Genomic DNA, 144,179 nt, shown 5'->3' with positions numbered 1-144,179 from the left:
AAACTGCATTAAAAGCTTTTTAAAAAATATTTTAAGTTGCTTAAAGTTATTTGCATTTTCTTTATGGTGAAATATGAAAGAAAAAAATTGCACATATCGTTATAATATGTTTGAATATGGGTCATTACAATGATATGATAGCCATAGGAAATTTTTAAGGCATGTTTTAAGGTTAACATTTTTTGCTAAAAAGGAAATCCTCCCAAGTAAATATCATGATCGATATGTTAATTCAAAATAAAAGTAATTTTTCTTTGGAACCTCTACAAAGTGTGAATTGTGTGGAATTGAATATTCATAGGCAATCCTCATTGCATTTCCTTACCGGGAAGTTCCCCTTCGCCCCCTATAATTTAATCTTGCCCATTTTTCAATGTTAGCATTGCCAAGTTAGTCGTAATGTTTGCCTAAGTAATGAGTTTGTTCTAACTCTTATTAGTATGGACCCATGTTCCCAAAAAGCTAGGTTTTAACTTTTTATTTTTAGGCCAGAGTCTCTACAATATAAATTTATATTATCGATTGCATAAAAAAATCATTAAAAAAATCATTGTTTCGCAGTTCTCAATGCATTGTTCAGGCTGAAATCCATCATCCCATTTTGCTTTAATAACGTCACTTTGGAAAAACTGTCAATCAATATTTTCCGACAAGTTTTTAGTTAATTGATTTCTATGTTCTAAAAATAGTAGAAATCTTTTTCTTTTACACGTAGTTTTATCACAAGGTAAAAACTGTTGTGTGAACAGTATATGAATATACTACAATGCATGTACAATATTTTAAAGCATATAGTAACTAAAGATCAAAATGTTCTCAACCTGCAGAAAACTGCACATTGTTCGCTTTTATTGCAACATCATTAACCCTTTTAACGTCGATAACGTCATCTTGCCATACAGTGACGTCAACGTTAAGTAACGCTTTGGCATTGAAAGGGTTAACACAAGGTTTATATCATGAATCCGTGATTTTTCAGTACATATCATAACATATTTTAAATTAAAAAATGACAATTACAAACCGTCAACCATCTCAAAAATCCATAAAACGAAATAAATTCAAAGCAGAGCAACACAAACCTCCAAAAAGATAGAGGTAGGATCATGTTCCTAGGAGGAGTAAGAATCCTTTGCTGACCGGTCACACCCGCTTTTTGTCGTAATTGGAAAAAAACCGATAAAGTTTGAACTTTTTTTTAATTGTAAACAAAGGTTAAATATTAAAAACATTAAGGTCTTCCGTTTATAGTTTTCGTACAGTTTCTTATTATCATTAAGGTCTTCCGTTTCCAACGGAAGACCTTATTGTTTTAGTACTGTTTCTTATTATTATTTTTTTCCACAAATTTTGTGCACGGGATTTCTCAGAAACTATTCTGCCGATTTTGATCATTTTTTCACAGATGATTGCCAGAGGTCATAATTTTAGCCATTTCTTTAAATTTTGAAATCGTCACTTCCAGTACCGAGTTACGGCGGATTTTATATTTTTTACGACCTATTTTGTGCAGAGCTGATCTCAGAAACTATTAGAGATATGAATGCGAAATTTTCTGGATAGGTAGTCTATAGTTTGAAGTTGTGCCCTATTGTATTGTTTTACGCCAGTGGCGCCATTTCTTTGAGCTCGCCTAGGCACGAAAATTAGGTACGAATTTTCATTCAAAATTGTCATACGTTTTGATCTGTTTCTTTTTATCAGTTGATATTTTGTTAAATAATATATAACAAAAGTGGTAGAAATTCAAAAGTTCTTTTCAATAAAATCAAGAAAAGGGGCTGGCCCCTTTAATTGGGGTCCAACAGGCTCGTAAAGTCTATCACGAATAACTTGAAAACGATTAATATTTTGTTATGCATTAAAGAATCACAGTTGTTAAGCGCTACATTATCGGTTTAAAAAAGTCATCGTCAGGCCAATGGTTGGCGTAATTAGGGATTTTTATTCATTATCTTAAAATTTGGAGGGGTGTTAATTTTGAAATTGTATCGATATTTCGTGGTATCATTTAAAATTAAAAAAATCGGACGGAAGACCTACTCGTTACTCGTAACAAGGTCGTATCTAGTTATCATTTTTTTACACAAATTTTGTGCACGCGATTTTTCGGAAAGTATCTAACCGATTTACACCATTTTTTCACAGATGATAGGGGGTGATCTGAATTCATTCCGTTTTTTATATTTTTGCCGTCGTCACTTCCGGTACCGATTTATTGCTGATTTTGTCACTTTTTCGACCCATTTTGTGCACGCTTCATCTCGTAAACTATCAGAGATATGAATATGAAATTTTAAGGATTGGTAAACCATAGTCTGAAGTTGTGCCTATTGTTTTTGTTTTACGCCATTGGCGCCGTTCTAAAGAGCTCACTATGTTTCGAAAGTTGGGTACGAATTTTGTTCCCATTCTTTGTACACACGATTTCTCAGAGATGGCTCGTTAGATTTTCTTAAAATTCTTAGGAGTGATTGAAAAAAAATATATCTGGAGTATCCATTTTTCATTTTTTTCAAAGTTCATTTCCGGTCGTCCGTTTCCTGTCCCACGACAAAAAGCTTGTGACATTCAGATCACAAAAATGATAAAGACTTGAGCATTCACACTTTGTAGGATTATAGACCTATAGTTGTAGATGTCTTTCAACTATTTTGTTTTGTCCGTCATAACTTCCGGTCGTCACCGGAAGCACTTCAAAAATTATTTTTTCTTTTGCATTAAATTTGTTTCATATGAAATTGAAATGTAAGTAATAATCCTTACATATGTGATGTATCCGATGTTAAATGAAAACAAAAATTCGACTTCCGTTGAGATATCTCAAAATCTCAGAAAGCGTTTTTTAGATAAATGTTTTACCCACGAAATCTCAGAAAGTCAAGTGATCAATACACCAAACATATAGATAATAGACATTCGGTAGAAAATGCGTTAAATCGTTTTCAGTTTGTCAACCGTCACTTCCGGTACTCACCGGAAGGGTTCAAGCAAATCAAGCTATTTGAAAGTTTCAATGTTTTCCTTTGACAATTTAGTAAAATTGAAAAACAATAAAGTACAAGTGTCAAATGTTCATGAAATACTAACTTTTTATTTTCACTGAGCATTTCTGTTTGTCCGTTTCCTGTCAAGAGACAAAAAAACAATGACTCCACGAGATCTCAAAAACGATGATGTCTTAAACAACCAAATTTTGTGAGATGATAGCCCTAAGTATGTATCCGATTTTACATTATTTTGTTTGAATTGTCGTCACTTCCGGTCGTCACCGGAAGCCCTTTAAAATATTATTTTCCTTATTTTTTTTTACATGGAATAAATACCGGTATATCATTTCACGATCTTATATATGTTAAATAAGCAAACATATTCTACTTCCGGTGAGTTATATCAAATGTCTGAGGTACCTATCGTTTTTACAAATTTGATACCTACGAGATTTTAGACACTGTAAGTGATTGAGATACGAACTTTTATGAATGATAGACAATTGATTGAAGATGTGTTTTACGGAATTTTTTTTTGTTAACCGTCACTTCCGGTACTCACGAGAAGAGTTCATACAATTCTTGTTTTAACGAGTTGAACTGATTGTCTTTGGTGGTTCATCTAGGACGATAAACAGTGATGTACACTAGGCAAATGTATAAAAAAAAGTTTTTATTTTCATTAATCACTTTCGTTCGTCCGTTTCCGGTCTTGAGACAAAAAACCTAGTTTCAACAGGATCTCGGATTTGGCAGGGAGTATCGATATTACATCGTATCGTATAAAACAAAATCGGACGGAAGACCTACTCGTTACTAGTAACGAGATCTAGTTTTATGATATATTCACTCTTTCACTTCTCACATACTAACATTTTCATCCCATATTATAATATAAAACAGAGTAAGGTAGTTGCTTGTGATTGTTATGCCTAAGCAGTAAAACTTTAATCCATGGAAAAAAACAAACAAACCAAAGAAAAAAACCCAAAAAATAAACAAAAAAACATAAGAATCATTAAATTGAGGTTTTATTGTACACATGTTAGTTCTAAACAACCAGATGATTAATAAAATCATTCCAATGAGACCATGCTTTTTCAAATTCATCAATTTCTGATTTCTGAATTTAGATATACTTTTCAGTCTTGTATCTTTGAATAAAATAGTGTAAAAGCCCTAAAATATTTGGCGTCTTATTTTGTTTTAACAATAAAAATATATATTGCTTTGTATATAGGACTACAAAGTTTTGGATTCTGTTCTCCCAATCAAGGGGATAAACACAAAATAATACATTACAGACATCAAAACTAACATTTGTGTTGCATTTCTCATATATAAGTGTACTAAGTGCATTCCATATAGGATGGATTTTCTTACAAGTTGCAAAAACATGTTTTATAGTATCAGGCATATCATTAAAAAAAGTACAGCAGTCAGAGGTAGTAATTCTGATATTCTTAGGATAATATTTAACAGGAAAAATTCTATGGAGAATTCTATATTGTAACCAATGAATAGTTGAACCGTTGGTAGTTCTAAAACAGATTTTAAACACATCCTGTACACAGAGATCATTTGGCAAAATATCACATAGCTCAGCATTCCATTTATTGATAGCTGTAGGTACACAATTATTTGAGGTTAAACATATGTATATATGCTTTGTTACTTTTTCTTTAAAAAAAAATAGACTCATAATGAAACGGCATAAATGTAGTGCATTCTTGGTATATAATGAGCTTTTAATCTTTTTCTTAGTATAGCATAGCAAGAATTAAAAAAACATCTCGCCAAAAAATATTGTTTCTTTGAACAACCATGCATTATAGAAAATCATCACCAAAATCAGTAAGTTTTTTTGCAAAGTCATTACCATTTATTGATTAAAAAAAGTTCATCCATGGTTTGTAGCCTTGAGTTAATTTCTTAATCCATGAACATTTAAGAGATGCCATGAAGTTAGAAATGGTAACCATTTTTCAACCACCCTTTAGGTAATCGAGAGTAACAATTTCTCTCTTAACTCGACCATAGAACTTACGAAAAGATGACTTCAAACGAGACTGTTGATAGTCCTGTTTTATCAACTTGTTTGTCAGTTGCTTGCCTCGCCTTAGAAACTGTTCATACGACACAGAATAAATCTCTTCCATTCAGTCAACTGAATGATAACTGAATGATTTGGAAAGGTGACTGAATGGCACATATATGCCATTCAGTCACATTTCAGTTACCCTTCAGTCACCTTTCAATTCACTGAACGGCAGAGATTCATCCTTTGCGAAGAGCATGCCCTTGCGTATCGAAATAACTAAGAGACAAAAACACCATATGCAGGTGATGAAGGTATATTGCTACTAAAGTAAGGAAGTTGACTATAGAAAAAATTGAAGTCATCGCGTTTATCATAAAGTTTTGTTGTTAAGTTACCATCAATGTCCATTTCCAGTAAAATATCCAAATATGATGACGCAGACTCTGTGGTATCTTTTATTTCAAGTTCACTGGAATATATTGAGTCGACGTAAAAATGGAAATAAGAAATGTTAATTGATAATACGTCGTCGATGTTGAGTTGAAGGCCACAGCAAGTGATTTAATTTTTTCACGTACAAGTTTTTTAATAAATTCTGCTTCATTAGAATATAAAATGCTATTCGGAACTATTAATGATGCCGTCACTCGGGTAGGGTTTTTTAAAAAAAAGTATTACAAGTTTACTTTAATGTTTGCAAACAATGACTTACAAACAGAATATATTATTCTATTATTTATAAACACAAAGAATAAGTCCAATGCTCAATTAACTTTTATTTATAGCGCTTTCGCCCTACCGGGCTCTTCAGTAGATATAAATAAAGTAAACAAGGACATTATGATCTTAATTTCGTGACGTTAGGTAGGCAACGTAATACAAACAAAGTGTTAAAGACGTTATTTTGACGACAAAACATAGTGACGTCAAAACATTATACAGTGCATAAAAAGAGTCAACAAAATTTTAATGGTAAAGTCCAGTGTCTGTTGTACATAATTATATACATGTATGTATAGTTGAAGAGATAAAAATACATAATATGAAGAATTTAACTTTGGTTTAAACAGTTTAACAAAATGATTTTCTTTAGCTTTACGCAATTTTTCATTGTTTTCTTTCACTTTATAAAAAGGAAAATATAGAACATTCCCTTTCCACATATATTGAAATGGCCACTGCATGGTGTGTTCCTCACAGATGGGTCTCTAATCTGCTGCTTGTGGACGCGCACTCTATGTGCGAATTTTGGTTCCAGTTTGTCCTTTATACAATGGTGTGTTCATCACAGATGGGTCTCTAATCTGCTGCTTGTGGACGCGCACTCTATATGCGAATTTTGGTTCCAGTTTGTCCTATATACAATGTAGTTGTCACCACAAGTAGGGCACGTCATGCAGTAAATCAGGTTCTTGGATTTGCAATTCATTGTTGAATTAACGTTAAAATGCATACCGTTCTTGAACATTATAGATGAGCCAAAAAGGACATGTCCCGCATCGTGGGTCCTAGCATTTAGATACAGTTGGTTTTACAGGGTTTGAAGTGAATTTGGCTTTGTTAAGAATGCTCTTCAGATTTGGAGGTTGACGTCTGCTGTGAAGTATATTATTAGGCTGGAACAGTTCTTGTAAGCTTTCATTGTTTTCGATTGTTGTAGAATAGGGATTTAAACATGTTGTGATTTATCCGGTTGTGGGTGGGAACAAAACAAAATTTTGTGTTGTTGCTTTCCTCAAGTTGTTTAATTGATTTAAGTTCTGCAATTGGTGTTTCGCCTTCCGTATTGCTGATTTGATGAGATGTGGTAGGATATTTTTGTCTAGTAAGAAATATTTGAAGTTTAGACAGTCTTGTTTTTCTCCGTTCCTCACCTACAACAATGGTACAGATTCGCCGGGCCATATTAAAAGGAATGTTTCGTTTTGTATTAAAAGGATGACATGAATCAAACATCAAATATTGGTGAGAGTCTGTCTTCTTGTAGAAAAGATCTGTAGTAATTTTCATTCCCTCATTTATCACTAAAATGCCTAAAAATGATAATTCTTTTTCAATGATTTCTATTGTAAATTGTAGACTGTCAAGTAGAAAATTTAGAATTTTGTGGAAATTTTGTAAGTCTTCCATTGAATTTGTCCAAAAAATGAAAGAATCGTCTACGTAACGTTTCCAGTTGTTTTTTATGTATATGGCACATTTTTCTCCAAAAATGTTTTGCACTCTGAAGTTAGTTTTTTTTCTTCATTGGACTTATTCTTTGTGTTTATTCATCCCCGGTACCAAGAAACTCCGAGTTTAATGACCGTCGATAGTATGATCAATTGAAAAAATTATTTTTATGAAAACAATGCTGAATATTAATATCAAGTGAATGTGTTCACAAAGATATTATTTTTCTACATTGGAATCAAGTCGATCTTTGAAGCTGCCGTATCATGGTATCACGTGACAGTTAAATAAAGATAACTTTTTTACCTTTACAAAAAATCAAAAAGTGTAACACTACCCCGAAGTTCATTTTTATGTATTGCACAATGATTTGATCGGCAATTAGTTCATGTTTATTAGTGTTGCTGCTAGAATCCTATCGTTAAGCACATAAGAACATGTCTGCGAGAAAACCATGCAAATATGAAAAAAAAGCTGTGACAGCAAGTCTCAAGAATGAACAGAATTTTATCATAGATTTAAGGGATACCTATCTGGTGTTTTTTTGCACTGGATGTTTTTATTTACAGTAACGGCCAGTATTGCATTCTGGTTAATTAGCGTCTAAAATCCAGAAAAGTTAAGAGAAAAATTGTCAAATTCAGAAATTAATTATTAAATGTATAAACAATGTTTGAAAAAAAATAAGACTATATTCTTAAAGAGAAAGTTCAAACCTTTAATCGTTGCATATTTTTTTCATATTTCTATTTACACCATGAAGTCCCAAGGGTGTAAATGTTGGCAGGATGCCAAGAAATAATAATTATACATTTTTGTCAATTTTTCGAAAAGAACTTCTCAGAAATTGGCGCATTATTTTTTTTGAATTTTGAGTTAATAAAAAACTGTCTGATGTATTGATACAATATATAAAATCCATCTTTGGACTCTCAGGGGCTAAAAAGTAATAAATTAACAAACACATTTAATTTCAAATAAAATAAAAATTCGTTGGTTTTTAAAATTTTATTTTACAAGCGATTTTAATCCACTGAAGTCAATACTTGTAATAAAATATGTAAAAAAAACCCTTATTTTGCTTTTAATTAAAAAAAATTAGTTGTTATCATTGTTTTTCAAAGAATTCTTATTCGTTACATTTGCATTTCTTTACTACTGTTAGAATTGTCTCCCCTGTTGCGATCTTCTGTAAAGAAGGTAAACTACGCAGAATGTTAACAAAGCTATACAAGTTCAAGTTCAAGCAAAGTATTGAGAAATGCCGTTAGTGTGTTAACATATATCATAATATTGAATGATTTAAATTGCACAAAAATTGCCCCATCTTGTTATTGTTATTCACTATATCACATATTGAAGTTTGATGGAGACTTGTATCTAGTATATAAACTGCTATTTTCTGTTCCGAAATATTTAAGCAGCACATTTTTTTCATCAAAATATACAAACCTGTGATAGAAGTGCAATTAAAATAGATGAAGGCGAAGTTTTCCACGGTAATCTCATTCACATATCATCATATTTTACTCGAAAAAATCCACAAAAACCAGCACTGATTTCTTACAAAGATTTATTTTATAATTGGGTATGTTGAAATTGTATAGAATGATATATCTTTAAAATGACAGATGCGCAGCACAGTTAAGGCTGTCAATAAACTCCGTTCAGACAAAAGTACGGGAAATGTGCATTATGACATCACAGTATATTACAAACCTCGAAAGTACTTATTAATCTATTTATTAGTAAAAATAACTTATACTTATCTTTTAATTAAAAACAACAAATGCTATTACTTACAATTTTGATGTCCGTTATATCGTACACACTGAAAAATAAGCGAGATGTCGTTCTCGCTGTACTACAAAATATGACGTCATATGCTTCAAAATGACGCATCAAGTTAAATCATTGAAGGCTATCGTGCAGTTTTATAGCGAAGAAAAATAAATGTCATACATTAACGGAAAAGTATAAATGAATATTTTGTTTTAAATTATGATTAGTAGAATGCTACTTATATAGTCTTATTTTCATTTTGTTAAAAGTATGCATCGTATAAAGAAGCCACCTCGGTTTTGTATAAAATATCGTATATCTAAAATCTGAGTACCTAAATAAATCACTTAATTGCAAGGGCATACACTTACCTGATCCCGACAAACTTTTAAAAGTGAATTTGAAATATGCTATGTATCTTAAAAACTTCTACGATCCTTGTAAAATCTTACAAATTAATTATTTTTTAATGAAATTAACCCTGTGACCTTCAAAATTATTCAACATATGCATTATAAATTACGGTTTCTACTAACAAATATTCTTATCTTAAAAAGTTCGCACCGTTTTTCAGAATCTACGATATAACATCAAGTTATTTCATAATTCAGTTGTGAATTTTGACATGATTATGCCCTTGCAATATTGAATTTTTTAAATGACCTCAAAACCACAAATACATCTGCTTGTACCATGCGACTGCCATATCACGTGACCACTATGAACATAAAATATTGTACTGTTATATATATATTTTAGAAATATATTGCATTTGAGTGACTGTTATTGATTTTAAAAAGGACATGCCAGTTTAACTAAAGTATACGTGTTTTCATCACAAAAATTTGCCCATATTTTTATTGACCGCCTTAACTGTACTGCGTGTCCTACGGACCCGGTTTGACCTGAGCGTAGCCTGGTCATGGTAAGATTATTCTTTCTATGTTGAAATCATTCGGAATTCACTAGAAATGCCTTGTTCAATTTGTCATCGTTATCATCGGAGTCTGTTGCAATAGACATCACATTTTTGTACGTGTATATTTCATTGGCCATCTATAAACCACCCTGCAGATGTTAAGGTTAGACTCCTATAAGCATTAATTTTGACTGTTTGAATTTCTTGTGATTCGTATTTAAATTCTAAAATCATAATTAAGTCACTTTTATCAAATATAACTATAACTGTACGCAGTATCATTGCAAGTTTTGATCCGCCAGATGGAAGAGTTTATAATGTCAGCTATAGTTCTTTTCTTCGATTCTTCTTTTTACATATTTTTTATAAATCAGACTTTTCTCTAAGTTATAATATTCATGAAATCTTGAAATGACGGGGAGGGGCCAGGATTTTTTAGTTCTTGAGAATGTAAGTACAAATGAAATAAATAAAGAACCCTCCTCCCTCTCTGTTAGCAGTTTATCTCCTCTTGGAAAAAATTAAAGTTTGTACCTTTTCTTAAAATTAAAATATAGTTGTAAAGGAAAAAAGGAAGTGTTAGGTTATCCTTTCCCACAGGGATCTCAACCAGCGAAAACCGCATATAAATATAAACATAAACTATGAAAAAAGGTTATCCCAAATATTAATAAAGACATCATAACTTTTTTTTGTCAGATTGTTATTTGGGATGTTATTTAATTATAACTCATCATAAGAAGACCTGGTCTCAGAGTCAAAATTTTTACACTCTCTTATTGTCTTGTGATTAAAAAAATTGAAAAAAAATGAAATGCTAATAAAATGTTACAAATTTTAAGCGTAATTTATAATGTATTATATTTTTGTTAACAATTTTTCCAGCTTGCATGATATTGGGTCCCTCCACCCCTCAAACAATAGTACAAGTTCAATCCTTTATACTGTCGGACAAAAATAATTACCAAATCTACCTCATTCTATGATCATTTTAATGTGATGGACATTCATTGGCAATGGGTTCCACCCACTTCCTCATTTTAAAAAATCGTCTGTTAAATTCAACAAATTATGTTTCATCATTTTTTTTCCATGGAGGTGATCTTTTTGGGTTTTTTTTGTTTTGGGTTGTTTTTGTTTTTGTTTTTTTTTGGGGGGGGAGGGGGAATTGGGCTTTGAAATTTGGTCCTAAGATGGGGGTATGTAAGCTTGCTTACCTTTTTCATTCATTGATAGTAAGATATATAAGATTTTTAAAAAATAGTTAAGTCCACTTCAGCTTACATGTATATTCAAATTCCCATTTTCCCATGATTTCTCGTGTTTTAATGGCATTGGTTTAAAAAAACCTGAAATTTGACAATGTAAAGCTAACGCTAAACTACAGATTCTGGAGAGTTTTAAAAGTTGAAAAATGTCCAACTTTTAGACAATATATTTACAATATTATTGAGATTCTTAAGACAGATTTTTTATATATTGTAAAGATAAATGTCCTTTTATAACAAGAAAAAGATTTAGTGAATTTAAAGTGCCACTTTCTGACGTTTAAGCGTGTAAAAAATGTATATTTTTACAATTTTACAAAAAGTTGGAAACTGCCAGATTCGTGACCTATCTGCACTTAACAGGAAGAATATTTGGGAATTCTCACAAAATGATTTACACAAGTGTATCTTGTTAGTGTTAACTCTGTTCAATTTACATTGAAACTAAACTCAGAATTCTTAACAGTATTTGGTGAATTATGCAAAATTTTCTGCTTAAAAGGGTCAAAATGCTATTTTTAGTAACAGTGCTGCAGAACCAAGTTTTGACTGACCACATCTGAGAACCGTCCTCCCACCACCTTCTGCATTGTTTTCTCGTAGACATGCTCATAAAAAAAAATATTGTCATTATTTATCGGAAACCCTCTCAACTTCTTCAATTTTATTGAAAATACTACATATATTTCATGTACAGCAACAAAGCGCAGGATTCTAGCAGCATTTTTTTTTATTTTAGGTTATGTGCGTTTGATATTTGCCTAGCTCAACTTTCATTATATTTGGGGTAGTGTTACACTTTTGTCTTTTTTGTACACATTTGCAGAGGAAAGGCCGGTCAAATCATATAAATGTCTATCTGCTTACCTAAAAACACTCGCTAATAGCAAGCGAGCGCTACCGGCAAGGCGTGTGTGAATAGAAAATTCGGACTAGTTGCACATTCATTCAACCCTTTTTTTTGGCGTCAGTAAATCGGACCAGTAATGCATTGTTTTAATCGTCCCAGTAGTTCCCTGTAATCATGGCAATTTTTATCACTTCACACTCCCACGAGAACCATCAAGACAATAAAAACAATAACGATGTCTGCGATATACAGTCAATGTTAGCTCTAAAGTTCACCTCAGTACACTCAATCAAAAATAATCGAGTGACGTCATAAAGGTTTACACATTGATCCGATAGATTTTTTCGGCGTCAGTAAATTTTGACCCACAATTCATAGTACCAATGGTTTCCAATTTCATGTACTCGCGAGAATCAAAGTAAAACTTTTGAGAAGCATATAAGATGTGTAATTTTTAGAACATCATGCTTTTTAAGTAAATAAAACAGTATACATCGCGTACTTTTATTTCTCAGGGGAGTTTGAAAGAGTCAGACGACACTTAGCCAACGTGAACTTTGACGACACAATAAGGGGAAATTCCTCTAACTGAAGTTATTGTAAATCTGCTGAAAATCCTCTCAAAATCTTGCAAAGCTAAAGAATGAGGACATTTCTACGGGTATAGGAAACAGTTGTAACTTGCACTCATTTGGATGAATGCTAACATATATTTTATTCACTATAATTAAGGTAACGTTAATTTCCAGGACCGTACACGTAGCATTGTTTTTCAAAGGGGGATGGGTTGGTGGATGGCAGCCTCATCCAAAAAATCTTTACAAGCAAAAGAAAAAAAAAGGATAATTCTCAAAATCATGAAAATTCTAATCCTTCAACGTAAATTAAAAAAAAATTAAAACTTATTTTATTTTTAAAAGTGGATGATTAGTCGAATTTCCATGTGTAAATTGAAAAAAAAATTATTTTTTTAACCGGGGGGGGGGGGGGGGGGGGGGCTCTATGATAAGTCAATTTTTGTAAGTTTAAGAAAAATGTCTACTGCAAAAAAGGGGATGAACTGACGTACGTTACAATCACTTTAAAAGAGGAGATAGAGTGCAATGAACATTTATATTAAAGGGGCATGGACACGATTTTGGTAAAAAAAAATCTTTTCGATTTTAATGTTTTCAATGCTTTAGTGAGACATTTTTTTATAGGCAACCAAAACTTGAGAGTCATTTGTTGAGTTATAAGTGAGTTACAGAGCTTACAATTCTTCGCTATGTAAACAAAGTGTTTGTTTACATTTTTAATGTTGAAGTGAAAATTCCAGATTTAGACCTCAAATAAATTGTTAATCGTTAGGAACTGTTCATTTATGCTTAAAATGAATATGAAGATTGACAAATCAAAAGATTTTTTGCTGGTATATTGAACCTATGTAAACAAAAACAGGGCACGAGCCTTGTTTACATGACGAAGAATTGTGAGCCCTGTATCTTGCTTAAAACTCATTGACTGGCACCCAAATTTCATTTGATCATTAGAAATGCATTCTTAAAGCGTTGTAAATTACGGCGGCGTACAAGGGCCAGGTGAAAAAATAAATAATTCTTATTTGTTCGGACGAATAAGTTATTTGTTCGGACGAATTACGATTTGTTCAGACGAATTAAGATTTGTTCGGACGAATAAATTATTTGTCCGGACGAATTAAGATTTGTTTCAGACGAATAAGTTATTTGTTCAGACGAATTAAGATTTGTTCGGACAAATTAGGATTTGTTTGGACGAATTAGGATTTGTTCAGATGAATTACTTATTTGTTCGGACGAATAAGTTATTTTTTCGGACGAATTAAGATTTGTTCGGACCAATTAGGATTTGTTTGGACAAATTAGGATTTGTTTGGATGAATAAGTTATTTGTCCGGACGAATAAGTTATTTGTTCCGAAGAATAAGTTATTAGTTCGGACGAATTAGGATTTGTTTGGACGAATTAGCTATTTGTTTGGACGAATTAGGAATTGTTCGGACGAATTAGCTATTTGTTCGGGCAAAGTAGGATTTGTTCTGACGAATAAGTTTTTTGTTCGGACGAATAAGTTATTTGTTCGGACGAATTACGTATTTGATTGCACGAATAAGTTATTTGTTCGGACGAATTAGCTTCTTGTTCGGACAAATTAGGATTTGTTCGGACGAATAAATTATTTGTCCGGACGAATTAGGATTTGTTCGGACGAATTAAGATTTGTTCGGCAAAAAAGTTATTTGTTCGGACCAATTAGGATTTGTTCGGACCAATTAGGATTTGTTTGGACGAATAAGGATTTGTTCAGATGAATAAGTTATTTGTTCGGACGAATTAAGATTTGTTCGGACCAATTAGGATTTGTTTGGACAAATTAGGATTTGTTTGGATGAATAAGTTATTTGTTCGGACGAATAAGTTATTTGTTCGGACGAATAAGGATTTGTTCTGAAGATCAAGTTATTGGTTCGGACGAATAAGGATTTGTTTGGACGAATTAGCTTTGTTCGGATGAATTGGCTATTTGTTCGGACGAATTAGGAATTGTTCGGACGAATTAGCTATTTGTTCGGGCAAAGTAGGATTTGTTCGGACGAATAAGTTTTTTGTTCGGACGAATAAGTTATTTGTTCGGACTAATTAGGATTTGTTCGGACGAATTACGTATTTGTTCGGACGAATACGTTATTTGTTTGGACGAATTAGCTAATTGTTCGGACGAATTAGGATTTGTTCGGACGAATAAATTATTTTTCCGGACGAATTAGGATTTGTTCAGATGAATAAGTTATTTGTTCGGACGAATAAGTTATTTGTTCGGACCAATTAGGATTTGTTAGGACAAATTAGGATTTGTTCAGATGAATAAGTTATTTGATCGGACGAATAAGTTATTCGTTCTGACGAATTAAGATTTGTTCGGACCAATTAGGATTTGTTTGGACGAATTAGGATTTGTTTGGATGAATAAGTTATTTGTTCGGACGAAAAAGTTATAAGTTCGGACAATTTACGTATTTGTTTGCACGAATAAGTTAATTGTTCGGACAAATGAAGATTTGTTCGGACGAATAAGTTATTTGTTCCGACGAATAAGTTATTGGTTCGGACGAATTAGGATTTGTTTGGACGAATAAGCTTTGTTCGGACGAATTAGCTATCTGTTCGGGCAAAGTAGGATTTGTTCGGACGCATAAGTTTTTTGTTCGGACGAATAAGTTATTTGTTCGGACGAATTCGGATCTGTTCGGACGAATAACGTATTTGTTTGTACAAATTAGGATTTGTTCGGACGAATTAGCTATTTGTTCGGACGAATAAGTTATAAGTTTATATGAGGAGTAATTTAGACTATCTGCTCTGGTAATGATGTAGATGTAGAATTCCACCAAGCATATCAGTTAACTTTGATTGTATACATGTATATGTATAAAGTTAAGGCGAAAGATAATTTCGAATGTCCAGTGTCCCAAGTAAACAGGAGAATGACTACATTTTCAATACAAACATCGACAATCGAAATCCACCAGCGGAATCATATAATTTTGACTATTGGAAACATTTCTTCTGGCATTGCGCGAAAAAAAAAACCTATAGTTACCAAAGAAAAAAACCTGCGCTGCCTACAGTTGGCATACATCTATACGCGGATCTAGAGCCGGGGTGGTCGGTGGGCCTTGGACCCCCACCCCGCAAACAAAATTATCTCTCATTGTTTACAATGCATTCTGATGATTTTTCTCCCGACATTGATCTTCTCTATTAAACATGCCTGTGACGTCATCAATGATAATTATACGTAATACAGAGAAATTTAAGATACATGTATATTCAGTTACAAGAGACTCTAGTGACATTTTATGCCTGTAATTTTTATGATTTAAATCAGAGGTAAAGTTAGAATTGACATTTTTCTGTTTTAAATATGACATCATGCTGCTTATTGTGACGTCATATCATCAGAAGAATTTTTACTCAATCGATCGCTGAGAGTTGCCTTATCATACCCGCGCACGGCGAGTGTGACCGGTCAGCAGAGGATGCTTACTCCTCCTATAGGCACATGATCTTTTTGGACGTCCGTGTTGCTCTGCTTTGAATTTGTATTTCGTTTTAAGGAGTTTTTAGATGGTTGACGGTTTGTTATTGTCAAATTTTCATATATATATATATATATATATATATATATATATATATATATATATATATATATATATATATATATATATATATATATATATATATATATATATATATTGTACACTTTCTATGGGAAAAATCAGAAAATTGTGCTTTTGAATGTTTTGGATGGGTTTTTCTTACGTGGTTTCCCTTCCATTTCCTTTCCAATCTTCTAATCTCAAAATAGTGCAAACATGACAAGGGTTTTGAAGGCTAGTACAATCCATTTACTTCCTTAATAGGTCACATTACGGAGCAATGATAGCTTCACTGATGGAAAACAATCTGTCTGATCATGCATCACGTCAACCTGGTTTGCGCATGAATGTATAGAATTCAGTTATTTTTTGGGGCACTTTTGAAAGTATATCAAACTGGTAATATTTTAAGGATGTAATTTACTAAGGGTTTGGGCTGTCAAATTAATATTGTTATAAAGTTCAATATCATGAGTAAAATTTGTTCTAAATAAGGAATTACATGTATCATAGACATAACAATTGATACTTTGACTAGATTGTGGAATTAGGTTCAAACAAAAATGAACTTATAGCAGAACTGAGGAAATTCAGGCTTAATCTTATTACAGATTTTGTTTTCTGCTAAATCATTTTTGGCAGTGATATGATATTCTAAGTTAAAATTAAATTTGTTGGAAAATATACATTTGAATATTTTTTGTTGGTTTATCTCAGTTATTGATTAAGATATATATAGCATTTTGATGTTATATTCACTGTGCTAGGAAATTAGATATAGAACAATGGGTACCAACGCTATCAAACAATTAAATGTCCATGTTTTAAAGTAATGTCATAATAAGTAAACCCGCTTCCTGGCGAAATGCTGAAGCTCGTGATCAGGTCACTACAAATATCGAATACTCTCTGGTGAAAACTCTGAAAGTCGTTTTCGTCGATCACAAATTAAAAACACCATAAAAGAAAAGAATTCGAGTAAGGAAAGTATTGCTAAGTAGCATCTTTAAAATATTCAAAACGAAAGATAGTTATATTTCAAAACGATATTAATTGCATTAAAGCAAAGAACATCGAGTCTGTTTTCAGTATATTTTATAATAATATAGAAATAAAATAGAAAAATAATCATTATATTCTGTAATATATTTAGACGACCACTGAATAAATAAATATGATGGATAAGAAAGAAATTTTAGATCCCCAAAGTTTTAGCGAAAAAGTCGAAATTTAGTTCGAATATTGTCAACAATATAAATAGACATGGAAAATTTTGAAAAGATAACATAGCAAAATTTGTTATTTTTTACTTTTGGTGGGATATTGAAAATGAAGTTATCAATTGCTAAACCATCTATTCCCTTTGATTAAAGCTCAATAATAAGGTCAAGACAATACATGCCCTCCAGAGGAGACCGTCGCTTTATCTGTATATGTACACTTTGTGGACTAGCAAATAAACTATCAACTGACCAATTAGCTGAATTATGAATATGGTATGTAGTATTGATATTTATTCTATTAGATATAATACTTACACAGTCGATGATAACGAATCCATCTCTATTTTCCATCAAAACAATTGCTTCCTTATATCTAATATTAATAACTGTTCCAGGATCGACGACATACTTATTAACAACTCTTGTTAACAGACAAGAAGTGATCCAAATATAGGCGCGAAAGTCTAACCAATTGTAACAGTTCAGCACTAATAGTATTCATAATGAAGAATTGAGAGAAAATGTCCTCACACTGTATTAATGCAATAAACGTATTACGCAAAATAATTATTTTGATTTGATCAAAATGGACTTCACCCGGAAAAAAGGAAACCTGGAGGACCAAAGGGCACACGGAGGAGGACAATAGAAATAGAGACGAAGTAAGCAGGATATGACAGGAATAACATCACCAGAACTGCAAATGAAACTGATATAGATAACTTTTTATCGCCTAATGTGCAGAAATGCATTAAAAGGGTTAAGTAAGAAAGTCAACAAGCTTGATCTGAGCGGTTATATCAATCAAAAATATTGATTTGTTGATTTTCACCTTCATTGCAAATCAAGTAAAATATAAACTAAACTTTCAAACTGTAATTTAGGTCACTTTTTTTTACAAGCTATGAGTCTGCCAATACGTACATAATTATCAATTTTGTTATGTAATATTTTTTCCTTTTCGCCATTTAAACAGTAAAATACATCAACATATACAAGCAATCCAAAAAGTTTCTGTAACCTATATAGGTGTCCAATTTTAAAAATTAATGGGTAGGAAAGCAGTCCATTTGTGAAAACAATTGACGGAGACTGATACCACTGTTATCTTATGAAGTATCTACAAGTAAGTTTGAAACGAAAAATCAAAAAAAGAAATAGATTTAAAGTTGAACACATTGAAAATAACCCATCAACTTCATACAGTAGAGAAACATTAAATGCTACTTAATAATCCAATATGATATTTATCTACTCCTCTTTTCAGAATCACAAATCAAAATTTATCTACTTTAAATAAATTATGAACTTGTAACCACAAATTACATCAGATATGACCAGAAGGTAGTTTGAGACAAAAATTTTTGCACTGTTTGAAACTAATATTGTTCATTTATCTAAAATTTAATTTTTTATCATCCAGACTATATTCTTCCTTAAACAAGTTCATAAAATTAAACCTTGACCTCCTCTAAATCCAATAGGAAATTTTTGCGCCTGACAAAGAATTCTTTGTCTAGGTTGGCTCAATCAGCTTATCAAAAGATTCTGTTATTTATATTATAGTTTGGCATAGGGTTCCTATCCTCCATTTTTAGATATAATTTGGAACTTAGTGTCAGTAAATGCAGTACTTCATTTGCAATCTTGAAATTTGTTTACTAAGAAATGATTTTTCTAATAGATAATGAGATGTTCATGTTTTGTAGAAGAGTGAATGAATATAACACTTTTTACAGCTCAGTTTTTTATCCCTCTTACATTAAACTGAAACTGTCCATTTGATTTTGTGATCAATTCAACATTTAAATTCGTACAAATTTGTGTTCGGCGAATATTAATAAAGCTATTACAGTTTTTCTTTTACTTTTTTTTACCGAACAAAATTATCTACGCACATATGCGTACATTTTTAACATAAGCAAACTTTACCTAACATTACCAAAAGATTATTTACCTGGAGAATAGGCATAAAGTTCCGGCCAATCAGTTATTGAATCCAATCTTGTATATTCAGAAAGGCATTTACCAAGAGTCTGTTACGCTAACAAGTACACCGAGGGAGGTACAAAGCCCGTGATAAATAAAAAGAGCATGAATGAAGTTCATAAATACTTAGGAAATCCATTTGAATAAGATATCACATATTAAATATATCTAAAAATCCTAAGTATTATTTTTTGTCTATTTAGTAGTTGTAAACATAAATATGGTTATTATATTTCAAAAAGCATAAAAAAAAATTATTTTGTTTTAAAAATCACATACACCGACACACACATAATTTTTTTATTTTTAATTATATCATTGTATTTGTTTGTATTTGATTTATATGTATAATATATATTACATTTGTAATTCATGTAAATATTTAAACAATATGAAAGAAAATCTATTAATTTGTTCTAAAATAATATGCATACATGTATATAAAGGTGTTTGAGCGTATTACCAGGCTAGTGATTAAAACAGATTTTCCCGTACAACCTCTTTGCAGACTTAAGTCATTAAAAACAATTCTCTAAAAAGTTTATCTTGTAGTGCCAACAAGAATGGGGGATTTACTTTAAACATAGACATCGTGTCTCAGTTTTTACTGACTTGTTATATTAATAATTGTTAACGAAAGAAATAAACTCGAAGTCATGAATATGAAAAATAAACCTTCCGCTTTAAATAACATTTTATCGAAAAAGTATATCAACAGGTATAGATGGATTACAGGTAATATTTACCACACAATATTTAAATGTATGTTCATATTGTAGATGGATTTTTGTAAGAAAAACGCTTAGAGATCTCTATTGCTTTTTCTAACCGAAGGAGTTATCCAAATTTAATTAATTTTTATAAAAATTTCCTTGTATTTCACAAAAATCACTTAAATTAAGTTTAGCTAAGTGTTTAATAATTAGTTAGAGTTATTATCAATGTGATCAATCATCATAAGGAGAGCTTAACATTATAATTATGTACGTATAAAAAGCTGTGATAAGGGCATTATTTACAAACCGGTTTTCCTAGGAATACTTCCTGAAAATATATCTAGTTCAATGACTTTTTTTAAACCCTTAAAGATATATATTGTTTTAGTGCAATTAAAAACGATTAGGGATTGTTTTGTCTTCCTTAAAAAACTTCTATGACGTCACCCATTGTATTTTGTCAACGTTTATTTTCACTATTCAATCAACAGTGGTTGGATATATGAATATCCAACTGATGGGCAGTTGGATATTTTTGATATCCAACCGCCCGTCAGTTGGATATTCAAATATCCAACAGTGCATAAAACAAATAAAAATGACAAAATGTTAAAACATGTATTTCCAACATAAATCCAAATTTATAGAACCTTGTCATCCCTAAATGTATATCCGATAAGCCACAAATGAAATTTCAGCAGATATATCTCCTTTTCTTAATTTTGATAGATTTGGGATCACATATAAATCACTTCCATAAACACTTTAAGACTTCCTCTTTTAACCTTGAACCATATCACTCCTTTTCCTTAGTTTTAAGAATATAGGGAATATTGTCGCACTTTGACTTCATAAGACTCGTATAAACATTTTTACAAATCATCGTCTGTTAATTTTCGTCAAATTTCTTATTTGTCCTTTCTCCTTGCAAGTCTAACCTCTAAATCTATTTACATTGAATGTACTTTGCGTTAAAAAAAATTATCATCTACATTTAAGTCTGCTAAGTACAGCGGAATGGTTTACTATAACATGCCCAGCTGTTCACTCGTCCATGGGTGTGTTTGGATAGGCTATTGTGTATGGTACTATTAGAGTCTCAAATGAGCTTGATGCTTTTGTATTACAGCACAGTTGGATATATGAATGAGTCAATGCTTCTTGGAGGTTCAATGGGGGAATTTTTTTAAGTAAGATAAATAACTCGATAGTGATGAATAGTTTAGAGAAAACACCCCCTCCTTGGGCCTTCGGCCCTCGGAGGGAATGTTTTCTCTAAACTATTCAACACTATCTCGTTACTTATCCATTACATAAATCACAGTAAAAATAATACCGTTTATATTCGTCCGACTAATTATTGTTGTGCTCTCCTCTAAAAATGAAATCAATGATATTTCAGAGCTGTGGTGTTGTAATACTTGTTGAATTGAAATTGTTGTTGAAATAATGTAAATATATATATAAGATATGTCTTTGGTCTCTCAATCAAATTGTAATGATAATCGGGAAATGGGAATTTGTATATAAGCTGTAGTGAAATACAAGTAGTTTGACAAATTTTTGTTATATATATTTTCTTATATATCCAAACATCAAAGAAAGAAAAGATTAGCAAGGTAACATACCACAAGCTCCCTTGTTACTTGACTGTGCTTTACTGCAATTGTAATTTAATGTCTAATGCCATTTTATTGTGTTATATAGGATGTAATGAGCTTTAACGAATTTTAAGGAAAAAATAACGTTCATCAAGCGAACGTGTAATCCTGATTTAAATTAAGAGTTGTAACTGATTGTATCAAAATACCTCAATATTGAATTCAATATTTTTGAAATCTTCTTAGTTAAATTTGGCTGGTATCATTGGGTAACTTGAAAGATGGCATTTTTTTAAAAATAATTTTTAATTGAAGCAAAGACTAGTGAAGTAAAAACTTGTAAGTAGTACAACAGCTGTTCTTTCAATGTTAAAAATCATTTGTGATACAGACAGTCTAGTTGAAACTAATTCCCCCAATTTCTGGTGAAAAAGCTATTCATTGGAACAAAATTTTCTGCAGTGTTCGAGCTCGGAACCTGTGGGTAAGAAGATCAAAATTACCCCTATGAATATTTTAAAACCTAAAAATATTTAGATCAAAATTTTTGCTTGCCAAGGGTTTTCGCTCCCTTTAAGAACGACGAACCAAATTCATATTTATAGTAGTTATTTTAATGAAATTTTATATAAGTTAGTGATACAAAAGAATTACTAAAATCTATCAAAAATAATATAAAAATCAAATAAGATTTTTAGTATGGACCATATCATTAACTGTTTGTGTTACTTATCGATTTTTTTTTCTCAAGTCGATACTCAGCTTCTCGTCTGAGTATTGACCTTAAAGGATCTATTGCGAATAATAAAAAGAATTAACCTATAAGAAAGATGGATTTCCCCCAAAAAAATCACTGTCAAAAATCAAAGATTTTTGTTATTTTCTATGAAATATAATTCTAAAGTGTTCGAATTTGCATTTTGAATTGTTCATATTGCTCTTGCAATTCTATTAATTATCTTCAAAGTTTGGGTCGAATTTTGCAAAAAACCGACAAAAATTTTGGAAACTGATTTCTATCATAGTGCTCTATATTTGCATCAAAAAGTATAAATATTGGATAGCGCAGTAGGTTAAACGGCTGGCTTCGTCACATATGTTGTTTTTGTTCCCTAGTTCGATTTCATCTGTAAGTATACTTTATCTTTTTTTACGTAACCTTGTAGAACAGATTTAGCTGTAAATACTGAAAGTAGTTTAGTTAAACGTACGGTGAATGACCCTCACGTAGAACCACTCAATATCTACATCTATCGCTCTTCCCGTTTTTCCTTTGAAAAATCTAAGGCGACGTGCATCATTTGCCATCAAGCGTCTAAAGGTTTGTGTGTTATTCCACGTTCAGCACGTGCAGACGTTTTGATACAGCAGGGTGACCTTGTTTCAGATGGGGTTAAGTGAATTTCTCATTTGAAAGATAATCTCTTGCGAGCGTTGCTTGAAGTTGAAACGTCTAAACTCAGAAAAGTCTCCAATAAAAATTAACCAAACTAAAACACAGTGAAAAGAATATTGCAAGGTTTCTCTAAGAAACTTGATTTTAAAAAGACAATGGTATTTATAATCTAATGGGTCTTTCGTATTATCAGGTTGAAGATATGGTTATTCGTCATGTTCTTTACTAAATAAGATATAAGGAAAATAAATATCCCATATTAACGCCATTATGGACACTGCATATGTAAGAATTTGATCATCGTTTTTATGATCCTACACGGGAATAACGTAAAATACCAAATTCCTTATCGTTCAAAGGATGTTTCGTTCATGTATTAATAAGATAGAAAATTGATGCATAAAACGACCTGTGAAATCGCGTCACGCGAGACTTTCAGTAGTTGCATAAATGTACCTGGTTGTTACTAAACGCATATAAAGTACATGTATTATATTATAGATTTTAAACTGAAAATAAAATTTAAATATAATTAAGTAAAAAAAGAGCGTCTATAACTACTCGGACATCAACTTTGAAGTCTTTACGTCTGGGAACTCCTTGCTGGTTTTTAAATGCAGAAGTCAAGCTGGATGTTTGGGATATTAATGGCGTTTATATGGAAATTTTAAAGAATGATTTCTATTGAAATTTCCTGATCAGATTCCGAATACGTCATCTATATACAGAGTGTCCAAGAATATTTGATACCATTTGAAATGTATGTACATAATTAATGCTTGGCCAAAACTTCTAAACTGTGACTCAGATAAAAAGTAAAATAATTAAAAAATTTTCTAAGTTCAGAAGAGAAATGTGCCTCTCATTGAGTTATGATCTCACAAAATTTTATCATATTTCTTTGGTTGAATTGAATCTTTTTCAATAAAAATCGGACAAGAGGCCAGGTATTTTCCGTTTTGAAACTGTATTTTTAAACACAGACTCTAGATATACTTGTATGAATCATCGAATAAGAATACCTTTTGAAAAAACAACTCAACAAGCAACAGCTTCTTTAATAGGTAGAAGTTTACTCATCCAATTGACGTTGTCGTTTTGACGAACTCTCTTTTTTGTCGTGTTTTTAAAAACAATGCTCAATCTGTCAAAAAACTTATGAATTTTAGTGAAATTCGTTGAGCTAAAATTTACATCTTATACATCTTTTCGTTCTATGGTCAATACAACGACCTTGTCAGCAAATTCAATCTTCCACTGGGTCGCATGCTGACTGATGTTTTTCAAACAATTTGTTAGACCATTATTAATCACCTAATTGTCTATGGACATTTCCAGTTTTTCTCGATTACGACAAAGAGCACACGGCGGGTGTGACCAGTCAGCAGAGGATGCTGACTCCTCCTAGGCACCTGATCCTATCTTCAATGTAATGGAAGTCCGTGTTAGCTCAATGTTCGTATTTTGACCCTCACAAACAAACCAAATCATCAACGTTTCGTTTTTTCCCTAAAGTGACATTTTCCCGATTTTGACTTTGAACTCGATTATGACATACCCAATTAATATTGTGACAAGGAACAAACGGCGGATGTGACCGGTCAGCAGAGAATGTTCACTCCTCCTAGCCACCTTATCCTACCTCTATCTTTTTATAATTGTCATACAACAATAAACATGTATCAACATGAATTTAGTTTTAAATTCTAGTCAACACTGCAACAGCGAAAAACAAAACTTACGAAAATCAAATACAAGAATATAATGACTTGTGAAGACTTATGAGAGGTATTTTAAAGTACTATTTAACATGGAAAATCGGCAGTGTTTGTTAATGTGAGCATGAAAAATCTTAATTCGTACCTAATATTTGCATTTTTTTTTTACAAAAAATGGAAAGATTTAATGATTTGACCTTCCCAAAGTCATTTGAAATCAAGCCGTAAAAAAGTCTAAACCACGTGTTTATTGTAAAAACGTAAACATGTAGTAAATCACATGTGTTGCTTTTTATTTACTGATTTGACAGTTGTTCGCGGTACGCATCGCTCTGCGCAGTGACAACAATATCCATATAAGGTAGTTTCCCCGACCTGTTGAATTTGTATTTCGTTTATTGAATTTTTGCGATGGTTTACGATTTGTTATTGTCATTCTTTCATTTCCTAAAGTGTAAACTTTACAAACTATTTTGTAAATATTTCATAATAGAGTCTAAGTTTAACAGACTAACGTTTGAAAATGAAACAAATGAGACAATAATATATTTCCGTAGAAAAAGGACAGGCTGATATATCAATTATTTAATCGGGTGACCTAACCGGGTATCATTTCTAACAACACAAGTTGAAAATATTAAACGGCATAAATAGAAAACCGGTAAGTGTTTTGTTTCTTGTTTGAAGGGCTACAATGTTTAATGATAACTTTTGGCGTTAATTTGATTAATTATATTACATTGTAAACTGTAGAAAAGTGATCTCAGTCATTCAGGATTTGAGAAAAATACATTTAAAAGAAATGGTATTTCATCAAAACCTAAGCAGTAATATTTTCTGTTTGTGGTTTTTCTGTTATGGTACTGGCACTGTACCAGTTATCGGCTAAAATTTAACGTTTTCTTTTCGTAATACCTTATTTATTGATACTTTTCGATAAAACTTGACATACTTTAAAAAGTGAATTCCTTTTTTATCAATTAGTTTATATCATTATTTAGAACCCAAAACATCTTTTTGTGCTTTTTAGCGCGCCCCGAATTTCCGAGTTTTTACGATTTACTGTACCAGTTATCGGCTTCGTGATAATAACATATTAAAATCCGTGTTCGTGTCTATTTTATACTCTGCTAAATGTAGTTTGAATTATGCCCCTAGTGGGGTCAGACTAAAGTAGTCGGGGTCATGATACATTATAAACAAAACTCATAAAATTATTCGTTTATTATCAGACGGTAATACACCAAATCGTAGACTATTCAAAGCATAATTATGCAATCAGGCGTTCAATTGCGCTACGAATCTGTTGGAAATTTGTGAATTCTTTTTGTTTATACATGTTAAATGTATTGATTTCAAGCAAACTTACTTTTCTTTATTCGAAAAAGACGACTGAATTAAAAAATCTTGGATTGTTGCGTGCTTTAAACCCGAACTCTCAGTTTAGCCGATAACACGTCTTAGCCGATAACTGGTACAGTACCAGTATATATTCCGGAAAATTAAATAAGATCTTGAGCATTGGATTTAAACAAGTTTTTTTAATAAATCGATACCCGGTTTGAAACCAAAATAAAGCAGCACGACATTCAAAATAAAACCAAGACATCTACCAACAATCTTCTAAAAATCAAGAACTAGGGAAGCATCCTTTGCTTGGTTTGTTTTAACCATTTATATTATCTTTGTTTTTAAAACAGGAGAAGGGTTATTATTCGTTTATTATCTGACGGTAATACACCAAATCGTAGATTATTCAAAGCATAATTATGCAATCAGGCGTTCTATTGCGCTACGAATCTGTCGGAAATTTGTGAATTCCTTTTGTTTATACATGTTAAATGTATTGATTTTATATTTGAAATCAAAGAAGGGATATAATAACGTATCACAAAGAGGTAATATTCTATTTTAAACTTATTACGTCACTTCCCCCACTGCTGAAAGTGCAAAGATGTAAACTCAGCGGTAAACAATGATCGTTTAAGCGCATGTTTAAAACATATTCAAGAAAGTTTTCAAGCAAACTTACTTTTCTTTATTCGAAAAAGACGACTGAATTAAAAAATCTTGGATTGTTGCGTGCTTTAAACCCGAACTCTCAGTTTAGCCGATAACACGTCTTAGCCGATAACTGGTACAGTACCAGTATATATTCCGGAAAATTAAATAAGATCTTGAGCATTGGATTTAAACCAGTTTTTTTTAATAAATCGACACCCGGTTTGAAACCAAAATAAAGCAGCACGACATTCAAAATAAAACCAAGACATCTACCAACAATCTTCTAAAAATCAAGAACTAGGGAAGCATCCTTTGCTTGGTTTGTTTTAACCATTTATATTATCTTTGTTTTTAAAACAGGAGAAGGGTTATGAGGTACATGTATTTGTAAAATGTGTGTAAAATATAGACAAAAATGACTTTATTGTGTGAGATTATTTACTAGCTTTATAGCTTCAAATTCACGTACTTGTTATTAACCTTACAACAAATCACCAGATATACGCTTAAATCTGAACACCGCTCGTAAATAGGCACTGTCACCTAGGTACCTGGTATTTAAACCCTTCCATTTTGTTAAAAACTCGACCGTGACCGACGTGTAGTATTCCTTACGTGTCTGTGGATGTTATGCATTTATGTCTCATTTTATGTGCATATGCTGTTTTTAAATGATGCATCGAACTCTGACTTGAAAAAAAGTTTTCCAAACTCGATAATAATTCAATCACGGCCGATCAGCGGAGTGGCAGGATTTACGTCCACAGAGGTGAGACATCAACAGCAACATTCTTTAAACTGTGAAGAGATTTGCGGCTAATATGGCCTTGTAGGGAAAGCGGCGATGGAAGAGAAATATGGCGGACTGTGCCTATTTATGTGCGGTGATCAGCTTTAATAAACCTATAGTATCTTAAAGGTAATACACCTATAATATTTGAAATGTAACTCGTGGGTTTGTTGATGCCACAAAAGGATTTGAAGTTTAAAGATAACCGTGTTAGCAAAATCATACAGTTTTCATAAAATGTTCTTTAGCAGCATTAATGGAGATTTTTTCTGTGAGGTGATATAGGACACCTCTTTGTTGTGACGCACTTTTTATCAAAATAAACAATTAAATCAAGTATGAATTTATAAATAATTTCTTTCTCAGAATTATCTAACAGCGTAACGCAGTGCATAAAATGGTTCACTACGAAACTGTAGGCCATTAGTTCGAATCCAACTTAGAACTTTAAAATTTTTACCTTTCCAAAAAAAAAATTAAAACATATTTCTTGGTTAAATACTGGAAAATTTGAAAATTCCAAACCGGTGAAAATTTCTTGATTTTAATGTACTTAATCCCCAGTAATATCGACAGATGTCCCATACCACCTTAACGAAATTAAATGCATTTTATACCCATGTTAAAGGGGCATGGTCACGATTTTGGTAAAAAAAAAAAATTTCGATTTTAATATTTACAATGTTTCAGAAAGTCATTTTTAATAGGCACCGAAATTTGAGTGTCATTTGTTTGGTTATAATCGAGTAACAGATCTTGAAATTCTTTGCTATGTAAACAAAGCGTGTATTTACATTTTGAACGTAGAACTAAAATTTTCAGTTCTAAATCTAAATCGAATGTGTTTAACGTTAGGAACTGTTTATCTATGCTTAAGATAAATAAAAAAAATAGACAAATAAGCTAAAAAAAGATTTTTTACTGGTATATTAAACTTATGTAAACAAAAACAGGGCACGAGCCTTGTGAGCATGATAAAGAATTGTGAGCTCTGTATCTTGCTTATAATTCTACGAATGACTCTAAAACTTTATTTGTTCATTAGAAATGTATCTTTAAAGCATTGAAAATAATAAAAACATAAAAATAGAATTTGGCCAAAATCGTGACCGTGCCCCTTTAAAGGGAGAAAAACAAGTAACGTATTAATTTAGTTTATTTTATTAAGTATGAGTGCCGGTTTCTTTAGATGCTTTGATATTTTTTACAAATCTAACATTTCACTTTGTGTTCTCAACTAGTGATCTAAAGATACAAGAAAATGAAAAAATTATTTTTGCTTTAAAAATAAAACGTTTACAAACTTTTTTTCTGTTTTGTGGCAGTTATTTTTGCTTTGATAAGGTTAAATAAAAAGGGAGGAAAATCATATTTCTTCTGCTCAAAACTTTGTTGCTTTTGTGCAATTTATATCATTTTAAATTCATCATATTATCGATATTATTAGAATAGTACATAACAGATAAGCTAAACTTTTGCCCCCGAAAGTAAAATTTTCCGACATTTTGATATTTTGTTATTTGAAATGAAACCTATTAATATTTAAAACAAATTTCAAATCGGACCTGACAATTTTTGACCATATTGTTTCAAACCTACAATTTGAATCTCCTATCAGAAGATGGAAAATGAAAAAGTCATTGTTAAAATCTGCATTGCAAATAAGTTACTTTTTAAAATGTTAGTATTGTTACTTATAATCATTGAAATTAACCCTACCCGGTAACTTATTTGCAACACTAAACGGTCTCAAAAAGGAAATTGTATTGTTTACATTTGAATAAAATTTACAAGCATAGTTATTACGATCACATTATTAAAATATATTTAAAATATGAAAATATGACTATGGGTATTTTAATTTTAAATAAGGTTATTTTAATATTAATAAAAATCATTTAAAAAAGTCATCATATTTGACCTTTGGTGTTTTTATATGACCTGGAAATTTAATGGACGTAAAGTCTAAACATTGCTGATTGTTTGTATTTAAATTTCAGGTCCCTTCCATGATCGGAACACAAATTACACATTTTTTAAAAAAGACTAATATGCACATAAATCAAATAAACATGTAGGTATTAAAATTATCAAGATACGCTGTATCTCAATTTTTTATGCCTTGACTAATATCTGGGTATAATTTATATCATTTTCTTAAGATAATGGATTAAGATTGATTTACACTGTAATATTCAGCAATTTTTGTTTTTGTATATTTTAGAAAATATTTAGAATATTTAATTTTACCGGTATTCTGTACTACCTTAAGTTTTTACATATGAGATGCTACTAAGTCAACACATTTTAATTTTTTGTTCTTTTTCTCTTCTTTTATACATTTACACTGATTATGAAAAAAAATCATTTTAAATTATTTTTATTCAAAATTGATTGTTTTAACATCATTGTTCTCAGTATATCATTGCATAATTAGCATCAGTTTTAAAAAGATAGAAATGGACGCTTTTGTTTAATCATGTATACATTAAATTGTAATTGGTTTTTTTTAACATCTACGTTTTCTTTTTGAACAGTTTGTGATTTTGAGGTCTTAACCCTCTACATCATGGATACCTCACGTACAAAATATAAAGTGCGTCAATGTTCAAGGTGTCCGGGGGACACGGAGTACTCTTGTATATCGTGTCCATGTTCTTTATGTCTCCACTGTAAAGAGATGCATGTAAATGATCTCAAAACTATTGATCATATCGTTGTGATATACAGTGAAAAATCTAACCACCCCTCAACTCAAGAGCTCTGTGTGAGACATCCAGGCAATTTTTATAGAAAGTGTTGTAAATCCTGTGAACTCCCTTACTGTAGCCATTGCACACAACATACTACACATAAACAAACAGATATTTGGACAACATATGAATCGAAACGACATCAAACCAGAAATACATTCCATACCATCAGAAGTGAGACTTTCTATTACTTATCGGTTCTCCTGACAGGAATCAAAGCTGATGTTATAACATGTTGCACAGAATTCTCCCTCTATCAGTCAGAGATTTTAACAAAGGCACATAGACTGATAAATCGCATTGATTTTGCGTTGCGTGGTGTTAGTTACAAGCACAGATGTAAAAAACAGAAAATAGAAATGAACAGACATCTTGCAAGCATACAGAAATATGAATATATATATGAACAGTCATCAATCAGCCCCATACAATTTTTGTTGTTTTTAAAGAAAACTCATATCAACCAGATAAATCTTGCAATCCACACTATTAAGTTCTACATGAATAAGTCGCTCAACCAGAGGAATGTGATCGAGTCACTTAGTGAAGTCCAAATCACAGAGAGAGGAAAACGATGCATAAGAAATGATCGTCTTCTGAAAACGATGAACAGTCCTGACTTACATCAGTCTCTTATAGTAAAAGATCTGCATCGTTGCGTTCATATTACCAATTTAACATCAGACCGGGTGTGGATCAGTCATAAAAACAATCTGGTCTTGACAAACGCAACAGGTGACACACTACATCAACGGAATGATTTATGTATAGGTAATGGAGTTCATACTGGGAACAACGAGTGTGAATTAATTTACATTGATAAGGACTTTAACATTAACAAATTGTCGATCGATATGAAAACACCCGCCAAATTTTTAAAGACGCAAAACTCAACATGGAGACCACAATGTTTGTACTGGTCCTCGTCAAATGGAGATTTACTAGTTGGAATGCATAAAGAGAAACCATTGAAATGCAAAGTATCCCGATACAACAAGATCGGAAAACTGACACAAACCATACAATATGACAATGCAGGACAACCGGACTTGTATAAAAATCCTTACTATATTACTGAGAACAACAATGGAGATGTCGTGGTTTCTGACTTTGAGGTGTATGCGTCTGGTGCTGTGGTGGTTTCAGAGCGTGGAGGAAGTCATCGTTTCTCCTACAGAGGGCATCCATCGGGATCACAACTACGACCTCGTGGAATTTGTACTGACGCGCTGTCACACATTTTGGTATGCGATGTTAGGACCTACACATTGCAGATGATTGACACGGACGGCCAGTTCCTGTGTCATCTGCTAATACGACCATCAGGGATATTTGAGCCATATAGCGTAAGTTACGATACCAACACTCACCGCCTTTGGGTTGGATCATGGAACAAGGTGTTTGTTTATAGACATATTACCCGACAGGATGCTCTGACCGGTAAGTCTGATTTATTATCATCAATAACTAGTTATTATGCGTGCATTTTGTTTTGGAAAATGTTATCCAAAGTAATCAATTTATAAATAAAATTAATGTACATATGTCTGAAATTCGTTTATGAAAAATAGGACTTGTTTCTGCTATGAATAAATTAAGCAGATTAAAAAGTAAAAATGACAATTATTTTGAAAAAGCTAATAAAGATTGTTACGATACAATATTATTATTCGTAATTTCAAACAACCAGGATTTATTTCAGTTATCTTCTTCATTCAGTTTCCCATATTTAATTTTTGTTGATCATGTTTTAGCTTCTCATGACGCAATGCAGCCATTAAATGAAGTCATAACAACAGAGTCAGAAAAAACAAACCAGGGAAATAAGTGTCTCCTGAAACTGATATCCGCCCCCGAGTTGCTTCACTCTGTCACAGTGACAGGCGTCTCTGGTTGTTATCACATTTCCTGTGTGACACCAGACCGAGTTTGGATCAGTTATAAAACCAAGCTCGTATTAACAAACACAACAGGTGACACTTTAGGCAAACGAAATGATTTATGTAGAGGTTATGGAGTACATGCAGTGAATAATGAGAGTGAACTAATCTATATAGATAAGTATCATAACGTCAACAAACTTTCAAATGATTTAACAACAACCATTAAATTCATAAATAAACCAGACTCTGCATGGATACCACGATGTGTGTACTGGTCTTATTTAACTAGGACTTTACTAGTCGGGATGTGTAGATATAGTATATACAAAGTCGCCCGATACAACCAAAGCGGACAATTGGTACAAACAATACAACACGACAACACTGGACTTGAACTCTATAACAAACTTAACTATATAACAGAGAATAACAATATGGACATCGTGGTATCTGACTCCGGTGCAGTAGTGGTGACAGATCATGAGGGAACACATCTATTTTCCTATACAGGACATCCATCAGGATCACTTTTACAACCAGGGGGGATCTGTACTGACGCGCTATCACATATCCTTGTTTGTGATGTAAGATCCAACACAGTGCAGATGATAGATAAGGACGGTCAGTTTCTATCACTCATACAGAAAGAGTTATTAGAGATGGGTGGACCATACAGTTTGAGCTATGATGCTATCACTCACCATCTCTGGGTTGCGTCATGGAACAATACAAACATGTGTGTCATCTGTTATATATCTCAACATGACGATCTGCCAGGTGAGGCTCAAAAGCATAATATAGATAACAAAGCCAAATACATAAATATAATACATAGTCATTCTTGTCAATGTTCATTATTTATGAAAATACATATTATTTAAAGATAATCTGCAGCTGCCATATTCTATAAGTTTTTCTATAAATGCGTTTATTCTTGATATCAATTCTGAAAATTGATGTAGACACTTTTGATTGTTGTAAGTTGATTAAAATAAGAAATAATATTAATTGATCAAGTAGTTAAGAAGGTAAAAAATAACTCAAAGACCTTAATAGTTTTATTATTCAATAATCAGATTTTTATGAAATGTCTTCAAACAAATGGACAATTTAGACAATTGTTTTTGTAAAATATTCATTGTGGATAGTTTATGTTTTAAAAAAATTACAAAACATTATCAACAAAATAATGATTATTTTTCTTTTAATTTCTTAAATATGTTGCATTATTTTAGTTTGACAGTTATTAAGATGCATTCTAATGTTATTATAAGGCAATTTAATACATCATATGTAATTCTATTATTACATTGTGAGTAAACATCGACTAACAACTAAAACATGCATTGTAGGTAAACATGCACAATGTCCTGATGAGGATGTCTTGTTGAACGTAAGTTCATCCTGAGACAAGAGATAGCTAGGATATAAAAGGTTATAAAAGACTCTATACAATTCATAACTTGCTTTAATTGATTCTTGTTCATTTGTAAAACCTTAGAAATATTTTTTTCTTAATTTAACATTATTATTGCTAAACTATATCTATATCCTGTATTGCTGAATGAGTTATTAATAGTAATAAATCAATAAAAATGAAGCACATTAAAAAAAATTCAATAGAATTATAATTATTTTTTAAAAGTGACTTTATGGGCAAGGTCACGGTTTTGTCTCTAATACTCATTTTGTTTTTTTAATAATGATGTTTTGCAATGCATTTGTAGATATTTCAAATGATCAGGCAAACCATTTCTCTCATTTTTCATTTTCAAACAATTACTGATCATTGATATATTATAAATGTATTTGTATTTACAGTAATTTTGTTTATACTGAAGATATATTTACCCCAAAAAACCCACACCTTTTGATTTCATTTTCATATCTATTACTTCCGTACATTTTACAGATAATAGGGCAGATATTACGTCATGGTGTAACTGATACACATGTCATGTTCCCTCATTCATGACCTCACAATTTTCAGACAATGTCAATTCTGTTGCTTTGATATCAGTTTGGTATATCTTTTGCAAAGTATTATTTCAACATTTTCATTACCCAAATCGGTTTACGTTGATAGCGGATCGAAATATCCTTTAACAAGTATTTCATTTAAAGGAATGATCGGCAGTAATGATATATTGATTGCTAGAAGCAATCAAAATGATCAGTTTGATGTAAAATAATTTAAAAAGTACTGTATTTTTACAAAATATAGAATATTTTGAATTTGTACACCATAATTTCATCATTATAAACCGTCAACAAATTTAATTTCGAAATAAATTTGGGGAAAGCCGTTCGTTAACTCCTTGTCTTGTTTTATATTTTTAACGTAATTATTAAATGTTAATGTATCTTCTTCTTCAGAATACTGAGTAGGGCTCTCCAAAGAGCATTAACACATATACAAAGAAAGAGTTGTATTAAAATAATTTAACGCGACTGAAAAACATTGAATACCATCATAACTTGCCATTGAGGTCGAATTATAACGTAACCCTGTTTATAAATCAAGCCGTCTTCCTAGCTTCTATTATGCAACATCAATAGATCGAGGTCAGTTCATGGAGCATCTTCTTATGATTGAGGTCAGTTTATCGAGGTCAACTGCATTACTGAATGAATCTTTCGATCGAAATTAGTATGCGTGAGACAAAATGTGCATTCTTGAATTAAAAGGTCGAACTGTATTTTATGTATGTTTGCATCTTTTACGGTAAATGAATTTAAATAAAAATGAGTAAAATGTTATATAACTACTAAACCAAACTTCAAGTTTTTATAAGAACTACTTATGTAAGCGGAATGTTTGCGCACGTAGATGCATTTACCGGATGCCTCATATGGACACAATAGTGATCGGCGGAAGCCGATCACAAAAATCTTTAAACATAACGTTTAGGTTACAAAAATGTCAATTTATTTTTGCCTACTTTATATGAAAATAAGGGGTTGCAGCGCACGTTTGTTGCACTTAAAATACGTACACGTAGAAAAAAAAAATGTTTTATTTCATATTTAACTCAACTTTAATCTTTAAAAACTGCAAAACTATTTTTTCCTGACCTTATTAATGATAGAAATGTTTTGTCAATAAATGAAGTGTACTGTGTATCAATTGTTAATGATTTTTTTTTAAATAATTCATATCAATGTAAACTGAGGGGGAAGAAAAAGATTGACTGTTGACTTGATATTTCTTATTATAGAGTTCATTACAGTTAGAATCTCTAGATGAAATTAAGTGATTTTTGTATTCATTTGATATATTGTATACAGCGAAATATTCGCCCCCGTTTTATCTTAACCCCTTTTGTCCTTGTTATCAGTGGGCGAATTTTAGACTTGGCGAGTTATACTTCACAAATAATATCGCTATTTAAACAGCTGCATCTAGGAATTCAAGACGGGACAAACCGTTTGCGGGTGAAGATGGACGAAAATAACACGAGGCGAAAATAAACCTGTGTACGGTAGTCTTTTTTTTCATCTAGATTAATTTCTGTAGGATAAATGACTTCGGTAACTCACTGTTGTCATTGTACTACTCATAAAGTGCAGCAGAAAAAAATCAAACACGTTCATTAACATTATTAGATTAGATGTTTTAAAAAACTAAATCTTATAAATAATTATTCAAAATTTTTGTAATAAATAAACTGTGAAAAAGTTGATTGTTTAATTCGAAAGAGGAACTTGACTTGGTTAGGTTTTGGTAAACTAAATTGACACTTTTCATTTAATTTTATTTTCAACTCTTTTAGGTTATACATGCCATGAAAATAAACTCGAACTATTTTGCTGTAAAAATAATTGATATTTATTTTTAAAAACGTCCTGTCGTATTAAAAATCACTTCCTACAAAGTATTGTAAAATTAATCATTCTAATAACAAAGATATTTGTTTGATTTGCAATATGGAATTGTATGTCTTTTCATGAATATTGATGAGGATAGAAGCATCATATAGAAAGTAGGTCTGTTTTCGTCGAGTCGTTCATTTGATCAAATCCTCAGAAGCCGAATTTTTTTTTCACTAGATTACATACCACGTTTTATATATTGGTGAACCTCTTAACATTGTTGTTTATTACTTATACATGTATTTACGTTTGAACAGGTCAAATTATTCAGAATTATGAACGTAGCCGTATTTATGTTTGTAATATTGCAGCAGTCGACCCATGAACTCGTGCCATCATTATTATGACGTAATGCAAAAGACACATTTACCAAAGTGCATCAAAAATTAAACTTTTTTGGTTTTTTGGTAGGTTCATGAAAGGAAATATACTTGAAAATGTAAATATTTTCATTTAGAGGAAATTTTTCCCCATACTTTGGACACAGAACTCATAGAAGATACTTCATTCAAACCTTTCATGGGCGGCAAAAAAAAAACAATGTAGATGTGCAATATTTCTTAAACTAAATGATATACCGTGTAAGCGCGGGAATGAACACGTTACTATTACTTATTATGTTAGTTACTGACTCACTACGGAAATATATTGGGTTGATCAATCTCATAGATGGCGAGGCGAAGCCGAGCCGTCTATGAGATTGATCAACCCAAAATATTTCCGTAGTGAGTCAGTAACTAACCTAATAAGTGTTTTGTTTTCCCGAGGACTATTAAGCGACATATTTATTCACAAATAGCGATGATCATGGCACAGCCATGTACAAGATACCCAACACCTCGTCCAATTTAACTCATTTAAACTCTTCAAAATTTTCAATCTCACCTTTCAAATACTCTTTAAAAATCTTTGCTTCACCCATGTTTACCTACAATGTTTTGTTGCTATTCAATTTTAAATGTTTTCTCCCTTTTCTCTGCAGAGATTTGAGCAAATTTCGACGCTGCCATTTTGTTCTGCTCCAGACAAAACAATGTGACGTCAATATTCTAAGGGCAACTACTCTAATTTTAAAGAATTTCAAAGGGCAACTACTCCAAATACTTTAAGAACTTACGGCATGCGGTTTATGTATTAAATACTATGAAATGTCGAAATGAGTAAGCGAAGCGTTGACCAATGACGGCCATATTGCCTAATATTAATTCTCACAGAACAAATATAGAGATATATGAGGCAATCACGTGCTATGTTTAAACCAATGAAAATGTGACATTTCAGTCCAAGGGAAAACAAATACTAATAGGATACAATGCTTAATAAGCTGAACCATGCATTTTTGTTTAATTTTGTATTTACTGTGTCAGAAATAGTTTTCTTAATTGCATTTGTTAACCTATTCTTTAAAGTTGAAAAAGGTGCAGTTTTTTTTACAATATGTTTTCTAAAATTTATTAGTTGTTTAAATGTCATCAAAATACCTGTATATCATTTTGAACCCATGTGTGTACAAAGTACCAAGATATGGACTTATATTCTGTTTCCAAAAAGAAAAATGACTTCAACATCATATCATATTTTTAAGATGTAGTCTAAAGTAATAAAAGTGACACATTTTATCATAATTTTTTGAAGAGGAAAATGTGTTTGCTGCCGTCGCCAGCGACGAAATTGATATATTTCATGTGATATTACACGATAACATTATAATGTGGTTTTCAATAATAAAAAAAACTACTAAAGAATTGGTATCTTCTGCTCAGTTCTATGAAAACACGAGAATATCCACAGAACAATTACCCTTTGTGAAAGTCTAATCATTGCTTTATAGAATTTTAATTTGTATGTATTATTATATTACTTAATGTTAAATTTTTGTGATTTTTTTAAAAATTACTATAAAAAGGGCAAAATATGACTAAAACTGTACCTAGTTTTTTGAAATAAAATACCAATTGCATAGCGGACTATTTAGAGGAGCGGACAGGGATGAAAAATTCAAACTGAAATTGATGATAAATACATGTACGTGGCCTTTATTCTTTTTGTTGAAGCTGACTGAAAACTATACCAAACTTTTTTATTCGAACAAGTCAGTGGGTCATTAGTGGGTCGTATCTCTTCTCTTTTGTTTTAAAGTTATTAGGTCAAATTTCACTATGAATTCTATCATTGTTCCAAATAAGAATTTAAGATATAAAAAAAAATAACTGTTTTGGAAAAAAAAATATTGGGGAGGAGGATCAACCTTCTACTTTAAATGCAAACGTCATTTATTCATAGATGTAGAATACAACTGTCTATTAACAAATTAATGTATACGCTTTACCTCCCATATGTCGTGGTATAAAACTGTATGGAATTTTAAAATATGCTAGTGTATGCACAATTATTTCCTTATTTTGAACCAAAGTTATCAGATTCAATGTTTACACTCAACAAAACTTTGAAGTGTTCATCCTAATAAGTAGAATAATTTTAAAATTAAAAAATAAAATTATGTAAAATTCTCAACATTTCGTAGCTGATTTGTCTTCTCATTAATAGCACAGATAAAATGAAACAATACCGATTGAAATCATTCACCCGTGATGAAACGTCAAAACATAAAATTGGTATTTTTCTGCGAATGCTTAATATGATTGTTATTATTTTGTGATTGATTTTAGTCTTTAAAATAGTTTAAAAAGAAAACCACTTAACATAGCCGAAATGATCACTGCAAACACAGTCAGAGCCGTTTAAACATTGGTGTCTGCATAGTTTTCACCACAGATCATATTCACTTTACATTTTCTGTTTGTTTTGACCTCAACATTGTTTTAAATATCAAGCAATCCGAAGGAAACCTTATTTTGATATAATTGTTCTATTTCGTAAGAGTAATATCATTTTCATCGGCAACTTAAAACAATTCAAAAGCTCAGAGCAAAATTCAACAAAACCGGAGGTGTTAGTGATATATAGCAAAGCTCAACATCTTAAGTCGCAACCTGAGGTTCTTAACAATTAGAAAATTAAGTGGAAATCAATCACCCTGATGCAAGACAAATAAATGTGCTAAGTTCATATATGAAATACAATATATCGGGTAAACAGTTAGAAGTTTTGTTGAGTGTATATTTGATGGTTTATTTGCCTCACACTTTCTGTCATGATGTTAATTAGTCAACCTGCTTTTCTGAGCACCCCGTTCTGTAGGGTTCTTTCCATCAAAGGTCAATTAAATTATAGTTTTCGGACATCACACCACACGTGTTAAAATAGCACAGGTTTTATGCAGCTTCTCTTGTGCAGACATTTTAGTTTATTGGCAAAATGTCTTAATTTATATGATGGATGTCTAGAGCAAAAGATATACATTTACGATTAGCATCATTAATTTTGACATCATGTCTCTTTTTTTTTTTAAAGAAATTGGCTTAAGACATGCATAACAAAATAATTGAGAAATAATTTGATATGATGTTAAGTAAAGAAAGCTGAAACGTTAAGAAAGAGTATTTAAGTCTTATACAACTGACGAAATAGGTGTCATATTTCCAGATGCAATTGTTAGAAGTGCCAATCTTAGGGCTAGGGTTCATGTTTAGTTTAGAATGGAAAAGTAATGCCTGGTCTTCAAAGAACTTTCCCGTTAAAATTAAATCAGTCAACTTACATTTTTATTAGACAGTCATCATTTTTACAAAGACATTATTTTAATTTATTAATTTGGTATATAATGTCAATCACATCCCCATGGTATAGACAATAAAGTTTTACTTTTCTTTAAACATGACACACTGGACATGATGCATGGCAACATTTCAGTAATATAGACTAAAATAGAGTTTGTAGTAAGTGTTTGTACCAATGTGATCTTGGTCTAACTGATTTCTTGTATTTTCATCAGTGTAGCAACTTGAATTCCGTTGAATGGATACTGTGCGAGTGACTGTTCGTATGAATAATGAGCATCCGAAAAATTTCCTATAATCTGATGACATCTCCCTAGGATTTGCCAAGAAATGTCTCGGTATCTATCGCATACATATAGTCCCTGATCATGGTGGACAAGGGCCTGTAACTCATTAAGGGTTGTCTGCGCTGTTGTTGATTCAATGTTTTTGTAACACAAGAACTCTAAAAAGTGCAAAAATACAAACAACGGAATATGCAATAGTGAAGATCCATTCTCAAGAGAAGAATGCTGTTCGTGCATGAGTTCATTGATATAACATATATTATTGTATAGTCTTATATCCCGTGCTACAGCCTGTCTCATTTTTGTAGACCAGGACTGTCCCCCTACAGCCTCCATATACCATTCTCGATCTACGTGTCTTCTATACATCAGATATGGCCGTGCTAACTTGACCTTTGTCATCTCTATAACAGATAAAGCTTCCATGTATCGGAGCGTCTTGTAAAAATAAATGGCGATGTAAAACATGTCAGCGATATCTCCAAACTTGGCTGCTAGTTGTAGCATATGACTAGACATTTTGCCAGAAATATACACCCTTTTGTTGACATCTGCGTTATGTATAACAAACGCAGTGTGTTGAAGAGTGAAGACCGTGTGTTTTTGTAGCATAACAGACTCATATTGAGATAAGGGAAGATATGTCAAGTGCTCTATCGTTTTAATATGTTTCATACAGCGATAAATGTCTGGTGATTTAATATCACTTAAACAATTTATCTCAAAGAAAAGTTCTAAATCGTTGTCAACTTCAGATCTAATAATATTTTCATCTGTATAAATATAAAGTCTAGGATTGTAAAGTACATCAATGATGTAGGACCTGATAGAGGAGCTCTGTAACAGACAGGCCAGACCTTCGTTGTACAATTCATGTAATTGTAAGAACAATCTGTTTTGTGCTGAGCCATAGACCTTTGTCAGAAACAGGTTGTTTTGTGGGATAAAAAAGTTTGGACAGAACCCTTCATACACCCATTTAAGAAGAAGTTTAATGCAGACCCAAAAACCGACCAGGAGATTCTGTGGACACCAGTGAGGTAAAGTGTTTTGTTGAATCGCCCAGAAGACTGTTGTCTTCATATGGTAGGAACACAAAAGTTCATTTGTCTCGTTTGGCTGATGATTAATAACTTCTTTCAAAAACAGTTTTAACAAACCATAAGTCAAAAACTGACAATGATTCATTGAGTACACAATTTTAAATTCTGCCTGAGAAAATGATATTCTCCATTCATCATTTTCATGGAGTCCTAATGGGTGTCCTATTGCTACAAAATGACATCCATTTCTGACTATGTCTTCAACAACCATAGCATCGGGCCATTTTTGACATCTGTCTATCCATGAGGAGGCAGACGGAGGCCAAAAGTCAGAAACAAAACAATTAGCAGTATCATATTCTTCTCCTGCTAAACCAGATCTAACACATGGACCATGTAAAGTAGTATCAGAATGCTGAAAATAACATATTAATTGTTTATATTTAGAACTTGATATATACAGTCCATCATTTATTCTGACATGTGCAGTATGGACGACCAGGTTATTGGTCAGTGACATTTGCTGAAGCAAAGTATATCCCGGGGGGCTTTCCGAACTTTGAGAGAGAATCAGGATTGTATTGTCAGTGTTATAAAGGTGACTCTGAGACATATTCCAGATCACCCTATGGTCGTTCAACCATACCATTGTGTCCCAATCCGATCCTTTCATCCTAAATCCTTCTTTTTTACTTCCACTTAGCATTTTCTGTGGTTCCTCATACGGTTTAACAAGTATTAACTCCATTTCCATGATGTCGTTTGTTTCTCTCCTAATAGCCACCTGCTGTGAGGTCCCAGCTATGAGACACATACCCATAAACACTGACTCTGATATGTGCTGGATTTGCTTCCATCTGACAAAAGTAATTAGAGACAAAATATGCATGTATATATGGTATTCTTCAACACCTTAAATGTTTCAAATTTCATTACAAATTTCAAAAGTCCTATATTTTAGAGTGGTTTAACGAATCTGCCATAAAAGCCAATGATATACATCACAATTACTTATGGTATTACTTTTCGGGGTTGGATAGGAAAAAAAACGGTCTGTTCAAATCTGATACGTTCACTATTTACATTCACATATACAGAATGTTTTACTTCATGATAATATCTTGATGTAAATTCTGAATTTATGCTGTTCAATTTTGCACTAAGTAATAAATAATCAAAGTATTATTTATTAGAAATTTCTTTTTATTTTCGATTTCATTTTTTATTTGCATTTTCACTACTTGAATTGGGCTACTAACGATTTTTTTAAATAAAAAATCTTTAAAAGTTTCTTATATACACTGTCACTATAAGTCTATAACTTGGTGAAAAAAGCCGGTTCATCTGCTACGTAAATACTCTCACTAAACAAGGCAACGAGCCAAGTCTCTTACTTTTTAAGGTCAAAGAAAATTTACGAAACAAACCACTTTTTATTAAGAATTTTCTTTTGATGTTTGATCTGCTCAATAGGTGTCAGGCCATCGGATTAATTCCTTCTGACTATACCCCTGTTGTGCCGAATTTCGAGTCATGAGCCCCCGAAAGTTCAACTTTTCTTATTTCATTGATATTAGAAGTTATGATTCTAACTATATCTCATTGGACTGTTCAATTTTTCTTTCAAGATCCAAACATTTCCTTTATGCTAGCTAGACAATATATCTCATACCAATAAGCTTTGTTACTTTATGCTATACAATAAATCTGACCATTAAACTATGTTAGGAGACGAAAACTTCTAAACTGCAGCTGTTTGAGGTTTTTAAGGAGAACACTTAGTCATATGATATTGATGTACATGTACTTACAATGCTGAGAAGAACTCCATTGTTATATTCTATTTAGAACTTGAGTTGATAGGTTTATTTTAGAGCTGAATGCTGAAAACATTTTGTATAGTCATTTTATAAATCAAGGACAGATATTAATAAAGATTATTTTCCGGTGGACTTTGTTTTCCGTTTCCCATGATATTTTCTGGAATGATTAGTTTGTAGCCTTTTTCCGTTTTGTGGATATTTCATAAGTTGTATGCAAAAATTAAAAAAAAAAACATATTTTGGAAAACAAGAGTGCATAAATTAATCAATTGTTTTAATCGAATAGTCTGCATAACTTGTTTGGAAACCGATTTTGAATTTGTTTAAATCAATCTAATATATATCTTATCCTTTAGGCGAGGACACATTCAATTAAGAATCCAAAAGCGATGCATACTGTGTTAGTCTCGACTGCATACATACGTTCGAGTATGGAATACATGAATATAAATTGAGACAATTAAACTTATGTCAATGCCATGCTCTTTACACAACTCTTTCCCTCTGACATCGACAGATATTTTCCTATTGTCAGAGCGCTCCCCCCAATTTGTTGGATGGTCTTCATTCACCATTATTTTTCTTGGATATTCATTGTATTGTTTTAAAACAGATGTAAATAAAAAAATCATTTGACCCCCTCCCAATGGGTTTATTCACAGCATCGGATATCTCGTCCTTTGAGTGTTAGGTAATTTTAAAACCAAAGACTTCGCGCGATAACTTCACATGAATTGATAATTTTTGCGTTCCGATAAGTGGACAGGATCAAGAGAATAAAGTTTTTTGCAGCTTTATAAATATTTGAAAAACAAAAACCTTACTTTCCTATGGTTGGAAATGACAAAAAGGCCTTTGATTTTCCATCTTAATATAACAAATACAATTTAACTGCTTTATCTTTCAAGCTTACATGAAATTATTTGATACATGTACATTTCAAAATAATTTGAAAAAAATGAAATAAATTAATTTCAAATAATAGACACGTACTTGCTCAAGCTATAGATCGAAGAAAACGACTGAATTTTCTACTTAAATCTGCAAGTTCCGTTTATGAATCTATGAACAACAGCGAAAATTAAAATTCATGTCATAAGATACGGTTGCCCTTGAATTATTTTGTTTAGTCGAGCAAGCTTTTTGGAAAGCTATTATTTGTACAGCTTACACTTCTGTCAACACTGGAGAAATAGTATGTCACATGCTCAAAACAAGGATGGCAAGCACATGGTATTGCCGTTTTCATTTTCCTGTTTTATCATCTTTAAGAGAGGACAAGAAACGACGAAGACATTGTGGGTAAGTTTTTAAGATTATAGGAGTTGACATTTCTGCTGATTTCTATTAAACCAGCGATGAATCAGGAGCGGTCAAAAATTGCCCTCTTAATTATGTAATCCTGCAGTTTTTAATTTTTACCTCGGCTAAAAATCTCTTACAGTAACTTTGTAAGAAAGATGTTCACATGCATTAAACATTTATATTGATTTGTTTATTATCATGCTTTTAGATAAAAAAAAAAATAAACTACATTGTTTTAAATACATTTTGCCCATCGTCTCAGTTTGTACATTAATCTTTTACATTAGGTGTTGACGGAGATGCAAGCGAAACTTGGGTAACACGACCTCTGGTGAGAGAATGCAAACTATTATGATGATGATGACGATGTATAAATTTATATAGCATGAAACATAATTAATTTCTTACTGCAAAAGGCAAATAAATAATGTATAAAATATGTCTTTATTTACATTATATACCAGCACATCCTTTCTGTTATTATTATTTGAAGAATGTAATCAATACATTTCATGACGTCATGACGTTATTGGTTAACTGAATAGCTATAAACAATGCTATGTTTAGATAACTATTGTATGGAAACCGTACAAGATATTCTTTAAAAAATCAAACTGTTTTGAAACCGGTTAATTCTCCAAATATTTCACCTATTAATTTGAAAACGGGGCCGATTTTGCTGTTTACCGTACCCAGTTCCTTGTAAAGAATATTTTCTTATTCGACCACTTTTAGTTCAAAACAAAATAATCAAACTAAAATGCAAATATTAGTTGTCGATCGTCGTTTCATGTGTTTGCATTTGCATTTCATGTGCCCCCCTCCCCATCCTTTTTCTAGAAAATGAACTCATCATGGTCCAAATGGGTGTAATATCGCTACGAAATGACATCCATTTCTGACTATGTCATCAACAACCATAGCATCGGGCCATTTTTGACATCTGTCTATCCATGAGGAGGCAGCCGGAGACAGATAAAAATAAATAAAAAGCAGTATCATATTATTTTCCTGCGAAACTAGTCTAACACATGAACCATGTAAAGTAGAATCAGAATGCTGGAAATAACAGATTATTTTTTATATATTTAGAACTAGATATATACAGTCCATCATTTATTCTGGCACGTGCAGGACGGCCAGGTTTCGGGTCAGTGATATTTTCTGAAGCAAAGTGTATCGAGGGGTTGGGGGGGGGGTTGGGGTTCTCCGAACTTTGAGAGAGAATCAGGATTTTATTGCCATTGTTGTAAAGGTGACTCTGGGACATATTGCAAGTCACTGTTTGGTCGTTCAACCATACCATTGTGTTCAAATCCGATCACTTCGTCCTAAGTGTTTCTTTTTTACTTGCACTCAGCATTTTCTGTGGTTCCTCATACAGTGGTAACAGCGTTATTGTTGATAACCCAATCATGTTGAATAGTTCGTGTAACGTGGGTGATCGTTCCTTTAACGTGCGGGATCGTGCGTGTATCAGAAAAATTGATTTATAGAATAGAGTTTCATTGCCCTGACATGTGACTGTCTAGAGCCAATCAGATGTCGTGTTAGATAGAAAAATAATATCGAGGTAAAATAATTATACAAAATTTTAAAATTAAATTCTAGAATCGTTCGTTTAAGTTTTTTATCGTTATCGTCCATGTATACTGAAAATTCAGTGTGTTAGTGATCGTACGTGTATCCTGCGTAATCAATCGTGTATCCTGCGTTATCGTTCGTGTATCAGATTCGTGCTTGTTGTTTGTCAACAGTAACGTTGTTACCACTGTTTGGTTTTACAAGTATTAACTCCATTTCCATGTTGTCGTTCGTTTCTCTCGAAATAGCCACCTGCTCAGGGACCCAGCTATGAAGACCTTTAGTTAATAATATTTCATTAGTAGCAGACCAATATGCAAATATGTTTAGAAGTTTTTGATTTTTAACGCTTTACCCTTTAAAGGGGCATGGTCACGACTTTGGTCAAATTTTTTTTTTCTGTTTTTATTATTTTCAATGCTTTAGGAATGCATTTCTAATGATTAAATGAAATTTGGGTGCCAGTCGATCTGTTTTAAGCAAGATACAGGGCTCACAATTCTTCGTCATGTAAATAGGGCTCGTGCCCTGTTTTGGTTAACATAGGTTCAATATACCAGTAAAAATCTTTTTCAAGCTGATTTGTCTATCTTTTTATTCATTTTTAGCATGAATAAACAGTTACTAACGATTAACACATTCGTTTGAGGTCTAAAACTGGAATCTTCACATCAACATTCAAAATGTAAACAAAAGCTTTGTTTACATAGCGAAGAATTGTAAGCTCTGTATCTCGCTTATAACTCAACAAATGACAATCAAATTTTGGTTTCCTATTAAAAATGCCTTACTTAAGCATTGTAAACATTAAAATCGAAAAAATAATTTTTGACCAAAATCGTGAACATGCCCTTTAAAGCATTGTTTAGTATATGCATTGAAGGATTTGTTTTTACGTGTACTTTTGAAAACACTTTTTACCAAAATACTAATCTTATTACGGAACTATTTTTTAATGTCTTTTATTTTTTATCAAAACATGCAAATTAATTCATTTCGAAAATGGTTGAGGAAAAATCAATATGTTCCTGAGGTCAAGTAGATAGAATGAAATGGAGTTTAAATGTTTAAAAGTTGGAGAAAGAAAATAAGCGTGTTAACCCTATTATTGTTAACTTTCTAAGGGCTGCAGATATGCATTTAACACTCGAAATAAATAAGAAAAAAGCTAACCATCAAGTACCAAAATATTAAAATATTGTAAGCCATCTGGGGGGTTGGCTAATATCTCTGAATCCTCAGCATGTATAATGATCATAACTTCTTCATATATAATTCATCTTTGTCAGGAGTAGTAATTGATTTGATTATTATTAAATCTATATGTTGGCCATGTTCCATTCTTTGTTGTTTTTAAGTCCAGTAATACTCAAGATGAATAATCAGTCATACTCATTTATTAACACATTTATTAATCATTTCAGCATAATAGTGGTTGTACTGTATGACACGATAATAACAACAAGCTTCCTATGTAAACACGATATAAATATACAGCTGCTTATTCAGAAATACAAGTTTAGGTCGTCCAGTGTGGTAGGAGATTTTTAACTTGGCTTTAAATTACATCTTTGAAGTTTCTCACCTTTTTGTACTTTTGAAATGTTGCCGCCGTACAACTAGCTGAAATCTATCGTAACGTACTACGCGCCTGCTTATATAACCTCTTTTTATCTGTCACTGACATCAAATAACCAATTGGAATATGCCGTACAAGCAATGAACCAATCAGAAGCCTGTACGGGAAGCTGGGTTCCCTCACAAGTTCCCACTACCACACAGGGCTACCGTACAAAGCCGAATGATAAATAATTAGAGTAATCGTCTATAAATAGGTTGTTAAGCAGTGAACATGTAAATAAATACACATGTTAATAAATATCACATACCATAAAATCATTTGTACAATTTATACTCGTACATAATATAACTACGCATGAATATCCTAACTACAGACGATAGCAGAAGCAAATATAGTTCCTAGAGTAAGACTGAAGAATATTAACAATTTATCAACAGTTAACATCAAGTTTCATTCTGGAAATATCACTGGAAACAGTGTTAAATAAACATGCTAGATATTTAAATTAAACAGTCAGTACATCTTATTGGAAAAGATCGATAACTGGAAGTGACGAAGCTCACACGAAAAGATGATGGAAGCTAAACAGATGAACTGTAAATATAAACTAAAAAGTCGTTCTTACATTGAATGAAGAGCCCTAAATGATACCTTGAAATTTGACAAGGTAATTTACAAGATTTATGTTATTCTACGATCGTACATGTTTCATCAAATCTATAAACTCTGTAAGAAAAAATAGTAAACAGATAGCTATTTACACAGGCACATGCTCCGGATAACTAAAACATGAAATATTTGGGGAAATTACTAAATGACATCAATATGATCTGTGGGAACTTGTTCTGAATTAACAACATGAAATAAAGCTACAAAATCACAAACAGGTTACAATATTTTAGATTTTATATACTTTTTGGGAGTTGATTTTAATCAACTCTCCTATGCACTTACTCGAGCAACCCGAAAGTGAAACAGTGTTTGGACCTAAGCACAAATCAATACCGCTGACAACACTTAGTTCTTCAAAATAATCGATAAATTCGATGCAATATATTCTGAAACATTGTTTTCAGGAAAACTTATTTAAACCTTGTGAGATTTTAAATGGCTCAAACAGTTTAGATATTTTTTGAAGTCGTATGTATTCCTCCGCTAGAGTTCAATGTAGTCTCGTTCAACCAGACGCTCGGCTGTCTCCGTTAATATCCGACAAAACATAGAGTCTCTCTTGCTTGTCGGAGATAAACGGAGACAGCTGAGCATTTGGATGAACAAGACTAGAGTTAAATCTTGCCTGGGTTCATACCATTTCTCAGAAATATCACATATCGTTGATTTTAAAATAAATGATAATCGATAAAATCAACTCCCGTCAGTACTTCAGTAGAATTTTTTGTGGTACTTTTTCTCTTAAAAAAAGTCTTTTTTTAAAGCATGTTATCTTGAAAATGTATTTAAAATTGGAAGAATGGAAATTGGCTGGAGATGTGTCATGAAAAAAGGGTATACACATAGTGGAGATTCTGGTATGAAAAGGAAGTAGTTAAGCTGTTTTGGTGTAGTTTTTTCATCTTATAAGTATCAAACAAACAATTTCAGTCGACGCAGCATTACAATTAAAATACATATAGTTAATTTTGGTCAATTAACGTTAACGTCTCTCTTTCTTGAGTTTCTAGTGTTTTATGAATTATACTGACAACAAACTCCTCCAATTTATTTGAATAATTGATTTAATTCACTAATTATTTAAAAACAAATTTGGTAAAAATGTTTTACAGTTATAAACAATCATTGTAAATCCTATTATCCTTTCTTCCATTACAAATGAAAGAGGGCGGAAGAAGAGATTGTCCGGCAACCCGTACCAGGCTGTAAAATATTTTAATACAAATTAAAATTAAGCAGATTATTTAGATGTAATCGAAACTTTCCTATCAATATATTTCCAGGAATTGTTATAGTTAAATTAAAAAAGCTAAAATGGTACATAAAATGTGGCAAAACAAATACTTATCCTCAATTCATTTCAATTTCTAATTTATGTAAAGCTTGTAGTATGAGATAAAATCCGTTAAAATATAACTTCTATTAAATCTATTTTCCAAGATGTCATTTACATATATAGGAATGTAACTGAAAGTGACCGAAAATTACAAAAATTGACATATGCATTTAATTGTTTTGTTATAAACTTTAATATACCAGCCTCAAATAGCATACTTAAATACTGAAAATAATTGTTAAATTAAAATAAATTTCATAACTGTCAATAACTGGTGTCAGGAGAGAGGAGATGTAGAGATCTAAAAGACGATTAACAAAATGTAAGCTTACAAACATATAATTGTTTTAACGCCGATAAATTTCTAAGATACAGATTTATAATTTAGAGATTACATAATAAAAGCGTGTAAATTGTGGTGGCGAAATGTTGTTGGATTTGTTTTGCATCCCATAGTTTTAATCCACAAAATATGAAGCCAACCTGTAAACAAATAAATTGGTTACCATGTTATCAAATCATTATATTATGATTGCTTGTTATGTTATATATTTTACTGTCATGCTGCAAATTGATCAATTAATGTCTGCATTCAAAAACATTCTTCCTTGCAGAATATATCTAACTGTCTGAGTAAAAGAAGGAAAGATAAGTGCTTGTGCCGCTTTAGATTGGTCCTAACATTTATCATTTTACTACTAGTAAAAAAATGAAAACAAAAATTTTCTATCAACGTCTTTAGTTTAAATATCTATGAATGATATGTGATGATAACGAACATTGTTCAACATCAAATGTCCAAAGGAAAAATACAAAACAGGAGCAGAGCAAATTCAGACCTCTAAAAAATCAGAAGTAGGATCAGGTGCCATGGAGGAGTGAGCATCCTCTGCTGACCGTTTACATCCGCCGTGTGCTCTTTGTCGTAATCGGGAAAAGGAAAAATCTGTAGACAATTAGGTGATCAATTATAGTCTAACGATAAATATAAGAAAAAAAAGTTAGTCAGCATGCGACACAGTGTAAGATTTTATTTGCTGACAAGATCGTTGTATCGACAATAGAACTTATGAAAAGAGGACTTCAATCGAGACTTGTTTTATAAACTAGTTTGTCAGTAGCTGCCTTGCCTAAGAAACTGTTCAGACGTAGGGCATGCCCTTGCGTATCGAATTAATTGAGGGACAAAATCCCCTTTGCAGGTGATGGAAGTATATTGCTACATCAGTAAGGAAAATTGACTGTAGAAAAATTGAAGTCATCATAAAGTTTTGTTGTTAGGTTACCATCAATGTCCCTTTCCAGTAAAATATCCAAATATGAAGCAAATAACACAGACTCTGTTGTATCTTTTATTTCACCTTCACTGGGATAAATCAAGTCAAATGAAAAAAATAAATCACTCGCTGTGGCCTTCAACTTCGGGTATATTGATAACAATTCTTACTTCCATTATTACGTCGACTTGATTTATCCAAACTTTCCTTACTTATGTAGCAATATACTGACTAACATTTTTTACAAGTTTTTTACTAAATTCTACTTCATATGAATACAAAAATAGGCCTGCTTACAATGGGGCACAATTGGTACACATGGGAATTCCAACAGATTGTTGGAAGGCCTGATTTCCAAAATTTACATAGATGTTGTTTATCAGAAATTCAAGCATTTTTTTAATATTCACTTCAGAGTACTTGTGTGCGCAATTCCAATGAGTTTTAACAAAATAGTTTTGCAAATGACCCATGACAAGGTAAGTTAATTTACCTGATCCATTTTTATTGAAATAGCAGCTATCAATGATGTCAAAAAGCCTGGACTTTAATTTATCGTGGGGAATGGTTGTATAAAGTGTTGAAAATTCGTCAGTTTTGATGCTATCAATTTTGGTAAAATGTTGAGATTTCAAATTTTTTTTTAAATTTTCTTGGAATTCTTAATTATCAACATCTGATTTACACCGCTTACTAAATATAATGTTGCGCACTACTATTGAAGTTTCTCCTTTACTGTTGTTAATATTTTAGTCAGGTATATAGAAAGAGGCTTCGTAGATCATTTACCGGAACCCGCTATGTGTCTTTGTTTGTAAGACGTTTAGGTATTAAGTACAGCCATTTATAAAATCTACATTGTTGTCACATCCAATGCATCGATGAAGCCCTCGCGGAGCATGTTTTTGTCAAATGAGACGTCCAATCTTCCGGCATTTTCAAATCTAACATATTATTCTGTTCACATTTTATTTAAAGAACATTTCCATCACATATGTACATATATTACATCAGTCACATCATTAAAAAAGTGATTTCATTTCATGAATGTTAATTACTCTATATGATCAAAGCCTCGAGTATTTGTTATTAATAAAGGTACGTATATGAAACTGATTTCATTTATGTGTTACACGGTAAATTATTGTTTAAATCAAAAAAAAAATAAAAGTACATCTTATGCTAAAAATGTCAACAGTTATATAAACATAGAATTGGTAAGCTTATCAATTGTTAATAAAGAAGTGAACCACTGAATATGTTTTATGGCATGTTATATTTTGTTTTGATAAACAAAGTCATAGTATGCATCTTTCGAGCATTTCTGAAATGGCTTATTTACTAATGTTGGAATGTCCCTTCTATATCCTGTATTCGCCTCTGTGTAGCAGTTCGTATTCCGTTGAACGGATGTTGCATGAGTGACTGTTGGTAAGAGTATAGCGCAGCCTGGAGGTTCCCTGCCATTTGTTGACAGATCCCCAGGATCTCCCAGGAAATGTCTCTATATCTATGACATACATACCGTCCCCGATCATGGTGGACAAGGACCTGTAGCTCATCTAGAGCTGTTTGTGACAATGTTGTGTCAACATGTAAGTAACTTAAAAACTCTAAAAAATGTAAGAAAACAAAAACTGGGATATAAAGACCAGACCAATTCTGTTGAGAAGAGTGTTGTTCTGGTAAAAGTTCATTTATGTAACAAATTCGATTGTAAAGTCTAATATCCCTGGCTACAACTTTTTTAAGTTTGGATGACCATGACTGACCCCCTACAAACCCAGTGTACCACTCTGGGTCTACATGTCGCCTATACAATAGACATGGTTGTATTAGTTTGCTTTTCGTCATCTCTAAAACGTATAAGGTTTTCATGTATCTGCACGTCTTATAATAACTCATGGCAATGTACAACATATCAGAGACGTCTCCAAAATTGGCTGCAAATTTTAGCATGTGACGAGACATTTTGTCAGCAATATACATATGTTTGTTGACATTCATCCTTTCTAATACAAATGCAGTGTGTTGAAAGATAACAGCTGTGTGTCTTTGCAAACGGAGAACCTGATACCCAGTCAGATGTGAATTTATCATTTGTTCTATTATGATTATATGTTTCATACAACGATGTAGGTCTGGTGTGCTTTTGTCATCAAAAAAATTCATTTCATAAAAAAGTTCTAAATCAGTTTCAACTTCAGACCACATTACATTTTCATCTGTACATATGTAAAGTCTTGGATTGTAAAGCACTTGACTGATAAAGGACCTGATAGAGGAACTCTGTAACAGACAGGCCAGACCTTTCTTGTACAATTCATGTAATTGTAGGAACAATCTGTTTTGAGACATGCCGTAAACTTTTGCCAGAAACAGATTGTTTTCTGGAATAAAAAAGCTAGGACAAACCCCGACATAAACCCACTTAAGGATTATTTTAAAACAGATCCAAAAACCTACCAAGAGATTCTGTGGACACCAAAAATCTAGCGTGTTTTGTTGAATTGCCCAGAAAATAGCTGTCTTCATGTGGTAAGAACACAACAATTTAGCTGTTTCCTCAGTCTGTAGATTTATAACTTCGTTTAAGAATATCTTTAACAATCCATATGTCAGAAATTGACAATGACTCATAAAGGACACAAGTTTAAGTTCTGCCAGAGAAAAAGAAATTCTCCATTCTTCATTTTCATGAAGTCCTAATGGGTGTCCTATTGCTACAAAGTGACACCCATTTCTGACAATGTCTTCAACGACTTCAGGATCAGGCCATGAGTGACATCTGTCTATCCATGAGGAGGCAGACGGAGGCCAAAAGTCACTAGCAAAACAGTAGGCATGGTCATATTCTTCTCCAGCTAGATCATATCTACTGCAGGGCCCATGTAAAACAGAAATATTTGAACAGGTTACTTGTTTATAAACAAAACTTGATAAATAGAGACTGTCGTTGTTCACTATAATACATGCTGCACTGACTGCCGAGTTTCTTGTCGGTGTCAGTAACTGAAGTAAAGTGAATCCTGGTGGACTCTCAGAACTGTCAGAGAGAATCAAAGTTGTAATGGCTGTGTTGTAAAACTCAGACTGAGACATGTCCATGACAACTCGGTGGTCGTTTGGCCAGTGCATATTGTCAGTATCTGAATCTTTTAGTCTGAACCCTTCCCTTCTACTTCCACTTAGCATATCAATGGCCTCACCATTTCTTTTTTCAAGCCTATTTAACAAATCATCTATGTCTTTCACTTCTCTCCTAATTGACACTTGTTGCGAGGTCCCAGCTATCAAACACATTCCCATAAATACTGACTCAGACATGTGCAGGATTTGATTCCATCTGTAAAACAAAATAAGTGGTAACGAATGAAAATTCATGCATATCATATACATCGATGCATACACAGTTACTAAATGAGTACGGTGGTACAGCATAATTATACGTACATATAATTTTAATATTCAGTCTTCATGCAGTAAATATCACACGATACACTTTTAAGACACTATGTCATCACAAGATGGCGATTTAAATGTGTTCTTATATTGTCTGTATTAATCGATTTGTTTATATTATCACAATAGTTTAGTGAACCGCAGATAACGAGTTCGAATCCGCTTAGAGCTTTCGCTCATTGTTACTGATTCAAATTTGACAAAATCGTAATTTTTAATCTAAAATTGCATATTGTTCACTTCTTTGACTTATGTGTTTCATCTGCGTAATGCTATGTATCATAAGTTTTTTTAATGATCTGAGTGACAATTTTAAGTTATAGTGAGCCAACCAAAAAATTAAAACATACGCTGGAATTCTAATAATTTTGACAAGCCAAACTTCTTCGCAGAAAGCAATTTTTATTGGATGGTAATTTCGTTGATTGATACAAGGATTAAGGTATCATTTCTACATTAATGTAAATCATTGAGGTATGTAGAAATTGACATTTCGCCAGCTCAATTTTAATTATGCAACAGCACATGAATGAATAACACTATGTCCTTGTTTCAAAAATTACATCTAAACACTAGTCTGTGACGTAAAAAAATGATTTTAAACTTTATACTTCTATGTTAAACAAAAATTAATGTGAGGATATACAAGAAAGGGTTGCTCAAATTGCATTGTATAAAAACCACATCAAAACTCCAACTGATAAGATGAACTAAAACGGCCATTTCTTTTTTTTTCAATTGCAATGACGCATAAGCTCTTGGAGGGTGTTTCTTGTAACCCAAAAAGACTTATTTCAAGGAACTTCAGATTTTTCTTATCTTCTAGAAAGATCTTCTGTAAGAGTAATTAAAGCTGCTTGGTCCGATTTTTTTGTTATTACAGTATAAATTTTATTTTCTATACAAACCATTTATCTTAGAAAGTTATGGATTTTTTCCTATTTACACCAGCAGAATCAGTCTCCTTTCAAAGTTAGAAAATATTCAACGTAAATAAAAATAATTTCTTTTTGGGCAAACGAAAAAAACAAACCAAAATGCATCACGGGAATGTTTAGAAAAGGAAACCGTTTGGTTTCGTTCCCCCGAAGAATTGGGGTTATTCAACCCGCATGCTATGCATCGATTGTAAAGAAAGCAAACTTCAGAAATATTAGCGAACGAAACGTACACATGTTTATTTGTAATTTGTCTGATCATTTCGACCTTTGTTTAAAGCGATTTCAAAGTCGTAATACAACCATACCCGTCTCGTCAGGGGTGAACTTACCATGAGGCGAAACAACGCGGTACCATTTTATTTGTACATCGTTATCGTTTGTTTTGTTAGCAAATTTTGTACGTATTTTTCTTCATTGAAATTTGGCTAAAATGACAGGGAAAACTACTGCAATGTCTATTATTATACATATACTTAGCATAACCATCCTTTAAAAGCGTGCAGAAAATTTGATATAGAATTGGACCAAGCAGCTTTAAGTGAAAGTTATTATTTGCTAGAAATAGAATTTTTTCAAATGAATGATACTACCCGTAAATGTTATTTGACTGCCAAACACTTATCTTTCAGATGAATAATGCAAACTTTGTCAAATAACCGACAACTAAATTTTGAGAGTACTGACTAAATGCGTATTTGCTAATATCAAAATGTGCCCGGACTTTTTCTTATGAATTATTAAAGCAAAGTTCTCGATCTTATGGAATGAAAAAGCGTTGCAACGAGTACATGTGGAGTAATGACCGAGATCTCTAGCTGTAGTTTTAAAAACAAGTTATTTTCACCTCGGTATGTTAGTACTTACACTGTTGAGATATATTCCATCTTTCAGGTTCCCTTGCAAAATTTATTTGGCGGAGGTTTTTTTGTCTGAAATACAACCATGAATTCAACACAGTTATATATAATTCCAGGAACATGTTGTAGGTCTATTTTGTCGGTTTTGTTTCCATAAATGGACAGAGCTCTGTGTGGATTTCCGTTTGGTACATTTTCCTCATCATAGCCAGGAACAAATACTATATCTAATTCCCTATTACAACGCCCTTTTCAATTTAACTTTTTACTTTAAATCCCTAATTCTAGAAAGAATTTGAATTTCAAAAAACTGGTGGTGGTTTGTAGGTTTTGTCCCTTCCAATTTACACTCAGACTAAACCATTATTTTGTTTAATTAATTCAAAATCGCAAGTAAACATTAGATTTTTTGCTAATGTACCATCATATGAAGGTCATACCGTTGGCGGGTCGATAAGACCTAAAGGAGAGCGCTCTTAGTAAAATAAAAATGTGTACGAGGAGCGCCATTAATTTCATCATGTAAAAGTGTTTTTAAATATTACGATGTTCTAAAGTAAAGAATATCGGTTAAAAGAAAGAAGATAAGTAATTGTATAAACTACCACAAAAATAATATCCATTTACTTATCCATAAGCTTCCATTTCTACTGTCTGATCACGCTTGCGCACAAGCGACATTCAAATACTGTGGCACGGAATTTATGCATGTTGCACGTGAAAGCTGTTAGTAGATATTAGGGACTTCCAATTCCCCCCCCCCTCCCCCCCAAAAAAATATAATTATTTATATTTTCAAAGAAAAGGTGGTTGTTAGCTTTTAACATGACGAAAGGGAATATATTTATACAAAACTGGCAGCTAGGTTTACATTTTTAAATGACATTATACATACGGAAGCAATTTGATTAAGTTTTAATTAATCCATCCAATCAATACCTTGGAATCAGAGAGGAACAGCATGTAATGAAATTAAATAAAATGCTTACTCAAAGACTAAGACTTTTGATTTAAATTAAAACAAACAACTGGTAATAGAAAATGTCAGAGGAGTGGTGTATGTTCTATCAATATTCTATCAGTCTGCACAGCACCACGGTATGTATGTAGTGAATATCGTAAAATAACAGTTATATAACAGTTTACGGCTCTAGTTATATTTTATGCGAAGAGAGCACATGTATAGTGGCTCTCTCAACAGTTGTAGCTATATAAATCAGACTGTATTGCATACTATTACAAAGATTTGAAAGTCATTCAACACAAAATTACAAGACCATTTATAGCTGCTGCCCCCCCCCCCCCCCCCCCCCCCATGATATATAAGGTGTCGGTGATTTTTATTATGTCGATATCAAACTTTCCCAAAATAAATAAATCCGTCAACTTTATGACTATTTCCGTGCAAAAATGGTAAAAAGATATCACTTTATTAAACAAGTATAATCGCTAAGCGGATTATCTTTTACATCAGCAGATATTTACTCTGGCCACTTATAAATAAGGACGGAAGAAAAAAAATGTTACAAAACCATTTGTTACAAAACTGCAACTACTGATATTGGCGATTTTAGTACAAAATGAAATTGAGGAGAAATCTTCATGTTTCATTTTGATCAAATCCTTCATTTTTGTTGATAGCTGTGCTATTCAAGGAATTATTTTCGGTACTATATTATAAATATAAACCCATGGTTAAAATAACCCAGATTAAAAATTATGCTTTTGCGTTTTTACCGCAAAAAAAATCTTTGAGGTAGCGGTTGTTAAATATGTATACATATTGCAATTATCAGGCTTTTCTCTTGATTCCTAGTTGGCTAACACGTATAAATACTTGTGTACACCGACATGCATTGCCTTTAAATGATTGACAAGTTTGTGGAATTTAAGTATAGCCGTTGCCTAATGTTGGGTATATCTGATTATTAATTAAATCCATTTTGTTTTAAACAAGTCCAAGATTTGTAAAACACGTGAAGTACAACTTTATGGAAAATGCGGCAAAATAAGAACTCCCTTCATGCGTAGAGCTTATTGCATGAGAAAGATCAAAGTACTCAAATTTCAGATGATCGGGCCCATTTTATAAATATTGAAAACGTGTTCATGATATGGCATTATTGCAGACTATAAATAGACACATTATGTCATTATCAATTAGTTTATGAGCACTTTTATATCGATGCATGCCGTAAATGTAATAAAATCGTGGGAGGGTCAGATATTTGAAACCCGGACTTAGATTAACTATTGCATAGTTATTCCATAGTTATTCCATAGTTATTTCATAGTTATTCCATAGTTATTCCATAGTTATGCTCTAAGAATGTTTTTGTGTACATTAATATATACTTATTTTGAACCTCAAATACCAGTGAACTGGTCTTTAGTGAATAAAGAATTGAAATTGAATTGAAGAATAATTCCCGCTACAATTTGACTATGTACTCTAATTTTAGTTTTCCAAAATATTGTCATCTATAGACTGGACGAAAGATTTGCATATTTGACAATATTTGGCATAATACTAGTAAGGGGTAGCATCTTGCTGGGAGTGGTTGTTAAAATATTCGCTTGATAACATACACTTAGAAAGGGTAATCTTATTACTAGAATCTACAGTAATAATCATCCTCATTGTGTCGAGTGCATGACTTATTTTACATAACAAAACATATCTTCCTTTATTCATTTTCATAGAATTAAATCATTTTGAACATCATCAAGATTCAAATCTATTGTTTAAAACAGGAGTAATTTCCCTGTAAATATTTACCGCCGATTTTTTGTTTGTTTCACTTATGCCCTTCGACGTAAGAACAGTAGAAATCGTCTTCTATTGTGTAGGTACTTTGAGTGAAATCCGTATCAGTGTGGTGGATGCGTTTAGGTGGAGGGTCATTTTCACCCCCTTACCTTTACTTTTCTTTTCATTTCATTTTTATCCACAAAGTAGCGGCCCTTGGACCTGTTAACAATTTAAAAACGCTAAAAATTGGTTACCATCGTATTTAATTGGTTAACTTAAGAAAAAGAATAATACAAACATAAATATTTACGTATAAATCAAGCTGCATTGAAAATGTTATAAAATGCACTACCCTGCTGACAACAGTTATGAAGTAAACATAAATGTTACAAGTCATATCACAGACTCACAGACAGACAGACAGACAGACAAACGGACAGGCAGATACATGGAGTAATGAGCATTAATGTCACTAACAAAAACAAAACATGATCCTCTCAGGGACACATACACGCAAACTTTTTTATTCTAACATAAACGTTGAAAGTGGACGGTCATTTCTTTGGCCTCCAGCCATCGATAAAATCTACAATTTTTTTTACATCCAATGCGTTGAGTTCGGGGAAGCCCTCGCGGAGCAGGTTTTTGTCCAATGAGCACAGCAGTTGCCCGTCTATCTGTTCGTTGGCAAGCCGCTTCACGACACGGTCCTTCATGCCAATGTATCGTAGTGACCTTGACACTTCCTGTACACTAAGGTTGGAGAGGTCAGTCGGAGGTCGCCATCCATCGTCCAGATCATCGCCATATTCTGCGTAACTATACTCACTGTCGCCATGGTAACCGTAATCCCCTGACAGCACGGAGTCTTCCTGTCTGGAGTGAGACAACACTTCATTGATGCCGTTGGTTGACATTGACCTCTGATATCGCTTACTTCCGGGCTCACTCATGGCGTACAAAGACCTTCTGTCGTACGGCGCAGGCTCAAACAATGACAAACGGTGGCTGAACTCCCTGCCAGGGACTGATTCCTGAGGCAGTACGGGATCTGCTTGTTCATTGCGTGTATTCATATCATCGAAGTTAAAAACGTTCATCAAGTGGTTAAAGTGCCTCATGTTATGACTGCGAACTGTGGCATTAGCGTCCATTAGCAAGTTCTTGTGGGACCGAGATCGCATCCGCGTCAGTGAATTGAAGGGGTCGGCGTCCATCTTGTATTCATCAGCACGCATGCGTCTATCACGAGTATGTGCATTGGCTGTTGTATGATACTGGTAATCCGCATTTTCCAATTCCTGTTTACCCAACTGCGTGACCCGTCCATCATCGGTAAAAGGAAAAAGTTTGTCAAAATCTAGCGGATCCTCTCCAGGAGATTTATAGCCACTCTCTCTGTTTTTCATGGAATTTCTGGGAGCAATTGGTGGCTTACTGTGCAGCGCGTTGCGTTCTTTTTCTCTCCTCACTTGTGCTGGGCTCATGTAATCATCATCGTGCGTGTGATGCTTATAAGAACGACTATACTCACCCCCGGGTGGGCGTGGTGCCACCGGAAGTTCTTCATACAGAGGCTCGCGCTCCTCCGGGGACTTTGGAATTGGCGGGAGATTCCTGCCCTGGTATATTGTCTCCTCTTGTTGGTACGGCTGTGACGGCCGATACACAGGGTCACTGTCGTCTGCGTAATCTGGTTTTTTCGATTCAACATTTTCTTCTTGAGAAAGTTTTATTTCATTAGCAGCATCTTCCTCGTCGTCCTGCATGTAAGCATCTAAATTGACATCACTTTTTGTCAGTCTCGATGAAAACACACCCTCCTCCTGCAGCTGTTTTAAACTTGCCCTTTCCTTTTTACCCTTTGATCGGAGGCTCAGTTTGTCTAGTATCCCAGGTCCTTTTGATTTTTTGCCGGTTTTTATCCGAACTGGAAGCTCCACATCTAACTCCGATGGCTTACTGTTCTCGTAGATTCTCTCTTCTGTATCCGTGACAATTTGCTCTTTTTTATGTTTGGCGTGACCTTTTGACACATCCTTTCGAAAATAAAGTTTCGCGTTAACGGGGATTTCCACGATCTCACTGTCTTCATGTACAGGATACATCCCCGCCACAATCGTCAATTCCTCTCTCATACCCTCTATCATTATTTGTCCACTTGGCAGCACACCAGAGTCGGGGTCTGCATGAATTAACTGCGCGCGCACCGGAAGCGAAAAAGAGGCGACTAAATCCTGAAGTTCGTACACAGAATCAAAGTCGTTGTTGGTGAGGTCCGCTACAGGACTGAACACCCCTGTCATGATAAGTGGAATCATCACCTCACGAGCACTGGAGTCGAAGCACTGGAGGTACTTCAACTCCTGGTCCTTCTGAGAGTGCTTGGATGGCTTGATGATTTTCTTGAAGAAATTTTTAACGTTTGATTTACTTTTCTTCTGGTCCATGTACACAATACCCGTAGTAAGAACTTGTCCCGGAGACACTTCTAGTGGGACCCAGGAGCTGACTCCCCCGTCCACGCTCAGCTGGTAGCCTACAATGGAAGTCCGGACCAGGAACCGCCTGGGTTTGAGGTTAGCGATCGCTTGTATGGAGTCGAAGTATTCCACAGGGCGGCCGTCCTCTGGTAACACCTCAAACCAACCTGTAAATAGATATAATTGTATAGAGCAACCTAAGAACAGTTCTAACTTGTTAATTAAAAAAATGACATGTAAGATTCTGCTTTTTGTGGATCTATGTATGTCCATAAAAGGTTTGGACGGGAACCGAGATAGTGCTGGTGTAGGTCTGGGCGGGAAACAGATAGTTCTAGTGTAAGTTTGGGAGAGAACAGAGAAAGTACAAGTTTAAGTGAGATAGTACTAGTGTAAGTTTGGGCGGGAACAGAGAAAGTGCTGGTGTAGGTTTGATTCTTACAACCAAAAGTTTTCGACCGTTGAGTTTATTCTGCAAAATCCACAAACAGTAAATCTTTTATATTTTAAAAGCTATTGCATATATATTATTAGATAGTAAAGTTACCGAAATGACACATAGTACTGTATAACTGATAATACAATCACTAGTACATCATTGAATAGTGACTGATAAACATGTAACAGGTGTCTTCTTGGGAAGTAATAGATTAACGGTTATATTAATGAATGATACATGTACTATACCAGCATCTTACAGTTGTATAATATTTGAAAGTAACCAAATCATCGGTATATAAATAGTAACAGATTTAACAGTTATGTCATGAATTGGTTGCCGATCTTACAACTACCGTAATTCACAAAATCGTTACATTTGTACATTTTTATAAATGACAAGAAATCAATCTTTTTTTAAATTTTGATAATAACCGACCAAACGTATATTTTAGTATATTTACCGACATAAGAGAAATAATATTCCATGTTGTCCGATCTTATAGTACATGTAGCAGTTTATCATTGAGCATTTTTATTCATAGATTCGTTTAACCATTCAGTATTTAACTGACCGGACCTTGATGGGTCACATATAATTTAACTTGGCCTTTGAAAATATCAAGTGTGATATATCTTTTTGAAAATGTTTAAATAACTTTTAGAGGCCGGTTAAACATTTGATATAGATTGTGTATTAAATTTTAAAAATATTGCATATTTAATTTGGCAAAAAAGGGTCTATCTCCCAGTCTGAATACTTTTGAATGTGACGCAAACGGTTTTGAATTATATATGTAGAAAACAGGTTTTGTGACTAGGTGCGGGGATGTAAATAAATCATTGCAGGTAAATTACACTGAACGGGTACCTGCGACCCGTGACGTCAGAGGTGTCCCTTACTAAGATAGGGGTTGACCCGGCAGATGTGTATTGTTTTTTGTAGATAAACTCTAATCCCCCAAATGTCGATATCATAAGATAAGGAAGCATGGATTTAGAACAGTGGCGACTTTTAAAGTACAAACAGGGGTAGAGATAGTGTACTTCTTTTAATAAAAACATCACAGGCGTTATTAAAATAATTGGCTCATTCCTCGTACACAGCAGAGTGCGACGATCGATTGTGATAATGTGATAATTAGAAACAATTGTTAAATGCCTACCTGTACTATTTTTATTCCTTTGACGAAAATAGTAAATGGGACTCCAGATTAAAATCATAAACTCAGCCAATATTGAGGGGAAAATAATAATTGTTGTGTTTTGGGGTTTGAGAGTTTTTTGTCATTCGTGATAAAACTAGCAAATTGATTCGTATCGCAAAAAATTCTCAAGCTATTGCACCGTCGTGTAGGCCTGGGAAATCAAGATGATTTGAAGTTTTAATTATTTAAATACACAGATTTCAATGGTTTTTACTCAGGTGTTTTAGAGCGTCGCTGGCAACCAAGGTAAAGGTGCATTTTTGTCATTGAGATTCAAGGGAGTATCGCCGTCATAAAAACATATGAACAAATTTGAATATGTATGTAAAAGGGAATTCAAAGGAACACGTGTTATACACAAATATCTTCTTCTTTTTTTAATTTATGAATTTTTGCATAAGATGATCGATCCGTTGGTTTATCTCCGATGCCCCGTGCCGATGATGAAATATAGCTTATATGAGCTCGATCAAATTCTTTCACAAAAATTAAATATAAACTTGTTGAACAGCATGCAATATGCTTATTCATGTCTTCCTTTATAAACAAAGTACATGTAAACCAAACCTTATTTTTGTAACAAGATACATATAATGGCACTAAAATGCAATACATTTTGAACTTTGTTTTTAAAGGATAAATAATGTAAGAAACTGGTAGATCAAACTCTAGGTGGACTAACCTCTCACCGAGGACCGGATCTCAGACCTCTTGTTGGCCGCCACGTACTCGCCGGACTTCCGGTCCCACACCATCTTTTTACAGACGACCATTTGATGAGTCTTCGTGTCCACGAAATGGAGAATACTGTCTTCTCCATCGGTTACGGGGCGCCTCCATGTTTTGATGTATTTTGTCAAATCTCCCTCGTGATATTTAGCGACAAAAGGCAGGTGCCCGGTGGACAGGATTTCCCGCAGGAGTCTGGGTTTGTCCTCCCATTTGAACACTTTCTTAGGCCGGGGCAGGGCGCCTTGGGGGTCCATCCTGCCCCCACTACAGCGATCGGTCTTTCTCTCTCTCAGCTTTCCACCTGTCACCATCCAGAATCAGTCATTGATTTGACTACCTGTGTACCATTAAAACATGTGTTCCACCGATCAACCCATGTATGTCAGAACTTATTTACACTCCACACAATCACTAATACCCGTGTTCTGCCAGGTAAGCAAACACAAAGACTGATGTGGTAAATTGCCGAGATCTGTCCGAATGCGATTGATTTCGACCGATGCCTGCTCCAGGTATACAAACTGGGGGGAATGTCATTACAAGACAGTTACCTGACTGATTAGTTAATCACGGCTACCGCGATCTACCTGAGATCTACCTGAGAGTTCTTCAATCCCATTCCTGACGTTTTCGGAGATTTAAATTTTTGCCGTCTGTCCATTGACCGAGCGCGTTGATCCGTGATCGCTGTACACTACCGTGGACAGACACGACTCGGACTCTGCCAGCAGGGGCCTGTTAAATCACACCCTGTAATGACTTCTCCCCATTATCCCGGGGAGCGTAATTCCTGTCGTCCAAACCGGGAACAGGGGCCCCAGGTCAATAGGAACCTACCCAGCAAGCCGTTATATTTATCGCCGGGTTCGGGATCAATTGATCATCATTTGTAATGGCGAACAACTCTCACCAACATGCCCCAACATGACTGGGGTTCGTTTACAGAAATCCATAATCGGTGCCATAACCAGCTCCATTGCTGTTTGTCAACATTGAGCCATTTGTTGACGAATTCTGTTCACATTTATCCAGGTTGTATGTTTACTGGAACATGACATAAATAAACAGCGTAAATTGAAACCTTTAAACATCACGTTTTGTATTGAAATATTGGTGACTTTGGCTGATTTAACAAAATAACCCCCCCCCCCCCCCATGTTCTAGTTTAAGAGACCGGGGTACATAATGTCTGATTGTGATAGAAGCTCTTGGTCCCATACAACATTCATATCCGTCTCACGGGAAACTAAAGTGAGCTATCAATCAGCTGTTAATGAAAATATTACATATGCAGAAATATTCTTTGATATTTTTTTTAAAACATCTCTCAATTAAATTCATGTTTTATCGATACATGTAGTATTGTTTGTTTTGACAACTTGTATAAATTGTACGAAAGCTGTGAAAGAATGCATGGGGAAACTGTATTTGAATTAACAGGCATATAATTGCAAAACATCACAAAAATGAATTTTAATTCCTCTCCGATTTTGCAATGACAATATGGTAAAACAAGGTCTTGGAGAAAATATGAAAGATTGGAATAATTCTATTAAAAATCCAAATATTCGACGAACAGATTTAATCAAGCTAATACATTTGTATACAGGAAACATTTGTATGAGTATTATTTGTCAACCCAAAAAAAACCCCAGTGTTCTTCTACTTTAGAAGATATATATATATATATATATATATATATATATATATATATATATATATATATATATATATATATATATATATATATATATATATATATATATATATATATATATATATATATATATCACGGAAAGTATGTGTAATCTCTACTTATCTGTCTTCGTATAGAACAGATCTACGTGTACATACACATCTACAATAATATCCTCAAAAATACAAATCATATTGCTTTAATAGGGTTTAATCCTACCTTTTTTAAATTTCTGTAAGATTAAACCTTAAAATCTTTACATATCTTTCAGACACCCATTTATTCGTTCTCGCAAACAAACACTTTGAAGATAACAGTAATACATATTAAAAATCCTTTGGCTGTCACATTGATGAGACTTTTATACGTTCTGTAAATGAAGTTTATAGAGATTCTTGGTCACTTATTTTGACAATTTACATCGCGAATTGCAATGCATTTTTATACACGCTGTTTTTATATTCCTGTGAACAAAATAATCTGCTTTGAAGTTTGTCAGGTATCATAACATATTCGATCTTATGGTGTAAAAGACAATGGATTAAAACTTTGTGTTTACATATGAAATGCACCTCCTTACCTATCTGACCGTTTGGTGCTGAATGATACAGCTACTAGACATGCTAGACAAAAGGTCACGTGTATTTATTGTTTTATATTTACTGGAATGCATTGCCACTACACATAGAGGCCAAGGACGTGAACATTTAACATTAAGAAGGTCAAATTCTTTTTTGTGTACAAATACAATGGATACTTCAAATACACTGACCAAATTCATATGATAGTTTTTTATTTCATCAAATAATTAACGCTTAAAAAAATAATGCCCGCCATTTTCCCCAGAGCATCATGCAATACAGTTTTAGTAAAAATCAATTATTTAAAAAAATCTGAAAAAAAATTATTGTTTTAACCATTAATTTAAGAACCCGTTGAAAATAAGCTTGTTAAAGCTTTCAAGAGCTTTTGTTCGGTAATATTTACTGTGTTTATGTTATATTTTAAAATTAACACTTTGTGAAGCTTTTAACTGAATACCAGGTGAATTGAAATTCAATATAAAAGAAAAAATCCCTTTAAATGTAAGTCATTTTGCCATCTCTCTCTCTCTCTCTCTCTCTCTCTCTCTCTCTCTCTCTCTCTCCGATTATCAGTTCACATGATCCTGTTCGTTCCGAGAGATGAACTGACTGCCGACAAACAGACAGACAGTCAAACAAAGAACGAAACACCGCCGGTCTCTGATATTACAGGGATTCTTTAGCATATTTTTATTAAACTACTACATGTTGCAGGGACTTAATGTGTAAAACGGCGACAAGAGAATTCTCTTGTAGGTTTTTTTGTGTTGGATGACACAATGATTCTCGTTTGAGGACAGGGAAAGATAAGTTAAGGCTGTCAAGCGGAAATAAATGTCCGGTTCTTGACAGCTTCCATAAAAAGATGGCTGACAACAAGAGACAAATTATTTATTTTATTAGTTATACATTAAACAAAGAATTAATGTATCAATTAAATCAAAAAAAGTCTTTAGGTATCTCTCTTGTACGAAGACAAGAAAAACATTATAGCACTATCACAAACAAGAAACCAAAATCAAGAGACACCTCAAGGAAACAGGGTGACAATCTGAATTAATGAAAATAGTCTGCATGATAGAACATAACAAATAATGAAAGAAAAATCACTGAAAGTTGTGCAGGCTGAAACAAGTGGAAGCACAATCATAATCAACACACGAAACTGCAAGCATTCCTTATATACTGCCTGTACGACAAAGCATCGTCCAAATCTCGCCAAGTCCGGGATGATGTGTCGTCTGGGATTGAAAGGGCAACAACTCCGCCCATAGATTCTTTTCTCGTTGAATTAACTTGATTCCTTTTGAAGGAAGTTTATCGTTAGAATCTGCAGTACTTGTGACATCACCTGCAGTTTTTACACAGTTTCCTACAATTATTGTCCACATACTCGTCTATACCGCACCACTGCGCCCACTGCGGGCACCGCACGTCCACGTCATCACACGTCTGCGGCCTCGTTTTCGCCGTTGAATTAGACTGAACACCTATGTTATTAGGATTTTCATAAAGTTTTAAATTAAGATCTAGCAATGTCTGGGTCGGGAACGGCTCCGTGGGAGAGATGCTTGGCGGTCGCGTGGAGACCGAGTAGTACCAGCTGACGTCACTGGACGCCTTCACGCGCTGATACTGACCGGGCTGTGTTCCAAGATTACTGGCTAGGTTGATATTGGCTTGACCAAAGTTTTCTCCAATAAGAGCACTGCTGAACAGGTCAGTCGACTGTTGATGCTGGCGCCGCACGTCTTGATTAGTCGGCGACTTTGTAAAATGTTTTGGCTGATAAGTTTGCTGTTGAAAGTGTGTGTTGATATTGTGTTGTATTTGTTGTGGCAATGCTTGTTGTTGTCGTTTTGATGATAGAAGCACTGGCGGTGGATACGTTGCTTGGGTACGAAGTGGAGTGTTCAAATCAAGTGACTGGACCTGGACTTGTGTTTGTCCGAAAAAGCCGTTTCTTGCCTGGGTTGTCTGTCTCTGTTGCTGAAATTGTTGCTGTTGTATCTGTTGTTGCTGAAGCTGTTGTTGTAGTTGTTGTTGCTGAAGCTGCTGTTGTTGTTTTTGTTGTTGTTGTAGTTGCTGTTGTTGTTGTTGTAGTTGATGTTGCTGAAGCTGCTGCTGTTGTTGTTGTTGCTGTTGATGGTGGTACATGACTGGCTGTGTTTGTTGAACCACTGGTTGCTGGAAAACGATTGGAGCAGGTGTCGTCTGCCTGTACATCTGTTGGTGTGTTATGAAGTTCGGCTGAAATCCACTAGCCGCCGCATGGCTGTAAATTTGATTGGTCTGTATCTGGTTAGTCTGCTGAGACTGGTGAAGCTGTGCGTTCGTGTTTTGGTAGAGGATATTCTGGTTTTGATAGTTGTTGTAAAAACCGGCCTGGGGATTGTACTGGTTGACAGCATACGCACCCTGGTTCATGTAGCCTCTCTGGGGTGGTATAGTGGTCGGTTGTCGAATTTGCGGACGCATGGGTGGACGAAATGGAGGTCGTGTCGGGGGGCGCGTGGGTGAAGGTGTGGGAGGAGTGGTGGTGGTGGTGGTGGTGGTGGTAGTTGGGGTAGTCGTAGTGGTGGAAGCTGTTGTACTGGTAGTGGTAGGAGTTGTCGTCCTTGGTTCCACGCCCTCTGGAAGGGGTTCCTGTACCTTTATGTGGGGATTTATTTCTCCGACTGGTTCCCGTTTCTTAAGTGGCTGTTTATTGAAGCTTAGTGTGGCTGGAGTGTGTCCACGAAATTCAATTCGCATTGTCGCCTTGGTTGGTTTGGGAGTTTGAATCTCTTGTACTGGTTTTTGTCCTTTGATTTGATTGACTGTTTGACCCGACTGTTGGAAGTTCACGTGCAAGTTTTTTTCATGCATGTTTTGTTGACCAGACATGTCTACGCCCCACTGATTGAACACTGAAGTGGGCTGAGAGTAATCGACTGTTTGCTGCTGGTTGTAATTCACCTGCTGTTGCATTGGTTGCGGATTCTGAAAATTCTGGAATCCGGATTGTTGATACACTTGGGGTTGCTGCTGTGGTTTTTGGTACAAAACCTGGGTCTGCTGAATAACTTGAGGCTCCTGTTGGAAGACGGATTGAGGTTGCTGCATGACGTATTGTTGCTGATACTGCTGTGTTTGCTGGTTGCTGGATTGAATGGACATCTGTTGTTGATATCCTTGATCCACTTGAACACTTTGTTTGACGTTAGGTTGCTCCTGTATGATAGTCTGGTGAATGTAGCTAGGTTGCTGATTGTTCTCCTGTTGCACGGTTTGTTGCTGGGAGATGCTTGATTGTTGCTGGATCTGAGATGTCTCCTGATATTGGGTCCTGGTTTCCTGGAACTGCTGGCTGCTGTCAGTTGCTAAGGTTTCTGAAAAGATGCATTGTTGCCATTGATAATTTCAAGATTTCAAAACAGAACAATACACCGGTGTTTGAAATTTCTTGGATAAATATAGATTTGTTATTATTGGAATTCATGCAAAGTGCAGATTTTTCAGTCATTTTTTTTAAACGATAGCAAGGACACTTTTAACGAGCATATTAAACATAAATGTATTTTTTTTCTTCAGACCAGTAACTACCGATATCTGAATAATTAAAAATTAAAGTTTATACTATAGTTCAAATATAATAAAATTGAAGAAAGCATTATGCCACAAACATGTAACAACTTAGGAAATAAAAGATAAGCATTAAATCGAGGCTTTTGTCCATATTTACTTAATAAACTTTTGGAAAGTTTATTTCTTTTATTTAAAAAAAATTGCATACTTGTAATTGTTTGTCAATTTGATTCATATACTTCTTATGCATATAGCTATCTATCATAACCAAATATTATAATTTTTTAAAGATTGGACAAGCTATTTCAATATTTAGTGAGCAACCAAAATGTTCTGGGAAAATTGTGTGTTCTTAAATATGATTATAGCACCAAGCACGTAGCATCGTTATATCAGGGAGCAATCCTACCCTTAAACCTTGGCAAAAACATTATTATTTTGACAAATCAATTTTCCAATAATTATTAACTTTGTTCTTCTAAAAAGAATGAACAATTCTTTAAAACTTTAAATATTTATTTAAATTTCAAAACGTCCCGGGCTGATTTTACGTGCATTAGCAGCATTACAGCGTGCATAAACGTGCATAGAGCGCAACACAAAGACATTGAACATCGCATGCCAAAATATATACAGCGGATTGTTGGAATCCGAACACAGTTATCATGCAAATGTACTCACTCTCTTCTCAACACGTGACCAGGGACCTTAAAAGACAATCAACTACATTACTAAACACATAGAACTAATTGGACAACATAAATTAACGGAATATATTACTGCTACACAATGTAAAAGTGCGATTAAAAGCATGCATGTAAAGTTAACCAATCTATAGAAAAAATTTCTAATAATGGAAGTCTACGCTACCGGAAACGGAAACTAACACAGACCTGCGACAGGAAGTGGAATTATGGGAGGGGGTGGGACGTAGCAGGACTTGCACGTCCGCCGACAGTTCTCGAAGACGTAGGTGTTTCTATCACAGTAAACCTTCCAGTACGGGCAGTAGACGTCCTTGTCCACACAGTCCGGTGGGAGGGTCGTCAGGACCGGAGTCGCTGAAACAACCCACAGTACGGCGTCAGTTAGTACATCTTTACATTCAGAGATTAACATCAAAACACAGTCTGTTAAAGCTTAATATTAAGTCAATTACATGTTTTCATTAATAATTTTCATAATCAAGAAAATATATCTGGAATGAAAAAAAACTTTAAATAGCATTATGAATTCAAATATATTTTTCGTTTCTTTTAATATAGTTATCAAATGAGGACGAAATTCTAAAACTATAACACTGTAACATAGGTTACACAGACACCAGTCCCGTTTCTACAAGAACTAGCCATACTCACGGGGTGTGGGTACTGAGGGAGGGAGAGTAGTAGAGGGAACTAAGGTACGGGAGGTAAACACAGTTCGAGAACGGAAGGCCGGGTTTTGCCGCTCTCTAGCTTGCCCATTGCTTGTTGCAGCGTGTGCGACAGATATTTGGTTCGCTGTCTGTTTCGGAAATTGGCTTGTCTTCAATTGTTCCCCTGCACTGGACTCTACAATGTTGGACACCGTTTTCTTCTGACCGGAAGTGGTGACCTGGCTAGAGGAGTGGGCCTTGAAGATGCTCAGTGACGAGTGCTGTCGCTGGCGAGATCGCAAGGCGCTAGAGGAGGCATGCTGACTCTCTAACCCCCTGGCGCCCCCAAAACGAAAGCTATCGGAGGCTGTCAGCTCTACCGGGTTCTGCTGCGCTGTCTCTGTAAAACAGGACACCGAGCTAGTAAGCATAATATGCGCACGCAAAGAGATGAAGCTGTTGTCAATTCAAGAATCCACAATGACAGTGTACAATGGACTATGATAACAAAATAAAAGCTGGCAAATGCTGTAGTAAGAGCTTTATGAAATCAGCATATTAATTTTATTTATAGAACAGTTTTGGTACAATGTCGCTCTGCTAAGAGAGATAACTCTTCTTAGATAAATTTTCAGTGTCTAATCCCTCTAAAACTGGATATTTCCGTTTATAATACCATAGAGTAACTGTTTCATAAACAAATACAATTTGAAACAGTTTATATCGCTTGTATGTGTTTTTGGTGTTCATTTTCTCCAGACTTGGCATATTACTGCTTATATCGCCGTACTAGAGGGACTATTTCTTAAATATATATATACACTTTGAAACAATCCTTCGTTCTTCATCTTCGTGAATTACTTGTAATACCAGAAAAAGTCATCAACGCGGTTGTTAAAAGCAAATTTTAAGACATATAAATGTTACGGGTAATGTTAACTTCGTATTAAAACACAAGATAATCTCACACCAACACCTACATGAAAAAAAATCTGCACAGTCATGCCCGATCATTTTAGTTTCTAGTGAGCGAATTATGACAAGTTCTGCAATACATGGAGGTAATAATTTTACATTATATATGAATATTTTATCAAAATAAATAATTTGAATTTTTGGTGTATTCGAAATTTAGGGCTATTAACCATTTGTGTAGACCTTAAGCATACTCTTTTGTATCTTTAAAACGAACAAAGACCTATATCTTTGATGACCAGCGAAATGAATGACAAAACGAACACCATCTACGAGCCGTTAGGAGGGCCTGGCTAATAAACTTGACAGGGGTCGCCGTTTTATCGCCCCCTCTGTGCATGCTGTTAAATGCACGACTAGTTCCAACTGGAGAGAGCCGCGTTCTATCCCATCAAAATGTCTGAAAGTCACAACATGGACACTAACTATGGCACAGTTATAGGCAACATATTTCTTAATTTGTTCTTCTAATATCATGAATAAGTCTGAGTGCGCAGGGAATTTGGTGCAGAATAAAACACTACTTGAAATGGGGTGCGAGGAATGTAAAAGATTGAGGGTTACAGGGTCAGTATTAATTCGATGGTTGAGGAGGGGGGACAGGGTGAGGATAGGGTAAATCGGGGAAAATAAACACACGAACCCCTCCCACTTTTACCTGGTTTTTGTACTTTAAGATCAGTTACTTTTAAAGATGGGCGGGCATTTTCTCTGGGAATCGCTTTTACCCGTCTGTCTTTTAATGCTTTTTCTGCAAATTAAGAGGAATCCTGTATATTTAGGCAAAAATCCTCTGGAGGTGACCTCGATCAGGCAAAATTGCTCTATTGCAACTCAATCTAATGCGCAAAGAACTTTCACTAGAACTTAGATACTTCGGAACTAAAAGAGAAAATTACCTCTTTGAGACACCGAAACTAAGGATGAGTTTGGTTTGTAGGTAAATTTCAAGACGTTTCCGGTACCTGAAATAAACGTGATGATGTTAGAGTCTCTTGTTAGAACGTGGTGCCACCACCATGTTAAATCTACCGTGTTCTCTTTTACCTATCGTGGACATTCTGTTTTTACTGGGTTTAAGCGGCCTCATGCTGGTGACGGTTTTCTGTACGGACGAAAGTCGGGGCTGGGGGTTCAAAACAAACATCGGGGCCTTGGGCGTGGTGGTGCTGGGTTGCCATAGCTGCAGAGAGGCAAACCGATTTCTTGGGCGTTGAAAGGTAAAGAAATTCGCTTCATGCGTGTCGACCACCGGTTGTCGGCGTGACTCTCTCTCGTTCGTGATATGAACGTATCTTCTGCCGCCAACTTCTGTTCTGTCGTCCGTCGGTCCGCCACGCGAACTCGAAAACGAAGACATCATCCCATTTCCTATGAGACAACAAATAATCGTCTTATAAAAGCACCTAAATTGAGAGCATGCGCAACCTAGGTAACACAGTTAGAGGAAACAAAAGACGGGGATTATAAACGACACGGGGGTTTTAAACGACAAACAGATGATTTCAGCTACGACATAGAGTAAGGTCTAATTTACAAGGCCCTAGCGTTTACATCGCTTCCTGCCAGAGCCGGTATCAGTCAGACAATACCACCCGCTTCTGTAAGGCAACGTTGTTTAAGCAACAAAGCAGACACAGCAAGATAAACGCAGACGCTAAGTAAACGCGGTAAATTGCATACATCCATATTAACATCGCTGATGCAAAATCATCACCGTCGTTTCTAAGTAAGCGTGACCGTTGTCTAGAAAGTAAAAATTGGTTGATTTTAAATTTACTATTTAATGCTTATTGAAGGTGACTGTTGCTATGACGACACTATGGCTGCTCAGTAAACATGGTGGTTGCTCTAATGCCAGTATGGTATTGGTGTACACCGTTTGGTTCTGCCTTGTCCGAATACTTCCGGTGTTGGTTTTACTGTTACTTTATCCCGGATTGTCGCTCCGATGTTCCCGACTCTCCGTGTGTTTGTCCGTCTCTGGCAGGAGGCTACTTTTCCCAGAAAACCTGACACAACCTCTGTCACCATCAACAATGGTTTCTCCAAGATACCTTCAGTTACCGTCTAACCCATTCAACTTCTGAATACGAGGTTACAAAATATGCATGCATGTGCAGTGGGGTTAGAATTCTAAGATGAACGACACTAAACAAAGAATGCATATTATTGAAATCCGTGTTAAAATATTAAATATAACTTTTCATTTATCAATCTTGATTATACTAATTGAATATACAAGATTATATACATTTAAAATAATAATGTGTAAAACATTGCAAGAAGTCCAAGAAATAAAGGAAGAAATTCTCACTAGAGTTAGATTTTTGGTCGAACTCGGAATTCCGGTTAACGGTGGACTCCGTTGATGGGGCATGGTTCCACTTTCGAGCCGGTTTGGGGGTGGTCACCACTGGGTCCTTTACCCAGGCGACCTGCGCCTTGGACGGTGCTTTACCCACCAGCAGCGTCTGTTCGATAAGTTTCTGCTGCGTGCGCAGCTGTTCCTCTAGCGCCCTCTGCTTTTTGAGCGTTTCTTGGATCAGGGCCTGTTGTTTCTCCAGGGCGGACCGGTGTTGTTGTTCTAGCTGTACTGGCTGTGGCATGCTGGGTACCACGGGGGGAGGAAGTGTGGTAGTGGGCGCGGGTAGAGTCGGCGCCACAGTCTTTTCTGTAAATTTGATTTTTAGCTGTTGTACAAGTGATTGAATTTATGGATGTAAAACTGTATACTACTCACGCATGAAGACTTTATCTGTACATGCACATCATGTTAGTACCTGCGCATAGCTTGTCTACACAAACTTCCGTTGCTCCACATTTCTCGCAAGCTCCGCCCTTTGAGTAAGGAAGGTCCCCGAATGTGTTTCCCCTAAAACATATTATGTGTGTAGTGGTTATACTACACCCGTGTCTTTTCATGTAATCATAAGTCAGAGTAGGAAACAAGCGCTTACTTTGGGTCGTACAGACAGTAGAAGAACCAGGCGCCGGGAATGAACTCCTCCGGCATCGTCAGCTCAGTACACTTCTGTACGGCACAGCCCACTCTCTGGGTCTTTGACCAAACGAGCTAAAACAGGTGTCCAAACCAATGTTACGCAATTCATTTAGTGTGATATTGATATGCATGAGGGGGTAATTCTTAACCACGTAATACCTGAGTGTAGCTGCAAGCCTCGGCGCAATCCCCTGACATCCGCCATGAGTAGCGCTCGCTGTACCAGGCGTCAATGGCGCGCTCTACCAGAATATTGTCCGGAAGTTTGGTCTCAAAGTAATACATGTTCTCCCCGTGACTGCCATATCGAAACTCGTAGATACAGTTCTTTGTCCATTGCGCAGCTTCCGTGGCCAGATTTTCGTCCCAAACCTGAAATAGTAATTGTTTTTGGTGATTGAAATTTTGGTGTTCGTTTTGATCGATATAACCCCCGCCGCCGCCCCCCCCCCTTCCCCCAATGTCTTGTTGTGATATCTACACTGCCCGTCATAACTGCCGTGTGATATCTGTCTTGTTATGATATCTACAGTGTGAAATATCTACCGAGTCGAGATATCTGTCATGTTCTAATTTCTGTCGTGTTTTGCTATCTGTCGTTTTTAATATATGTTGCCATGTCTTTTTAATTCAGTATCAATGTTTAAACCGAAAGAAATGACAGACTAATGGCATTTATTGTCGCTTTAATGAATTCAGAGTCGGTACGATCGGCAGTGATGTTTGTCTGTGGTTCTCGACTGATATACCACCATGCCGCTCTCGGACCACGGACAGCGCCATGAACACGTTATAATAACTAGCTGGTTGACCAAGCATAAAAACATGCGCCATGTTTGATCTCCCGGCCAACAGCTGGTGTGATTAGTTGGACATAGGTAAACCACGCGGCGGTGTTTCCAGAATAAGCTGGCACTGTCAGTGGCAGTAACGCCATGTTGGACACTGTATATTGACAGAGTCACCACCGATATAACCGTGTCTCAGTCACGGACTCGCGCATCCAATAGTTTACACGTACTTTCAATATTATTGCTTTAATTTTATTTTAAAAAACATTATATGCTCATTCTCCATTTTTTTTTCCAATTTACTTATATTTGGGGATAAATTTGCCTTTACCTAGAAAGTTGTTTTGATTAGAGAAACTGAGTCTTTTTGGATTAAATTCAATTGTTACTCTTATACGCAAACTTAAACTGACTGACTGACTTAACTTTTAACTCCAGTACATGAACGTTCTACACTTACTTAAAAAAATGAAATATATATACCGAGATCGACGATCTCGTAATTCTGTAATTTGAAATTGACATGTAAAAAAGATGTATTGTACAGTTATAGAATCCCATTTATAAAAGGAAAATATGTTCCCATTTATTGACACGGTTTGGTTTTCTTTTACGTTCATTTCTTTCCATAATCTCTGGAGTAAGATATTTTACTTGCCAAAATGACAATTACATTATTATTTCAAATACTGTAGATTCCTTATGGAATGCGCGGAATAACATTAGCAACATTTACAACAACCTTTGTGGAATCTAAAATTTAACTATAAAATTGTAAATGAAAAATATTTGATGTCTGTCATTTTATGTTTTTGCAATTTGACACAAAACGGCGGATTCGCTAAATTACGTATACGCGTAAAATACAAAATACGGAATCTACATAAACAAACAGCTATGAAACAGTGTCCACTCATTACATCACACAGAATCAGAGTCTTATGTGGTCAACGAGGCTTCGATGACCGATAATTAACAATACTCATTAACAAATAAACCCCTCGGACCGATTTCCTAGTGAATGCTAGAATCAGGAACCGGTCGCACTAATTAGACGGTTATAAACGATCAGTCTCGGTCCTTAATTCCATTAATTATAGCGCGAGTTAACAATGCCCTTATTGATTACTAGGAGTTATTAACCATTTTTTATTCATTTGCCATTGAAATGTCAGTAAAGTCTTTATATTTCCTTAGCAAATGATTAAATTTTTTTGTAAAGTATTTTAAAATACAGAATATATATGTCTGTAATTAGAACGTAAATAGAAACTGGTCTTAAAAATTAACAAACGTAACTTGACATGGACGGACTCATGAGACTTCAAGTTGAGTACCGATTTGTTATTTTTTTTCTAAGTTCAAGGGGAAATTACTCTGCGTTATATCATCGGTATTAGACCTTTGAGTTTAACCAGTGTGTTTTTATGACATATCAATATACATCATTATGTCTATATCACGTCTATATAAATATCTAAACTTGCCTGTACACCAGGCAGAGTATCTAATTTACATATTATATGATAAACATAGGAAAGCCTTAAGTAGACATAGATTATCTTCACATCGTCTACGAATCGAATCTGGTAGATATGATAAAAAATGTCCTATTAATGAAAGGAAATGTATATACTGTAATTCAAACGATGTCGAAGATGAATACCATTTTGTTTTGGTGTGTGATTTTTTAAGGAAATTATAGATTAAGAAATACTTCTATGTACGACTAAGTATGGCAAAATTTATTGATTTACTCAATTCTGATTCTATATTTATGTTAAAAAAACTGGGTACTGTGTACGAATCTTTTAATAAGAGGGACAACTTTACCATCAGACGTGAATAAGCGTAAATTAAGTTTATATATAACTATTGCTTTGTTGGTCTTTTTGATATTTTTTCATCCACTTTATACCTTTTATATATATGTATATAACCTGCCTCCCACCTGTACCCACAATTATTGTAAAGTACTAGCTGTTATATAAATTGTATGATAGGGCAATTTATGTAATGTATACGCCAATAAACTACTACTACTACTATTATCTAAACAAACCGTCAGTAATATTAGTTAGTGTCGGATAGCTCCAAACTGCAAGAAGCTAGATACAGCAATTAAAGTCGGAACACAGATTGGAATAGATTGTGATATTCTTTGTTGTCTGTGTTACTAGAGAGAGAGAGAGAGAGAGAGAGAGAGAGAGAGAGAGAGAGAGATGTTATTATTCAAATTTCAACTGCTCAGTATGCTAAATTTACCGCAAACCTACATATATAGCTGTCATCCCCCGCGCTCTTGCGTACATAAATAGAAAGGTGACAACTGTAGCGGCGACAAAGAAACCAAACAAAAATGTATATCTTACAGATATACCACAAAATATAGCAACCAAAAAGCGTATACAGCTATCTAAATATCACAGAACGTCATTTAGAAAATCAATGACATCCAAAATTTAGATAAACAAAAGAAGTAGTCAAAAAGATAAAAACCCATTCAACAAAAGCTTCATAAACTCTACGGGGACACAATGTCAGCCGACGAGGCAGTTAAAATGATTTCATTGAATACGATTGTTGCTGTAGTGTATACTAGTATTCTAATATAGGAATAACAATTTTTGTCCGACTATGATTTGTTAAGTCTTACGGCATGTTCTTGGGGATCATAGTTCCCTTTTCATAATAAACTTGGCGACATAAAAGATAAACAGATATATATCATTGACATTGTGTTATGAGATTTTACCAGATCTTTTGTCAGGAATATTTTTATAGACATAAGCAGACGATCGCCTCTTAACGTCATGTCAACGACGTAACGCCATAGTGTATCAATCAATAAAAAGTGGAAAACCTTATACATGTAGTAGTTTTGAAGGAATAAAACAGCGAACAAATTCCATACAACAAATAACATGCTATGGTTTCCCATTGTGATAGAGAGAACACCCTGAAGTGTGGTTCCTAAATGCAAAATGTAGGCAACAACATGTAACAAAGCCCATAAAAATCAAAAGTCACGTGAATATATTTAAATGGCGTATCCTAATATGAATACACAATATCCAGGTAATGTTCTAGAAAAAAAAAACCAATGAAATGCGAATATATTTGTATTTGTTTAAAAAAGGTACGCTGCTTATCTTGTTTGTTTTGGTTTTTTTTAATTTAATTGCTTTTTAGTTCAAATAGTCTCTTTTTGATAAAGGGAACCTATACAATATATAGGGCAAGTTTATGTTGTTCAATTTGATAAAGTATTATAGTCTGTCCCAGTATATTGTTTCCATCACATTTGGACGATTCATACCTGTGTAAAAAGTACAGTTGAAATAAACATCGTTTGAACCCTGATGTATTTATGATTATTGAGTAATTAAGCAAAATGTGAATTGAGGACATCTTGATGCGTAGTACATGTATAATTATTCCGATGGATTCAGGGACTCTTTCATGTATCAGGTCATACCTTGTAACATCAAACACAGCTTGCAAAGGAGTGTTCGATTAGTTGTTTGTCATTTTAGATTGAATAGCGAGCGATGGATTTCCAACTGACAATTTGGGCGTTTCCCTTTTATCTTTTGTCATCGTACGTTTTTAGTCAGACGTGCGTATTTTCGCGAATTTTCGTCAAAATACGTAAAAACATGGAGGTAACGGTAACTTCTAACGACAGACAATATATGTGGTTAGATATGGCTATCGGGCACCTTGCTCGAGTGTGCGGTACATTATTTATTTTGTTGTGTGGCTCTCAGTTTCTTGGAAGCTCTTACTTTTTTCAATGAAATTTGTAGTTCACTTTTTCTTTGAAAGTTGACGAGGTCTTATTCAACATCACGAACGTTGAAATGTTTTAATGCATGTTACATCTGAAAGTATCCAAAACTATTCCTCTTCTTGAACCGCACTATGCGATAAACAAGAAACAGTCAGTTGTTGATTGTTCCAACACAGACTGCTGGAACGGTGGCTGGACCGACTTGAAAGAACGTACATTTAACAGTTTCCTCCTGGACGTAAGTGAAGAAATCGGACGCATTCAAAACTTGACCGTTTGATTATTATTTTCTGTGGACAATAGACAAGAATAACCTTACGATTAGATCTGTCCGTGGTTTCTTCTCACGCCATTTTTAAAAGTTTTCGTGATTGATACTGAAAGCGGCTAAACAGTTACGTCCGATAACTGTTGTTATAAACGACGCATTCATTTGTATTTAACATCAGCTAAATCTATAAGATAAAAATTTCGCAAGTTTTCTTAACACTGAAAACAATTCAATAGTCACATAGTTAATTTTATATAAACGGTTTACAAATCTAACTACAGTTAACGAAAATTAATCAGAGTTAATAGGTTTATTCGAATAACATGCATTTGTTCTAAAACTTAGTTTTAAGTCTGTAGTCTTATATTGTGTACTGAGTATAAAATAAAGAGTATGACAAAAATATGGCGAGTCATGCATAACACAATTTTTTAAAATAAATAGTTGCGGTAATATCATACATGTTTTGCATGATTGTGAGGGAACTTCCCCCATGAAAAATCATATTTCCCGAAGGCAACGCCCGATGGAAATATGATTTTTCGGGGGGGGGATTAATCTTCATATTTTCCTCACAATCACACAATAGTTTGTATATTTTACCGAACGACAAGTGATAATATATAAATAGTGCCTATTTGGGAGGGTAACAGTCTGAATGTCTAAATTTTTGAGAAATTATTGTTGCTTTAATATAGAAATGATGTGAGTTCTACGGCGAACCGTACGCGCATAATACACGCGCATGTTACAATTCATTGTGTTTCCGTTGCCAAGTGTGTTGCTAACGCTGAGGGAAATAGCGTATGCTCATCCTCAAGATATTTTAAAAACATGGAATGAATATTCGAGGGGGTGAACTATGATGAAGAATATTACGATGACAGAGAAAGATGAAGTTTTATTGCCCTGGCACGTGATTGTCTACAACCAATCAGATGTCGCGTTATGTAGAATAATCATATTGAGGTAAAATAATTCAACTTACAGATATGAATCTTTATCTAATCGCGATATTCATTGCTAACATTTATTTACAGATTCAGATTATCAATCATTTACAATATATCATACCATATGGGGAGAAAATTATACTTAACGAATTGTTAGCTTTAGTTTAAGGTCCGTAGCTATATTTTGCCTTCGATAAACCTTTTTCATTAACTGGTCTATGTTTTTTCTCATTTTTCCAGAGATATCCATCAGTGAAGAACAAACAAAATTTAAAAAAGGGGAATGTCAAAGATATCTTTATTGAAACAAATTTCGTATTGGGGGAATCTCTCATATTTAATTCATTCGAAACTTCTTTGAGCAGATTGCAATTGCATAATTTTTTTTTACCATCCGAGAACTTTAATGATTTTGGCAAAGCATTTTGGAATAAGCCATTGCCTAAATTAACCTGACGAGATAGAAAATGCGTTCCAAAATCAGAAATCTCGAAGTATTTCTCATTCTATTGAGAGAAAAAAAAATGAAGTAGATAGAAAAAATCTCAGGACAAGGGACCCTGGAACCGAGCAGAGATAGGCTTTTCTCATGAACACCCTGATGTCTTTTAAATATAAACAATTTTTCTGAGGGGCTGGAGGTTTATTTTTATTTTCAGTTCGTTTTTAGCACCTAATTACCTAATTTAATTCCCCGAGCGAGCAGAATAATCTAGCTTGCATGGTTAGGTGGTGTACGGTACGGCAATAGCGTACCAAAACGTTGATGTTCACCTTAAGTTTAAAAGATTCTCAAAAATATTAAAGAAAACTGTCACATTATGTACAGTTAATATGATTTCTTGGGTAATAAATTTGAAAACAAAGTAATATAAGTAAACTGAAAATTGAATCAAAATTAAGTTGTGTGATTATGTATATTCATCCATATTATATTTATGATTTATATGTCTTTTTAGTTTTAGTTATTTAATTCTTATTTTAAATTTTGAGCAATTTTGATGACAATCATTCAAGTATATGACAAAAAATAACTATTTGCAAGCAACTTGCAGATGTTGTTTACAGATTTTTTTATCAAGATATAGTGCAAAGTGTGTACATGTATATTTGTGGGTTTGATACTTTAAAGTCACAATAGAACATGCTATTTGACAACAGGCAATTGTAAATTATAACACTGATCAGGACAACGGATATTGTGCTAGGACATGAAAGCAATCACTGTTTACAGTGTTTCGGGTAATTAGTGAATCCATGTAATAATGTAATGACGTATCCGCGGGTTCTTTTGAACCTCCGGACCCAACAAGGACAAATTCAGGTTACATTGCACGCTCGGCCGCCTCTCCAACCGTTCAGCTTGGACGGTTTTGGTAGAATTTTCTCAACAGTAAATGTATTTTGGTCGTGACAAGTAGCCATCATTTGAGGGGTAAACACTGTCAATTCTCCACTGCGTTTCCGCCACTGATTTATGGATCTTTGACGGGCTGGCCAATGGTCGCCAGAGTCCGGCCTCATAAAATAACACAATTTCTGAGAAGAAAAAGTCTAATTACCAAGAATCTTTTTTAGATCAATTAATTAAAAAAGGGATTTTTAAAAAATCAGGGCTTTGATAAATATGCTGAACATGAATGATCCAAGACGCTGTCTCTGACAGGCTCAGTTCCTATATCACATTCACAAACTCTTAATGATAGCAAAGTCAAATCGCGCCACAAATTGTAATTTTTTTAATTTGTCTTATTCATTTAAAATAGGCACATAAAATGTAAAACAAATCCATACATTTGTGCACATGGTCTAATTCGTAAGATGGTCGGTAAATCGTTGGATATCTCAACCACAGATTTGCCACACAATCATTTAAAAACTACGCTATAAATATAATTAAATTATGTTTATTGGTGAGTCAAGATAGCAATACGCAGGGTATCTTATACAATGTGTACAATGTGTACAAAATTATGGTTACTAGTAAATCTGCATACATTTTAAAGTTTATAATATCAACATACATCTAGCATTATTCGTTTATCAGTTATCTTTTATTTATTTATTTATTTATTTATTTATTTATTTATTTATTTATTTATTTATTTATTTATTTATTTATTCATTCATTTGTTTATTTCATTGTTTATCTAAAGAAGTATTTATCTTATCAATTTATTTAATTATATAACTTCTTGCATAACTTTTACACCCCTACCATATTAAACAAGTAAACCATCGCCCTTGTGTGTGAAATCCCTCACAAAAGGGCGCAAGATATGCACGCACCTTGTCTTTACTGATTTATACGGATGTTAATTTGCGCGACCCTTACACGAAAACATGTGTTTTGTAAGCAGATAAAGAAATGTGATGGATGTGCATCGCTTGTGATTATTCTATCGCGTAACCTTTTGTTCTGCTTAGATTGTTTTAATACATTGTATTATTCCTATAAACAGTATAATATATGTAGCTTTCATAGATTGTATAAATTATCTCCTTTACCATTTTTTCCTCAATTTCATATGACGATAAGCGGGTTTTTTTTTTCGATACGACATAAAATTATGATTACATTTTGGTATAAATAATAATATTTTATGCAGCATAGCATTTTTTAATGTCTGCTCAGAATGTCGCGCTATGTATTTTTGCTGTGGTTAGATAAAAGCAAAAAATTGGCGTGAAACAAGGAGATCCACTCTCCGCAAGTCGATTTATGTTAACCGTTTGCGACACCTTATTTACTCCGTTTTATTTTTTTTTGTCATATGAAATTCTATAATTTCATCCTTTTCTGATTCATAGATAGTTAGTGCTTAACAAATTTTATTGTATTCTATTCTACAGAACAGGCACACAAAAGGAATTCTACAATATATATCGTATTGTTCAGCATCTTACCAATTTCTTCATGTCTGAAGCCATCTGAAGCTGTCTATATCCATTATGAAGTTTAAGCACTGTGTCTTGGAGCGCCACATCTGTGATTTGGCATTTGATGGTTTGTAGAATTAGAATCAGAGATAATCCTGACAATGGGAGATAGAAGAGAAACATGCTAGCGCTCGCGGAGCAGGCGATGGGACTGACTAGATGGCCAAGTGTCACGCTTGATTGGATAAGAGATGTTTAGCATGATTCTACTGTGGACATTAGGCTCCGACATCCGCCTGTCAGAAGATTATGACGTCACCAACTGTAAACGAACCGATTGTTGTCTAACAAAGAAATGATTAATTTGTAACTAATATGTGAATTGTGAGTGTGTAGAAACAGTGTCTCATCAAACACTGTCCAATTTGTGGTCAGCAAGCATACGAATAATTTCTATAAAAAAGATTCTTGCTAATATATTTTTTAAACTCTGCAATTGAGCTGCCCATATGGCGATATATTTTTTTGTTTTATCAAATATTCTATTCAGTTTTTACTCCTAATCATGGTATATATCTGATAAAATGAAAATTAGATAGAAGTACCTTAAAGGATTAAGTGCGTCATGATCATGACTTGTCAGGTTTTTTTTCAGATTTGGAAGGATGGTCTTTGAAGTTGGTCCTTTTTATCAATTACATGTATCTTCGTCATATGCCATTTTTGAAACATGAAGAGTTTAACATACGTAAATGTATACATGACTTGTCAGGTCATGTGGACCGATTCATTTGAGTTGTGTTGTGGATTTCCTGTTATATCTGCACTGATGCGAACAGTTTACAAATCCAAAGCAGATTCAGGGTTCTATTCAGCAAATCCATATCTAATGATAGATGAAGTTTCTCAATGACTCATAATAAGCATATAAAAAGACAATTTTTACCTTTCATTAGCGTAAGACAAGGGGTTGGTTTTCTTCTTCTTTTATTATGGATTATGGCAAATATCTTACGTTTTTTTCGTAATTGTTTTTTTATATATATATTTTTTTTTTATAAATTACTCTTGCATGGGAGAATTCGTGGAAAGAAATGTCATCAGATCATACTGAATGTTTACGGGGACATACGACAGTTTTCATTTGTCATTAACACTTTTTTTATATAATTACGAAAGGTATAATATGGCGCGGGGGGATGGTCACCTTGACAGTTTTTATCCCTGGTCTCAAGTGCTGGTCTTGCTGAGTTGAACTCGTGTATCATGGTTTGAAAAAAAAAATATTAATCAAAAAATATTCAATGCGAAATATCATAATCATGCATCGTATGTCTGCAGAATGTGTGAAAAAAATAACAAAGCAAAACAAAAAAAGAAAAAAAACCCGTGACCCTTGCCTCATTTCTTGATAATTTTGTACTTGAATCTCATAGATTGTTTGAATCCGTAATGCCCGAAGCAGCGGCGTTTTCAATCTTTCCCCGGCATTGATAAATCAGGAGAACGCAGGAAAGGGGAGAAGGCGGTCTAAGTTGTGGAACTTGTGCCCAATACCAACTGGTTTTTTTTGTACAATAAAAATATGTTCGAATCAAACGCAGGAAAACCCTCATTTGTCACATAAAATATTTCCTCTACGAGGTTAAACAATCAGAAGGTGGGAAGGCCATTTATGTAGAATATGCAAATATTTTACGACAAAAAATGATTCTATGCATGATTGATTTTAGTAAGGACATTATGAGGGCCAGATTGTGAAGGTTTTTTTTAACCTTTTTTTAAGCAGAACCCGATGGTCGCATATTTCTGTGTGTAAAATTTCCAAGGTTTTCAATGTTTACTTTTTTCTTTTTTATCAACTCTTATTATTAATAATTATATAATATTTTATTATAAATTCCTACAATGATTTATTCTTTTACAATTTATGCCAAACAACGTTTTAATTTTCTTGAAAAAATATTTAACTGTTTCATTGAGCTTGATTTCATGAATAGGATCACAGAAAGAAGAATATTAAAAAAAAGTAAGTACATGGTTAGTTACACGAACAAAGGTATGCGCAATGAAAACGAACATGCCCACTTTAAATATGGTACATGTTTTAAGAATATGATAGGGAAGTCATTTATACAGTTACTCCTGTATGTTCATGAAAGGAAAGAAATCGGCCATATGGTTATATGTTTGTGCTTGTTTCTTCATCATATTATGACAGCATGTAAAATTGCCATTAAATATACAGTAACTTCAAAACTTCTTTGCAATATGCGTGGAACATGCATGCTGGTGTGCGTATGAACATTTCCGTGCATTACATATTAATAACATCTACTTCATCGACTTTGTTAAAACACGTGTAATAGGAGTACCGAAAACATTATACGAGCAAAAAATATGTATTATGTTTGACATATTACACATTATAAATTACACAATGATAATGTATGGCATGTAAAAAATTTAATTATGGCGGTGAGCGGTCGGTGCTATACAGAGCATCGACTTCCTTTGTCTTGGTATCGATAGCAATTAAAAGCATGTGTTCAGGGCTCAAAATTATGTCACTTGTATGATTGGAAATATGATACAGGTCTATGCAACTCTATGCCGGAAATTAGCTTTTGCTAAAGATCTAGCTATGTATCGCAGGTTTTAATACGAAAATTCCGACATAATATCCGAAGGGCTTCGAGATGATTAAAATTCAATAATAATAATGAATCAAAGTACACGTGTATTAGTTGGGCGGGCGGTGGGAAGGAAACCAGGGACAGCATTGGATTATTCCGATTTTGCAAATATTTGAAAATCCGATGAAAAATGTGTGCGCAATAGAAATTTGCTGATCAAATGTGATACATGTTAATTCTTTTAAATTGTTACATATTGTGTGATTTAGCCTCTGATTTTGTCTGAGGTCGGTTGAGGGGGGAGGGGCTATCCACCTGGTGGTGACAGACCCCCTGCCCTGTCGTTACCCTGTTCACACAGCATTCTGACATCATCAACATCATCTCCTGTCGGACTCTATGACAAGTGCCCCTTCCCGGCGTTCTCAGAGTGGTCACCTGATCAGAATCCTCTAACGAGTAAATTCCTTACGCCAAGATATGCCACTTCGTTAACTGAACATTCGTAATAAAAATGGCCCCGACAGACCCCTCGTGGCACCAAAGAGACTGCCTGGCCTATATCTTTCATGCCATGGGCGGGAGAACTGGGTTAAGGAGTAGCCCTGGAAAATTTCCTTTATATGCATACATGTATATACTTAAATATCAATATTGAAGAAGAGAAATCAATGTTTAATTGATTCATGCTTATCGCTGTATTTTTTTCTTAATGTGGAACCCACAATTAGGTTTATAAGATTAATGTCAAAGCATCAAAGCATGCATCTGAAAGGTTAATTGCTTTCTCTATTCTCGTAAATGAAACTGTGATAAACAGTGAGCCTGGCTGACCTTGTGTTACTTACATACAGACCAAGAACACTCTCCATTAATGAGAAGAGGGTTTTTTGGGAAAATATGCGAAAAACACTGTTCGTATTAAGTTATTCAATAAATCATGTATGCATGCGTTACATCAAAACCGTATTGGTTTTTCAGGTTGTATTTCTTGTTTTTGAAATAACGTTGTCATAGAAATGAAGTGAACTGTAAATAAATCAATCAATCAGTCAATTAATTAATAAGTTAATAAAGAGAAAAAAGAACAATCCGATTATTAATTAGTTAAATGAAAATTAAGAATAACAAAATAATAATGTCATTTTTGGGAGTTGATTTTAATCAACTCTCCTATGCAGTTACTCTAGCAAACCGAAACTGAAACAGTGTTTGAACCTAAGCACAAATCATCACCGCTGACAAGAGTAAGTTCTTGAAAATAATCGATAAATTCGATGTAATGTACGGTGAAGCATTTTTTTAAAGGAGACATATTTATAAATACCTAAGATATAGTCAGATTTTAAATAGTACGAACGATTTAGAAGTTTTTTGCAGTCGTATGTATTCCTACGCCAGAGTTCAATATAGTCTCGTTCAACCACCGGCTGTCTCCGTACATCTCCGACAAGCAGAGAGTCAGTCTATATTTAGAGGTTGCATCATCAAGCTACCACGTGGCCTGGTATCTCTTCCTTGTCGGAGATTAACGGAGACAGCCGAGCATCTGGTTGAGTGATCTAGAGTTCATTATTGGTTGGATCGATACACTTTTTTGAAATATTTCGAATACCGATACATAGTTTGATGAAATCAATTCTATTTTTAAATATTACACAACATGATTCAGGAGGTTTTCTCGAAATTCTTGTCGGAAAGGTAAAAAAATCCATTTTATAAAAATGTGCGTAATTCAAATAGAGATTATAAACTACTTGCCAAGCAAAATAACATATCGTTGATTTTAAGATAAATAATTATCGATAAAATCAACTCTCGTCAGTACTTCACTACTTTGATTTAACTTTACCTCTCCTTCTTAACTCAAAATTGTTTGTAAATTTGCCATTTTGCAAAAGGAAAAAAAACTTACAATAATAAAAATCAGCAAGCTAGCATTTATTTTTAGCACAACTTTTGAACGGTATAAACATCTCAGAGTGCTCAAAGACTGAACATTGTGTGCGCATAGGTAAACGTACAAAAATCTGACGAGAACAGATATGACAACAACTGGTCAAATCTTATGTAAATATGAATAATAATAGGCAAACACGTGAAGTTGTGGTGTTAGCGGCCAACAGAATAGTTCTGTGATAGGGGACAGTCAGGGATGGTTCTGTTATAATGGTGGTAACACCAAACGGTCGCTCTGGCCGGGTGTCCATCTCATGGTCACCTCGTCACGTGTTGCTGCTTTGTCCTCGGGTGAGGCGAGGACTAATTTGTAACCGTACGCCTTCACAGCTCTCCAGATTCACCAAGCCGACCCTACACCCAGGGAGGTGTCATTTTAATCCGATTCCAGCCTTTTGTCACCACTCCGTGGCCAGGTGTACAGATCGATATCAGGCTGGACATTACCTGCCTCTGTTAATCATCACAGTGATGTAAAGAATCAGGGGTATACCGAAAGCAGTACATATTTATAGAATATAGCTATACCGTGAGAACAAGAATCCAGAGGTATACAGAAATTATGTAGTTTTACATATATAAAATCCAGGATATACAGAAATAAGTAAGATATACAGAAAGCAACGGAATGCAGATAACAGGGGTATAGAGAAAGAAGGGTAAAATAAAAATTAATGCATTCAAGGAATCAGATGAATTAAAAAAGGATTACATTCACACACCGCATTACATATATATAAAACAGCATCAAATTACATGAATCAGCATTTATTAATGCTTGTGCATTCAACGCCAGACAAGATTCAAACTTAAAGCTATACGCATACACCGCAATATATTTAATCATAGGTATGCAGAAAGTAATACATTCAAATATATACAGCATTCACACACATCAATACACATCAATCACAAGCTGTTATTATTAGATAGAGTGAGGGTTAGTAGGGTAAACCGTTTGACAAAACAAACGTCTCTGTAGGATGTGCTGTTTTGTAATAGTTTGCTCGACATGTTGTTTTATAAAACACAAACATGTACCTTTGCAAAACGTGTTGTTTTCTAAGGTTGTATAAACTGCAGCAGCGCCACACAGTCGCATGTACATCTATAAAGTATAGCTATAATCTGGTTTAACACCAAGATATGTACATCTATGTAGTAGATGTCATCAAGTTTAACAACAAGATGTTTGCCTCTATATAGTAGCTGTGATCTGAGGTAACAGCAAGACATTTGCCTCTATATAGTAGCTGTGATCTGAGGTAACAGCAAGACATTTGCCTCTATATAGTAGCTGTGATCTGAGGTAACAGCCAGACATTTGCCTCTATTTATGTGATCTGGTGTACCAATCAGCTTATATTTATCCAAATCTTTGCAATGAATTTTTTGCTCATTGTAAATATATTATTTTCTTAGAGAGACTTTCATTTGAAATGACAAGGTAAAAACCCAGGAGAGAAAGTTTACTCCACCCCAACACCCGATCGATTCGCTGCTTTGAGATGAAGTCTGTTCATCCAATTTAACAGAATTATCTAATTATTTTCTTGTCTTTTCTATCAGATCGGTCCAATTGACAAAGCAGTCGGGGAGGGTTCTATGTCAGAAATTAATAGCGGCTCATTTCAATATTGGAGAAACTGGAACATATTCAGTTCAACAATTTATATATTTCCCAATTTCCCAAACAACTATAAAAAAATGTATTCATTATGCTTTTCGAACAAAAAATGAAAAGGAAAGATTTTTCAAACATGACTTAATCGTCACTTTATTTTGTTTTCACTAGACTAGATAAATATTTAATTGATCAGAGTTATGGCTATAATGTTGATCATGAGATATTTAAAAGCTATTTCTGTAATTCTACAGGAATTTTAACAAGTCAGAGATACCGTACAGTGTTTATGTGTTTATTTGTGTGATAACGGTTTCTTATGACAGCTTTGCTTGTCATTTTGTCTAAGCACAATTTTTGACAACCCTCCCCCCTTATATACTGGCATTTTATGAGAATTGGTCTTCGCTCATAAAGATAAATCAGTTAATTTGTTCTCAGCAAGTCTGTGTGTATTTTGCAATATTTTAATCATGAAAGAGAATGCAAGTGTTTTGGAACCCAATGTCACATTCTCTTACATTAGTATTTAAGAATACTTTTCCCCCCAAAAGAATATGTGCTATATCGTATAATAAATACATGATAATAAATAAGTTGTCGTTGCCAGTTTTTTCCATGCTAGCTCAATAAATAGGAAAATGTAAAGTCATGTACCACGTGACCAGTGCATAATGTTTCACAATATGTACAGGGAGAAAACGGAGCATGTTTTATAAACAAAATGATGATAAAAAAGAGTTATCCAAAAATGCCTGTGCAAATTTACAGCAAAATATAGGAATGACACAGAAAGAATACATGTAGATATAGAGGTTAGTATATTCCGCAGTGAGATAGATAACCCTGGCTAAGTAACTTCTTTACTTCTTTAATCCGTCAGATGGTGTCCAATGCTGACATAAAGCTTACGAACACGTAACGGTAGTGCCAAGATTAGGGACACAGAGTAAGGGCCTATTTTGAAAAAAGTGTTACGAGAAAATAGAGTATGAGCAACGTTGTGGATGCATTGTCCACTGCAGCCATCAACTGATAGACTTGGAGTCAGGCTCTGTGATAGCCATTGTTGTTCACATGTTTTTACTCTGTCTCGAGTTTTTGCTTCTATCACTTTTTGTTTGATATTTCGATAATCATAAATACCTTTGTGATCAAACTACGTTCATCCACTAATATTAAAAATGTCTAGATTATCTGTTTTGAAAGCCCCCCCCCCCCCCCCCCACCGCTTTAGGTTTTAATACACACCCAAAAAATAGAAAGTGTACGGGGATTTTGCAATGCATCAGCCATTAATAAGCCCGGATGAAAACGTTGAAAAATTGCGCGAGGTATCCCGAATACTTCCGAATGGAGAAAACATTGGATGTAAGCATTTCCCATTATAAATAAATGATAATTTTTCAATGAAGATATCTTGGATATATTCCCTTTTATCGATTTCAACTGTATTTCTTTCACAGGTATGCGTATTTTTATTAAAAATCATCAAAAAGTGATGGAAGTAATAACTTGGGACAGACTATAGATCCATAGTGGTCAACATTACACGCCCCTAGACGACGATGGTAATGATTATGACGATATGATGCAACTACAACAAAACAACACCCGTTTAAATTGTTTGATATTGGACAAAATAATTTTTTTAAAGATTTTTACTTGCAGGGGCTGGATCATTGTTACCATTTTAAGACCTTATTGATATACATAAAGAGCTCTGTATCAAGATTAGGGAAAATAATGAAATTCAAAGCTAAGTTATTTTGAATGTTCTTTACTAAATGATAGGTTATAGCTGGAAAACAAAATATTAAATATTAAAGGAGATATGATAAGTAATTTGATGATCGATCTACCCAGCCTACATCCTTAAATCTTTCATTTCATTGAAATTCAACAACAATGTTTAAAAACAATACTATCAGTTTTCAAAAACCCTGTGAAACCATCAGTTCAACTTGGCACAGCAATTGTGAAACCCTGCTCCTAACATATGAAACAAATTTATTGTAATACTAAATCAAAAAAATACAAAAGGAACGAGGTCCTATATGTCAATTATATGTTCAAAAGCGTGAAAATTGGTTTCCAATATATACCGGTATTCAGCGGTATCAACATTTTGCCGCGATAAATAAAACCCGGGATTCAGGAAACCTACAATAAAAGTTCCAGACGGAGTCCCTTGTGAAGTGAAGTACAGGTGTGTCACACTCTGTCGTATATAGATATAAAAGACAAAGTGAGCCCGCTGAAACTGCTTCCATCGATCTAAACTCTATTGTATCTTGTCAGTAGGTTGAGGTGCACGCCTTGATTGTACATTTACACACAATTTAACAATGGCTGACGGAACAAAATTTCAATTTAACTTTTCTTGTTTTTCGTCTTCAAGCCTTTTTTCTTCTTAAAACTAGTTTTTTCCCTTTTCCAATTATTATTTAAAAATCATACGTTCTGTACTAAGAAGAAGATAATAAGAAAAAATTGTTCTCAATGATATCGTTTTTTATCTCCTAGTGGGGATGTTTTGACAAGAGTTAGGTATGAATTAATACCATTATAGTTACAGAAACTATTAAACATTATGTATCTTACGATCCTAGAAAAAAACATATTGAATCCTGTATATCTGAGAAGGATAGGGTTAATGAATTCAAGTGAACAGAAATCTAATTTAAGATGTTCGGTTCTTTTTGCCATTCCAAACCAAACAGTTTTGCATTATCTGGTTTCTTGGTCCGTTTTCAGTACAACGTCCTACAGTTTACTGTGACTTCTGATTTGTAAAGGGTCTAGCCACACAACACAAAAACAACGACTTCGTACTCACGGAGATCTGATGACGTCAGAAGGATCCCCCTCTCTTGGTTCCACGTGTATATTGGTGTGCATGGACTGTCAAAGCTGGTCTTGCCGAAATATTTACGTGTATTCTCAAGCAATAACAGCTTTAAAGTGATATTTACCCAAGAATACTCGCCAGTAGCTCGGCTCTGGGTGGCTGGACTGTGTTTGACTGATGGTGGCGGGGACCCACACACGGTCTGGGCCTGGCGCGTGGTGCCTCGTGCTGATGAAGAATGATGGCGGTTTGCTGTCGATCACGGCGGTCCTAAGTGTCGTCTGCTGTGTCGGTGAGCAGGGTGTGGCCTGGTGTGGAGTCTGCGCTCTCTCATTCTCCGACAGCTTATTGGAAATGAATGAAACAGAACGCCAGCTTTCTGATGTATTGTTCCCAATAACAATCATCGTGAATTGTAATACGATACCCGACTTTCCATATCCTCCGATATTACCTATACCAGGAGGACAAATCACACAGTGACTTAATACCCCGATTACTGAGGGCTAGGCCGAGTTTTTTCTAGAATTTCTTGTCGAGTGTCGCATGTCTTGAAGTAAAGAAGATTACGACCAAGACTTACACTGTGCTGTTTTACTTCAGCTCATAAAATGTGCTATCAATTACAATATTTTGGAACCCTATGGCATCCGTCACCTGACGCACGTGTGCGCGAGCGATGACATACCCTGGTTAGTTAGGGTCCCTGTCCAACGTTTACTCCTCAGATTTCACTTCTCCCTCAGAAATTCTTTTACGGGTAATTGTACATTTAATGAGATAGTTAAGGATGTAGTTATAGGTATTGATCTTCCGATGTGGCCAAATAAAAAAAAGAAGACAGTCCTACGCTTGTAACCAAACGCCACGTTGAAAAAAAAAAATAAAACACGACGTCTCGCGCTCAAAAAAAAAAAACCTCGATCACGTGCATCAAACAACAGACGACTAAATATGTTCTAGATATTATCTAAATAAACTATTATATTGTGTTATATTTACAACATAACTTATCATCAATTTTTTTTTTTTTTTTTTTTGGGGGGGGGGGGGCTTTTTAATACCGGTATAATAAAATATTCATGTTTTTTTTTAAAATAAAATAGTCATGGTGTGTATGAAATACTATAGTATCCATGTTGTATACAAAATAGTCATAATGTATATTTTATTTGTTACAATAATTATATCAGAAAGGTTACCAGTGATTCTCCATTTAAACTTCGTCTAAATAATTGTTTTCTAGAGTTAGGGGTCAAATGACTTGTAAATGTTTTTCTTTCAGAGTTCTTTAAGAGTTCATAAAATGAGTGTTTTAAACATATAGCGACGAGATTGAATTGGTCATATTTCTTCTTATATAGTTATGAACCGAATTATAATGTTTTTAAACGATTTTGTTTTTATGGAAACAGTTTAATGAAAAGCATTAAAATAATTCATTTTTCTAAATAAATACATATCATTAAAGCATATAAATTATACAGTTTTTGTAACATGGCACTAGCTCTCTCTCTCTCTCTCTCTCTCTCTCTCTCTCTCTCTCTCTCTCTCTCTCTCTCTCTCTCTCTCTCTCTCTCTCTCTCTCATCACAAATGGAGGATCATGTGAGTGAAGTTGTCCATAAACACAAAGGATTAAATGGTTTGTTCAATATTAAGATTTTTTTCCTGTAAATCTCAATCACGGTTTTATCAATTAAATTAAAAAAAAATATTAAACACTTTCTTAAGTATTCCATACTTAATCTACCGTCTCCTTTTTTTTTAGGAAAAAGTAAATGATTTTTTTTCCTTTACCCTTTTTTTTTAGTAAATATAAAAGAAAATAATGAACTACAGTGTAGTAGGACACCAAACTCATTAAAGACCAATAATGAATGAGGATTGAGTATAACGGGGAGATCCTTGAGTTCAATTCCCCCGTCTCAGGTAACTCTCCAGTTCTAGAGCTGTTAGCTTCCATTCAGTTTCCATTGATTTTGGCGTCAGGTAGAGGATGAACGCAGCCTGGGAATGGCTTGCTTAGCTGAGACAAGGCTATCGAGCCACAATGCCGAGACTCAGTCGACGGGAGAATTCCAATTTACGAAGCCTTGTCACCCGATATTAATTCATGACTCTACCTCTGTCATCTGCAATCGGTGGCGAATTATTAAAACACGACTTCTACCGGGTTTTTTTTACCCGCTGATTTGAGATGGTGAAAGTTGTGTTATCTCAATAATGGTTACGAGAGAGAGAGAGAGAGAGAGAGAGAGAGAGAGAGAGAGAGAGAGAGAGAGAGAGAGAGAGAGAGAGATTGTCTAAAAGTTAATTGGAAAAGCAATTTGTAATGCATCATATACTCAGCTGATAAAGACTTAAATATTGTAAAATTTAGAGTCTTTGGGTACATACAAACGGATAGGGTGCTGAAACTGACACTGAATATGCATATTATCATACAATGTGTTTAATTTAATTTATAGTGAAATCTCTTTAGGACTTTAGGAGAACAACATGCATGCGAACATTTACTGTGTGCATTATGTCTTCGTCTTAAGAAGCTTCATTGGTTGAAAGTATCTTATAGGTAGGTGTATGTGCGTGTAAAAGTAAGTGGAATTTTTATTATTTTTCAGTACTTATCATTTTTATTTTATTTATTTATTAGTTTATTTATTTGTTTTTATTTTTTACAGTTGTTTGGTCTTTTGAAAACTGAAGTAACTGAATTAATGCGCTCATTTTATACAATTTTAAAAAAAACCCATAATTTGAAAATAAAAGGAATATGTTTAGTTGTACTGATTATCTACAATGCAAAAAAAACTGCTCGTTGAATATTATTTTGTTATTTTCAGAAATATTGTTTTATTTAGAATTATTTACATCAATAAGAGAGATACTGAACGTGTTTTATTAGATATTATTATCAATCATTTATTAAGAGCAAATTAAACTCTGTGCTCAAGTACATGTAGTGTCAACTCAAGTTTCAACCAAACAAGTTTTTCTATCATATAAAAACATTTATGTATATATGAAATTGTTCTAAATAATAATGAACATGTGTCCTATTTTGAACAACGGGGAAATATGCCTCAGTAACAGTTTAACGATCTAAACATGCTTTAGGCAAATTAATAAAGTGTTGGTCTAGTACTCCACTCAAGATACAACAAAGACGAAGCGACGAGGAACGAATCAACAGCAGAACGACCTATTTGCTACCGACCACACCAAATTTCATCACATTTGTCTGAAAACGTGAATCTGTACTATTTGAAAGGCTGCTAACCCCATGTGTAACATTATACCAATTTATATGCCATAATCGGTCTGTTTTTACCGTAGGTAGGTGTATGCTAACTTTAAGCTATTGTGACTTTGGTTTAAAAAAGCTAGCAGTGTTCCATCATTGTACACACATATGGCAGATAGTGAGATACTTTTATTTATAGAAGCTCACTAGATTGATACAGTGGTCTTCTTTTTAAGTGACAAAACCACACATATGCGTAACTGTAGCGTATTTTAGATTTATTCCTTTTCAAACATTGGTAGAGAGAAACAAAATAAAGCAGACTCAGACACTCTAAGGAAGTCCTCTGCCCCATATCTACTCTGCCCTTTTGCTCGTTATTGTTCACCATTTCTTTTTGTTGTCAGACATGGAGTTTCAGCCCATTATTATGGCTGCCGGCCCGGGCAGTCGCTTGGCAGAACTGACATCAAAATGTCCGAAAGCAGCTTTGCTGATTGGAAATCGTCCAATGGTCTGGTACCCGATAAATATGCTGGAAAAGGCAGGGTTTGAAGGTTTGTATCAAATGATTTGATTGGAGCTCCCAAAACAGAGTATAAAACACTACTGTCATGCGATGTGATATTGGATCTTTTATTGTATCTAAACTGTCTATAATGGAGACTGTCTAACTTGATAATAAAAGCATGTAAACTTGTGGAAATAAAAGAAGCGTTGGGCAGCGTACAACCATTCAGGGCTTTCCAGTCCCTTAAATGGAAACAAATGTTTTGAAATTTCGCCCTCGAAGCAATTTAATATGTTTATATATATATTAATTAATGTTTATAGAAGCAGTAAAAGAGAATGATTTATTTGACCTTTTTGTACTAGAATCAATAATCATACTGGGAAATATATTATAATCATAAATCATATATAATCATAAAGAAATCTGTTGTACAGGCAATAATGATATAAAGAAATCTGTTTGACAGGTAAAGTCATATAGTCGAGAGAAATTTTTTGTAGAGGCAATTATTATCGTGGACATGGATGGCCAGGCAGAGATACAGAGGGTGCTCACCGAGTCATGTTCAGTGAAGCTTCACCTGGAATATGTTACCGTTTCAAACACTGACGATGGAACAGCTGATGTTCTTCGAGAAATTAAAAGCAAAATCAAGGTAGCAGGAAAACCCAATATGTGAATGCTCGGAAATCCAAGGATATTTATGTTTAGATTTTCTGTTTTTTATTTCTCCTTAAGGTAGTCCTATACTCGGCACTAAATGGGCTCAATCATTAAAAGCTAAGCTTTAAATGATAAATATACATTCTAGCAATACATATACAAAAGAAAATGTATATGTTTACATGCTAGTTTGTTTGTTAACACCTCTCAGACGGGTGTACCCCCTTGCGAAAATTATTGACAATTATGAATTTTGCCAGACGTCCGTTTTTCCTAAAAATAATTACCAATTTTGGGAAAATTAGAACTGAACATACAAAATAGAGTATAAATATTTATTTAAGCCATATCTCATCATAATTTTGAGCAAATTTTTGTAAGTAAGTCCGCTTTATGGACCTGATGTATCAAAATAGAATACAAAAAATGCATTGCTATTACGTGTTTGGTAAGTTTTTTTTACTATTTTATGGACTCAAACTTAAATTCATGGTGTTTATTCTAAAGATTGACATCTTAGAAAAAAGATTTGGTAAAATAAATTATATGTTGACGGATTACTTTTCACGCTGTAAGCTCTATACAAAGTAGATCCTGACGAAAAAATCCGTAAAAATCACATTTTGCTACGGTTTTCTGTCTAAATCTGTCAACAATGTTAGATATCATTTAAACATTAATTAATTGACGATTGATTAAATTGGAAATAGCTTCTGTCTCTAAATTTAAACTGGTTTTAGTAATTGAAAAAGAAAAATTCGCGGGGGGGGGGGGGGGGGGGATCAAAACAAAGAAGATATAAGCATACCTGAGATCCTGGTTAATCAGAAACTTCGTTTTTCATTTTACTTTAACAGAATCAAGTTTCTCAACATTAATCATTTCTATCTCTCATAGAATACATATATTACCGTTCTAATTGCTTATTATTGCCATTGTTTACAACAGCGATGTAGAGCAATATCAATGCCGGGAATCAAAAACGCTTTGTAAAAGTCGAACCAATATTGTAAAATCCGTATTATGACGTAGTACGATACTCGGACTACTTTAATTTTATAACAATGTTTTTGTTTAGAATGTTTAGTATGTGTAAAATAATACGCAATAAAGAAGTGTTTCTGGTTATTTAAACCATATTTCATAAATTGGAAAAAATGATAAACAAAATTTGTTTGCAAAACAAACTTAACATATAAGGGTACTGTGTCATTTCCTCCCTACTTAAGATTCAATTAATGTAGAGGCAGGTAAACCGTATAATTGCATTACAATTTTGACATTTGCTATTGAGAAAGGAAAGATTTCAACAACAAAAATTGCAACACTTGAGTGTCTGAGTGAAGTTTGTTGTGTTTACAATCGATGCATGATATGCGAGTTAATTAAAGAAAATCAATCAAGAGGCGCAACCAAACTGTTCCCTTCACTAAACACTCGCATAATGCTCTTTGATTTGATTTTTCATGCTCCAATAAAGAGTGTATTCAAATAATTATCTTTGAAAATAGACTGATTCTGCAGGTGTTTATAGGTAAAAGTCTATAACTTTTTAAAATAATTAAGTTGTATGGAAAATTATTTGATACTGAAGTAGCCAAAAAGTTGGATCAAGCAGCTTTAAAGATTTTAAGCAGTTCGGAATAATCTAAATCATATATTACCGTAAGTAATGCATTTACTTACCACTAGCATTTTGTAAAGTTATGTATGGTCTTATTTATTTCTTAATATGAATAGATACAAATGTATACAATATGTGATTGAATATTTTTTATATCTGTACCCAAGTCTGATATGCATGTATATATGACAAGAAAATTTGGTTTTTCCATTTTGTATATTTAAAGTTTAGCTCTCTTTGTAATCATTTAACTGATATTTTCATTATATTTCCAGACAGATTTGCTGATCATCCCATGTGACCTAATCACAGACATTTCCCTCCACAACATAGCCAATCTCCACCGTACCCATGATGCCTCACTGACCATGCTTCTCTCGTCCCTTCCCTCCCAGTTCTATGAGTCTGTTGCCCCAGGGGCTCGCTCAAAGAAACCATTAGGTAAGACAGAGTGAAACATCCAGAGAAAGCAGGGTCCCTCTGAAAAAATGCTCTCTTGTACATTATGAAGGTGTTGGGCTATTCTCAACAGTCTTCTAGCTATAATGCAGATTTTACTTCTGCACTACCATCTAAATAAACCAAAGAAATTAGTATCAAAAGATTCAAAAGATTTTATTTTATCTATTGAACTGAATTATGCACATAATAAACACAACTTTGTCTTCCAGATTATTGAGAATTCATCACAAAAGCATAAGTTTGCTTAATCTATGATATGTTGAATCATTAAAAAATGGCAAATTCAGTCAAAATGACCATAATAAAAGACAGGTTTATCACTTAAATTTTTTTTAATAAAATATTTTGACTTTGTTCCAAAAAAATTTAAAAAGCAGCAACACAACATCAACTAAGCAATGTTGAATTAAAAGTTCCTGTAAAAAAGAAAAAAATAATATGAACAGCCATAGTAAAGTTGTATGAAACTGTATGAAATTACATTTTAACTCTTGTGATTGGCATAAAAAGATATCTATAGCTGACAAAGTAAACGTGATGTCGCAGCGTTATAGAAAAGTCAGCAGATATCGAAATGTCAGCAGATCACCATGACATTGGTTTGTTTGTAAACAACCACACCATAATCTTGATTCATAAAGGGAAATGAAATAAATTAAAAAATACATTTGAATATATTTAGATTAAGCTACATGATTCATAATTCATTTATTTTTTCTCATTCTGATACATGTATTATCATATATGGCAATTTATGCAGAAATTTTATAATGTCATTATTCCAGAAAATGTTAACTTGGCGCCTCTTTAGTCGTTCAGGCCTTTGATTACAATATGTTTGTACAAACTAATTGTGTTGTTTTCATCTCTTGTTCTTTAGAGAAGGACTTTTTCGGGTTTGATGAGAAAAGGGAGAGAATTCTATTTACACAATCAGAAGCTGATGTTGCTGAGAATATCAGTGTTAAAAAATCTATCTTTAAAAAGTAAGCTGTGTTTTATACCATTTGTCGAATGATTAATAGTTTACATTAAAAAAAAATCTTAACTTTGTTTGTTTCAAAATTCCAATAGTTTGATTTGGGTAATTTTTTGTGTAAAGTTTTAGCTGTACTTTCTATGATAGACATCCATGTATAAAGTTTAAACTGTGTTTTCTATGATAGACATCAATTGTGTAAAGTTTAAACTGTGTTTTTTATGATAGACATCAATTGTGTAAAGTTTTAGCCGTACTTTCTATGATAGACATCCATGTATAAAGTTTAAACTGTGTTTTCTATGATAGACATCAATTGTGTAAAGTTTAAACTGTGTTTTCTATGATAGACATCAATTGTGAAAAGTTTTAGCTGTACTTTATATGATAGACATCCATACATGTGTGTCAAGTCTGGACTCACAGACTGCCATCTCTACCTGATGAAAAAGTGGGTTGTGGATTACCTAGTTGAAAATGAGTATGTCAACTAACCATAAAACTTTATAAGTAATTAACGTCAATACATTCTTTTCCATAAAAAATCCTTTGTTTCTTTACTTTTCTGCAATGATGAAATACCAAATTTTACATTCATTTACAAATATAGGTCTTTAGCATACATAAGAACAGAATTAGTTCCACACCTGGTCAGAAAACAATTCAGCAAGACCAAGGTCAAGGACAGGCTCCCTCAAACAAACCAGTCTGTGATATCAGAGAATCAGAAAATGGGTAGGTACCAAATCAGTCTGATATCAGAGTATCAGAAAATGGGTAGGTACCACATCAGTCTGTGATATCAGAGTATCAGAAAATGGGTAGGTACCAAAATAGTTTGTGATATCAGAGAATTAAAAAATGGGTAAGTACCAAAATAGTCTGTGATATCAGAGAATTAAAAAAAGGGTAGGTACCAAACAAGTCTAGTATGTTATCAGAGAATCAAAAAATGGGTAAGTACGAAAACAGTCTGTGATATCAGAAAATGGGTAGGTACCACATCAGTCTGTGATATCAGAGTATCAGAAAATGGGTAGGTACCAAAATAGTTTGTGATATCAGAGAATTAAAAAAAAGGGTTGGTACCAAACCAGTCAGATATCTAAAATAAATGAATAGATATGTAAGCTAATGAGGTACATGAATTATTTAATCAGAAATTGGGTAGTTATCAAAACATTTGTATTTTTATTTTTCAAAGTAAATATTAAGCTAATTGCTTCGATAGATATAAACAACTTGTAAATGTTTAGAAATTGATATACATTGTATCAACCTTAAAGTGAGAGCAGTTGGAACAGGGTATCCTTAATGGGGTTCCAATATGATATAAAAGATTATTTCATTTTAATTAAAGTCAGGTTCTTATGTCATCAGCTATATCATAGAGCTAAGTCCATGATTTTTTCAAGAGCTATCGATAAAACTGATCGCACTTAAATAACCCAATATACTATTCCATCTACCACAAAAAGAGTAATTACTTAATCAATGAAAAAAATGATCAAAAATGTGGATAGAGCATTGTGGGTAATCTTTTATATAGGACTAGATGATGAAGTTTTACAAGAGCACAAAGGATCTAGAAATGATGTCATAATTTTGTTTCTTAACACAGAATTTTTGACGATTTTATTGCATCTGTGACATTACTTTTGGATCAAACCTTGTATATAGGAAATTTTAAGTTTTTAAGATAAAATATTTTATTAGATAAAGTTTATTGCCTTAAATACAATATTGCAAATTTTAAGCTAAATCTGATGGGTACTTTGTGGATTCTGTCTCCTTTATAACTTTTTTATTAAATTCTTTCTTTCACAAACAAGACCTGTTCTGTTTTTTGCAGACATACTCAAGTTTTCTACTGAAGATGAGTATGCTGCGGATATTCGTGACATGTCATCATGGAATGATCATCATGGAGACATGGCAGACTGTTACCATGGTGACAAAATTCGTTGTTATGGTTATATTCAAGAGGGAGGTTTGTGTTTAAGAACAAACACAGTCTCATCCTACAGTGAAGCTAATCGACAGGTTAGTTTACTTTTATAACCGGCTTTTCCTATATTCAGACACATCAGCTTAACCCTCTTCTGGATCAATTACATATTTGTAAAATGCATCAGTTCAGAGGCATTTATGGGTTCAAGCTTTTGCCATAAAGTTGTACACTATAATTTTCTAATAAATTTGTCCCACCATGCACCTAAGTAGTCAATTGAGCTCTCAGTTTCAGGTTGCAGGCATTTTTAACTCTGATTTGATTTGAACATATTTTATTGTATTTGTATTCAGATACCCTAGATTTAGTTTTGTTCAAATCATGATCATAGGGATTGGGTGGGACCACAATTGGGGTAAATATTTTACAAGGAATTTGTTAGGGAAATCTTTAAAAAATGTTCTTCTCCACAACCATTGGCCAAAACAGTTGGAGCCTATGTGGAAACAGGTAGTCTAGATTCAAATTTGTTCAAATTTTGATCCCTGGGGGTAGTAAAAAAATATTACAGCTTTGAAAATTGAACTTTCTATATATTCATATAAAGCTTTCCTTCTAAATGAGATTACTTAAGTCTTCTGTTGTACAGAAAAGATGCCAGCTCTAATATTCATTCCAGTGTTTTGTTTAATACTTATAGTGGTTCTCTGGTTGATGAGAATTGCATGATTTCACAGATACAGACTTTCTTCATTCTGTTGTACAGAAAGAATGCCAGCATTAATATTTATTTTGATGTCTTGCTTTATAGTGGTTTCCTCTGGTTGATGAGAATTGTTTTATTTTTACAGATACAGAAGATATTCACCCACACAGGGATTGAGACCCCTCACCTTCACCCCTCCGTTGTCCTACAGAAAAAATCACAGGTAGGTCTAGCATGGATCTCGAAAGGGGACCGTGTACATGTACTGTTAGAAATGACCAAATCATGTTTTGTTAACATCAGACAGATTCAAAACTAACTCATTCTTACATTCACAAGGTTGGTGCAGATTGTGTTGTTGCTGAAGGAACGGAGATTGGAGAAAAAGTGTCCATAAAACGTTCAGTGATTGGACGAAATTGTAAAATTGGAGACCACGTACAAATTGTTAACTCCACCTTGCTGGATAATGTCATTGTTGAGGATGGGTGAGTCAATTTACGAAAACTTCTTCACCAAAACCCCCACCCAACCACTTCTCTCACTCTAACCCCGAATAAACCTTAAAAACATTAGAAGTCCAAAAGGATTAGATAATTCTGGAAGCATCTTGAAATGTTACGAAAGATATCTTATTTCATATTTTGAACAAATGTACAAAAAATGTACACTTGCTTATCCATATTGGTTGATTGATAAGTATTTGTGAATATACATTTATATACAATGTAGACTGTATCGCTGATAAAAAATAATCATTGGAAAATTACAAGTGTTGAGGGTACAATGATATTTCAAGGGTTTCACATTGTCTCTGCTTCAATAAGAAGATCTACACTCAACATTAAACAGTGTGATGTGTATCCAATCCTTATCCAAGTCCAGGCCACTTGATCTTACCTTGACACAGTTTTTAAATTATGTTACAGGTGTGATATAAAGGGAAGCATCATCAGCAGGAAGAGTGTCATCCACCAAAAATGTGAAATCACCAACTGTCTGGTGGGGCCTGGTCAACAACTCAACACAATGGGTAAGTTACAATAAGACTGGTCAACAACTCAACACAATGGGTAAGTGACAGTAAGACTGGTCAACAACTCAACACAATGGGTACTTGGCTAATCGAGGTCATTTCCATTTTAAAGAGGGTTTACATAGGTTTTGCCTGTTACCGAATCCATTTGAATTCTCAATAAAATATGTTTAAATTGTCATTTTTATTTAAACTGGTCCTATCCAACAAGCACTGGTTAGTTCTTAGGTGTCTTCGTTGGCCATGTTTTTTTTTTCAATCCACTCCATTTCCCTTTTATGTGAGTGGTATATAATTTGGCTGGGGAAACTGTCAACAGGTGACAATTTGACTCACTGCTTCAATTTTTCTTTCTTATTACATGTACTGTTATTAATGATAAGCTGAGGAAACGGTACATGTTTGATTTTTTGTTTGCTTGTTTGTTGTTTTTTTTATTCCCAATCATCCTTTTATAAAATCACAAATAAAACAATTTTCATACCTTTTCTTTATTTCAGGTAAATACAAGGATGAAATGATTGTTTATACAGTGGACATTTGAGGAAAATACACGTTCATTGTAAAACAGGATAAATTTTTAAGCATACAAATAAAATTGTATTGATTTACCGTCTTATTTTTTTGTGTGTTTATCACATATAATCTAGTCTTGCTTGCTAATGAACATGCCAAATGCAACTTGATAAGTAGCCTGCTAAATTTAGTGGCTTAACTCTCTATGGTTGACATTTTGTATAATAAAAAAGTGAATTGTCAATAAATAAAAAAGTACAAGTAGCATCAATTAAACAATAAATGCTTTCTTTGGTGATTTATGCTGGATATGAATGTGGCGACATTGCAGAAAAAATACATAGCTCTTGTAGCGGGGTTATGTAAAAAAAAATTCTGCAATGATCGCTTCCTTCTAACCCGCATGAATCATCAAGATAGCATTTTATTGTTTATATTTACATTTCTCTTTTAACTTATTATTAAACTGATAATAAAAAGTAAGTAAAATTCACTGAATTACTGTTAATGTTCATCAGTACTTTAGCCGAAAGGAACAGCCAAATTGTCTACTGTGAGACTGAGTTTGACATCATCATGATTAATTCGTACAGTCCGTGATTTTCCTTGGGTCGCTCTAAGGTTTCGATGAACGGGCCGTTTTGATTTCAGTCTGGTGGTTGCTATAGAGCTATTAATTAACTATAATTTAAGTCTCCGTAAGAAATCGAGGGATTCATACTCGGTAATTGCAAACATTTTGATATTAGAAAAATAAAACTTAAGGTGACCGACTTAAGTTTTCAGTGCGCATGTTTTAGCGCAGTCTAGTAAAATGAAGTGTATTTATACCTTTTAAGATTTTTGCGGTATAATTTATGAAATAGAACACAATGAAAGTACAGATAAAATATTTCAAGTTTTTAAGGAAAATTTTATTTCTTAAACGATTTGCCGTTGTTCGGTAGGTAAGCGTTGCCATTGTGCTTTTATAATTTTATGTTAAAATGAAGCTTTATATGAGTAGGTTATAAGAAATAAATACAAGCAGTGTAATAATACGCCATCAGAAATAAATACAAGCTTTGTAGGAGTCCGTTATAAGAAATAAATACAAGAAAAAGTATAAAGTTACAACTTGGAAAATTTACACATGGAATTATGCAATCATCAGGGTTATTTTTCTTAATATATTACAAGTCTGCATTTGTAATGCTCGATATATATGACAAAGTTTGATGCATGTTTTTAAAAACCAGATAGTAGAATTTATATATTTTTTTTTTACATCTAAGATAAGATATGTTATTACGAGTCACATTTTATACCTTGAGGAAAGTCGCTCGTGTAGTATTTTAAAATCTGCTTCGAAGTGTGGAAAATGACAGTTTTCTATATATTTGTATAGTAAATGTACCTATTGAGGTGGCCCCTAAAAAAACAAGACGGTAGATTTTCTTTGAAACTTGGTAAAGTACTACAGTTGGTGTGTATTACATATAGTTGAAAAAAAGACGAGTCTTGCTACTTTAGTTTTTACGGAAAAACTAAATCGGCATCCTCAGAAAAATTGTGAAACCTTCATTCTCTTATCAATTTTTACACTTCAAACTACCACAGAGATTAGCAGTATGTACATTTGTTGGCGGGTACTCTTGTTAGCTAGTTTATGACACATGCTTAAAATGTGGCCGTGACTAGCAAGCGGAGGCTGCCACTTAGAAATATCAAGGTGTGATAGAAATGATTTCGTATTTTAAATAAAGTATGGTACACGTTATTTACGGATTCTTGTGGTTAAAGGACGCGCTGCGGATTCTTGGCGTTTTATTGTAAAGCCAGAAACGAGACTTTAATACAATGATGGCCGCGAAGCTCTGTTCATACTTAAAGCTGAAATATATTATCAAAAGGAATTGTCCGCTATGTCTCTTTCCTCTTTGCTATCCCAACATCCCCCGTGTAACCAACCGACTTCTTAAAGAGGTATGGTCACGATTTTTGTCAGACTTTATTTTGTCTGTCATTTGGTTTTATTTTGACTGTATGCCAACATGGTGATGTCAATAAACTGAATTGAATTGAATGTTTACAGTGATTTAGTAATGTAGTTTTCTCAGTAAAAAAAAATGTTTTTAACTTCAAAATACACATGATTGTAATGAGCATATTATTTCATCCTGAATTTAATATCATTAATGTCACAGAAAGCACGACAGGTATATCGTATGAATATGTCTTTAATGAAAACAGTAAAATAAACAAATGCGTTGTAAGTAGGTACGACAACAAAAAACATTGATTTTAATATTATTCATAAGTGATTGAATAAAAGACATGCCAAAACATCTTGTTTTAAAGATAAACGTAATCAAAACCCACTGACCAATTTTCCTTCACAATCTAAGCCACATGGCTTTAACTGTCTCCAATTTACAGGCAACTTGGTCAGATATATCAAAAGGTACAAAATAATATCTGTAATTAATAAAATTGCGTTAAATTATGCAACATTTTATATTTTATACGACTAACCGGTTACTGATTCTGTAACTTATCACCGTCTTTCCCGCCGATTAGGTGCTTAGAGACTGCCATCCCTACAGTACTTTTTGTAACCTTCCACTGTGCCTTTTGCTCCTGTCTTACTAATACTTTTCCTGCTGACATTTAGAAATCAACAAATTCAAGCGTATACTAATTTTAAGCTCACCGATACGAAGTCAAGGAGAGCTTATGCTATACCCTCGGCGTCGGCGGTGGCGTCGGCGTCGGCGTCCGGACCTGGTTAAAGTTTTTGTTGCAGGTCCTGTATCTAAGCTATTACTTGTCCTGTCTTCACCAAACTTGCATGGATTATGCATCTGGACCTACTTATGGACTTGAAAGACTTGGATGCTGAATCTGGGTCCTAAATTTCAGATGCTGGAGGAGGTTAAGGTTGTTGGACCAGGTTAAAGTTTTTGTTGCAGGTGCCCTTTGATAGCAATATCTTAGTTACTGCTGGTCCGTACTTCACCAAACTTGCATGGATGGTGTGTCTTATGATACTGATGCACCAGACAGGTTTGAGTGCTGAATCTGAGCTATAGGTTGCGGATGCTGGAGGAGGTTAAGGTTTTTGGAGCAGGTTAAAGTTTTTGTTGCAGGTGCCCATTGATAGCAATATCTAAGTTACTACTGGTCCTAACTTCACCAAACTTGTATGGATGGTGCGTCTTATGATACTGATGCACCTGACAAGCTTGAATGCTGAATCTGAGCAATAGGTTTCGGATGCTGGAGGAGGTTAAGGTTTTAAAAGCTGGTTAAATAAAGTTTTTGAAACAGGTGCCCTCTGATGATGATATCTTAGTTATTACTTGTCCTTACTTCACCAGACTTCCATGGATGGTGTGTCTTATGATACTGATGCACCTGACAGGCTTGAATGCTGAGTGTGAGCCATAGGTTTCGGATGCTGGATAAAGTTAAGTTTTTTGGAACAGGTCACAAGTTTGATAGTACTATTTCAAACTTGCATAGTTGATTTAACTGTAATATGAATGAATCGCAGAGGTAACTTCAGATGCAGAGCTTGATCTCCATTATCAAGGATGCTAAAAAATAAATCTTAGTTATTACAGGTCCTAACTTCACCAAACTTGAATGTATGGTGTGTCTTATGATACAGATGCACCTGACAGGCATGGATGCTGAATCTGAGCTATATGTTGCGGATGGTGTAGGAAGTAAAGGTTTTAATTGCTAGTGCCCTCTGATGATGATATCTTAGTTATTACTGGTCCAAACTTCACCAAACTTGCATGGATGATGCGTCTTATGATACCAATGCACCTGATGGGCTTGAATGCTGAATCTCAGCCATAGGTTTCGGATGCTGGATGAGGTTTAGTTTTTTGGAACAGGTCACATGTTTTATAGATGAAAGCTTGCATAGTTGATTTAACTTTATTATAAATTAAACGCAGAGGTTGCTTCAGATGCAGAGCCTGATCTCCATTATCAAGGATGCTAAAGAAATCTCCTACCTCACTCAAACCAGCTTGATAGATAGATGTGTTTGTTGATAAATGATATAACATGATTCCTATGATATTGTATGATATGAAACAATATTGTTTGATATGAACAATATGATATCATATGTTATATTATAAAAAGTTATACGATATGATATGATATTGTATCAATTGTTTTGATATTTTATGATATGATATTGTATCATGATATTGTTATGTATAGTATTGTATATTATGATACAATATTGTATAATATTATATTGTATTTTTAATTTATTATTTTATCACATGGTACAATTACATAAGATATTGCAAAATATTATATTGTATCCTATGATACAATATTGTATATTCTATAATATTGTATCATACAATATTGTATAATATGATATTGGTTTCAGTAATATAGAATTACATCACATGAAATTGTATTATATTATATTGTAATATTATATAATATTGTATCATACGATATTGTATGATATGATATTGGTTTATATAATATATTATGATATCACATGAAATTGTATTATATGATATTATATAAATAGTGCCTGTTTGGGAGGGTAACAGTTGAAATTGACACCCCGAGAAAACCATTGTCAACCGACGCGAAGCGGAGGTTGACAATGGTTTTCGAGGGGTGTCAATTTCAACTGTTATCCTCCCAAACATGCACTATTTATTTTGTTATACTGAATGTCTTTTTTAAAATTCCTAAGAAAATTTTACTGTTTTTAAATAGGAATAACGTGAATTCTACAGCGAACCGTACGCGCATAATTTTCGCGCATGTAACATTTTTTAATGTTACCCGTTGCCAAGTGCGTTGCTAACGCTGAGGGTAATATAAAATATTATTAACTGCGTCTTAACCAATCGGATTTCAGTATTTAACATGAAAGTATAACAAAACTTAATATGCTTAAAATGTGTGCATTGATGACGAAACACTTATCCTGAGGCATGGTCTTTAAATGTTTGCCAAACTAGAAAACACTATCCTTTTTAAGTCCAGTAACAAACTCTTCATATGATAATAAAAAATTTTTTACATTTGTTATTAATTAAATTCTACATGCTCTGATTTACTATTTTATTTTCTTTCTTTGTTTTTGTTAGCAACATTTAATGCTTAAATGTATTGCATGTAAGCATTCACTGGCGTTGGGTTGACTGAACCAGATCCTGTATTCTCCTCTGTGTTACAGTTTGTATTTTGTGTAATGGATAATGTGTAAATGACTGAAGGTATGAATATAGAGCCGAACAGAGGTTCCCTGAGATTTGTTGACAGATCCCTAGGATCTCCCAGGAGATGTCTCTGAATAAATCATGTACATACTGTCCCCGATCATGGTGGAGTAGGTCCTGTAGCTCATCTAGAGCTGCTTGTGATAGTGTTGTATCAATGTGTCTGTAACACAAGAACTCTAGGAAGTGTAGCATCACAAACACTGGGATATATATATATATATATATATATATATATATATATATATATATATATATATATATATATATATATATATATATATATATATATATATATCGTACCTCCTATTATAACCAGATTGTTGTTCGGGTATTAGTTCATTAATATAACAGATTTTGTTGTGAAGTTTAATATCCCTAGCTACAGCCTGCCTCATCTTTGTAGACCAGGACTGTCCCCCTACAGCCTCAGTATACCTCTCTCTGTCTACATGTTCCCTATACATTAAATAGGGCTGTGATAACTTGACTTTTGTCATCTCTACAAAAGATAGGGCTTTTCTGACTCTGAGTGTCTTGCAATAATACAGGCAATATACAACATATCAGAAACAAACCCTAACCTGGCTGCTAATTTCAGCATGTGACAGGACGTTTTGTCTGCAATATACATCTGTTTGTTGACAGTGTTCATGTTGTGCAATAGAAAAGCAGTGTTCTGAAGAATACTGTAAACTAAAAACTTGATTCTGTGTCAAGGGCAGACTTATCAACCATTCTATTGACTGTAGGGAATAAAAACAGCGATATAAGTCTGGTTTCTCTATAAAATCATTGCAAATAATCTCCTGGAAAAGTTCTAAATCATAATCCACATCAGTCTGGGCTAGTCTTTCGTATGTACAAACAGAAAGTCTAGGATTGTACAGGACATCAGTGATGTAGGACCTGAAAGAGGAACTCTGTAACAGAGAGGCCAGACCTTTCTTGTACAATTCATGTAACTGTACGAACAATCTGTTTTGTGCTGAGCCATGGAGACCTTTTTTAAAAAATAGGTTGTTTTGTGGAATAAAAAAGTTTGGACAGATTCCCTTATACACCCATTTAAGGAGGAGTTTAAAGCAGACCCAGAAACTGGCCAGGAGATTATGTGGACACCAATGGATTAGAATGTTTTGTTGAATCACCCAGAAAACTGTTGTTTTCTTATGATAGGAACACAAAAGTTTATCGGTATCTTCTAATTGTGGATTTATGACTTCTTTTAAGAAAAGTTTTAACAAGCCGTAAGTTAAAAACTGAATGTGGTTCATTGCCGCCACACAATTATACTCTGCCTGAGAAAATGAAACCTCCATTCATCCTTTTCGTGTTATATTCAAATCCTGCTATACTCTGTCCCGGGTTTTTGCTTTCACCACTTTTCGCTTGATATTTCGATAATAATAAATACCTTTATGTTCAAACTTCGTTCATCCACTAATATTAAAAAATGTCCAGATTATCTGTTTTGAAACGCCCCCTCTACCGCTTCAGGTTTCAATACACATCCCCAAATCGAAAGTCTACGGAGATTTTGCATTACATCAGCCATTAATAAGCCCGGATGATAACGTTGAAAAATTGCGCGAGGTGTCCCGAGTACTTCCGAATGGAGAAAAGATGTAAATATATCCCATTATAAATCTCCGTAAGGAATTTGTTTTCGTTCCTGTAAACTTTTATGAGTGAAAAGGGATAATTTGTCAATGAATTTATTTTGGATATTTTCCATTTCGTTGATTTCAACTGTACTTTGTTCACAGGTATGTGTATTTTTATTAAAAATCATCAAAAAGTGATGGAAGCAATAACTTGGGACAGACTATAGATTACCACTACCACAGGGCCCATGTACAGTAGAATTAGAAACTGCTGCAGAACAACCTATCTCTCTCCACATAGAACTAGATATGTAGACTCTGTCATTCATTCTGACACATGCTGACTTGACGTCACTGTATCTTGCTGGTGTAAGTAACTGAAGTAGAGTGAATCCTGGTGGACTCTCAGAACTGTCAGAGAGAATCAAGGTTGTATTGGGTGTGTTGTAATACTCAAACTGAAACATGTCCATGATCACTCGGTGGTTTTTTGGCCATAGCATAACGTCAATATCTGATCCCTCCAGTCTAAATCCTTCTCTTCTACTTCCACTCAACATCTGAATAAATTCATCATAAGGTACTGATCGTCCTCTCACCCTATCCAAGATGTCCCTTGTCTCCCTCCTGATGGCCACCTGTTGTGAGGTCCCTATGATCTGACACAGTACCACAAACACTGACTCTGACATGTGTTCCATTCCTTCACACCTGCCATTATTAACATATATGGACTATATTTTATATATTTATGTCATTATAGTTTTCTTTTTAGATATGAAATGTTATTACTTAGTTGTTTCGGGGCAAAATTGAAATGTCACACTTACATATATATGATGAAAAGTATAACAATATTGGCAGTTGAACTTTTTTCTGAAGTAAAACTTTTAATGTCATTGTGTTGTAATGTTAGGTCACAGAGAAAATGGCTGGCATATTTACTTTTTATTTTTAATTTTTGTGTTCTTTAAGCGCCTGTGTTTCTTATTACGTATATCTTTCACTGAACAATGTGATTTTATAAAAGACTCTAAATTATTTTAAAAGTTAAATTAAGCTTATCAAAAGAAGAGTTCCCATGATTTGTGTTAAATTTTATGGTATTAAACAAATAACAATAATTTACGTATTAGATATAAATCAATACTTACATTACTGGTGGAAAAGACTCCATTTTGAAAGTTAATTGCAACAATTATGGAAATTCTTATTCTAATTTTAGATCTAGAATTTATTTTGCATGTACCTGAGGATTTTGTATACTTTCATTTTGTGCCAATATCTACTTTATTCAGCTGTTCAGCTTTATTCTATAGAGTTAGAGATTTAATTCATTCTTCTTATGCAAAGAAACACATGCTTGTAGTTTATTTTTCATAAAACTTATGAATTAATTTTGATTTTTAACCTGCTTGTCATTCCTAATCAAAATTATGATATGAGAGAGAGAGAGAGAGAGAGAGAGAGAGAGAGAGAGAGAGAGAGAGAGAGAGAGAGAGAGAGAGAGAGAGAGAGAGAGAGAGAGAGAGAGAGAGAGAGAGAGAGAGAGAGAGGGGAGAGAGAGAGAGAGAGAGAGAGAGAGAGAGAGAGAGAGAGAGAGAGAGAGAGAGAGAGAGTCCTGACCAAAGGTGTCTGATTTCACATTTTTTGAAAACTTGCTTGTTTATTTTTACCATGCATTCAGTTTGCCCGGCTGGCTGCAATAATATTATGTCATAGCAATCTGTATTGCTGGACAAATGCATTGATTATGAAGTAGAAAACGTAAACATGAATGTAAATTGGTTCTCTAATTATGATTCTGTGGAAAGATAATTTGATTGGACATTGGAACATCTTGTTACAATGGCTTGTATGGGGCGTATTATCGTCGATCCATACTCCGATCTACTTCTCCATAAAATAAGTTTTATCATACAGGTGTGTTGTATGATAGTGAATTGTGTAAAGCTGTGTGATTGTGACAGCCAGGTGTGGTTTATGATAGTGAGTTGCGTGAAGTTATGTGATGGTGTCAGCCAGGTGTGTTGTATGATAATGAGTTGTGTAAAGCTGTGTCTGAGTGTGTGATGGTGACGGCCAAGTGTATGATCGTGAGTTGTGTAAAGTTATGTGATGATGACAGCCAGGTGTGTTGTATGATCGTGAGTTGTGTAAAGTTATGTGATGATGACAGCCAGGTGTGTTGTATGATCGTGAGTTGTGTAAAGTTATGTGATGGTGACAGCCAGGTGTGTTGTATGATCGTGAGTTGTGTAAAGTTATGTGATGATGACAGCCAGGTGTGTTGTATGATAGTGAGTTGTGTAAAGTTATGTGATGGTGACAGCTAGGTGTGTTGTATGATAGGGAGTTGTGTAAAGTTATGTGATGATGACAGCCAGGTGTGTTGTATGATCGTGAGTTGTGTAAAGTTATGTGATGATGACAGCCAGGTGTGTTGTATGATCGTGAGTTGTGTAAAGTTATGTGATGGTGACGGCCAGGTGTGTTGTATGATAGTGAGTTGTGTAAAGTTATGTGATGGGAACAGCCAGGTGTGTTGTATGATAGTGAGTTGTGTAAAGTTATGTGATGGGAACAGCCAGGTGTGTTGTATGATAGTGAGTTGTGTAAAGTTATGTGATGGTAACAGCCAGGTGTGTTGTATGATCGTGAGTTGTGTAAAGTTATGTGATGGGAACAGCCAGGTGTGTTGTATGATAGTGAGCTGTGTAAAGTTATGTGATGGTGACAGCTAGGTGTGTTGTATGATAGTGAGTTGTGTGAAGTTATGTGATGGTGACAGCCAGGTGTGTTGTATGATAGTGAGTTGTGTAAAGTTATGTGATGGGAACAGCCAGGTGTGTTGTATGATAGTGAGCTGTGTAAAGTTATGTGATGGTGACGGCCAGGTGTGTTGTATGATAGTGAGTTGTGTAAAGTTATGTGATGGTGACAGCCAGGTGTGTTGTATGATAGTGAGTTGTGTAAAGTTATGTGATGGTGACAGCCAGGTGTGTTGTATGATAGTGAGTTGTGTAAAGTTATGTGATGGGAACAGCCAGGTGTGTTGTATGATAGTGAGCTGTGTAAAGTTATGTGATGGTGACGGCCAGGTGTGTTGTATGATAGTGAGTTGTGTAAAGTTATGTGATGGTGACAGCCAGGTGTGTTGTATGATAGTGAGTTGTGTAAAGTTATGTGATGGGAACAGCCAGGTGTGTTGTATGATAGTGAGCTGTGTAAAGTTATGTGATGGTGACAGCCAGGTGTGTTGTATGATAGTGAGTTGTGTAAAGTTATGTGATGGGAACAGCCAGGTGTGTTGTATGATAGTGAGTTGTGTAAAGTTATGTGATGGGAACAGCCAGGTGTGTTGTATGATAGTGAGTTGTGTAAAGTTATGTGATGGTAACAGCCAGGTGTGTTGTATGATCGTGAGTTGTGTAAAGTTATGTGATGGGAACAGCCAGGTGTGTTGTATGATAGTGAGCTGTGTAAAGTTATGTGATGGTGACAGCTAGGTGTGTTGTATGATAGTGAGTTGTGTGAAGTTATGTGATGGTGACAGCCAGGTGTGTTGTATGATAGTGAGTTGTGTAAAGTTATGTGATGGTGACAGCCAGGTGTGTTGTATGATAGTGAGTTGTGTAAAGTTATGTGATGGGAACAGCCAGGTGTGTTGTATGATAGTGAGCTGTGTAAAGTTATGTGATGGTGACGGCCAGGTGTGTTGTATGATAGTGAGTTGTGTGAAGTTATGTGATGGGAACAGCCAGGTGTGTTGTATGATAGTGAGCTGTGTAAAGTTATGTGATGGTGACGGCCAGGTGTGTTGTATGATAGTGAGTTGTGTGAAGTTATGTGATGGGAACAGCCAGGTGTGTTGTATGATAGTGAGCTGTGTAAAGTTATGTGATGATGACAGCCAGGTGTGTTGTATGATAGTGAGTTGCGTGAAGTTATGTGATGATGACAGCCAGGTGTGTTGTATGATAGTGAGTTGCGTGAAGTTGTGTGATGGTGACGGCCAGGTGTGTTGTATGATAGTGAGTTGTGTGAAGTTATGTGATGGGAACAGCCAGGTGTGTTGTATGATAGTGAGCTGTGTAAAGTTATGTGATGGTGACGGCCAGGTGTGTTGTATGATCGTGAGTTGTGTAAAGTTATGTGGTGATGACAGCCAGGTGTGTTGTATGATAGTGAATTGTGTGAAGTTGTGTGATGGTGACGGCCAGGTGTGTTGTATGATAGTGAGTTGTGTAAAGTTATGTAATGGTGACAGCCAGGTGTGTTGTATGATAGTGAGTTGTGTAAAGTTATGTGATGGTGACAGCCAGGTGTGTTGTATGATAGTGAGTTGCGTGAAGTTATGTGGTGGTGACAGCCAGGTGTGTTGTATGATCGTGAGTTGTGTAATGTTATGTGGTGATGACAGCCAGGTGTGTTGTATGATAGTGAATTGTGTGAAGTTGTGTGATGGTGACGGCCAGGTGTGTTGTATGATAGTGAGTTGTGTGAAGTTATGTAATGGTGACGGCCAGGTGTGTTGTATGATAGTGAGTTGTGTGAAGTTGTGTGATGGTGACGGCCAAGTGTATGATCGTGAATTGTGTGAAGTTGTGTGATGGTGACAGCCTGGTGTGTTGTATGATAGTGAGTTGTGTGAAGTTGTGTGATGGTGACGGCCAGGTGTGTTGTATGATAGTGAGTTGTGTGAAGTTGTGTGATGGTGACAGCCAGGTGTGTTGTATGATCGTGAGTTGTGTAAAGTTATGTGATGGTGACAGCCATTTGTGTTGTATGATAGTGAGTTGTGTAAAGTTATGTGATGGTGACAGCCAGGTGTGTTGTATGATAGTGAGCTGTGTAAAGTTGTGTGATGGTGACAGCCAGGTGTGTTGTATGATCGTGAGTTGTGTAAAGTTATGTGATGGGAACAGCCAGGTGTGTTGTATTGTAGTGAGTTGTGTAATGTTATGTGATGGTGACGGCCAGGTGTGTTGTATGATAGTGAGTTGTGTAAAGTTATGTGATGATGACAGCCAGGTGTGTTGTATGATCGTGAGTTGCGTGAAGTTATGTAATGGTGACAGCCAGGTGTGTTGTATGATCGTGAGTTGTGTAAAGTTATGTGATGGTGACGGCCAGGTGTGTTGTATGATAGTGAGTTGTGTAAAGTTATGTGATGATGACAGCCAGGTGTGTTGTATGATAGTGAGTTGTGTAAAGTTATGTGATGATGACAGCCAGGTGTGTTGTATGATCGTGAGTTGTGTAAAGTTATGTGATGGTGACAGCCAGGTGTGTTGTATGATCGTGAGTTGTGTAAAGTTATGTGATGATGACAGCCAGGTGTGTTGTATGATAGTGAGCTGTGTAAAGTTATGTGATGGTGACAGCTAGGTGTGTTGTATGATAGTGAATTGTGTAAAGTTGTGTGATGGTGACAGCCAGGTGTGTTGTATGATAGTGAGTTGTGTAAAGTTGTGTGATGGTGACGGCCAGGTCAATAGACTCATGGCTCCAATTTTCTTTTAAACAATAAAATGTGATTCATTAGGGATATGAAGGTAGCGACAATGCAGAAAAAATACACAGCCCGCGTTAGCGGGTTATGTAAATTTTTTCTGCAATGATCGAATTTATGAAAATGTTAAGATGAATTAAAACATTTATTTTAATGCTATGCTTTCTTTCAGGTAAATACAAGGATGAAACGATTGCTTATACAATGGACATTTGAAAATTTACAACAACAAAAACGAGACAGAAATAAAATGAATTGTTGTGCATAGCAATGAAGTTCAGTATTCATAAACAGTCTTCCCCCTCTTGGTTTAACACACGCATACAGAGTACATGTAACTATCTTTCTAAGTTACATTCTGTCAAATCTTAATCTCCGTCAAATAGAACACATTAACAGAGAGATGTGCCAGTTTATATGCCAGTTCTGTACATCTTGAAGAGAACTAAAAATTATAGTACTGTTAAATTAGTTTTTTACACATAGGGAAAAATTACACTAGTTACAGGGTAATTAAGCTTAAAACCTAAAGAAAATACGTAATCTTGCACATATAGTTAAAAACTCAAAACTTTAGTGTGGTAAATCATGCATTCGCGTATTAAATACCAATTATGCATGTTGCTTGACCATAAAATATGTGCATATGTACAGTAAACCACCAGCGTAAATGCCCACTTGAACAGTATCTTTATCTTTCTGTGGTTGAAATTTAATTGAATGGGAAAATAAATTGCTTAAGTAAAATAAGAAATTAAAATTGGAAAAAACTTAAATAAATTTTGAAACTCTAATGCTGTTTTGGATTTCAAGTTTACAAAATTGATATTGTCTTTATAAAAAAAAAATAGTCATATAAACATATAATACATTTTGACACTTATACAAATGCTGTTGGATGATCACAGAGATTTCAGCAGTATGGTCACACTTTTCACAACTGTGGACTGAGAATTCCCTTATAAGGCAGTCTCTGTCACATGACTGACATCTCATTATGACCGAGGCAGAATCAAGCAGTGATTGGCCAGCGGAGGCTGCCACTTGGAATCTTTTAAGTTCAACAGGAAGGATTTGTAAGTTAGTCCATCAAGATTCTTCCCATTGTGACCCTTCCTCTCCAGATACATACCTGAAATTAAAGGTAAATATTAAAAAGGTTAGAGATGTTTAATTAGGCCGAAATAGAATTATTGCTTGTTTCGAATAGCCTCTCGGCTCATTGAAATACCCCCCCCCCCCCATGCTGATATAATTTATTAGCAAAAAATAAAGAACTTTTTTATGCACAGAGATTTTTTTGAAAAGTGATAAAAGAAAATTTCCCTCCCTCCCTCCCTCCCTCCCCCTCTCCCATCTGGGTCTAGAGACCCCTTGGCGGCAATTTCAAACAAACATTTTTTTTAAGGATGGCCTTATAACAAAAATTGATCACATGCATTACGATAACTTTTATTTAATTTATTATATTCAATATTGAATAAGATTAGGCAGAAGACACAGCCTTCTCCATAGTCCATAATATCATGATATAATTGTACAAGCAATATTTCGGTGAGAGTTGATTTTCAACGAAAAGTCTGATCAATATCAGTGATAGAGATCACTTCAGTATTTTACAGATGTCATGAAACATTGCTGTCAACCTATTTACCACAGGTGTTGATTTTTTGTGCATTTGTTCATTGGCAATTAGCGCTGTTATGAGTGGGTGTTCATTGTTACTCGTATAATGGCAGTTCACTCAAAAATTATATTTTAATACCTTAATGTGTAAAATGGAAAAATTTGATAAGTATGCATGTACTTTCTCCCCTTATACTCCATCTGTCAAAGCACACCCTAGTTCATATGTAGAATGTTAAAGCTTGGTCCAACGTTCAGGCCAATTCAATAAATGTTGGTTTGTTTTTTGGTATTCTGGTAACTTTGCTGCTAAGTGGCTGTGCCTGCAGTGGGGTGGGGGATTAGAGTTTGACTCACCCAGATTCTCCCGGGGAGGCAGTGATATGCTTCTCTTCCAGTCCGGTTCTTCTATGAACAGCAGTTCTCTCACAGCTTTAGAAATTGTCTACAAAACAAAATACTGAAGCTTTGACCATTATGATAGACTTAACAAGAGCTGATTAGGCTCATAATTTATAAAAAAGGGTAAAAAAAAATTTTTAACAAGTTAGTATCTCCTTATATGGGATTAGTTTTATTGTTATAACAAGACACTAACTTGATAACTAATATGAGTTGGTTATATCATCATTACAAATTAGTATCTTGTTTTTACAATTTATTTAGTTTACAATTTAAATAAATTTATTCTTATTGCATATAAAAAAAAAAAATGCAAAATATTTGCCGTGAAAGTTACCTGCATTTAAAAGCAACAAGTCAATAGTTATAAAAGTCTATATTCACGATGTCAAAAAATAAAAACATGTGATGTCATTGTTTGCAATTTGAATAAGAAAAATTTAAAGAGGTGGATTTGGGTGCCTGACAAGATTTTTGATAATCATGATCTTCATTCAGGCATCATATGAAACCTACGCATGTACCTTTCACAGATATTGATTTGTCCATTTCTTTTCGATCCCTTAACCATAAACAAATTTTAAATTCTCTCATTTAATTTTAAGCTTTTCCAAAAAGTTAATGTGTTTGAATTTAAATCCTTTAAAATCTACTCCTCCAACTTTAATGATTCTTGGATGAGCAGCTTCTCCTCGTGTGTGAATTTTGTTTAATGGGTTGAGATGTTCATACCTTGATGTGTTTAAAGTCTGTGATGCCGATATTTGGCAGCTGTGAGGCCTCCAGGGTAATAAGTTTCCTCCCGTCAATGCGATTACTGGTGATGCAAGACTGCGATTTTAAAAAAAAGGTTCACTGCTAATTGAAATTATTTCTTCCAGTGAATCGTAATACACTTATATAGAGTGTCACAGCCAACATAAAGTGTCTTATCCAATATCTACGATACTGACAGGTAAATACAGCTGGGTTCTACACATTGAAAATTATGAGTATTTATCCAAAAGTAGTGGCACAAATGCAATAATTTTTTTAAAAATGTTTTGGGATTTCTATCTAAGGTATGAGAATGTCAATTTATAATACATGTAATTTAAATTTGGATTCTGGTATCTTCGTTATAATCAAGTTGTAGTGTATATGATGTTATGAAGATTTCAAATTATCAAATAAAGAGGATAAAGTAATCATCATATATCTTGGATTCTTAACGTTTTATTCTAAAGTCAGCAATAAATCCTTCACAAAGCAAATGCCACAGTCCTCGTTTAATTATATTTCTATCAGCTACTTCGTAGGCCTAATATTTCGATGCATGTTCAAAAGCTGGTTGCATGACTCGATCTACGAAAAATATAATTGGGTGTTGCATTTCTAACATTGTAGTATCACCGTGTAAAATGTCCCATTGGAATGACACATTCTCCCCTGTCATTAGGGTTGACTGACTGATCTGAAAACTCTAAATTGACATTCCGTTCATTCAAGAAATCCATTAATTGAAGTAACATGTTCATATTTTTTTCAGTTTGATCGATTTTATCATGAGAAACAATTTCAATGTTTGTCTTTTATCCAAACATCAGTGTTAAAACCTTTAAAAGTATTCAATGAAGCACAGTCATGTAATAGAATAGTTTAATGTATTTAAAATTTGGGATTTTCCTCATATTGATTAAACTTTTTATCTAAAATTGCCATACTTTGTAGTTTGGAAATCCTATTTTTTCTATCCATTCCGCCACTTTATCCACGGACCAGTATAAACAGGGTGGGACGCTGTCGTCCTTTAAATCCTCTATTGCACTTTCCATCGTCGACATTACTGTTTACGTTTCTAAGGATAACACGAGTTACTGTTCCTGGGGCACCTGTTACCTTTTTGAGCTCTCGATCCCGATGCCATTCGCGTATATCTACGGAGACAACATCATGATTGTTACGATTAAAAAGGTACTGAACACTTCTATATGGCGTTTTCTGTCGGAATGAATTATAAAATTTACTTCATTTTTTGGTACAATTTTTTATTTTCTTTATTTTACTAAATGTGTCTTCTAGCATGACGAATTAGGTTCATTGATATTAAAGCTACAGATATCTGTAATAATTTATTTCTTAATAATGAATTTTTGAAATATATTTGATTGTCGAATATTGTGCTTTTTTGAAATTTTAACACGGTGGTTATATTTTTGATAGACTTACTTCCGTTGACATTGATATTTCAGTGTGTCCCATATACTCCCATAAAATGTTGATCAGCCTTCCTCTAATTGTCTTTTGTGAAAGACGGATCCACGTCTGACAATAAGCCAATTTGAACACGCTGTTCCTTTTTATTATTATTCGCTATGATTTTCAATGTAACGATTTATTATAATATGATGAATTTCTTTGTTTCCTCAATGTTATCCCTCACACCCCCCCCCCCCCCCGGGTCATAGAATCCAAAGCAGAAAGCGACTTTGCGTGGTTCTCTTTACCTCAGGTTAATTTTTTTTCAGTCCAACGATATGTCGAATGTTTGCCCCAATTTTTGCCATTTCCCTGAAGAAAAAATTAGCGTGTCATTATTAGGGACATGCAAACTCATGCACGTCTATATATACAATGCCCGCTGTGTATTTATCGAAATGAACGATAAAGACCAGCAAGAGAAATCCATATCTGCAGGTATCGTTTTATATCTATGATTTCAAAAACTGGACAAATTTTTATAAATCTCTATTTCCCCTTCGAGGTATTTGACATTCTGATCATTTCGAAATTGTAGCTATTGGGTTTTGATGAGAATCATAAGTTACTACATATTGTAAGGAGTTCGTCTTTGTCGACGAAAGACGACAAAAAATTAAAATTAATTCTAAATTTATATACTTATCAGAATGAAGTACGAATCGTGTTTCAAAATCTTGACACTCACTGACATTTTCTGTTAAATATCGATTTGTTCTAATGTGTGAGCCGCCATATACACTTCATATTCTCCGATGCTCGACGGAGTCTAGGTCCGAAATTCGAGATAGATCTGGTCAATAAACGGTTGTTCAATTTATGCTAAAGCAAATAAACTCTTCGACTGTTATATAACTATACTGGTGCATGTAAAACGCAGACACCAGTATACAGCAGTAGAAATAAATGTGACATCTCTCGGAGTAAACCCCTTTAATAATCCCCACGACTAACTATACTTTAATAATCCCCACGACTAACTATACTAGTGAGTTCTATGTTACACTGTGCTATTTTGAATTAGCGAGGAAATCCATCGGTAACCAATGTTTTATACAGATTCTAAGTTACGGTTATTGTACAATCTATACTCGGCACGAGGAATTAATCATATCTTGACATACGGATGAATTAATTATTTTGTTAATTAAAATTCTCATTTGACATTTCCACATTCGAATAAGAAACGTCAAAAAACAGTAATGAGAAGTAATGAAATATATATGTTTGGCACAATAATGGATTGGTAAATTACCGACATGATGACTCTGTCTTTTTGAATAACTGTAAAAAATATCCGGGTCTGTAGAAGCAAACACCAGACAGGATGCGCTGCTTCTGGAAAATAATTCATATCAATTATCGTCAAATTAAGTCTGTTTAGATTGTAAAATTAATAATTTACATACTAGATATACTAGTATCTTCGTATATGAACCTCATGAAAGTGTCAAGATTTTATTGTAACACCGACCCCTTTTATACCAAAAAATTAAGGTTTACATATTTTTGTTATTTCTGTTACATAACAAGACTTCAACTCCCATCATTGCATCATTTACTCCGTTTCAATAAAAGTGCACATGTACTTAAGGCCCCATTTCCATCCTGTAGTTGAGAATTCTTAGAAAAAGTCATTGAATTGATGACTTCAGTTTTTACGAATGGTATATTATGAGTGCTTTCCTCTGGCTCTGAATGTAAAGTTTAATTGTAGTCTACTTGTGAATGCTAGAATACGGTTGACTATAGATTTGCTTAGCAAAATTTAATTTTGCTACTTACCCTCTTAATATGTAAATATAAATGTAAAATCCGATAGAGAAAATTGTCAAGGAAAACCCCAAAAAATCCAACTTGTTTTAAATTAGATGTTTTTTCACTTTGTGTTAAAATGCCCACTTTACAATTCACTAAGATCAAGATACATTAAGAATTATTATGTTAAAAAACCATCTGTGTTCAAACTTGTTCAGTTATTAAGTTCAAACAATACCAAAGAGTTAATATGTTACCTTGGTAAATATCTTCACTATGCAACTATGTTCAGAAATTCATTGCTCTAGTTAAAATTATACAAATTTTTTTTCTATTACAATTGGTAAATCATAATTTCAGTATTATATATATCTATTGTATCTCACAATATCATATATGATGTAAACATATAAGAAAGCTGTATGTTGTTCTCCATAGCGAGAGTGCACGCTCTGCAGAGACTCTGAAGCCTACTGGCTTCGCATTTTGCGTGCCTCGCATATGTTTATACATGTAATTATGTTTAATGCTGATGAGCTTATTGCTCAAAGTTGAAATAAATAAATAATAATAAAATAATAATTGTTACCGGTGTCCCCGTAGTATTTAATTACTTCTTACATCATGTATTTCTTCAACAATCTTTCCTTTAAAAAAAGAACTTTCACTCTTTTATTTTGTTGAGAGTGACAGTCCTTCACCCACCCTAAGATCTTTAAATTGCATCGAAAAATTATCAATATTGATGTTTGATATTAACGTTGACGTTTGTTGGTCAGTGAAGTCGAAATATAATCAGACTACTGACCCTCAGATCCCAAGTTGGAATACTACAGGGACGGGTTTTTTTTTGTATTGCACAAAAATATTTGAATATGGTTTCCCACTTAAAATTGCGATAATTTTAGTGTAAATATTATTTTAATTTCAACAGATAATATAATACAGTGCATGAATGCGCAGCATGCAGGTTGAATTGAATTAAATGTACAATAGAATTGTATGCTATCTTTATAACCTTGTTTCATATGATACACACTAGAAAAGTATATATCTTTTACAAATAAGGCACGTAGCGTCGCCCCGCACCCCCCCCCCCCCCCACACACACACACACCCACACACACCTTTTCTCGCAGCAAATATATATATTACGAAGGAATTGCCTCCCCCACTGTGTTGGGAGCACGTATAAAGTGAAAGCATAAAATTAAGGAAATAACCATGAATTTGTAGTAATAGTTGAATGGAAATACATATTCCTGCCCCCCCCCCCCCCCCCCCCCCCCCCCAAAAAAAAAGAGGATATTCATGATGTGCAAAATTACTTTAAAAATTTTTTTGGTTTGTCAAGATTTTTTAGGATGAATCTAGCCCCCACTTTTAAAAACGATGCTTCTTGCCTGCAAATTACCAGTTTGTATTTGTTTCATAATCTTTACCTAAAGGTGTGGGGGATCAATAAAAAGATTCACAGCGTATACATCTTGTTAATTACTATAGTAATTATTTCATAACTGTAGATTTGTATTTCCTTCCTGAGCTCGACTTTTCCGGTATCTTGTTCAAACTGACAAAGCTACAGCTATTCGGTTCAAAACAGAAAGAATCAACAAGAAATTTTATTTTTACATTGTAGGTGTACTATTTACTACACTAGAGAGTAAAGATGCTGGAAACGCCCACGGCCATGGAGAATGTGATTCATTCCCGGACACCGCTGATGGGGACAGGAGACCCGCCAAAACCTGGTCAGACTCAGTCACACGCACAACTCTCTCTCTCTCTCTCTCTCTCTCTCTCTCTCTCTCTCTCTCTCTCTCTCTCTCTCTCTCTCTCTTTTGAAGGATAAATTAAGTTGCGATGGAAGGGGGTGTTACAACGCATTTTGAAAAAATACGCACTTTGAAAAAAAATCATTTTTTTTTCAAAGTGCGTTGATATCGTCGATATAACACACTTTGAAAAAAATGTTTAGGGTTTGGTGGAAATAATTGATACTTTATATACAATTAATGATTGTTTTAACCTAGTTTAGTTTAATGAGATATATTTAAAATAGAACACACTGCATTCCCAGCTAACTTGATAAACATTTTCTTGATTAGAATTTTTCTGTTTCCATGTAAGCTTACGAAGTTTGACAGTTTACACATAAACAATTTTGTGACATAAACTGCATCGCTTATATAGCAACTGCCTTTTCCTTTTTGTGTATGCAACAAAGTTAATTCTTATCTGGTACATTGGGCTATGCCAGAAACGAAAATGATTTATATAGATTGATAATGGAGATCATTGTATAACATATTTCAACCTGCTTCAATTGCATGTTCTTCTAAATAAACGTGATGTGAAAAAAGGATACGTTAGTTTTATTATCAATAACAATGTGACTTTTTAGAACACCAGTGTTTAAATAATTAAATGTGTGTCAGTGTAATTTTTTTTGTAACGAAGTGGATTATTTGATTATGATTTGAAAAGAGTGTTTAAAATGAAACACTGAGAGATTCATTAACATATGTTTACCATATGGAGAAATCATTGTTTGGCCAGCTCGTTTTTTTTATCAGTATCAGTGTACTTAATTTACAACAAAGCGTGTTTCCTTTTTTCCGGTCTTATACGTTTTCTTCAAGTTGCTAAATATGATATGAAAGATTAGGGTAGAGGAACCTTCTTCATGTAATCAATAAAATGATGTACTGGTGACGGTAATTGACTTGTGTCACCCCCACTCCCGTTCTCAAAGACGTCAAATTAGATCCACTAGTGTTAATTCATCATACTGTCAACAAATTATAAGTCCAAATCCAGAATTTTTGATTTATATATATAATTCTTAATTGCGTTAAGTGTCTCGATGATATAGAATGTTGTTTACCTTCGTAACGCACTTTGAAAAAAAAATCATTGTGCGTTAACTTGGTCCAAAACATAAGGCACTTTGAAAAAAAACTTTCAAAGTGCGTAATTTTTTTCAAATTGCATTGCTACAGAGGGGTTTGATTAATCAAGGAGGTAATATATTGCGCTCCAAACTGTGTGGACATTGTATTGTTAATTAGTCAACAGCTTTTCAGCTCATAGACGTATCCAAGACATACATAAACATTTTAATATACATAAAAACAGGATACTTGAAAAAAAGCAAGTTACACATGCATGGAATTTCTGGTGACAAAAACATTCTTTATATAGTTACCTAAATTGCAAAAATCTTTTAAATAAAAATCGTTAGGGATGGCAGTTTGAGTCGTCATATTCCGTCCATCTAAATGACCGATAATATTATACCATCCGTTATTTAGATGGACAGAATATGACAGCATCAGATTGATTGCGACGGCATGAAGGGAACATCAATTTATATATGGCAAGAACCATATTTTTTCGAATATTATCATAGAAACCACTAAAAAATAATATTTTCTTTAATTCTAGGTAAACTCCATTGGGATACTTTTTAATTTCACATCCCTATCAATATCTTTGCAATACATGTGATTATATTATACATAAAATTTGAAAACCGTTGCTACAGTTTCAAAGCTAAGTAGAATTGAAAATTAAAAGATTTTTGACAGGTTTGCATTCTAAATGTTAACAGTTATCAGCCACTTTTTGTTGCTTTTTGCACAAAAACCCCAGCTTTTTTCATATGTTACATATAATTGATTTTAAAAACTTGTTACCACTTAACTTGTTATATAAAGTTTCTAGGAAAAGACGTGATACTTTTATTTATGTGAACACAAACTACTTGTATATAGTCTTGGGGTGGGGCATTTGTGAACAGCACATGGTTTTTCCTTTCAATACATATATATAAGCAATGGTTGATGATGATAAGCATATATAGGTCCCATACACAACGGCGCAGTCTCGGGGCTTCAGCAGTTTACTGATCAATCTATTACAAAGGTATATAGTTATCTTATCATTTATAATATCAGTAATTTTACGATTAAGAAAAACTACTATAATCAAAGTACTGAAGTACTGACGGGAGTTGATTTTATCGATTATCATTTATTTTAAAATCAACTTATCTTGCGTGGCAATTAGTTTCTAGTCTGTATCTAAATTACGCACTTTTTTATAATATGAATTTTAATTAGACTTTTCAGACAAGAATTTAGAGAAACCCCATATGAATCATGTGTAATATTTAAAGATAGATTTTAAACTATGTATCAGTAATCGAAACAATTCTAAAAATTGTATGGATCCAAGCACTATTGATATTGAACTCCAGTCTCGTTCAACCAGACGCTCAGCTGTCTCCGTCAATCTCCGACAAGCAAGAGAGCCTCTCTGTTTTTTTGGTTGATTTTGGTTTAAACTCTGGCGTAGAAATACATGAGACTACATAAATATCTAAACTGTTCGTATTATATAAAATTTTACTATTTTCAAAGTGTTTATAGATAAGTTTCCTTGAAAAACAATGCTTCAGCATACATTACATCGAATTTTTGTATTATATTCGAGAATTAAGACTTGTCAGCGGTGATGATTTGTGCTTAGGTCCAAACACTGTTTCACTTTCGGTTTGCCAGAGTGACTGCATAGGAGAGTTGATTAAAATCAACTCCCAAAAACGGGTCGTATTGTTAAATGTCTGTAACTCCTTACATATTTGTCGATTTAAAACACATTAACGTAAAAAAATGAAAGTCTATGGTATCAATAGTAAAAATCTTAACACCGATTATAAAAGATCATATTCCGCAACGATCCACACCATCAAATATCAACTGTTGTTATAGCTCACCTGAGCCGAGGACTGAGGGGACTGTCCGGTGTTTGCAGAGGCAGTTCCAGGATATGAAGTTAGAGGGGGCGCCAATTTTAGTGAGGGGGTTTGGGGGCCGCCTTGGGGTCCACAGTAGGTCCAGGTGATTTCCCTGGTGGGGGCCAGGGGACAAAGCCCCCGGAAGCTCATGAATTATAGAGATTTTGTAGGGTTAAATGAAGTCTTCAAATTTATACTTTTGTGATATTTCTTTCCGTGAATATACGTAAAAAAAAATATAAGTAAAAAACAATGTTTACATTTTTTTGAAGTTTGGAGATTTAAAACCTGCAGTAATCCCATCAAAAACATCTGCTTTGCAGAAATGTAAAGAAACATTTTCTTTTATTTTATGGGGGTCCAGGGGGTGCAGTTCTCGGAAGTTCATGGATTTTAGAGATTTTGTAGGGTAAAAATGAAGTCTTCAGAATTAGACTAAGTGATATTTCGTGAGTATACTTAAAATTAATTGTTTACAGTTTTAAAGGTTTGGAAATTTAAAACCTGCAGTAATCCCAGGTTTAAAAAAAAGATAACAATGCCCGCTTGTATTATAATAAACATGGAGGAGTCGTTAAATACAAACATGTATAACCAATTACTTAAAGGTGGGTGACTGGTCACATTTAAAGCCAAGGAGAGCGTAACTCAAATGAACTATGTACGTTACACAATTGTACGGGTTTTCTTCGTTGAAATTAGTTTAATGTAGAGAAATCCCACGAGTTTTTAAAGAGTTGGTAATAAGGACTCGCAATTTGTACATTTTTTTTGCCAGATAGAGAAGAATTTAACTTTATTTTGACCAATTTTTGCTCCGGGGGGGGGGGGCTTGAATCCGCCACTGTTTTTTTTCGCGGTAAGAGGTATAAACTTCATCTTCTCAATTATAACTACATATGTACCACGCTTTAAAGGGACTTGGACACGATTTGACTTAAAATTTTCATATTTTATTTTTCCATTTTGAATGTTTATACAGATAAATATAGAAGTTTACAATGCTATGTCAAAATTTGAAAGTCAAATATTAAGTTATGAGCAAGATACAGAGTTCATAATTCTTTGTTTTGTTAACAAACCTAGAATATTGTTATTTTTACATATGTGTTGCATTGATGCAAGTTTCAATCAAAAGTATTTTTTTGTGGAAGATATTGAATTAGTTTAAATTGTTTTTACATGCCATTTTGTCTAAGAAATGGTAATTCTCTACATTATATTTTGTGTAAAGAACTGTAAGACTTTGTTTACAAAACAATCAATTCTCTTTATCTCACTTGTAACTTGACTTTTACATTCAATATTTTGGTCCATCATTTAAAATGCACCAGAAAACAATTTTATACATAAAAAATAAAAATAAAATTTTTGATTCCTAATTGTGTCCAAGTCCCTTTAAACCAATTTCAAGCTAAACATAATACATACTAAGCTAAGACACAATTGCATACTCAATTATGATTTACACAAAATAAATATTATAGAAAGCGGTAATTGTCGCTGTGGATCACCCGAAGATGCTTACCATTTTTTCTTCAAATGCAAAAATTATACAATCGCTAGAAGTAATTTTTTTCTTAATCTGCTACAACTAGATCATTTTCATATAATTAATACTCATCTTTTATTATGGGGCGATGAGTCATTATTCATTGATATTAACAAACAGTTATTCTCATTAGTTAAATTGTACATCAACGAAACTGGTAGATTTGTTTAATATAGTTTATGTGCATGTTTCTTATTTTCGTATATATCATTTATTTTCATTTATCGTAATAATAATTCTATATCATGCAATAACAGTTGTAAGTTCTGTATAATTTTTCTATTAAATGGTAAAGACCTAGTAAGTTGTCAGAACTTGTGTCCAAACCATTTGTATATGTATTTTATATATATGTATACAATAAAATATGTTCAAATCAGAGGAAAAAGATGGAATAACCGCATGAACCTGGGAACTCTTGCTCTGGTGAGCAAAGTGGTGTCTTGTCTGATTTTTTAATGAACTGATCTAACGATGACAATGATCAGTGAGCCGTGAACATGGGTGGTACGTAGTTTAGCCAAACCCTCCGGTTTTCTTCACCGAGTTCATACTTCAGTCAACTGTGTAACAATCTATTTTCCTTATACCACATTTACATTAGAGAAAGTCGGCCAAATTAATACAAACATAATTAGGTCAAGCTGGACATCTTGACCTTTTAAAAAACTACGATGTTATTCTTCAACAATAAAGGAACCTCCGGGTGTAAATATTAGCCCTTTAACTGTTTATACAGGACTTTAAGGTCAATTGTCGCAGTTTCTCAGGGTGTATGTTTATAGTTATAGTGGTTGGCACTATGATCATAACACTCCGACTTTATATTTAATACATAATTTGCATGTACATCATTAATTATTTTGAATCGTCAAAAGTTTCCAAGTGACGTCATTTACAATAACTTTTTGGTCGATTTGCGGGTATCAAGTTAACAAATCTTTGCTTGTTTGAAATACATCACATGATTTGCACAGTAGCGGTGCTATGTCAAGTTGTATCTCAGACCGACGTAGTACTGGTAATTTGAGCCCACTGTCATTATCACAACAGGGAGGAAGAATTGTAGAACTTGATCACAATTCACACAAAGGATAGGTACTACCTTATTTTTTGTGATAAAAAAAAAGATGCATTTCTTGTTTTCAGTTTATGTTTTTCCTCATGCGACGTAGGGATTGTAGCTTAATGTTTCTATTTCATTCTGATCTAGTTTACTTGAAAGACCAGCTAGTGACGTCAAATGGGGCAAAAGATTCTATTATGCAATATGGTGTTATTACATTTTATCGTTATATTGATATTATTAATCATTTATTTACCAAGTTAAATTAATGCGTATTATAGTCCCTTTCCTACTTCCTTGTAGAAATTCAGTTCGATTACAATTTGTTGAACTTACTTTCGCAAATAAATATGCTCAGTCTTGTTGATTTGTTATGTTGTTCCCAGCTAGCGCGTGGTCAGTTACTGATTTTGATAGAAATAAAAATTAGCAGAATTTACCGTGGAGTGACAGGGTCATTTCAACTGGCAATGTAAATTACTCAAGTTTTCCATAGGGGACAAGCAAATTTGATGAATGGGGCACACAAGCAATGGTAATTGTTGTATCAACTGCAGCCCTCTTTTTGTGGAAGGAAATGAGATCAGTCATAGTTACCGGATGAAGGTTGTGTTTCTGTAGGCATATAGCGCCCATGTATATTTTACATATATACATATTTCAATTTTTTCGGTTACGCTCCATAGAGTAAGTTCACAGATGGTCCACTCGGCACGTAGGAAGAAATGCTTGTTTATACGGATTGATATTATTTTTAAAGAAAAAAAATAGATACGAAGAGCAACGCAGTTTAGAAGATGGCTGCACCTTATTTGTGGGTATCCTGTTACTTATAAACAAGACGGGTCAACTAGGAAGTTAATATTCAGGGGCATGCGTTCATAGCCCCGCTTTCTCCCCTCTGTGTAGCACACTGGCTCTTACCTGTAAAACGTGCACAGGTGTAAACATTTGGACCCACGCCACTGTCGGATATCTGCCGAGGGACAACTTTGAGTGGTAGGCATAACTTGGTTAAGAATATATATTTTGTATGTTGTTATTCATCTAGCAGATTAAGATTAAATTTTTTTTTAACATTTGAATCAACGATTTTCTTAAAATTTATTGTTGGCGACTCAGTAGTTCTAAAAGTACTGAAGGTCTTTTTTTGTGCTGATTCATTTTTACTGACACCGTTAAATTCAAACTGATCGATCGAGGGGTATATTTTGTATGTATTTCTTTTTTTTAATTTTTATTTTCAAGGAGGGAATATAACTTCGGAATATGTTAATTATTATATATTAAGTTTCCTTTCTACGAGGTGTACTTTTATTGCTGTATCTATGCCGTAACATCCGACTGTTTTACGTTTGTTGATCATATCAACGCAGAAATCAAAATGACGTCTTGCTTTTCCCTTTTTTAATTTACATAAAAAGATGGTTTTTGTTTATACTGTAGTCCAAAGAAAATATTTCCTAGTAATGACACCAGATGTTTTTGTTTTTTTATTGTTGCGTGTCTTGAAAAGGTAAACATGATATACGTAAAGTTTATTTTCATATTTTCAAATGACGGAAAGAAATCCTCAGTTTTTTTTCATTGTTTTGAATTTCTAGATAAGACATTTTCCATCAAAACAAACGGTTTCTCGGTGCAGATTTGCGCAATCATTCAATTCTAGGCAAATAAATTAGTCAAGACCTGAAAAAAGAAGGTTATCTTGTCCTAGATTTGACAAACGCAAACATATCCTGTTAGCAAATGTCTTTTGCTAAAAAAAAAATCCCCCTAAAATCCGTCCACTTCTGACGTACACATGTATTGAGCAATGATTTGCAAACAATCGGCTTTCTTCGACTTTCGTTAGTGATTTATGAACATGTCACCGGAGGGGTTCCGAGTGGATTTGCAATGGTTGAAAGGCGTTTATTTGTTGCAGAAAGATTAAGAAAAGTTCTTTGTACACCATGTGATAGTATATAAGTGGCATCCATGCTGTGTTAGCCCAATGCCTTTTCATGTTTCACACATTAGTGGACATGTAAACACTCTCTTTCCAGTCCATTGATTACGGACTGTGAACTAGCTGGAGTAATAAACTAAAAAGAGTTGAATGTTCGATACATTTGAACGAAAGTTGACTCTTTTAAACAATATTTACCCACAGGCAGTATACAAGGTTTGACTGTGCAATATACTTGAAGGATTTAGGTAAAAAGTGCTTGGACGACTATCGTCTTCTATGACGAAAGACAGACAGACGGACTCTGCTCCGTGGAAGCCTTCTTCCACAGCCAGTTTAGGAGCGACGTTGTGCATGGTCTTGACCCCTGCTTTTGTGAATTAGCATATTCCAGTGAATTTGAAATCTGACACGTGTACAATCAACAGCATGGCGTCAATGCCAGCGGTTTCATAATTATGTGACAATAATGTGATAAATGTTGTAGTATTTTGAAACCCGGATTTTCTTCTCGTTAGTCACATTGTGCATGATAATCAAATCCTGTTTTAAAATTACCACATTTCAACTTCTAGTATTATCTTGTTTCTGTATTGCTTTGGTTTTGGTCTGTTGCCGCCACATTTGATGTCATCTATGGCAACGGCTGTTACCCCGTCTTGCTAACTTGTCAACCTCATTATTTTAGATCACGTATTGATGATGACGACGAAGCCTGACAACTCCCCCAGCATGGGTAACAAGATTGTAAAGGGCCTCAAGGCCAACCTCCTCATCATCCTCATGATCATCGCTGTCATCGTTGGCCTTGGCCTCGGGTTCGGGCTGCGAGGCGTCTGGACACCGTACGAAACTAGAAAAATCTTCTACCTCCGCTTTCCCGGAGATCTGCTGATGAACATGCTCAAGATGTTGATTCTGCCTCTAATTGTGTCCAGCCTCATCACCGCCATGGGAAGTCTCGACACAAACGCTTCCGGTCGAATGGGCCTGCGCACTGTGGTGTATTACATGACGACCACGTTCTCGGCTGTGATACTGGGAATTGTATTGGTGGTGACCATACAGCCGGGGCACAAAGGCTCCAAAAACATCACCAAGGCGGGGAGCCCCAAGGAGGCGGAGCCGCTGGACGCTCTGTTCGACCTGATTAGGTATGGTCGATCGGTTGTGGTGGGTGTTCGTTGTGAATATCTTGTTTAGTTTTTTCAAAATACTTTGTGAAACTTTAAAAAGCTTTTAAACTAAGTTTGAAAAATATTGTTATTGCTATATCAAAGGAATAATCAAAATCGTTCCCGATTACTTATTTAAACAGGATTGCTTATCTGGTTATATCATAATACTGTATCCGTTTCAAATACTCAGCAAAGTTGTTGAAATACAATTGTATGAATTTTTTTTCTTCATTTGTAGAAATTGTTTCCCTGACAATCTGATAGAGAGCGCTTTCAATAAGGTGAGTGTATTCCCGCTGTCACACCTTTCTGGGTCTTCGTACTGTGATTGACAACAAACGGATACATCTGTGTCATTGATTCAAAAATAACATCTGGTTTTCGGAATTCAACTGATTAAAAATGAAAAAGCAATTATAAATCGATCAAAAAAAGTGTTGTTAGCTGACAAGATATCAAAGTCAAATGTGAATCTGACGGCCATTTTTTCCTCTTCAGCAAGTGACGTCAGTCGGCAAAAAGAATGTTACACTCAAGAGTCCCACCCCATCCAATATCACTGAGGCTGGTAAGACCCTAAACTTATACCCCATCCCCACTGTCTTACTTATACCCCACCCCCACTGTCTTATACCCCACCCCCACTGTCTTATACCCCACCCCCACTGTCTTATACCCCATCCCCACTGTCTTACTTATACCCCACCCCCACTGTCTTATACCCCACCCCCACTGTCTTATACCCCACCCCCACTGTCTTATACCCCACCCCCACTGTCTTATACCCCACCCCCACTGTCTTATACCCCATCCCCACTGTCTTACTTATACCCCACCCCCACTGTCTTATACCCCACCCCCACTGTCTTACATACTCCCTTCCTCCTTTCATGAATTATCATCTAAGGCATTCCTTTACATTTTGATTTTTCATCTGTCAACGTCGCAGACGCCAGCGCACTTTTGTCTCATGACCCCATCAAATACCCCAGGCCTTCACCCTGCCCACATTCCAAACACTCGTTATTTCAATCAACTACAAATCGTCAATTGTTTTATCGCATAGTTCTATCTAATATGTTTTACGGTGCGACCGTTGGGGCGAGCACAGCATGTGATCAAACAATGAATTATAATAAATTAATAAAATAAAATTAACAACGTGAAATTTGAATGCCAAAAAATAAAACATACCAATTTTTCAGTAAATTTTCATTATTCATAGTTTATAAGATTTGTTATAATTTATTTATTTATATGTAGAACAATAGTTTAATCTCAGATACAATGTTGTTAGATAATAAAGATTTTAATATATAAATATTCATTGCACTGCATCTCCTCTTTTAAAGTGATTGTGATTATGATTGATTGATTGATTGATTGATTTCCCCCTTTTTTTTTGCAGTAGACATTTTTTCTTAAACTTACATATAAAACTTGACTCATCATAGAGCTCCCCCCATGCTAAATTTTTTTTCATTTTTGTCAATTTATACATAGAAAATCGACTTACCATGGATTTGCCCCTCCACTTAAAAAAAATAATTAATGTTTAATTTTATTTTTAATTTACGCTTAAAAATATTTGCTTATCATGTTAAAAGAACATGGTGTTGTCCCCCCCCCCCCCCCCCCCCCCCCCGCATGTAATAAATGGAAGTGAAAATAAAGAAACCATTGAACTGCTAAAGAGCTGAAGGATTAGAATTTTCATGATTTATTTTTCTTTTTGCTTGCAAAGATTTTTTGGATGAGGCTGCCATCCACTCACCCACCCCCTTTAAAAAAAGGCGCTGCTACGTATAACGTTACGTTTCAGGAAATTACCGTAATTATACTGAATAAAATATTTGTGAGCATTCATCCAAATTAGTGCAATTTACAACTGTTTCCTGTATCTGAAGAAATGCCCTTATTCGTCAGCTGTTCTTTATCTTAGCCTTTGCAAGATTTTAAGAGGATTTTGGTCATTTCAGCAGATTTACAATAACTTCAATTAGAGTAATTTCCCCTTATCAGTGCTTATTGTGACGTCAAAGCTGACGTTGGTTAAGTGTCGTCTTACTCTTTAAAACTCCCCTGAGAAATAAAAGTATGCGAAGTATACTGTTTTATTTACTTAAAAAGCATGATGTTCTTAAAATTACACATCTTATAAGCTTTTCAAAGGTTTTATTTTGATTCTCGGGAGAACGTGATGTTTGAACGTGAGGTTGGAAACCATTGGTACTATGAATTGTGGGTCAAAATTTACTGACTCCGAAAAAATATATCGGATCAATGTGTAAACGTTTGTGACGTCACACGATTATTTTTGATTGAAAGTGTACCGAGGTGAACTTTAGAGGTAACATTGACTGTATGTCGCTTACATCGTTATTGTTTTTACTGTCTAAATTTGTCTTGCTGATTCTCGTGAGAGTGTGAAGTGATAAAAATTGCCATGATTACAGGGAACTACTGGGACGATTAAAACGATGCATTACTGGTCCGATTTACTGACGCCAAAAAAATCCGTTGAATGAATGTGCAACTAGTCCGAATTTTCTATTCACACACGCCTTGCCGGTAGAGCTCGCTTCGCGCCGGCGCTGCGCGCCGGCGAGCTGCGCTCGCTATTAAGTTCCATGTGTTTCTTTCTTCAGTCTCTACTTTGGCCATGAACCTTACTAGCAATAGCACGGGAGATAACTCCACCGATACAGGTAAGTCTAAAGATTCTAGGTACAAAATCTTATTATTGTAAAACCATTCATACGTACAACTATATTCCCTTGTTGTAGTGTAAGCCAATTCCCAGCGGGCACGACACACCTTTACGGCGTTGTAAAGTTTATAGTTTGTATTTGGTTGTGACGTCATTTACGTCGATTAAAGGTCTGGCTGAGATGAAGACGACTTTTCTTGCGGTTCTAATTTCATTGCATTGACAAACCTTTTTAAAAAATGTATTTTCATGGAGACGTCATCTAAACATCAATTGGTTTTGACTGAAAATTCCCGTTTGTGTAGGACTGATAAATCCAGTTCAATTCTCGTTCATGGCAAACTAAATCATCAAACCATAAGCCCAACGCTTGACATAGGAATTCGGTTATGGCAGTTGTCCTTAAAGTTAACACAATTTATAGTCATTGTATTTTGAAAAAGCATCAACTGGGTGTATCGTCGTTTTTCTTTAAATGCGTGATTATTTAGTTGAGAGTGTATAACTTGTAAAAGTATTTTCAACACGCGTCAATAGATTTTAAAATTGTGTTACAGGCGTCACAATGTTTGAGGTGGACACGATGAGCGTCACCAAGGCGTCAGGTATGAACATCCTGGGTATCGTGGTCTTCTCGCTGTTCCTAGGGGGCGTCCTGTCCAAGATGGGGAAGGATGGCGCCCCCCTCGTCAAGTTCTTTGAGTGCCTTCATGTCGCCACCATGAAGCTCGTCACTCTCGTCATTTGGTACGTATGTCTAAAACGAAATTATCTGTAATACTGGATTTCACTGTTGAAGTTATGTTTTGGAAAGTTTTGTGGTTTCATCTGCACCGCAAAAACTTTCAATCGCAAAAATGTGTTTTAATCGTTTACAACAAGATGCCTGACACTCAAAAATTTTGTTTGACCTTCTAAAGCATTTGTAAACATTAAAAACAGAAAAATAATTTTTGAGCTAAATCGTGACCATGCCCCTTTAAATCGATGGAATACTTAATTTTGTAGAGAATTCTGAATTTGTTCTGCTATATTTGCAAAATCTTGAAACGGACTTAGTTAGAAAAAGGATTGATTTGTTTATGTACATGACGGACAGTCGAGGTGGAAATGTACACAGGTTTATTGGTCTAGTTTACTTGGCATTGCTATGCTTTGATGTAAACAGAAGCCGCATTGAAAGGACTTTAAATCAGTATTTCTCTAGCTTGTCACAGAAACCTTCCTCAAACTAAACAACTTAAACTGTTTGAACAAATGTAAATATTGTGAAGTGTTAAATATTTATTGCCTTGAGAATACTCGTTTGACAGAGGAAATCTTTACTAAGGGTTTACGACGCTGACATGATGAATTGTAAATGCTCTTACTGCCTAGCTATTCAGTGGCCGAGTGTTTGTTATAGTATACCAGAACTAGTACCCATTGCAATCAGTTTCTGATTGAACCTTCAATGATGGTTTCTATAACCTCTTTAGGAGCAATGTTGCTATTTAAACTCATAAATACTGTGTTGCAGATAACGATATGTACGTGTATTTACTACCACTGATTATTTTCTCCTTCGTTCATCCTTAATTGTTGCTACGAAAGAAATATAATTGTTTCAATCATTGCAAAGTTTAAATAATCCACTGTCATACCCACAATCGTCACAAAACAATTAGTCAATTACATGTAGTTACATGTAGTGTGTGACACTTTTACAGCAACTGTGCGATTATTCACTGCATTATTATGTGCAAATACTTTAACAGAGATAAAAACGACGGGCGTTCAATGCATACTGTCATCCTTGTTACAAAAATAACACAATCATTTTTTTTTCTTAATGGTTACCTTCAAGGTATTATCTTTTAACAGACACATAATTTCAACCGATTATCCAAGCTTAGGGTGAATAGGGAGAATATGGCAAAACACGAGCCTTTTCTCTCTCCAGAGTGATCTCACAATCTGGGATTTATGTGCTGCATGGAGCGTTGTCATGAAGAAGACGAATTCCAGACTTTGGTCTCTTCCTTTTGTAATGTTTCTTAACTTTCTTCAGCACATAATTTTTGTATACATGTCCGCTGACTGATCGGCCTTTTGGAATAGGAACTTAAACTACAGGACCTTCACTATTAAACAAAATTGCGTATAATACCTTATTTGGACTTTGGCATCATTTTGCTATTAATAACGTGGCGTTTTGCCATACATCTTGTTATCAACTTTCCTCTCAGGTTCAAAATAATGTATCCATGTTTCATCACCTGTAACAATTTCCGATAAACGTCGACCATTGCAGTTGTTTTAGATTTTAAGTAGTTTTTTTTTTACAGTCATTTCAACCTGTAATGGTTTTTGTTTTTCTGTTAGTAGATGAGATATCCATCTTGCACTAACCTTTCGGTGGCCAAGTGTTTCTTTAATATTGTAACTACGGTCCCCGATGAAATGTGTACTAAATTTGTTATTTGTTTAATGTTCACGGTTTGTTATTGTCATTTTTTCATTTAACCACCGAACACGTATCTCTGCTGGTGGACAGTCTGTCCCCGAGGATACTTGTCGTTCGGTACTTCCTGTTTCATGGGCAGTACGACATATAACACTAGAGTTCACGGTTTGTTTTTGTCATTTTTTCATGGTTAATCGACCATCATTAGTAACTGTATTTATATGAGTTATAATACCGGTATTGCATCCTTTGAAGTCACACGAGGTGCTCCAGGACTTTGCTCATCCTTAAGGTGTGTTTGGCCATTTTTGAATTTGCTGACCCACCTATAATCTTGTCTAAATGACATACTCTTGAACACATCACACAGTTCCTTAAAAATTTCTTTCGAGTCCTTACCTAGTCTGATACCTGTGTGCTTTTATGTAGCCTCTAATTTCAGCCTTATAGGATGATGACTTACCTGTCATAGTTTCGTACAGTGTCTCGAGTAGGAGTTATATATCAGCTTATTCATCATCAGTATTCAATGATGAAACGTGGTCAGATAAACGGTCAGAAATAGAATATGATTCAAATAACGCGAAACGAAATTCAAATGAACCCTGTGTTTTACGGAATTTGATTAGTGTAATTATTCATTATTGACATTATGAATTTTGCCGAAGGAAATACTTTCTATATATATTCCAAAATCATTTACATTACAATGTTTACAGGGAGGTTACAGTTCCTTTGACATACATTTACTGATACCATCACTTTGCTCACATCCATGCTGTGTGTGTAGAACTTAGAACCATTTTATTAAGAGCTTGGACTTTGGGTAGTTGGTGTCAAACTTCAATGTGACGTAGGCCTGTCTATTTCATTGTAGGCTACTCAGCCATTGCTCTTTGAAATTAACACGATTTGTCTGACTTTTGAGCTAAGACTACTCAATCGGTGACTCGGTGTATATTTCACCTGAACATAGCGTCATCTGAAGACAGCGTCATTTTTAACTTGTTTTGACGCAAAAAATACATAGTTTTACGTCCTACTGAAAGTCCAAGGCCTTGTTAAAATGGTTCTATTAACCCTCTATGTCTGTAGGTACTCGCTGTGCGTTCACCACACTATAACACCCTGTCTTGTTGTAGGTACTCGCTGGTTGGGATCGTGTTCCTGATCTCCGCTAAACTGGTGGAGATGGAGGATTTGGACGCCATGTTTGAACAGCTGGCCTACTACATGGTAACGGTGCTGGCCGGCCTCTTCATCCACGCCTTCATCGTCCTCCCGCTAATCTACGTCATCTTCACCAGGAAGAACCCCTTCAGATTCATGGTGGGCATGATCAAGGCCATACTGACAGCCTGGGGAACGGCGTCCAGGTAAGCCCCGTCCTATCTCTGGGAGATGCTAGGCTAAACCCGCCTCTATCTAGTGAAAGTACATGTAAATATAAGCCCCGCCTCTATCTAGTAAAAGTAGATATAAGCCCCGCCTCTATCTTAGGGTAGTAGATTAACACCGCCTCTATTTTGGGGAAGTATGTTATTCCTGCATCTAAGTCAATAAAAGAACAGAAGCTTATTTAGTTAAGCTCCGCCTCTTTCTTTGAAAAGGAGGTAAACCGCGCCTCCATTTCGAGGAAGAAGGTCATCCCCGCGTGTATTACTAGGGAAGTCAATAAAAACAGGAACGTATACTAGTATACTAACATGTTAGTATATACGTCCCTGATAAAAAGTGCAGATGTTTTCTATTATAAATCTTTTTTATTCATTAATTAACCCCTAGTTTTGTGATGCTTAAAATTGAGATACTAATTCTGATTATTCATGTGACCATGACATATAATGGATAAAATGTAAAACAATTCATGGATTAAATGTCTGTTTTCAGCTCTGCTACTCTCCCGCTGACCATGCGCTGTCTGGAGGAGAACAATGGCGTGGACCCCCGTGTGACTATGTTTGTGACCCCCATTGGAGCCACCATTAACATGGACGGCACAGCGCTGTATGAGGCCGTCGCCTCCATCTTTATTGCTCAATATATCGGTCAGACACTCAACGTCGGAGAAGTTATCATTGTGAGGTAGGTGACGTCACTAAGTGAGCACGACGTAAAGTTTTTAGTACGTTATATAATCTCCATACTTTCCTCTCTGATTCTTGTTACAAACAGACGATTCGTGAGTTGACGTTGTGTTTACCCTTCTTTAGTCTCACAGCAACAGCTGCCGCCATTGGCGCCGCCGGCGTCCCACAAGCCGGACTGGTTACCATGACGATTGTGCTGACGGCGGTCGGTCTGCCAATCAATGAAATCACGCTGATTCTGTCCATTGACTGGTTCTTGTAAGTGTTGAACAGTTCTTGTTTCTGTTTTATGAATGTGGTGGTCCCTACTTTGATTTTCCACTTTTAATCAAAATTTCGAAATTATAATTCATTTTCCCCACCATTTACAGAGATCGATTTAGGACAGCAGTAAACGTCCTTGGTGACGCCTATGGCGCGGGAATAGTGGAACATCTCTCGCGGAACGATATAGTCAAAGTTCCGGAAGTTGAGATGGAAGTTTCTAAGGAGCAGAGAAACGGATTCCACAACGCAGAGTCCGGCAAGGAGAAGATGGATACTAGAATGTGAACGCTCAATTTTTACAAACATTTTATATCCTCAAACCGTAGAGACCTAGAGCTGATCAGCGGTTGTCACGTGATCACTACGCCAGTGCTTCATGCACTCAGAGAGAGGCTCAGAATTTATGTCACCAAAGTGGTGATTTTTTGCAATGCAGCATACTTTGTCATTTTTATGGTATTTTTTTTTTGATTTTTGTTAATTTACCCTTTGTTATTTTTTTCACTGTATTCATATGTTGTGATCTTTCTCTGTTTTAGAAATATGTCATTTGTATACGAAGATAAATAGATAAACTTTATATAGTAAGACTTTGTAATTTTAACTATTAGACACAATCCTTAAATAAGCGTTTAACGCACAGACACTTTTCTCATAATAAAGATATATCTCCTACCTAATTTGTATTATTAAGTAAAGGTTTAATTTTTCATGATAAGAAAAACGAATATATCGTCAGGTGCCCGTGTTTTTGTCAAATTTATAAGAAGGACTGTCACAACCTAAGTGAATCTTTTAAGTTAAATAATAATTATCATATCCGTTATTCTCGCCTCAATTTCAAGGAAATCGATTTTGATTCGTAAAATTAACAAAACTAAAATCTACACGTTCCAGTTTTAGCAAGTTTGAAAATATTCTGCTATGAATATACGCATTCCTTTTATCTTTAAACACTTCTTTTAAATGCCTTGATTATACAAAATGAATATCACATTTACTTCAGATAATGCAATAGGCAGTTTCAATATAGTTCATTAATTGGTGTCCTTTTATAACTAAGCTTCAGAAATTAACTTTAGATTATATCGAGACTGATCAAAACTTTGGCAACTTTGAGAGCACGAACCCATGAGATTTCAAATGTTCTTGTTGTTTCGTTGGGGTTCGCGGCATCTCTGGTATATTTCAGGTGTTTTTTATCGATAAGCTATGATATTAATATCCTTTTTATTGAATATGATTTACACCTCTTTTTGACTGTCACTCAGTATTAACTCAGTATTAAATTAAACAAATGGAACTAATTATAGTGAGAAAGACGCCGTCTAACTACCAAACTGTGTTATAATAAACGTGCATTATTTATATATGTCATAGAGTGTAGAGCGGATACGATGCCCCTTATTCTCTTTTGAGAAGTGTACAGGCATAGCCTGTCCACTTCTCAAAAGAGAATAGATGCCCCTGTGCTCTGACGAAATGTTTTTGCTAACAATTTTTAAAGAGTAAAAATTCTTGTTCTCCCATCATTTTAATACCTATTAAAAATAATGTAGCTAGTGAATTGTCATTTATTAATTACATTGGAGTTTACTTAAAAATAAAATGGTTTCTTCGGTGTTTCATACGGGTAATCTTTATATTCCTATTCACTTTTAAGGCAATGCACGTAGTCGTCTGATCCTATGTGTACTAAAATGAAGGCACTTTATTGTTTAAATAAATGACATATAAAATGCAAATTGTTGTAAAGTTTGTGGTGAATCTGTAAACTGCATCTATCAAAGGTCAAGTGTTTTGTACTGTATTAAAGTGTTTTAAATAAGACCTAATCACAGGCGTGCGTTTGTTTACATGCATTCATAAAAGCCATTTCATGCAGTATCGCCCACTCATATATATGTACATGTACGTACTTTAAATTATTTGGGTTACATCGCTCCATAGATGGCCGTTGCTGCAGGTGTTGAGTGAATGTTTTTTACATCAATGAAGCCAAGAGTAAATGAATGAAGGTTGAGGTCGACTAGAGTCTCTGTGTGGTTTTTAAATCATTGATTTGATTTAGCAATTGATACTTATCCTGGGTATATATATTATTTACAAGCGAAAAACGGATGGGTTTTTTTCTTCAGAACTATGCAGGAAAGACCCTAGAAGTTGCGAGAGTGTATATTCATTTCTGATTTAATGGCATAATTAATTTTTTTTCAACTTTTCAATCATTTAAAGTCTTCAAAATGTCAGTCTCTGCACAGGCACCTGAATTTTTATCAATCAGTCGCTTAATAAGTCATATATCGAAAAATTCTACCCCTACTGTATTTATATATAGTAGGGGAAGAATTTTTCGATATATGACTTATTAAGCGACTGATTGATAAAAATTCAGGTGCCTGTGGTCTCTGTGTTGACTCATTCAAGGGTGCTAAACCACTGAGATGGTCTCAGCGTCTTGCGTTTTCTAAAGAAGATGGGGAAATAGGATGCCGATATTTGGTTTTAAAAACCATAGAAGCATCTTATCCGCTCTACTCTTTATGAAATATATATGAATAATACACATGTCCTCGAGAGCAGAGCGGATAAGATGCCCATGTGGTTAAACTGCAAAGTACGATTGCAATTTTTTTTCTTTTCAATAAATTTTTTATCGGTACATGATACAATTTTGCAATCGCAAAATTTTGATAATTATACTTAGTTTGAATATTTAACAAACCCGAAGAAACAAAAATTATTGCCTCAAAATTTTGGTGGTATCGAACCTCAACTTAACCAATGAATCATTTCAGTCTCAAAAAAGTGCGAATATTTATACAAATACAAACATTTTATTGGAACAAACACAATCACAATAATTGGCAAAGGCCCAATATATGCATAAACAGAAGTATTGTTTTGATTACATATCAATATGAAAGATATACATGTATAATTATATTTCACATTCACATAAGAGGAAAATAGTTCTAGATCTGACATAAGCTTGTGCACTGTTTTGTTAGATGTACATAATGATTTATGCGACTTTGCACACGAGTTCACGGACTTCTATTATTTTTCTAAAACATACGTCATATGATGTTTCTAATAATATATGATAATGAATCACTCCAATCGTTGTTGATTTAAATTGATACATTTTCTTTTAGACTACATGACAAAGAATATGGAGCTATAAAAGGCATTGAAGTTCTAAAAATGACACTACTTGAATATTTCTGGAACGCATCCTCCGGTTCAAATCAATATATTTTAAGAAATGGCCATATGTATGGGTTAAAATCGATGTTGAATATAGATAGTTTGGAATAAATTTCAATACAAAACAATTATCAGATATGTTGACTTTTCATATCTTATCAGTCGATTCAGAGACATAAATATTAAGTTAAAATTTATTTGTCTCGGGTCGATTAAACATTAAGCATTTTATCCGCCTTCATACACAAGACAGAAAACT

The 144,179-nt window shown here is 34.3% G+C and overlaps 9 protein-coding genes across 19 annotated transcripts in view; 3 read left to right on the top strand and 6 right to left on the bottom strand.

Moving 5' to 3' along the window:
* LOC128164757 (uncharacterized) overlaps window positions 1-18,032 on the bottom strand; it is a 22,153-nt gene extending 4,121 nt beyond the window's left edge. The window contains exon 1 of the mRNA XM_052828749.1: window positions 17,741-18,032. Within this exon, the coding sequence (XP_052684709.1) occupies window positions 17,741-17,763 (23 nt within the window). The 5' untranslated portion in view covers window positions 17,764-18,032. The remainder of the gene's footprint in view (window positions 1-17,740) is intronic.
* Window positions 18,033-27,449: 9,417 nt separating this feature from the next.
* LOC128164512 (uncharacterized) lies at window positions 27,450-36,719 on the top strand. Of its 2 annotated transcripts, XM_052828404.1 has the most exons (5): window positions 27,450-27,768; window positions 30,177-31,789; window positions 31,820-31,832; window positions 32,147-33,052; window positions 33,628-36,719. In XM_052828404.1, the coding sequence occupies exons 2-5, from the start codon at window positions 30,209-30,211 to the stop codon at window positions 33,681-33,683; spliced, it is 2,556 nt and encodes an 851-aa protein (XP_052684364.1). In that variant the 5' UTR covers window positions 27,450-27,768; window positions 30,177-30,208; the 3' UTR covers window positions 33,684-36,719. The 2 variants fall into 2 exon arrangements, with proteins under 2 accessions (XP_052684364.1, XP_052684363.1); XM_052828403.1 differs by having other exon boundaries at window positions 30,177-31,832; window positions 33,628-36,718.
* A 3,096-nt stretch (window positions 36,720-39,815) lies between these two features.
* LOC128166048 (uncharacterized) lies at window positions 39,816-42,989 on the bottom strand. Its single transcript, XM_052830953.1, has 2 exons — window positions 42,970-42,989; window positions 39,816-42,015 (listed from the first exon to the last, which is right to left on the bottom strand). Exons 1-2 carry the CDS (start codon window positions 42,987-42,989, stop codon window positions 40,017-40,019), a joined length of 2,019 nt encoding a protein of 672 aa, XP_052686913.1. The 3' UTR covers window positions 39,816-40,016.
* Window positions 42,990-51,582: 8,593 nt separating this feature from the next.
* LOC128167655 (uncharacterized) lies at window positions 51,583-56,139 on the bottom strand. Its single transcript, XM_052833494.1, has 2 exons — window positions 56,005-56,139; window positions 51,583-54,083 (listed from the first exon to the last, which is right to left on the bottom strand). The coding sequence occupies exons 1-2, from the start codon at window positions 56,022-56,024 to the stop codon at window positions 52,079-52,081; spliced, it is 2,025 nt and encodes a 674-aa protein (XP_052689454.1). The 5' UTR covers window positions 56,025-56,139; the 3' UTR covers window positions 51,583-52,078.
* A 2,855-nt stretch (window positions 56,140-58,994) lies between these two features.
* On the bottom strand, window positions 58,995-64,682 carry LOC128165703 (uncharacterized). The gene is made up of 2 exons (XM_052830489.1): window positions 63,561-64,682; window positions 58,995-61,399 (listed from the first exon to the last, which is right to left on the bottom strand). Exons 1-2 carry the CDS (start codon window positions 63,919-63,921, stop codon window positions 59,304-59,306), a joined length of 2,457 nt encoding a protein of 818 aa, XP_052686449.1. The 5' UTR covers window positions 63,922-64,682; the 3' UTR covers window positions 58,995-59,303.
* Window positions 64,683-66,771: 2,089 nt separating this feature from the next.
* On the bottom strand, window positions 66,772-83,704 carry LOC128165702 (putative uncharacterized protein DDB_G0271606). 7 transcript variants are annotated; one of them, XM_052830481.1, is made up of 11 exons: window positions 83,509-83,704; window positions 74,953-75,165; window positions 74,750-74,865; window positions 74,573-74,664; window positions 74,107-74,463; window positions 72,837-73,160; window positions 72,689-72,754; window positions 72,448-72,540; window positions 70,816-71,214; window positions 70,351-70,518; window positions 66,772-69,261 (listed from the first exon to the last, which is right to left on the bottom strand). In XM_052830481.1, exons 1-11 carry the CDS (start codon window positions 83,662-83,664, stop codon window positions 67,238-67,240), a joined length of 4,008 nt encoding a protein of 1,335 aa, XP_052686441.1. In that variant the 5' UTR covers window positions 83,665-83,704; the 3' UTR covers window positions 66,772-67,237. The 7 variants fall into 7 exon arrangements, with proteins under 7 accessions (XP_052686441.1, XP_052686446.1, XP_052686442.1 ...); XM_052830486.1 differs by lacking the exon at window positions 70,816-71,214; XM_052830482.1 differs by lacking the exon at window positions 72,448-72,540.
* A 12,037-nt stretch (window positions 83,705-95,741) lies between these two features.
* LOC128168346 (translation initiation factor eIF-2B subunit gamma-like) lies at window positions 95,742-104,344 on the top strand. The gene is made up of 12 exons (XM_052834582.1): window positions 95,742-95,889; window positions 96,205-96,354; window positions 96,812-96,966; window positions 98,874-99,039; window positions 99,941-100,046; window positions 100,431-100,520; window positions 100,650-100,774; window positions 101,892-102,082; window positions 102,842-102,919; window positions 103,036-103,184; window positions 103,626-103,729; window positions 104,233-104,344. Exons 2-12 carry the CDS (start codon window positions 96,207-96,209, stop codon window positions 104,274-104,276), a joined length of 1,356 nt encoding a protein of 451 aa, XP_052690542.1. The 5' UTR covers window positions 95,742-95,889; window positions 96,205-96,206; the 3' UTR covers window positions 104,277-104,344.
* Window positions 104,345-116,751: 12,407 nt separating this feature from the next.
* LOC128166610 (sterile alpha motif domain-containing protein 15-like) lies at window positions 116,752-120,516 on the bottom strand. The gene is made up of 4 exons (XM_052831886.1): window positions 120,357-120,516; window positions 119,386-119,484; window positions 118,609-118,696; window positions 116,752-117,757 (listed from the first exon to the last, which is right to left on the bottom strand). The coding sequence occupies exons 1-4, from the start codon at window positions 120,474-120,476 to the stop codon at window positions 117,621-117,623; spliced, it is 444 nt and encodes a 147-aa protein (XP_052687846.1). The 5' UTR covers window positions 120,477-120,516; the 3' UTR covers window positions 116,752-117,620.
* A 3,787-nt stretch (window positions 120,517-124,303) lies between these two features.
* LOC128167453 (excitatory amino acid transporter 1-like) lies at window positions 124,304-141,300 on the top strand. Of its 4 annotated transcripts, none has more exons than XM_052833182.1 (10): window positions 124,304-124,400; window positions 132,708-133,173; window positions 133,436-133,478; window positions 133,696-133,765; window positions 135,846-135,905; window positions 136,465-136,654; window positions 139,496-139,729; window positions 140,244-140,438; window positions 140,567-140,701; window positions 140,815-141,300. In XM_052833182.1, the coding sequence occupies exons 1-10, from the start codon at window positions 124,319-124,321 to the stop codon at window positions 140,993-140,995; spliced, it is 1,656 nt and encodes a 551-aa protein (XP_052689142.1). In that variant the 5' UTR covers window positions 124,304-124,318; the 3' UTR covers window positions 140,996-141,300. The 4 variants fall into 4 exon arrangements, with proteins under 4 accessions (XP_052689142.1, XP_052689145.1, XP_052689143.1 ...); XM_052833185.1 differs by lacking the exon at window positions 124,304-124,400 and adding an exon at window positions 126,556-126,576; XM_052833183.1 differs by lacking the exon at window positions 124,304-124,400 and adding an exon at window positions 130,777-131,067.
* The last annotated feature ends 2,879 nt before the right edge of the window (window positions 141,301-144,179 follow it).

This window comes from Crassostrea angulata, chromosome 10 (genome assembly GCF_025612915.1).
Source record: "Crassostrea angulata isolate pt1a10 chromosome 10, ASM2561291v2, whole genome shotgun sequence".
In the NCBI taxonomy this organism is placed as follows: Eukaryota; Metazoa; Mollusca; class Bivalvia; order Ostreida; family Ostreidae; genus Magallana; species Magallana angulata.
Note: the sequence above shows the minus strand (reverse complement) of the source record. Positions and strands in the feature narration are given on the sequence as shown.

What these genes read in the sequence shown, in the direction of transcription:
- LOC128167453 (XM_052833182.1), top strand. Translation starts at nt 124,319, where the DNA reads ATGCTGGAAACGCCCACGGCCATGGAGAATGTGATTCATTCCCGGACA. An exon ending in CTCGTCACTCTCGTCATTTG is followed by an intron (nt 136,655 to 139,495) that starts GTACGTATGTCT and finishes GTCTTGTTGTAG; the next exon opens with GTACTCGCTGGTTGGGATCG. An exon ending in GGAGAAGTTATCATTGTGAG is followed by an intron (nt 140,439 to 140,566) that starts GTAGGTGACGTC and finishes ACCCTTCTTTAG; the next exon opens with TCTCACAGCAACAGCTGCCG.
- LOC128168346 (XM_052834582.1), top strand. Translation starts at nt 96,207, where the DNA reads ATGGAGTTTCAGCCCATTATTATGGCTGCCGGCCCGGGCAGTCGCTTG. An exon ending in GGAAAAGGCAGGGTTTGAAG is followed by an intron (nt 96,355 to 96,811) that starts GTTTGTATCAAA and finishes AATTTTTTGTAG; the next exon opens with AGGCAATTATTATCGTGGAC. An exon ending in ATCAGAGAATCAGAAAATGG is followed by an intron (nt 100,775 to 101,891) that starts GTAGGTACCAAA and finishes TGTTTTTTGCAG; the next exon opens with ACATACTCAAGTTTTCTACT.
- LOC128165702 (XM_052830481.1), bottom strand. Translation starts at nt 83,664, where the DNA reads ATGTTTCTCTTCTATCTCCCATTGTCAGGATTATCTCTGATTCTAATT. An exon ending in CTTCAGACATGAAGAAATTG is followed by an intron (nt 75,166 to 83,508) that starts GTAAGATGCTGA and finishes TTACTATTTCAG; the next exon opens with GTTTGGGACGAAAATCTGGC. An exon ending in TACTGTCTGTACGACCCAAA is followed by an intron (nt 74,665 to 74,749) that starts GTAAGCGCTTGT and finishes AATATGTTTTAG; the next exon opens with GGGAAACACATTCGGGGACC.
- LOC128166610 (XM_052831886.1), bottom strand. Translation starts at nt 120,476, where the DNA reads ATGTCGACGATGGAAAGTGCAATAGAGGATTTAAAGGACGACAGCGTC. An exon ending in TAGGATTTCCAAACTACAAA is followed by an intron (nt 119,485 to 120,356) that starts GTATGGCAATTT and finishes TTAAAATCGCAG; the next exon opens with TCTTGCATCACCAGTAATCG. An exon ending in GCCTCCCCGGGAGAATCTGG is followed by an intron (nt 117,758 to 118,608) that starts GTGAGTCAAACT and finishes CTTTAATTTCAG; the next exon opens with GTATGTATCTGGAGAGGAAG.
- LOC128164512 (XM_052828403.1), top strand. Translation starts at nt 30,209, where the DNA reads ATGGATACCTCACGTACAAAATATAAAGTGCGTCAATGTTCAAGGTGT. An exon ending in CCGACAGGATGCTCTGACCG is followed by an intron (nt 31,833 to 32,146) that starts GTAAGTCTGATT and finishes ATCATGTTTTAG; the next exon opens with CTTCTCATGACGCAATGCAG. An exon ending in TCAACATGACGATCTGCCAG is followed by an intron (nt 33,053 to 33,627) that starts GTGAGGCTCAAA and finishes CATGCATTGTAG; the next exon opens with GTAAACATGCACAATGTCCT.
- LOC128166048 (XM_052830953.1), bottom strand. Translation starts at nt 42,989, where the DNA reads ATGGAGTTCTTCTCAGCATT. An exon ending in ATGGAGTTCTTCTCAGCATT is followed by an intron (nt 42,016 to 42,969) that starts GTAAGTACATGT and finishes TACTTTTGTCAG; the next exon opens with ATGGAAGCAAATCCAGCACA.
- LOC128167655 (XM_052833494.1), bottom strand. Translation starts at nt 56,024, where the DNA reads ATGGAATATATCTCAACAGT. An exon ending in ATGGAATATATCTCAACAGT is followed by an intron (nt 54,084 to 56,004) that starts GTAAGTACTAAC and finishes TTTGTTTTACAG; the next exon opens with ATGGAATCAAATCCTGCACA.
- LOC128165703 (XM_052830489.1), bottom strand. Translation starts at nt 63,921, where the DNA reads ATGGTGACAGGTGGAAAGCTGAGAGAGAGAAAGACCGATCGCTGTAGT. An exon ending in GATCCGGTCCTCGGTGAGAG is followed by an intron (nt 61,400 to 63,560) that starts GTTAGTCCACCT and finishes ATCTATTTACAG; the next exon opens with GTTGGTTTGAGGTGTTACCA.